This window comes from Octopus sinensis, linkage group LG21 (genome assembly GCF_006345805.1).
Source record: "Octopus sinensis linkage group LG21, ASM634580v1, whole genome shotgun sequence".
Lineage (NCBI taxonomy): Eukaryota > Metazoa > Mollusca > Cephalopoda > Octopoda > Octopodidae > Octopus > Octopus sinensis.
The window spans coordinates 7,571,323-7,690,961 of NC_043017.1; the positions used below are offsets into that span (position 1 = coordinate 7,571,323).

The 119,639-nt window shown below is 37.1% G+C and overlaps 4 protein-coding genes and 1 long non-coding RNA gene across 10 annotated transcripts; 2 read left to right on the forward strand and 3 right to left on the reverse strand.

Moving 5' to 3' along the window:
- Positions 1–6,608: 6,608 nt before the first annotated feature.
- On the reverse strand, positions 6,609–63,495 carry LOC115222972 (PH-interacting protein). 2 transcript variants are annotated; one of them, XM_029793393.2, is made up of 35 exons: positions 63,158–63,495; positions 62,738–62,796; positions 62,441–62,470; positions 62,028–62,087; positions 57,572–57,722; positions 56,669–56,764; positions 54,289–54,449; positions 52,258–52,479; positions 36,131–36,231; positions 35,402–35,573; positions 34,178–34,317; positions 33,683–33,839; positions 32,052–32,186; positions 31,275–31,403; positions 30,677–30,902; positions 29,105–29,287; positions 28,296–28,446; positions 27,486–27,573; positions 26,730–26,864; positions 26,158–26,204; positions 25,083–25,308; positions 24,431–24,688; positions 23,313–23,437; positions 22,061–22,143; positions 21,634–21,745; positions 20,275–20,336; positions 19,132–19,402; positions 17,971–18,096; positions 17,104–17,227; positions 15,580–15,735; positions 14,670–14,822; positions 12,585–12,700; positions 11,190–11,707; positions 9,299–9,610; positions 6,609–7,294 (listed from the first exon to the last, which is right to left on the reverse strand). In XM_029793393.2, the coding sequence occupies exons 1-35, from the start codon at positions 63,204–63,206 to the stop codon at positions 6,621–6,623; spliced, it is 5,808 nt and encodes a 1,935-aa protein (XP_029649253.1). In that variant the 5' UTR covers positions 63,207–63,495; the 3' UTR covers positions 6,609–6,620. The 2 variants fall into 2 exon arrangements, with proteins under 2 accessions (XP_029649253.1, XP_029649251.1); XM_029793391.2 differs by having other exon boundaries at positions 19,132–19,420.
- Positions 34,631–49,078, forward strand: LOC118767463. The gene is made up of 4 exons (XR_005003388.1): positions 34,631–34,752; positions 45,528–45,532; positions 45,716–45,726; positions 49,067–49,078. It is a non-coding gene; the product is annotated as an uncharacterized LOC118767463 (long non-coding RNA).
- Positions 63,496–63,642: 147 nt separating the features above from the next.
- On the forward strand, positions 63,643–92,818 carry LOC115222973 (dehydrodolichyl diphosphate synthase complex subunit DHDDS). 3 transcript variants are annotated; one of them, XM_029793394.2, is made up of 8 exons: positions 63,643–63,771; positions 79,940–80,144; positions 81,932–82,074; positions 83,041–83,157; positions 88,534–88,635; positions 89,838–89,952; positions 91,037–91,144; positions 92,420–92,818. In XM_029793394.2, exons 2-8 carry the CDS (start codon positions 79,956–79,958, stop codon positions 92,654–92,656), a joined length of 1,011 nt encoding a protein of 336 aa, XP_029649254.1. In that variant the 5' UTR covers positions 63,643–63,771; positions 79,940–79,955; the 3' UTR covers positions 92,657–92,818. The 3 variants fall into 3 exon arrangements, with proteins under 3 accessions (XP_029649254.1, XP_029649255.1, XP_036367957.1); XM_029793395.2 differs by lacking the exon at positions 63,643–63,771 and adding an exon at positions 73,693–73,840; XM_036512064.1 differs by lacking the exon at positions 63,643–63,771 and adding an exon at positions 75,918–76,016.
- A 292-nt stretch (positions 92,819–93,110) lies between these two features.
- On the reverse strand, positions 93,111–96,610 carry LOC115222979 (Bardet-Biedl syndrome 10 protein-like). Of its 3 annotated transcripts, XM_036511946.1 has the most exons (3): positions 96,251–96,610; positions 93,400–95,227; positions 93,111–93,261 (listed from the first exon to the last, which is right to left on the reverse strand). In XM_036511946.1, exon 2 carries the CDS (start codon positions 95,164–95,166, stop codon positions 93,445–93,447), a length of 1,722 nt encoding a protein of 573 aa, XP_036367839.1. In that variant the 5' UTR covers positions 95,167–95,227; positions 96,251–96,610; the 3' UTR covers positions 93,111–93,261; positions 93,400–93,444. The 3 variants fall into 3 exon arrangements, with proteins under 3 accessions (XP_036367839.1, XP_036367838.1, XP_036367837.1); XM_036511945.1 differs by lacking the exon at positions 96,251–96,610 and adding an exon at positions 95,950–95,968 and having other exon boundaries at positions 93,111–95,227; XM_036511944.1 differs by lacking the exon at positions 96,251–96,610 and adding an exon at positions 95,312–95,518 and having other exon boundaries at positions 93,111–95,227.
- A 4,890-nt stretch (positions 96,611–101,500) lies between these two features.
- Positions 101,501–114,623, reverse strand: LOC115222873 (endothelial differentiation-related factor 1). Its single transcript, XM_029793245.2, has 5 exons — positions 114,304–114,623; positions 109,747–109,798; positions 105,206–105,366; positions 102,989–103,082; positions 101,501–101,934 (listed from the first exon to the last, which is right to left on the reverse strand). The coding sequence occupies exons 1-5, from the start codon at positions 114,376–114,378 to the stop codon at positions 101,885–101,887; spliced, it is 432 nt and encodes a 143-aa protein (XP_029649105.1). The 5' UTR covers positions 114,379–114,623; the 3' UTR covers positions 101,501–101,884.
- Positions 114,624–119,639: the final 5,016 nt, after the last annotated feature.

Below are 119,639 nucleotides of genomic sequence, written 5' to 3' on the forward strand. Positions count from 1 at the left end.
TTGTTCAGTTTTTATCTTACTATAGTTGTTTATAGCTTTTCAAAAAAAAAAAAAATTTTTTTAAAAAAGGAGAAAAAAAAAATAGAAGAAAATTTCTAATTTTCTATTCACATCTTTCTCATACATTCAGTTTACTAAATTTCATTTACAAATTACCACTGTTATTTTTATTTTTACTGTCCATAATTTGAGAAAGCAGATACAGTCATGCTTCTAAACAAATACTAAGAGAAACAATTTAGTGTTTAAATTGCCAAACTGTTTTTTATATAATTAATTCCTCTTTGCTTTTAACTGTGAAAAACATTGAGTTTTTTTTTTTATTTTATTTTCAAAAAATTCACTCCACTGTTCAACGAGGATATTGTCTTATCCCTAAACCCCCCTTGAAAATACTTTAAACACTGAATGCATATAAACAACAAACTTTATTATAGACTTGATAATAATATTTTCTACCCCCTCAAGTAAAAGCAATTTTTTTTTTCTATCAAATAATAAAGTGATTCTGCTAGAAATAGCAGCAATCTCCACCCTGCTCCACTCCAGGGGCCCCCAGTCTAATGTCCAGCTGTGAAGCACATGTCTTTTTCCTGTAGTCAGCCGTAGTCATGGCAGAGGAAACGATAAAAAAAATCCAAGCTAGCCCTACAATAATTTGATTAAAAAAAAAAAACTGGTTAAAATGTCCAGGCTGCTGTATAATAAACTAAAGAAATTGGTGGCCAGCAATTAGATCAAAATCATTGCCATGTGTGATAAAAAAAATGGTATGGAACTTTTCTTTTTTTTTTGGCTTGCATTGAGTAATGGACAGACAAAGAAAAAATATTATTTTATGAATCAGATTTGTTTTTCAAAAATATTACCATACGATGTAAAAAGTCAATTTTGCAAATTAGATAAATAAATTAATCTCAAACTTTAAAAAAAAAGTCTTTAATTTTTTTATTTAATTTTTTTGCTTTTTTTTACATTTCTTTTTAAAGCCAGTCAACATATGTATTATGTAAATAGTCACAGTGAAAGCATGTTTAAGTTCAGAAATGGGAGGGAGGGAGGGTGCTTATTTTGGCCAGTGACATACAGTAGTCTGATCTGTAGAGGCCATGGCATAAAACACAACATCTAGTTACTGGCTTAGGGAAACTGGTAGGGGAGAGGACCTCATTAATTCAAAGCACTTTGGCCACATTGTGAGAGAGGAAACATTCAAGTGAAATACTTTTGTGGGATTCATCCTATCAGAATCCCCAATACATCAAATAAGGGTCTTGATGACAGGAAGTCATTTTTTTTTTCATAAACTGGCCACATCTAATCCATATATTCTATATACCTCTCATATTCTATATACCTCTCATACCCACACAGTCCATTTCTAAAAATCTTGAAGTTATGAAATAATGCAGGATTAGTTCAAAACAAATAAGCATTACATTTGACAGAATAATCTGAAATGCTAGAAGACCTAATTAATGAGATTTGAAGTTTTGGGGGGCACAAAGCCCCAACAACTTATCTAGCCACTTCATGTCAAATCTTACATTTCTGGTAACAGAAATATTAACTTAGATTTTGTTGATATCAAGGTTTGAAAATGTCTTTATTATATAAAACATATTCAACATGACACCTTATTAAACCTTTAAATAATAATAATAATAATAATAATTATTATAATAATAATTGTGTACAGTGCTCTTGCACCACACTGTCTCACATTGAAATATACACATTTTCTTTAATTGTATTTTTCAGTGAGAACATAAGAAAAAAAATCAGGTTTACATGTCCAACCTGAAATGGAAGCCTGACTGACAAAGCAGAAAAGAGGTTTATATGGGGGATGTTTAAAGACAAAACAATTCAGGCTATAAGAAAAATAAAATACAAGACTATGGCTTGTACTTTGTATTTCAGTATATCGGAAAAGGAGGGGGTCCTAACTTCGAAATAATGGAATACAAGGGAAAAGTATACATACAAGAGGTGCTGAAAAGTTCCTAGCAAAAGGCCTTGTTGGAGGCCCCACCTTCCAAGTTCTGATCCTCCCATATTTTCTTTTACCCAAAGCCAGGAACTTTTCAGCACCCCCCTCATGTGTGTGTCGAAGTCAGTTTTCTGGATTAACATTTTTGTAGCATATTGGAGAAGATTTCTTTTAGGGATATTGCATTGATCCTTAAAAGAAATCCTCTCCAATATGCTACAAAAATATTAACCCAGAAAACCGACTTCCATCAATTATAATGAGGATGACTCCCAAGTCTTATATACACACACGCACGCACGCAGTGATGCCCATTAGACTAATCTCAACAGCCTATGTTTAAATACAGAGCAATCATAGCATTAAGTAAATATTAAGGCTTCATTCGCAATTGTTCTGTAATTGTAGCACAAGGTCAGATACTTTAGATAGAAGGGTATTGTTTATACATTTAATAAATAGTAATGAGGTATGTTTCCTTCTCTAACGAAATGTTCTTTTAATCCAAGTATTCCACTAATTTATCTACAGCTACTAAATTTACAAAAATTACCAACATTTTGTTTTTTTTAAACAAAAGCCACATGCAATTTACATGGTCTTTTAGAATATTAAAAGTTATACAAACTAAGAATTGATAAACAGACGTTAATGACTGCAGAGGCAGCAATGAGAGTTGTTGTGGCAGTGATAGTGTGAATTAAGTGTAGAAACTGGTGAAATGCAAAACAGCCCTAATTCTTTTAATTAAATCTAAATGAGGAAATATATTTTTTTTAGCACAGTTCTTGTCCCTGCCTGAAATATAATTTTCTTCCGCTTTACCATCAAGATTCTGAAATAATTTAAGCAATAGAAAATTATGTATACACACACACACACATTATTTATATATATATATATATATATATATATATATATAATAGAAACACACACATGGTGTCCATAAATTATATTTACAACTTCCACACTGCCATGCTTTACATTGTGAAGATAATTTATGAGCACTATGTACGTATGTTACTGTTGAAATCTGTAAGAAACATTTACAACTGAGTAAATAAAAAAAAAAGTTTTCTTTTTATTGGAAGTGGATAAGCTTCTTTATAGGGATATTTTGAGTGTACATGTCTGTGTGTAAACATACATGGAATGGTCTGTCAACGTATGTTATACACTGTAGCCTAAAATAGTTCCATTTCTTAAAAAAAAAAAAATGGTGGGGGAAGGAACGGAAAATGGCTGAAGCAATGTTTGATAGTAATGATGAGAAAGAGAGAACAATGTCTTGTGAACATAATTTCTTACCTGGGTCAATAGACACACGGACTGACACACGCACTAGTTGCATGGCACTTCTGTTAATCTGAGAGAGAATTCTTTAAGGAAAAACATTGAAAAACCATTATTTTGCAGTAATAGTAGCAGCAGCATTTTTAACAAGACTGTTCAGATAAAGAGAATGCACTAAGGGGCTGTGGCCCACAACAAAAGTCTGACTTCAACCCCTTTAGTTCCCTGTAATTACATCCCCAATCAAACATCAGTAGCACTCTAAAAAAAAAAAAAAAAACATTACACTCACTTGCTTTTTCTCTGTCTCATTCTCTGATCCATGTTAAAAGAGAAAACATGGTAGAAAGTTTCGGCTGAGAGTGTTTATCAAATGTGCACAAATTCAAAGTTACCAGTAAAGGCACCTTGTCAGACAATAGCACAGTCCACCTTGTGATGCCTCAGTTGCAGCCTGTGTAAGAACTTCCCTGATATTAAACAGGGCAAAAAAACAAGCAAACATACTCAATTACGCTGTCTCCCCAACACACTTCTAACTACAATACGAAATACAGTTATGTCCACAACCAGACTGTAGTACACCACATACAGCAGGCTGGAACTTGTGAACCACTCAAGAGTTAGTTCTAACCATTAGTCATGCCACAGGTCAGAGCAGTTCTCAACAGCACAAAACTTAACATAATTTGAGACCGGGAAAGTTTGTTAGTCAATCAATTAATTAAACCAGTTGTCAATACTTTAAAACCAAAACTGTAATAATGAAATGTACCGGGAAAACTACAGTATATGGCATGTACAACAAATGTGAGGTATTTTATTAACTTTTGAGAGAAAAAAAAGGAGAGAAATATTTTAGCTACAAGATGACTATAATGAAACGTGAATATAATGGTAGGGAATGGTTAGCATGTGAATTCCTTTAAGATGCAAGACAGATGCTAAGAGGGAAAAACATTATTATCTAAATTAAATGAAGTTGGTAAGTATAAAACAAAAATGAAAGCTAGGCTGAAAAAAAAAATCATCTTGTAACACTTTGTAGCTAAAACAATTTCTCTCAAAACCTACAGAGTTCCTATCACTGATGTTTTTCAAGATTTGAAAATTGGATTTCCATATTAAACAAACCCATATTTTTCTTTTTTTTTTTTTTTAATTTACATAAGTTGTTTCTGAGGCCAGGAATTTTGAAGAGAAGGGGGTTTTCAATAACATCAACTCCCAACCCAGTACATGAAGGGTACTTTATTTTACCAACCCTGGAGGAATGAATGGTGAAACTGACCTTAGTGGGATATGAACTCAGAAGGTAAAGAGTACTTTCGACATTTTAACGACTCTACCAGCTTACTCAAATCGGCTGAGAAGTTTGAAGAGGAGCAAGTTCATTACGTCAACCCCAGTACGTGACTGGTACTTATTTTATCAACCCCCACCAAAAGTATGAAAGGCTAAGTTGATTGTGGCAGGATTTAGACTCAGAATGTAAAAAGCTGGAAGAATTCTGCAACTAAGGATTTTAGTTTGGCAATGCCATCAATTCTGCCACCGACCTTGATTTATAACAATTAACTAAAATTAAATGAAAAACAAATTAGTTAGTAGCCATTAGAAAGAACTGAAGGCTCTTGCTGTGTAACAACACCAAAAATAAATAAATAAATACCCTTACATTATTTTCAAAAAGATAAAAAACATTTAGAAATGGATATACAAATCTTGGATGTTTTAAACAATTTTAAACAATGCATAGATTTTTATAGAGAATTCATTGCTATTTTATTATTACCATTATTATTATTATTATTACTTATTGTATTTAAGTTTGTCCATGGCATGAGATGAAAAGACCCCTGAAAATATTTAGCTCCAAGCATACAAATTTTGGGAATTAATACAATTTTAATGCATAGAAAGATTTTGTATGTTATGCACCTTACATATGATCCAGAGCTATTTTATTGTTATCAATTATGCATTAGTTTGTTCATGGCATGAAATTAAGACTCCTTAAAACATTTAGTTCCCTTTTGACTAGGCACAAGACCAACTTTTGTACATAGTCCAGTCCACTGAAAGGCTAAATGACCCCCAACTTGAACCAACAGTGTATAGAAATGAAACTGAAACACGGCAAAGTATTTTGTCCAGTGCTCCACCAATTCATCACCCTTCAGAGAGAGAGAGAGAGAGAAAGTGATTTCTTCCATTGAAATCTCTCTAAAACGGAATGATTGTAGAGAAGAGAGCAATGATGGAATCAACATTTATATAGAATTAGAATCATTTCATAGAAAATAACAATCACACTACAAAAGAACCACAAAGCCCAGACAAGACCATCAATTTACCATTTTGCTGTCTTTCTGGATTGAAATTCAGAACTCAAATATGTCTGTGTTGTACATGTTGCATTGTGTTGTGAGGTGTATGTTGTGTTGTGTGTTGTGTGCATGAGTGAGATAATGCATAGTATAGTTTGTAGGTTGTGTAATTAGGTGTCTGTGTGTATGTCTATAGGTAGTGTGGAGTGTCTCTATACGATATAGTGTGAAAGTTTAACAAGTGGAAGGAAAGAAGGAAGAGGTTAGGAAATGGAAGAAACAGAATATGAAGTGGAATGGGATAAAGTGGTATGAAGAATATACAGTGAGGTGTGTGTATATATATATATATATATGTATGTATATAACATTATATGTATATATATATATATATATATATATAAAGAGAGAGAGAGAAAGTACAATATGTAATGTATGTAATATGCTGTGTTTCTGCAATGTCTATGGTACAGTGTGGTGGAAGATGATACATCTATGTGTCTATACGTGTGTGTGTGTGTGATGTAATAGTGTATCTATGTATATGTAGGTGTTGGTGTTCTATCTCAGCTGCACTATATTACAAATGACAAAAGGTAACATAATAATGGAGACATATTTGTTCAAAGGATGGCAGATTTAGTAAGACAATGGTGCAGACATTTATTACACTTGGATTTCAGAAGCTTCTGTTGAGGTTTTTTTTTTTAACAAATTATAGTTAGTTTGTTTTTGTTTCTTTTTTTTGTGTGTTTTTTTTATTTTTGTCAGCCCGTATTTAGGACAAAGGAAGGGAAAGTTGAAAAAAAAAAAAAAGAAATAAAATAAAATAAATAAATGGGGGGAAATGAAAAGAAAAATAGAAAGAAAAAATTTATTTCCTTCTTGAAAAAAAAAAAAACTTTCAAGCTATGTTTGAAAAAAAAAATAAACTTGATAAAAAAAAAATATATGTTTATATAAATAAAATTAAAAAAATTTCCAGTTTTTGTTTTTTTTTTTGTTTAATCCCCTACTAAGTTGTGTCTGGATCTCTGAGACATTTGTCTTAAACGTCCTTTCCGACTACGGGAGATAATACCACTTTCAGATAAATTTGACGTGTTCGAGTCATCACTGACATCTCCATACTCAAAGTCACTATCCTCACGATACCGAACAGTTCGTCGACCCTGATTCCGTGTCATCATAACAGGAGACTGCGATGAAGACTGGTGGCTGCTGTCACCGTTGAAACGACCCTCGTCGTCATCACCGCCACCCTGCCGCGAACGTCTGTTTCGGCGCTCGGGAGTCGATACATCGTAGATGTTCTGAGTGGCCCGGGTGCTGCGCTGCGTCGCCGCGCGCTTTGACCGCCTGGGCATAGTATCATTGTCTGTAAGTAAATCACTTTGTGGGGTGACCTCAGAATCTGATGAAGACGCAGAGTCAGAGCTCTTGCTGGAAGTTGAACTTGTGGATCTGGCTGAGCTGCTGCTGCTAAATCTCGAGTTACGCTTCTTACAACTAGACGATGTACTTGACGATGATGACAGGTTCAGCTGACGAAGACGTCTTTTGTGGCGCCTTAAAGGTAATTCATTCTCCTCTTCATACTTGCGTGGCTTTAGAGATCCAGTGGTCGCCCGCGTCCGATATGGTTTTGTGTGTCCATTGGTCAGCGGAAGTGGTTTGTCTACACAAAAGAAAAAAAATACAAAGTTGTAATAAATAAAGAAATAATTCAAAGCGATTCAATTTTAAGGTGGTGCTCCAGCATGGCCACAGTCCAAGAATAAAAAGAATAATGGTAAAACAAGAAAACTGCATCAAAGAAAGAGTTGAGTTACTGGGAGAGACTGAAAGAATTACAACTACTCTTTGGTGTGAAGATGGAAGAAAGATATGCAGTGATATTCATATAGAAGATCCTTGGAGAACTGGCACCAAAAGTTATGTAAGCCCTCAAGCAAGATGCCACTGCACTGTTCCAAAGATCCCACCATCCAATCTAGAGCAAGGACCAGGTACTGCAATAGCTTGGGATTCAAAGGTCCACTGTTATTTAATACGTTGGCAAAAAAACCTCAAGATCCACATGGAGTGGAGGTAGATGTTTTCAAGAAGCACCTAGACCTTCTGCTGTCCAAGACCCCAGAGGAGCTTACATTGCTACAAGAAACTCCAACAGGGACAGCAACCTCAAACTTTCCCCTCACCAAAAGACAACCGTATGAGAATGGACACTGAAATGGTAGTTATACTGGCAGTGACCCAGCATGGCCACAGCCTTTGGGCTGAAATGCATAAAAGATAATGAGAATATAAAAAAAAACATATCAGTAACCAACTGATTTGTGAACCCTCAACAAACCCAACCTTATGGATCACTTAACCCCTTTCTAACTATATTTCTAAGAATACATTCTGTTTTCATGTTTTAATTAACTAAATTATGAGAGATTTAGTGAATTAACATTCCATAAATATCTGAATCGAGGCTAAGATACCAGACAGACTTTAAGAATCCAAATCCTAACATTGCCAATGGTAGTAGGGATGTGAAGCAGAAAGTGTCAGAGGTAGTGCAACATAGAGAGTGGTTCCTCTAATGTAAAAGTACAGGCACAGCTGTGTGGTTAAGAAGCTTGCTTTCCAATAAGATGTTCTTGGGTTCAGTCCCACTGCATGGCATCTTGAGAAAGTGCCTTCTACAGCAGCAAGCCATCCAAAGCTTTGTAAGTTGATTTGGTAGATGGAAACTGAACGAATCCCAGTGTGTATGTGTGTGTGAACAAGCACATCCTCATACAACCATTTTCCTTGTTTTCAGTCTTCCATGAAAAACATGTCTGGTCATGGGAAAATATTACTTAGCATGGAAACAGGTGAGGGTTGGTGAGAGGAAAGGCATCTAATTGTAGAAAATCTACCTCAACAAACTTTGTCTAACCCATGCAAGCATGAAAAGTGGACATTAAATGGTGATTATGATGATGTTATATTTACAAATGTGCACCCAATAAATTAATGGAACAAAGTTTTAGATATTTATTTGTACAAATTTCTTGCAGTGGCAACTCATACAGTAAAAACTGTTTTCTGACAGAAAATGAATGTTGCACGTGAGAGGCAACAACCACACAAACTCATTTATGTTGCCTCACTATTTAACAATTCAGCATTCGAGATATTCAATACCATATTTATTTATAGGCTGTGTTTCCTGGACTATTTGGATGGATAATTAGTAGAGGCTTGGTAAAGCAGAATGAGACATTTGGGCAAGGCTGTTTGGATGCTGGTCATTTGCATAGCTGACTGGACAATCAGCCTGTTTTGGCAACAGTGCCTTTTGTCACTGGACGCAAACACTTGCACAACTGACCAGAAATATAAATGGAGAGATATGGCAATTTTTGTTTTTTTTATTGAACACAAGTGACATAAACACTTTCCTTCTCCTCATACACATACAGAGGAATATGCTCACACACAAACAGAAGAAGAGTTGAGAGAGAGAGAAACATTGAAATACTTAATGTTAAATAAGTCAGTACCGAGTCCAGCAACACCAAATACATAGCACCACAAAGGCAGTGCCAAATGTCTCATACCATCTGTAAAGACATTCACTTCACAATTAACAAATAGAACACAACTGAAAAAGGGAAGAAATCAAGACGGAACATCACATCACCTGATCTACTTTTTACAGCTTTCTTTTTCTTTTTACTCTTCTTTTTCTTCATTTTCATTTTCATTTTCATTTTCATCTTCTTCAAAGACCCATTTTTATGTTTCACTTTCTTCTTTTTTGTTACTTTTTCTTCGTCAGAGTCATCATCGTCGACATTGCCAAGCCTTTCTTTGCGCCGTCTTTTCAGAGTAGCACGTGGTGATACGTGTGTTGCAAGTGGCTGAGATATCTCATCAAGATCACTGTCTTCACTCGACGCTTCAACCAGAGATTTCTTCTTTACAACTCTACCACTGGAGGTAACACAGATATCTACAACAAAGAGACACAACAATTAATCCATCAACTAAACACAACATTATTTTTTTAATTAGCAATTAGTTTCACAATCCTTACAACTCATTAGGACTCACTTCTCAACAACCAGAACTACCAAACAATAGCAGAAAAAAGTTACTAAAATATAAACATTTTGTCAGGCACAACTTAATGGTACAAGGTTGGCACAGCATTGAATATAAATTACTATGGTAAAGCAGAGCAGACAAAACACTCGGAAACATTTCTATGGGCTCTTTATGTTCCGAGTTCAAATGCCACTACACTTGACTGTCTTTCCTCCTTTCGGGGGTTGATAAAATAAGTACCAGTCAAGCACTGGAGAGAGATATAATTGACTACCCCACTTCCACAAAATTGCTAATCTTGTGCCAAAATTAAAAGGAGTATTAATTACTACAGTATTAACACAACATGGCTTAACCCTTTTGGTACCAACCCAGCTGAAACCATCTTGTTTTCGTAAGTTTTGAATTAAAATTGCTCACCAAACCTTAGTCACAATTTATGTTCCTAACACCAGCTTAATGACAACTAAGTTATTTTACTAAATTCTTTGTTACATTCAAAATTAATTGAAAGAAACACAGAGCATCACAAAATAAATACGGTAACGAAAGGGTTAAGTGTGATATATACGGAATTATATTTAGGATTTAGTCTTTTGGTGAAATCAGGACCCATAGGTTTTTATTTTTTCAGCAACTTACAAAGAGGATTCCATGCTGCCAAAAACAAAAATAACCTATATATCCATCATAAATTGTGAAATCGGTAACTTTAAACCTGGAGAGTTGTGTAACAAGGTAAATATTAACTTGTAGAGACCCATACACCTGCTTGTCTCTTCCCCTCCCAGACCCTAAAACTATATCAAACACTACACAAAGCTTTTCTTCCCCAAGAATGTCAGCTGAACTCAATTCCTGATTCTAACTTTCTTGCAGGTGTTGGTCTGTAATAGTTCAAGAGGGACATTAAGGACATCAATCTCACCGAGATACAACTGGGGCCAACCCCTCCCTCCAGACCAAGCAAATAGAGAAAATGGAAAAGGAAATGATCCATGTACAGGTCTGGGTAGGATTTTTGAAAGGGTGATATCTTTTCCATAATGTTTATGAACTGGGTTGAAATGTGCAGCTGTTGTGCAAGTGGTCTCACATTTGGTGAATGTAAGATCGGTCAGCTGATAGTTGTACATGACATGGTGCTACTTGACTCATCAGAAGATGAACTCATAGAATGTCACAGGGAAAGATCTCGGGGACAGACCAAGAACAAGGTGGCTGGATAATATCTACCATGTCAGTTGGTCCCTTTTGGGACTCCAGTAGGAGAATGTAATGATGGTTGTTTCTGACAAGACCCTAAAGAAGGAGGTGGTTGAGGAATCAACTCTTATGATTCTCCCTTGAATAATAAGCATAGAAAAAGGACGGATGGACAATCCTAAACCAAATATCTGGAAAAGTTGGTGCTGCACTGTGATAGGATAATAATGTCCAGAGACTTGGGATTAATGTAAACAACAGAGTTAATGCTGATCTACCTGACTGAGACATCACTGCTGCAGATGCTGCTGTAGCTGCAACTTTGTGATTAGCCTTTAAGCTACCGCTTCCTCGTTTTGAACTGCTGCCTGAGGATGAGGAGGAGGAAGGGGATGAGGAGCCTGCTGCTGAACTCGATGTAGACTTGGAATAACCGTTCAACCTGCTGCTGCCACTGCTGCTGCTTCTACTGCTGGTGCTGCTGCTGGTGCTGCTAGTAATAGTACTGCAGCTCAAACTGCCAATGCTGCTTCCACTGCTGGTACCACTACTGGTGCTACTACTAGTGCTGCTGAAACTGCTGCTGCTGGACGGTGTCGCTGAGCCACGCCCACTTCTACTGTTGACCACTGATGTAGTGAGACCGGAACTGGACGGTGCAAGATAGCCAGATGTCGATGGGTGGTTGCCCGTATGAGACGTTGAACCCAAGTGGTTACTGTTTGCAGAAGTTCGGTTTCTAGTAGTGGTTGTAGAACTTCCATCTGATTTTACTGAATTCCTGGAAGTTCTTTTCCTGTAGTAAATAACAAAAAAAAGAAAAAAAAAGTGGGGGTTAACAGAAAATTAGTTTTTACTGAAATCATATTTTTTTTCTCTCTCTCTTATAAAGAAAGAAACCAGCTTTAAAACTATTAAGAAATTATAAACTTGGAGAAGGAGCTGGACTTATCTATGAAAGGCTACATATTAAGAGAACAACATGGAATACTTATCTATATATATATATATATATATATATATATATATATATAAAGTTAATCCAAACATGAAAGCACAAAAAAACACAACGCAAGGACGTGGAATAAATATAGTATTATTGGACCCTAACGAAAGAAGGAGGGTTTAATGTTTCGGGCGGAGCTCTTCGTCGGAAACATAGGAGAAGGAAAGATCCAGAGAAGGGAAGACAGAGGAAAAAAAAAAAAAAAAAACGCCAACAGTACACACGCGGTCACATACACACACACAATCCCAACAGCACTAGCAGAGCACTGGTATCCTACATGGTCAAAATTGTACTCATCTACTATTTACACAGGATATTGTAAATAAATGAAATTTATTTACAATAATCATGCATTCAAGACTAAGAGATTCACACATCTGTACACAATGGGTTAGTTCAGGGACTTTAATAGAAAACACTTAACCTAGGTAGCACACACTAGGACTGAAACCAAAACAATGTGGTTGGAAAAGAAACTTCTTAACCACATAACCACAAAACACAATTACATTTTTAAGATAGTTACAATTATACAGTGGTCTGGAGTATAGAATGTAAACCAGAACATTTCATTTCACCAGTCCATCCCCATTTATAAATCTGAAGCATCATGTTTATGTATGTTCTCCTCTTAATTAGCTAATATCATTATCATGTCACTCACCTGTTCTGACTAGAATTAGTTGATCTGCTGTTTCTAACGGCAGCTTTCCAGTTGCTAATAATTTCTCTAATTTGTTCATCAAACATAGCTGATAGCCTCAATGTCATAGCATAAATCTACAATGGAGAAGGAAAATGAAGGAAATACAGAACAGAAAAGTAAGTTAAATATACAAGAACAAAAAGAAAATAGAGAGAGAGACAAATAAACCTATGAGGGATGGTTGGCAGGTTGGAAACCTGTAACCAACAAAGTTATAATCAAAGGCAGCAAACGGGCAGAAACGTTAGCATGCCAGGCGAAATGCTTAGCGGTATTTCGTCTGCCGTTACGTTCTGATTTCAATTTCCACCGAGGTCAACTTTGCCTTTCATCCTTTCGGGGTCGATTAAATAAGTACCAGTTACGCACTGGGGCCGATATAATCGACTTAATCCGTTTGTCTGTCCTTGTTTGTCCTCTCTGTATTTAGCCCCTTGTGGGTAGTAAAGAAATAAGTATAATCTTTTGTTTCAGTCATTGGACAGCAGTCATGTTGGGGAACTGCCTTGACAGAATACTACAATGAAATACATTCGTAACCGTTTTCTTTTCAACAATTTATTGTATTGTGCCATAACATTTAAAATTGTATGATTTTTAAGCTAATTTTAATTTTTCGTATCAACTGTGCTGTGACATTTCCATCTACTCCTTAAGTAATAAATGGCTGAGAACCATTGCCTTAGAACATCAAGCATATATTTTAAAATATATCAAGAAGGGCATCAAATAAAGAGACAGCATCTCTCCAAAGCTCTTCAAGCACATGTCCAGAAATGGTCATCAGAGACAGTGACTGGACAGGTGGTATGAACAACACACCACCGATTCACAGAGAACACTGTGCTCATTGCAGAAAGCCACAGATCAGCTGCAGACCTTACTGAGAGAGCTGGATAGCCATAGCTCAGCAGTAGGCCTGGAAAAGGTAAAGTACATTCAATCTGAAGATGTGGGAAGAGGTATGTTTACTTAAGGCATACAGTGAATATGCAGCAAGATATGGATGCTGAAATCTCAGAGAGTAAGAGCAGGATGGAAGGCATTTATCGTAATAAAGAATGTGCTTACAGCAAAGCTGAGTAAGACCAAATGTGCTACACTCATGCATTGTGACCAGCAATGTGTAACATCTGATAGTCTGGTCAATACAGTGATATATATATATATATATTATATATATATATATATATATATGACAGACACTGAAAGACAGACAGAAGTAGTAAGGTAGATAAACACTCGTGGGCTTGAGATGTATATTTAAATAAAGCACAAAAAGTACAGGTTACAGAATAAAAATTTTTTAAAAAAAACAGAATTATGTAAAGTCTTATCTCAACCGCTCTTTCAAAATAGTCATAACTTATGCGTATTCATATGCAGTAAGAAGGTGCATTATGTCCTGCGACAAGTCCTGATGAAAGAAGTTTGGCTTCCCTTCTCAAGAGCAAAGTGGCAAATGCATATTTTCTAGCAATGCTTACATATATGTAAAGCAGAGTGAAAACGAGTGTGTGCGCGTAGGCACTCGTTTAAGGGGAGTTAACTCTAAAGCATATGGAGACAGACTGCAGCCAGGTGCAAACTGCAGGACTGCCAGTATAGTAGACCTAACTAAAAATTACATTTTATTTTAGTAATGTGGCCCGCCCGATGATGGGTTGTGTCTCATACGGCTAGCATTTCAAAAAAGGTTTGGTTTTTATTTTAGATCAAGTGAATAGAGACAAGACCATATAGACACTTGTTTCTCTTGTTCTAATGAAGATCTGTTATAAACCATCTCACTAGAAACACGAAGATATAAAATAAACACAAAGATATAGGACAGCAACTCCCAACCTTTTTATTTAAAAATAGTTTTCCCATGGATCCCTTTTAATATCCTTATCCATATATATATATATATATATTTATAAAAAAAATTCTGAATTTAGTTCACGGACCTTTGCAGACCACCAGGGGCCTACAGACACCAAATTAAGAAACACTGATATAGAACAAAAAAAAAATTAAATAAAAACAAAGAAAGATACTTACACGTGAACGTTTGTTTGTGTTGTAGGCTTTCGAATTTTGGAATATCAGCCGCACATCTTTACTGAGATCAAGGGGATTTTCATATTCTCCTTTATGTAGCCGCATTTGCACAGTAGCAAAATCCAAAGGCGTTTCGACAATTTCAAAATAATCCTAAAAGCCAAATTTTGATGATTTAGTTGAACATTGCAGAAATTTCAAGAACATTTGGTCAAATAAATCAATCCTTGTGCTTAAAATTTCAATCTGGTACGCATTCTTATTTCTTTATTGCCCACAAGGGGCTAAACATAGAGGGGACAAAAGGATTAAGTTGACTACATCGACCTTAGTGCGTAACTGGTACTTAATTCATCGACCCCGAAAGGATGAAAGGCAAAGTTGACCTCGGCGGAACTTTGCCTTTCATCCTTTCAGGGTCGATAAATTAAATACCAGTTACACACTGGAGTCAATGCAGTCGACTTAATCCCTTTATCTGTCATTGTTTGTCCCCTCTGGTACTCATTCTATCTGTACTTTTTGCTGAGCTGCTAAGTTACAGGGACATGATCAAACCAACACCAGTTGTCAAGCAGTGGGAATAGAGACACAGATACACATGACATACAAGACTGTGTGCAAGCCACAGGGCGTCCAAGAGCACACAAACCTTAAGACATCCAAGACCACACAAGCCACAGGATGCTCCAAGCAACATACATTCCAAGCGTCCCCCTCCCCCGGCAACATGTCACAGGACGCCCCAGGCAACATAAATCACAAGACACCCAAGGCAACATAAGTCACAAGACGCCCCAGGCAACATATGCAACAGGACTCCAAGAAACATACATCAGAGAAGGTCCCAGGCAACATAACATCACAGGATGTCCCAGACAATGTAAGCTACATAAGTTACAATACTTACAGGGTATTCTTCTGGATCTACTGGAGTTCGGAATGGTTCAGAGTCATCACATTCAAATATCCTTTCCAGTAAGTCTCGACACTGTTCCTTCCAGGCATCAGGGTCAGTTTGCTGGGTCTCAGCACGTCGTCTTTTGTTTGCAGCTGTTGTAGCTCGCTGTAGAGATATTAAAATATAAGAATGAATGGGTCGTCGAAGACATATCTACATTATCTTTATATTGATAGATTATACAAACTATGAAACTAAAGTTCAATTGTATAATGTTCATGGTTTTCTCAAAGACATCTGCAGGGGAAGCAAAATAGTTACAACCAAGATAAATAAAACCACGTAAATAAGATTTCTTGAACAATTACGTTTATGGTAAAGTGCTTCCTAGTTTGTCACATTGCTAATGTTACTAATACAGTGTCAGTACTTGTATACAGTTACTAGTTGTGACTCATCCATACCGTAAACAAGAACATACTACTGACCTGTATGTTTGAATACATGTCACAGATTGGCACAGTGACCACTCAAGCCAACAAAGGAGCCTCTACACAGTTACTCACCCTACTAGAAATACACCCCAAATCTCCTTGAAGTTACTTACACCTTATAGTCTTGTTTGATATGGTCTTGGGTGCATTGTACCTTAGAGACAGCCTGGAAGGTCAAAGCTAGAATTCCTTCCACTCATAATTCTGTTGGACCAATGCCAACTAAATAACAACACCATAACATATTTGGAAGATACTGAAGACCCAGAGACACAGATACCTAAAACAATGACAACCCACAACAACTACTGTAGTCAATATAGAAGACAAACTAATGACAGAAAAAAACTGTCACTTCTAGAGTAAGTGATCAACTGATAGCATGGCATATATATCAGATCCTATCCCAATGAACAGTCCCTGTGGCAGTGTGGTAGTTTGTGTTCCTCAATGACCCTGAGAGCTATGCCAGTGCAGTTCTAGCTCCTAGTAGGGCCTTACATGCTGGACAAGTCAAAGGATAAAGGCTAATATGGACCACCTCTTCTCGAGGTAAAAAAGGTAAAAATAGGGCCATCACCACTTCTTACACAATCAAGTTACAGAAATATTGATGACAACTCAAGAGGCAAAGGCCTTCCCTCAAGGAGCCATATGATGCCATGCAGCAAATCCAAGAGGTTGCGGCAAGGAAGTGGAGATCCAACTGAGGAGCAGCAGAACAGACAGTCCAGGATAGAGGATCAGTGGAGAAAAATCATCAATGGCCTATACTCTACAGGGAGCATAGGGATAAAGTAAGTAAAAGTAAACTGTATAGAGGCCCATTAAATGGATTGTACCTGTAATTGAAAAGGTATGGTCTTCTTACAAATACATCAGCCAGGGAAACAAATAAGATAGGATATTTAGGGAACTGAAAAAGCAGGAATCCAACTTGAGAGGGTTAGAAAAGGCAGGCCAGAATCAAGATGAGTGGAGAGAAGTTGTTGATAGCTTATGCATGATAGGGAGCAAAGGGTTTAAGTAAGATACATACCAGTTTACGCTTCCGGCTAGTAGAATCTCTACTACTTTCATCATCATCACTTTCACTAGCCTGGTGATCATCCTCGCCCCACAATTCAGCTAAAATTGGGCGAGGGTCATAACAATTAGTGTCACTGTAAATGAGAAAGAATAGTATAGTCAGCAGGTACCAAATTTTCTATTTAGTAGAGCTTAGTATTTCATAAAACTTTAAGGGACAACTGATCATCATCATCATTGTTTAACGTCCGCTTTCCATGCTAGCATGGGTTGGACGGTTCAACTGGGGTCTGGCAAGCTCGAAGGCTGCACCAGGCCAGTCAGATCTGGCAGTGTTTCTACAGCTGGATGCCCTTCCTAATGCCAACCACTCCGTGAGTGTAGTGGGTGTTTTTATGTGCCACCGACACAGGTGCCAGACGAGGCTGGCAGACGGCCACGCTCGGCAGACACAAATTTCCAACTCATATATAAGCCAATAAGGGAACCTCTGACTTGTTAGAAGTAGCAGCCAAATCTCCATCAAATAACATCCTACTGTGCTGAAGGTCAAATTATATCTTGTCTCTTCTCATCACAAAAATGCAAGAGATACATTGTGGGCCCCAGCTGCAAAAAGAGATGATGCTGATGAGATGCTAGACGTACCTCATCATCACCAGCATCTCCCCTTTTCCAGCTGGTGTAGCCATCTATCTCCTCTATAGCAAGAAATCTATTATTCCTCTCTATCATACTCTTGCCTCTCATGCTACACACACACACACACACACACACACACACACACACACAGAATTAGACCCATGCATCAGACCTTCACATCCCCGGTGGGAGGCTGGAAGTTTAAGAAAGAGAAATGAAGAAGTTCAATTCTTACCTAATATACCTGAGAAGAGTTTCGGTTAAGATTTTAGCAGAACGAACTATTTGTGATTTTGGTTCATTGAACCTCTCAGCATTAGTTTCCACATATCGAACATCAAACTGGATTGAGTTTACCCGTCTGCAATAGAAACAGCAAATTAAGCTATAGCTGACATTTGATAAGCATTTACATTGATATAATTTTAATAGTAAAATTCATTTCATAAGCTTTCTTATAAAAAAAATTACAACGATGAAGTGGGTATCAGGATGTCAACCAGCTGGTAAGAGAGAGACATGTTTGAATCACAGGTGAATTTTTTTTACCTGTTTCAGTCAAATGGACTGGGTCACTACCTTGAAGTGTTTAATCAAATTAAACACAGTACTTCGTGTTTTTAAGTTTAGTACTTATTCTACAAGTCTCTTGTTGAACCACTAAGATATGGGGACATAAGCAAAGTAACACCTGCTGTCAAGAGGATTAAACACATGCAAATATGCATACATAAAATTGGCTCCTTTCAATTTCCACCTACCAAATTTTTTTACAAGTCTCAGACATTAGACTACAGTGAAGCTGGGACACAGCCTTTAAGAGTTGAATCAATTTCTATTTGTTTACAAGATACGTAAATTATTTGTTTAACTGCTGTGTTACAGGATACATAAGGGAACAACCTAAACAGCATTAGTATTTTTCTCTCCTATTTTTAAATTTAAATGCATTTCTACCAATATACATAAATATATATAGTCTTAAAAGAAATTGGCCATCTTCTTTCTAACAGTGGACTGATAGCTCAACCCATTATTTTATAAGAGTTAAATTACCTTCCTTTGTAACGAATTAAAAGCTTAAAATACAGATGCTATCAGGAATTATATCAATTTTGTTGTCACAAATTATGTCATTTATAGATAGACAGAGATAGATAGAGATATACAGAGATATAGATAGATAGGTAGAGATAGATATAGATAGATAGATAGATAGAGATAGATAGATATAGATTAATATAGAGATATATAGATAAAACAAAAATGTTCAATAAATACATTAACATGATTTATGTTAATAATTATTTTAAAATTCAAGGTGATTTTTTTTTGTTGGCATGCCACTGGCTGAACTAAGAAATTCTTTCAAACTAACAGAAACGATAACACTTACCGGTAAAATCTATGTTCTAATCGTTCTTTAATGGTCGTCAAGTCAATCGGGTATTCAATGACTTTTGCATAAAGTGGGAATGCTTTTAGATCTACAGGTGTAAGGAATGGCTCCGCTATAGAGTGGGCCATTACGTACTCCAAACCCTTTACTATACGATCACACTCATTATCTCGACCATTTTTGGGCCACTCTCCATCTTTGGGGACATAATGAGATTTTCTTTCTTCTGGGGTCACTTCTACTCCTCCACCAAGCTCTGTTGGAAGACCTGTTGAATGAGAAACACCTATAAATGAAATGTAATAAACAAACTATAAGGTTTCAAGCAGGGAAATATCAAATTGGATTTTACTAGACAACATGCATGTACACTATGCTCCCGGCCTGCTGGCAATAGTTTTGATGTTGCTGACAAGCCACACAGTACACCATGATAACAGTACAGATGAAGTACAATGATATGTGGAGCAGAACATCAATGATGAGGATGAAGATTTTTATGACTGAATGAATACCAGATAATATCAGAAGTGTTAGAAGCTGTTAAGATGGTTAGATGTCACTTCTGTCAAGCTTGCCTCTCTCTCACATATAAGAGCTTGTGTATAAGGAAAGGAGAGTAAGAGAGAGAGAGGAGAGAGAAAAGGCAATGAGTGTACTGATGAGGAGAATGGGGGGTGGGGCAGAGTGGATGATCAAGCTAACACATTTTTAGTACAAAGTTAGGATTTCATTAGTAATTTAGAATATAACAAAAAAAAAAAAAAAGAACGTTAGTTCTTGATTAGTTCATCTTCAAAATGTTAGTAATAGGTTATTAAATTAAATAATTAGTTTAGGTTTCCTCTTAGTTTAAGAACACAGATTGAATAGTTCTGCAAATTTGGGTTATTTGCATACCAGTTGTTGGAGCAGATATTTTTGCAGACAGATAATTTACCTATTTGCTGGCCATTCAACTGTAAATAGGACTGAAACAGACAAAAGCAATGATATGCCTGGTCCTTCAAAAAAGAAAAGAGAATCTTCAGCAAATTATGCTAGTGCTGAATCACAGTTTGCATCCATTTTAAACCTACAACTGTGTTCTCTGGATGTCTTAACACACCACAGAATTAAAATATTGTGAAAATAACTTACGATCTGGATCAATTGGCTCCATATCCCAGGGGCTCAATTTTTCCATTTCACCATTATCCCAGCTGAAATAGAAACAAACCATCATCATATTTTAGAAGCCATCATTACACAACATTCAACTATAAAGACTACTGTTATACAAAATATCACAATAAAAGCCACTGTTGTACAAGATACTACAAAAGTTATTGTTATGCACGGTATCACCATAAAACCATCATTATACAAGATATTACAATAAAAGTTACTGGTATACAAGACGGTACTGGATAAGAAGATATCACTGAAAAAAGTTAAAATAGTGACCAAGCCTCATTTTATACGTAAGTAATCTTCCTTGATGTTATTAAATAACTATGACAATTCTGACATAAGCAGAGCAGATATTAGCAAATACTCCTTTTATTTAGTGTTGATGATAAAATGATAACATCAGAAATTAAAGAGAAAAAGCAGAGAAATGCAGACACAGGGATACAAATGATTGATTATGTCTTTGGGTGCATGATCAGTTTTTGTATGGAAATACAGTCAATAGAACTTCAGTGCATTACAATTCCTTATTTTTATTGTCCACAAGGAGACAGTCCAAACAGAGCATAAATTCACACAATGGGACTAAGCCAAATGCCATAAAGTCTCTATTCTAGATTTACTTTTAGTCAAAGAGGCTTTTCAAGCTCCCTCAATGAGACTCGTGGAAAAAAAAAAAAAAATAGGCACAAGGCCACAAATTTACAATAACCCCAGTACTTGATTTGCATATATTCAACTGACCCCAGGAGAATGAAAGGCAAACATAAACCCCTACAAGGATTTAAACTCAGAACATGAAATGTTTAATAGAATATCAATGAGGAGGAGAACAGATTTGTATTAGTTTTATTATTTTATTTGTTTCAGGCATCTGACTGCAGCCATGCTGGAGCACCGCCTTCAAGCATTTTTGTCAAATGATTCTTATTGGTCTGTTTATGTCCCCATAACTTAGCAATTTCACAAAAAGACCAACACCGGTTGTCAAGCAATGATTAAGAGAAGGGACCAACAGAGACACACAGACATATACATAAATATATGTATACATATATATGACAGGCTTCTTTCAGTTTCTGTCTACCAAATCCACTCACAAGGTTTTGGTCAGCCCAAGACTATAGTAGAAGACACTTGCCCAACGTGCCACGCAATGGAATTGGCCTGGAACCATGTGGTTGAGAAGCAAACTTCTCACTACACAACCACACCAAAAATGGTTTACATTAGCATGCTCTCTTTTACTCTTTTACTGCTGATACATCTTTTTCTGTGTTTGCGAGAGTCAACAGTTCCTGATACAAATGTCCTAATTTTACTTACTGCACATTAAAACACTGGTACATGCTGTCAGGAAATTCTGGCTGGAAAGGTTCTTGAGATTCTATGGAGCCCATCCACCACATGTCATCTATCATTGAGCGGAACTTGTGACCTGAAAATAAGAATTATGTATCTTAGTAGGGCACACATCATTACAAAGCAACACAAGAAAATTCTAAAGTTTGAGAGACGGGTAATCATCTAAATTCTAAAGAATTCCAATAATTTATGATTTTGCTTAATCTTTCAAAGTTACTTCAAATAATGCTTTAATTTCAAAAGCTTCTCTTGGAAATATCTTTAGTTAAGGTTAAGGTTACATAGAGACAACATCTCCACACCCATTCACCAGCAAATGAGCTCCACACCCATTCACCAGCACATACACAGCCATGGATACACAATTTCCAACCAAACAGTTACATACCCGATTTCCATTTATGCTTCATTGCATTGTCATATGTTTGCTTGAGTACCAAGAAATCAATAACATCAGGCATGTCATGGTATCTGAAATTAAATTGATGGGACACAATAGAGTGCACAACCAACTTGACAGATGCTTTCATATACATACATATATAGACATACACACATAAATATATAGATACACACACACATACATAAAACATACACCAGTATGTATTATGTATGTTGTAAGCATTTCTTTTTAAGTCTACAAAAGTATCAAAACTTACAGAAAAGATTCACTTAGCCCAAGTAATTTACATCATTGCTATTCTCAACACGTGAACTTTGTGGCTTAATTGAAATTTACTTGTTTCAATATGAGACCACATACATACCACTGAGCTTAAACAAAGGACAAATGAAGTTCACACACACACACACACAATCATTTGACATCCATTTTCCATGTTGGCATGGATTAGATGGTGTGAGTGGAGCTGGTAAGCCAGAGAGCTGCGGCAGCTTCAGTCACATTTTGGCTGCATTTTCTACAGCTGGATGCCCTTTCTAACATCAACCACTCTACAGAGTGTACTGTGTGTCCTTTTCATATCACCAGCTCGTGTCCTTTTACATGCCATATAAATAAAATTATGCTGTTGAAATGATATGCTAGTCATTTTATGAATCACTTCATTTCATATTGTTCTAGTCAACTCAGCTGGCAAAAATGAATAATCCTTCAACAAACTGGGATTCTCTCAGGGAGGTGGGAATATATATATACCTCAGAATCCAGTAAACCTAGATGAGCCTGTGGCTTAGAAAGAAAATTTAATTTTTTTTTTATCATTAATATTACATAATACATTATCAAGAAGTTTTGCCATCCATCTGCAACCTTGACTGGTGCAAACAGTTACACTCATCCTTTAGTCTTCAAGCAGATGCAGTGAAACTGTGCCATAAGTGCATGTATTTTTGAAAGACTAATACACTGTCCTTTCCACATTGTAATTGTTTCAGCTTCAACACTTGATCATAGATCAAGTGACCCACCAAAATTAGTACATCAACCAGTTGAGCTTTTATAGATAACATTTATGAGAGCCACTCAGAGAGAAAAAAACAAAAAGACTTGCTTATTGACTAAATGTAAAAGATAATATATATACATCTGTATATATATATATATATATATATACATACAAACACAAACACACACACATCAAAGAAAACAGTCTCTGGTCTGTAAATAAATTACTTACTTGATGCTGAAAGCACCTCCATTTGCACGTCCAGTCTCAGGGTCAATAAATGCTAGTTTTAAACAACACAAACGAGGTGGCCGGATTTCGTATTTTATACCAACAATTTTCATCAATTCTTGTTCCTTGAAACAACAAAAACAAACAATGAATAATGTCAGACAATATTTTGTCATTTAAACAGAAAAACACTGAAACATTAGCTTTTTCTATCCAAGGGGTTTTTAACTCAATATTCATACACTATAATTTACAATGGTACGCGCGCCTACCATCTCACCCGAGTCGTACAGGTTAACGAGCAGGGCCTCTTGAAATATCTTTGCTGCTATACAATCTCCGAGCAATGGAAGAATAGGTTTGAGTTCTACCATTAAAAATTATTTCACATCCTTCAAACTTTCTAAATTCCTATGATGTAAAACAATGTTTTTTCTTTGACAGATGTTAAATGCTGATGGTGATATATGTGGGTGTGTTTCAAATTTTGGCACAAGGCAGCAATTTTGGGGAAGTGGGTAAGCTGATTACATCAAGCCCCACTGCTCAACTGGCACTTATTTTATCAACTGCAGAAGAATGAAAGGCAAAGTCAACCTCAGCAGATTTTGAACTCAGAACATAGACAAAATACCTATTTCTTTACTACCCACGAGGGGCTACACACAGAGGGGACAAACAAGGACAGACAAAGGAATTAAGTCGATTAGATCGACCTCCAGTGCTTAACTGGTACTTAATTTATCAACCCCGAAAGGATGAAAGGCAAAGTCGGCCTCGGCGGAATTTGAACTCAGAACGTAGCAGCAGACGAAATACCACCAAGCATTTCGCCCTGCGTGCTAACGTTTCTGCCAGCTCGCCGCTTTTTAGACAAAATACCATTGAGCATTTTATCAGGTGTACTAAAAACCCTGCCAGCTCGCCTATATATATGTTTGTGTGTGTTGGAGATAAAAACTGCAGTTTAGAATTTTATTTTAAGTTCTGAAACTGCTGGGAATTAAGATAAAAGGGTAAATGAAATAATATATGTCAAACAATACCCAAGGTGAGGAAGTTAGAGTGACCACCACCCCCTTAATTTACACCTCTAAAATGCTAAAGTGCAGACTCACCCTGAGGTTTGGAATTTTATGCCACGGTTGATTTTTATAGGGATTCACTTTGTAAACATTGTTCTTTTTCACAGCATGCACATACTGCTCATGGCCCTGTCGGAAATAGATAACTTCATCCCCCATTTGAGGGACATAAGGTGCCTTGCGTGGGTAGACATCGGTCAGCCACTTCGGAGGAAAAAAATCATCAGTAATCCCATCGTTATCATCATCATCATCGTCATCATCATCACTGCTATTTTTCTCTGGACGCTTCTGGAAGGAAAGAGACAAAAAAAAAAGATAAAATTTTTTAGATGTTTAAAAACTTTTTTTTTTAATGGCTACATGCTATCAACAATCTATCTCCATGGTTTAATTACAAAATATTTAATTACAAAAATATAATGGGATTTTTTTAAACATTGAATGGCAATGAGGGTCTACTAGAGTAAAATAGGAATGAAAGGGGTCTACAGACAGAAAATGGTTGAAAACCACTGATCTATCCATTCCAAAGATAAAATCCATTTTGAACAAACCTTAGTCATTAACAACCTTAAAATGTTCATAAATTGTGCTAAATCATTTATGATTGTTAAATCCCTACGGTAACAGAATACAAACATTTTATATAGCAGACTGAAAAAAATTATGTTGACAAACTGACCTTTTTTGCTCTTCCTTTCTTTTTCTGTGCAGGCTTTTTCTTTCGTTTCTGATATTCCTTTGTTAAATCACTACCCTCCGCATCATCATCATCATCGTCCTCATCATCAGAAGTTGAAACCACTTTTTTCTTTTTCTTTTTCTTTTTGGTTTTTCGTTGAGATCGTTTGGGGGGCTGTAAATTTATCCCCTGGTCGCCCATCCAATCAGAATACTCGCTAGATTCACTGTAAAGATAAAATGTACAAGGTTTTCTTGCTTGTTTTTTCTAAAACAAATCACTTTAAAGTGTTAATGAAGAGGGAGTGGTAGAAATACGAATTGGGGTCAGTTACCAAAGAACAGAAGTGAGAGAATGGTGAAATCAAGCACAATAAATTCCCTAAATATCTTCCAGTTCCACAGAGACTTCATATACTATGTTAATATATAAGCTGTTGGTTGTTTCTATTGATGGGTAGCAATAAGGCTTCAAGGCAAAAACAGTGTTTGAATTTGAAACTCAAATAGTGACTAAAATCTCTAGGTAGAGATTTCAAATAGTGTTTATAAACTGTGACATTTGGGTATATATTATCCATTTTCATTAAACATCCATGTTTCATGCTGGCACAAGCTGGACAGTTTGATAGGATATGATAGGTCAAAGGACTGCATCATGCTTTAGTGTCTGTTTGCCCTTCCTAATGCCAACCCTTTTACAGCATGGACTGGGTGCTTTGTCTCATCCCACAACCGTTACTAATGACATCACCATGCAGTTTGCAATACTTCATGGGAATGGGAGCAACTTTATACTATAGAAGAAAATGAAGTGGAGATAAGTAAAATATGAGAGAAAGGGGCCAGGACTGTACATGACTGCTTATATTTCAGAAGAGAAGACGGAGGGGGGGGATCGGGAGGAGGAGCAGAAAGCAATTAAAATAGTGATGATGAGGTATCAGAGATGACCTTCAAGGTACAAGGTGCCAGAATTGAGTGGGGAAGCAGGCTATATCTGTTAGAATAAAGCAGCAGAAGAGAAATGATGATATAATAAACAGGAGTTTACTGTATATATATAAAAGGTGTACCTGTTGCTATCATCCCATAATTCTGTTCCAGAAGTACTGCCATCTTCCTAAAGAAAAGAAAGAAAAAAATTTATAAGTTCAACAACATTCCTCATGCAGTAATTTCTTCATTTAGTGTCAAGACATTTTGTGTCACAGACCATGCTGGAGCACCTAGATAAGTTTTCTCTTTCGTCATCAATCAGTGAATCAAAGTAGGATTAAAAAAATATGAAATAAGCATAAAAAAATTTATGTATCATTTGTTAGTTGTTATTTCTAAGGACCCTAAAACTTTACTAGATTTGAGAAGGATATTTGCATGGCAATCTAAACTGACTATTTCTTCATATTCCTGTATTTCAAAAACCAACTATGAGGAGGACTTCTGGGACATGACTTTCTTAAGCAACTTGATTCAACTCAAGAGATTCATTAAAAAAATATTACAGTTCCTACATTAGTGACACAGCCAGGCCTGTACCTCATTATCCTTTAACATTAGTTTTCTATGCAGCTATGCTGGCATGGGTTGGACAATACAAAATTGTACCTATGTTACTGTGGCTATACAACGATGAAGCTATACTTACTTCTTCCGTATCATAGAGAGCTCTGGCAGTAAGACGGTTGCAACTAGTCTCTTCATTGTTGTTAGCCCGTGTTCGATAGCTGTGATTTGCTGTTCTTCGAGTGCTCATATAATTGGTTGTACTAGCAGTATCAGACTATAGTAAGAAAGAAAAATGGATCATTGATTTAGTTATCTTTATACAAACATCACTTAATAAAAAAATTCAATAATACAAATAATTTCAATGAATACTTCAGGATGCTATTTGAGTAAGTATGATTACTGTAATTTCTTGAGTAAATGTGAAATGAGCAGATATGGAGGAGGAAAACATTTAGAGCACTGACACAAAATAAATTAGCCATTTTATACGTAGTCGTGTATGAAATACATAGCTGGAAAATTTTAATGTGTTGGAATATAACCAAAGGTAATACTGCCTTTTACATAACATTCTCAAGATGTATATAATTGTTTGCGTTTGTGCGTGTGTCTGTGTACATAGAAACATACTGAAACAGTGCACTATTTAACTTTAAGCTAATTCTTTTTCTTTTCAACTTTCCCTACAAAGTGTGCCAGTAACTTTTTTTTTTTTTTGCCAAATCTCTTGTATACTGCAAAGTCTATCAGAGAACCAATGATATAGAGAAAGATTTTTATATAAACTAGAAATTATACCAGTTCGTTGAAGTCTCTTATATAAAATAATGTAAGCAAACAAGCATTGCACGCATCCATACATGTAGTGATATGAAATAGATAATATACTAACTCCTTGATGCAATGGTTTCTTCTTCTTTTCTACTACAAATCGTTTTATTTCTTCTTCAGTAAAAGCTGAACGAGTTTCTTCTCTTGATCTGAAGTCAAAAACACAAGCTATTATTACAGATACAGTTATACAGATTTAAATAGGGAGATTATAGCTAGAGATGGTGGATACAATAGCTAGAGAAATAATTATACAGATATATATAAACTACAAAGAAATATACATATATTGACTGTATCACATGCAATGACCAGACTATTATATGTTATACATTGCTGGTCACAACACACTTCTAATTCTTTGTTGACGGTACAATTTTCCATCTTAAATCATTTAACTAAATCTTTCTATCAATGTGGAACCCACTTGTTTAGGAACCTTGTGATGTGCCCAATCCAGAGCCACTTTGGTTTTCGATATACTCTGATCACATTCACCCAACTCTGTTCTTCGACTATCTCATTTCAGATACGATCCCACAATGATATTCCCAGCATAGTGTATATGAGTTATCTAATGTCCGTTTTCCATGGTGGGTGGCATGTGTTGGATGGTTTGACAGGAGCTGTCAAGCTGGAAAGCTGCACCATCTATTTCTATGCCCTTTCTAATACCAACCAGTTTACAGAATACATTGGGTGCTCTTTAAGTGACACCAGCACCAGTGGTTTTTGTGGCCTAGCATACATTATATATATATATATACATTATATGTATGTTTAAGTAAAAGGAATTAGGACAAATTCAATAATGTAAAACAATCCTTTCTAAATTACAAGTAAGAATGTTAACAATTTCGATTTCACTTACTTGGCTTCATAAGGATCCATTGCATGCACAATAACTCTCCGACTCAGAGCTAGAATTTCACTGCGCGTTGCAACTTGAGAAATATACTCTAAAGACTGGCGGACACCTATTGTTTCTCCATTTCTCCGCATACCTATAAGGTGATTGGAACCTGAAATAAAGTAAATAAAACATAATTACAGCGAAACAAGGTTTATCTTACAATGTTTTCTGGTTTTGAAAGGAAAGACACAACTTTTCATTTTGTAAGGACATTAACACTGCAGTGGGTACATACAGGTTAAAACCAAGCCTATGTCAGTATTATGTGGTTGGCTTGCTAAAATGACCAAACAAGCAGGTGCAACAATTTCCATCATCCTAATTTGAGCTGTGTGTGTGTGTGTGTGTGTGCTTGCACTCTTGGTTAGAGGAGGAAAAGCAGCACACATGACTCGGCAGGGGCCTCCAAGATTTTAAGAGAAACATCATCAGCATTTAACATCCTTGTTGATACGAGTGGGATGGTTCAGCAGGAACCAATGAACCAGGGGGCTGCACCAAGCTCCAACCATAGGCTTTGAGATGGTTTTTACAACTGAACGCCCTTCCTAATGCCAACCACTTCTCATTTCACTTCATGTTTTGAGTGAAGAGGTTAAGGTGGAAAAGCTTGCCTAGAGCAGAGAAACTTGCTGCATGGCTGTGAAGTTCTTGGTTCAATCAAATGACACAAACATGATGATGAGAAAAGTGTCTATGATTGAAACTAGTAATGTGTGAAACTGAGATGAACAGGTAACAAGAAGAGAAATAATCTAGCAACTTACGCCTCTGTACTGGCTGAGGTCTGACTGGTGTACTACTACCTTGGATAGCCAACCTTTGGTCTTGTTCTCTTTGAAGACGCACTATCATGGCATCTAAATTCGGCCAGTCTCGATCAAGTTGTCCATTAGCATCTACACCACCCTCACCATCCTGCGGCAGGGGATCTATCACTTCATGGTCACCTAATCAAAGCAATTATGCAGGTATATCGATTATCAATCACAGAAAAACAAACTGCTTCAACATTACAAAAAAATAATTAGTTTCAGAAACATTAATTACTGATAAAAATAAAAATTGATAATCTTATTTTAAACACAAATATAATTCAGTTATCAAATATCTTAACTGCTCCACTATTAATGCTTAACTCCAGATCAATGATCAGAGGCACTTTTAGCATGACCCTCCCCATCTTTGCATATATCCTGACTAAATTGTTCAACATGTTTTTTCCATTTTTAAAATGGTAGGGTCAATCTGTGGGAGACTTGGCTATTATTTCTAGGTCAAGTAAAAGCGTAGAAGACTATCAGTGGCTTGACTATCAAAGGTATTTATTAAATACTTGCTTTTTCAAAGTTAGTTTTATTATAAAAGTAGTTAAAATTGTCAAGGCTACAAATTGAAATTGGGTCTCAGACTTCACTCAGAATGTTGAAGGTCATTCCTGACAATCCATTTTAGTACAAGATGTAATGAACTAATAAAGAATGGATTCAAAGTGGGTGATGGCCATCTTTTTAGTAATCAACAATACCACAACTGAATATGTAAACATTTCTGAGGCAAGATACTTGAAGTAGTTAAAATGAGGATATCAAAAGCAGATCTCACACATGTCAGAAGTTTACTTTCTTCTTTCCAGCAATTGCTTTGCTTACAATAATTAAATTAAGGACATAGGAAATCCTCTGAATAGTTTTCAATAAGACAGTTATTTTGGATATAAAATTGTAACCTTTAATATATCTTAGATTACCAGTAAACACTGTCAACCTGTAGTGGATTGACAGTAAGTATGTCTGACAAATCAATGCCTTCTCTAAGGCTTTGGCACCAAATAAAATGCAAGATTTAATCTAGATCTGGGTCATGAGGGCATAACATCCCTATGTAATTTACCACACATTCTTCTCGACATTTCAGGGGCAGTGAAACAATGCAGACTAAAGGGTTTACCTCAGAAACATAAAATACCTTCAAGTGTATTTGAAACCCCATCCTTTGAACAAGTGCATCGATAATTTACTCATCTATTTAGCCAATCTTCCAAGGTATTCATTCCAGATAGAAATCCCAAAATACAGAAATTAAGTGAAGTAGGAAGGCTCAACAGGGACTTGAACATCCCTTGAGACACCAAGATATAACTTCCCTATAACAGTAACATAGACATTGAAGTATCACAGTTAAAATAGGACCAAAAATCTACAAGAATAAATAAAGGAAGAAACAAGAAGAAACACGAAGCCTATGAAGGCAACGGACAGAGTGACTTTCCGCAGATCAAACCATTTACAACAACTTCTGCACCACCATTAAACTGGTCTGTGTATTGCATTACTCACCTTCTTCATTGACTGCAACTTGAGGTACAAGTTGTTCATCTTTGCAGTGCTCTCGACCTGGAACTAATCTCTGCATAATAGGGCGGTAGGGGTTACCATCAATATCCACCAGGAAAGGAGCTGGCATAAGGTGAGGGGGCTGCTGAGTCTGTTCATCCAAAACATAATTGTTAGCATCTCGAATTAATGGACGATAATCCGTGTGGAAAAACACTTCCATTGGTACCTGAAGATTGAAGTGATGGACAGTTGTGTAAATTTACTTAAAACACACAGGAACACCATTTACTATCACTAAAAAATACATATACACACATAATAGCCTTAAAAACGCACAACATTAATTAGATATGATTTTAACCACTTTTAAGGTAAGTTTTATGTTGATTAATATAATAAAAGTTACTGTCAAATTATAAGACTGATTAATGAACATGGAAATCTATGGGAGAATGGGTTTTACATTACGACATGACTTTCATGAACATAATTTTCTATAGGATGGATACATATACATACACACACATGCATACAGACAGACAGACACAACATAATCACTATACAGTAATCAAAATTCTATATCTGTGGTGTTATATACCTTTTTGTGCCTCTCATGAGATCCAAATCCAAATAACAATAGATGACCATGAGAATCTGTAGCAGCAAACACCTGTCCATCAGGTGAGAACTTTGTATCAAATACTGCCCCATGACCTTGGCCTTCAATCTAACAAATTTTTGAAGAGAAATAAAAAGAAACAAAAATTTAGTTTATCGAACACCAATAAAAGATTATTTATAATATTCAACATAAAACAAGGTTTAGCACAGCTATTGGTAATAGAAGATTTAAAATTTCAGTAACTATTCTCCACCTTGATGCAAATGGGTACCACACTCCACTTTGCCTTACTGTGAACAAGTACCTCACTGCAAACAGGTATCATGCTAGACTACGCCTCACCTCAAACAGGTACCACAGTACACTCCAACCTGCTGCAAGTGGGCACCCACAAAGTTTATTTCACCATTATAAGTAGCAAGGAGATTGTACAACAGACTAAAATTTCATAAATTTAACACTGGCTTTGAATTCTACATTAAGAAAAATAATGAAAATGTTGCCTACGAGTGATGAGTGCAAGAAGTAACATAACATCAACCATTTAGTAATAGGGAAGGAAGAATTATGAAAGAGAAGAGAGGGAAGAGAGAGAGAAAAAATTGGATATCAACTGACACACACAGGATCAGTTGCTAGTAAATTATACAAAGATATTAAAGAATTAAAGAGGAAGAAAAATAAATCAATGACTAAAATTAGAGTTTTTAATGAAGGCAACAATTTCAGAAAAAAAGAAAAAGAAAAACCTACCATATTAAAATAGCTTTTCATTTTCTTGCCAGTATTTAAATTCCACAATATAATGTTACCATCATGGCCTGCACTCAGCAACAAACGGGAATCAATTGGACATTGTTCCAAAACAAAAACTTCATCTTCATGTCCCTATAAAAAACAGTTAATAATACATAAACATCTATATATTTTATACTCATATATGCATTCATACATCTTTTACTTGTTTCAGTCATAGAACTGTAGCCATGACAGGAAAATACCTTGACAGGTTTAGTAAAACAAATCTACCCTAGTTCTTGTTTTAAAATCTAGTACTTATTTCATCAATCTGATGCCAAATCACAAAATTACAGGATGTAAACAAACCAACACTGGTTTTCAAACAATGGAAGGGGGTAGACAAACACACACACACACACATGCGATAGGCTGCCAGAGCTTCCATCAACCAAACTCACTCTGAAGGCATTGGTCATCCAGGGGCTATAGTAGAAAATATTTGTCCATGGTGCCACACAGTGGGACTGAACTCAAAACCATGTAATTGCAAAGCAAGCTTCTTAACCACACAACTATGCGAATCAACCTCCCTTTTCCTGTCAAATTAAGGACTATAATAGTTCGTGTTTGTTTTTTTCATATGTTAAACTTTCTATATGCTTTCGGTGCAAATGGGTTTTTATATGGCACTATTTCTACAATCCTGTAAATAATAATAATGGTATTTTTATATAAGCTTAAAGTGATCACCGTGCAATGACTAAGGAAAATAGTCCAACATTTACAGGATTGTAAAAACGGCACCATATATTAAAAAAAAACCATTCGCACCGAAAGCATATATATATATATATATATATATATATATATATATGAGAAAGAAACGAAATTCTGTTAAATTCTTTCTTCTATTCATTTCAGTCATACAACTACAACCATGCTGAGGTACTGCCTTGAAGGGCTTAGTCAATAAATTAACTCCAGTATGTCAAGCTTGTCACTTATTCAAACAATCTCTTTTTGCCAAACACCAAAGTTATGGAGGACATAAGCAAGCAAACACTGGTTGTCAAGTAGTGAAACTCAAATACAAATATGCACACCCAACAGGTTTCCTCGTGGCTTCCATCTATCAAATCTACTGACAAAGCATTGTCCAGTCCAAAGATTATATCTTTGGACTTTGCTCAAGGTGTAGCACAACAGGGCTGAATGAAAACCCACATGGTTGTAAAGCAAACCTTCTAACACCACAGTTATGCATGCACCAATAAACTAAAGCATGGACTGAAGATAGAAAGGCCTCATGTTATAGTGTCTAAAATCCCAACAAGATCAATAAAATAAGTACTAGCATATACCAAGGGTCACCTTTAATACATTCTATCAACCTTCTCACAAATTTGTGGCTTCATTTTAAACGCAAGAAATTGATAATTTACTTAAAGATGAAAAATGTTCAAAACTTTAAAATTTTCATCATAAAATTGTCATTATCATCATTCAATGTCCACCTTCCATGCTAGCATAGGTTGGACTGTATAAACAGTAGTTTATACTGTCCAAGAGTTTGGTTAAATGTGAATAAAAATTTAAAAAAGAATGCAATATATCATCATAAGAAATTTAACGATAAAACTTACGTCAAGTATATGCAGCAGTTGGCCAGTGTATGAATCCCAAACTTTTAGCGAGTAATCATTAACAGCAGTGATCACAAAAGAATCATCTAGATTCCAACCAACCATGGTGACTTTATATTTCATAGCTTTGCTTTCTTCACCTTTTCCAGAACTTGCACTAAATACAGGAAAGAGAATTCTTGTTTTCAAATATTTGTTTTTTTTAAATTAGCAAAGCCCTCATAGAAATTATTAAGTAGAAAATTTGGGGCTAATGCAGAATCCTTGAATAACCCATTTAAAAAAAAACATTTTTTTTCAGATTCCTACATTTTAGATGTTGGGGATTACAAATATACAAAAAAAAATTTTTTTTTTAATTTCACCCCCACCCCCAATTAAAAATTTTGATTTTGTTTACTTTAAAAAGATTGTAGTGAAATGATGGACATATGCAAATCAAAATTAAATATAGACAGAGGAAGTGGCAGAGAGATTACAGAAACACTAAGTTACCTTGGTAATTTTGTGCTCATATTAAGAACCATTGCTTTCCATTCCTGGCGTTCGTATCGCCAAACTCGTGCAGTGCCATCTCGACTCCCACTGACAAACCGAATACTTCTGTTACTATACTGAATGCTGTCAACGCGATCCTAGGAAAGAGGATAGCAAGTTGAAATGAAAACGTTTTACAATGATACAAATGAAATTTCATTTCCATATAGGAAATACAAAGCTTCTTGAGTTACCATGGAGCTAATCAAGCAAACAACCATAATCTAATCTCATACACTATATTACTGAACTTAAGTCTTTGCACTCTTCTTAACCCTGTCACACCGTATTCTCATTGTAGCGGGAATAGATTAAACATCTCTGCCAGATTCCAGCAAAGCAGTAATGAACAACACAGAAAAAAGAGCCTACAATTCTTGCTCTTGAGCTGTATATGCAACTATTTAATTTTTTGCTCAGGAGCCCAAGTGAAGGGTAAAGTTAGATATAGAGACCTGGGTCTGAGACAGTTAACATACAAGACAAAAAATACTGAGCTTATGGAAACACTGTTCTCTTTTAAAGTAAAAATGGTTTGTTTTTTTACCCCTACTTAAACAATCAGCCACAGACAGAATAAACAGTGTGATGCTTGAAGAAAAGTTCACTTCTCAATCCATAAATCTGAGTATTATTATTATTATTGTTGTTGTTATAACGGCATAAAAGAATGGTGGAACCAGAGGCAAGGTTTACAGGAAGTGGGTCTGCTTTCAACAGAGATGTCACAATTTTTCATCAGCGCAAAACTAGGTCTTTGCCGTTCCACCAAATCTTTTGACTTGTTTCTTTTCCCACAGCAAACCATAAGATGCCTGCACCAATCTGTCCCTTCGCCAATAGCCAGACATATCTGCTAGCAGAAGAATATGCAAGAACGGTGAAGATATTTTTATGACAAAAGTTTCAATTTATAAATAACCTTTTACTCTATTCTTTCAAATACAATTACAAAATCTGAGGCCCGATAAGGTACCATCAAATTCAAACTGAATATAGTTTGATTCATATAAAACAATGAGCACAATTTCTTTCTATGTTATTTTTTTTAAAAATACAATTATTTTATGAAATATACATGTGCTTTAAATTTGTAACAGAAACAACCAGTGAAAATAATATAAAATTGCAGTTTACCAACACAAACATAAAATGAGAACAGTCAAAACATTTGGTACTTACTGTGTGGGATTCTAACTCACAAATCTTTTCTGGTACTGTTGACATAAAACAATACACCCTCACAACATGATCAGAGCTTCCAGTCGCCAGGAATATTCCACCTGGACTAAAGGAAGAACACAACATTTGCGCACCAGCCCTAGACCGTTCAATGAATTTGGTAGGCTTTAAGCTGTAAAAGATTGAGAGAAAACAGTAAATTTGAAATATAGAGAACCATACAAGACTACAATTATGGTTAACAACATATACTGGAGAGGTAATCCAACAAGTCAGACATTAACATTTTTTTTTATATACCAAACCCTACCCCAAGAGCAGCCTGACTGTGAGATAAAGAACCCATTTTAAAGGGATCGACATTAAAACTTTCCATCGAAATTTCATGCTAATTTATGTTCCATACGCCAAATTAATAATGACAGAATTATTTTACTAAATTCTTCATTATTTTCGAAATTATTTGATAAACAAGTGTATTTCAACAGAAATATAATAAGAAAAGGGTCAAAGTCAAGCAACCAGAAAATACTGGTCTGGTCTAACAATTTACTAGCCTACAGTCTAGACAGTTACCTTATTCATTCTAACCATAATTTAAGAGCAGAGATCTGCATGAAACACTTGGTTATACTTATCATCTGATCATTGAAATTAAGAAAATTAATTAGTATTTGTAATACAGTTAATTACATTCACTAATTAGAACAGAATACAATATATACTTACTTGAAAACATTGGTTGATGCCTTCCATTCCCAAAAACACACACAGCCATCCCCTCCAGTTGAAGACAGGTAACGAATGTCGCCTCGTGTCTGAGGTGAAAACTACAAAGAAATATAAAAATATATGCATACGTCTTTAAATTAACAATTAAAACGTTAAATTGTAATCAATGAATGCTAAAAGAGTTTCTCAAGCTAGCACAAAAATAAATCAAGCTTTCACACCCATCAAATATTCTTTTGCTGCCAATGCTGCAAGGAGCCTTTTTTCTCTCTTAACCTATTCCTGTCTTTTCATTAATTACTCATTAACAACCACACTTAGGTACTGCCACTTCAGTTTATACACCTTGGTTCTCTCCTATTTTCAACATCACATCTACTGAACTCCCAAACTATACTTCCATGCTTCCTGAGATTTGCCTCCTTCAAAACTTCCATGCTTCCTGAGATTCGCCAACACTACACTTGATTTTCTCCCCTCCATACACACGCAAGCATATATCTGACTCATACACTGTTCACTTTCCAGACATTTCTACATTACTGCATGTACTTTATATGCACTTTCTGACAAGTTGTGATGCACCTGAGCACTGTATACAATAATTTCATTATATTATATTATATACCTGTATATGCTCTATCAACAGATCTTAGTTATATTAACAATGATGATCAACAAATCATTCTAATAAAGTGACTAATATATCTCTTGGTTCTAAAGTCTTTAATAGGTTCTTAAATTGGTAAGTATTAAAATACACGCAAACAGGATAACATAGTTACAACTGCACAAGATCACAATTGCAGGACAATTAAAATGCAGACAATTTCATCCTTGTCCCATTCAGGAAATGGGTTAATAGTTATCAACCTAAGCAATATTTAGTTTTATTGTAAAATAATTCTAATTTTGACCCCAAGAAAGAAAGCAAGTTGGTCTAAAAACAACCACATCAAAGAAGGTCTCACAAATCCTGGTTTTGTTTCACCTATTAAAAATAACAGCATAATTACCTTCAGTTACACCCTACCATCTTAAAAGAGAACGATTTTGTATGATATAGTCCTAGATACACTATAGTTGGAATGTTTTTTGCCATAGGTCTGCTCAATTAGGAAGCTAAATAAGGAGGCCAAGGTCATATTATATAAAAATATGTAGATATCTAGTATTTTGGTATCTGGTTGTTACAAATATACACTTCTTAAAATAATATACATGTAGACATTATTAAATGCTAAGAAAGAGAAATATTGGTTTTAAGTCCAAATAGCTAACTTGTTAGGCCTATGATATATATATATATATATATATATATATATATATATGCCTACAACCATACTGGGACATCACTTTCAAAAAGTTTTAACCAACCAAATCGATCTGAGTATTTAGGCAGGGGCCAACACAGACACACGAGTTAATTTGTAAATGGGCTTCTGCACAGCTTCCATGTACCAAGTCCCACTCACAAAGCAGGGACAAGCTCGGACAGTAGTAGAGGGCATTGCCTTAAGTATAACTCAGCAAGACTGAACTCAAAGTCAGGTAGCTGAAAAGCAAACTTCCTAACCGAACAGCCATGCACATGTCTCCACATATAAATATATATTATTTAATGTCTGCTTCCCATGCTAGCTTCCCAAGAAGGTAGGGTAGTTACTATTAAAGAGTGTAAAAATCACATCTCTAAAAGTTTTAAGAAAAGCCTAAAATGGTAGTACCATCTAATTTAATCAGTTAAAGATATGTGAAATTGTAAACAATTAAAATAAGTCACATTGTTATTATATTAATTATGTACAAAAATGAATGATCAATAAGTACTGCAAAGTTATCAATGATTGGTGTAATCAAGGTGAATCGGTGGGCTGTTAGTCTAAGGTTAATGGTTTTCCTTCTATTATCAGCATCGCGCAGTCTCTAGACCAATCCACCTAGTTATAAATAGATACCATAAAAAGATTCATGTCTATGTTAAAAGCAGTGCAAAAAGGTTTCTGCTTGGCAAATGTCTCACTGACTTTCAAATTACTAAGCTAAAACATTCCCACAGAAATGGGAGTTAATGCCATCCCTCTTACTAGAAGAGAAGATATTTCCTCTGTTATAATCAAGGTATCAAAAAAATGCTGAAAAAACTGAAACCAAAGTAATTGTTTAATCTGAACTTTGAAGGGTATATATTTGGCAACAAGCAAAAATATGTAAGCTCACTTATATTTAAATAGATCTGATAAGAGAAACTGGGTATAAGAGGAATCAGTTATAGAGTGCAAGAACAAACATTGTTGGTAGAGACATGTGATGCCTATAGAGGATAACAGATAGGTAAAGAAGGGTCAAAATATCCAAGCAGAAGAGGATTATGGAAGAGGAAATTCAAAGAAAACAAGAGCGGAAGTGGTGAATGATGATTCCAGGATGTTGAATGTCACAAAAGAACACAACAAACAAGATGCTGTGCTGGAAAGGACCCAACCAACCTATGTAAGCATAGAAAAGCAAAATGTAAAAGTGATGATGAGAAGATCAAGTGGATAAAGTTTGATATTGTCAAAACACATTTCATTCATCTTGCCTTGCAGTCAACAAAGACCAAATAAAGAAAACAAAATAAATGCCTGTCCAGTGCAAAAAAATAGCGGAATCAGCAGAGTAGCAGACAAAATATTTTGTGATGTTAAGTTAATAGATAGGTTCAAGTCTTAACAATGTTAACCTTAGCCTTTCATCTCTCCAGGATTGATAAAATACAACATATTAGGTTAATCAACTATTCTCTGCCCATAAATGTGGTTGTGTGCCAATGACAGATCAGACATTTTTAATACCTAGTATCCAAGAATGGTTTCACTTCTGTCTTAATGTTTATGGGAACTATAAAAATTTTATAGCTTCACATTTTGCCTTGGTAGAATAATTTTATTGAAGTCAGTGGAACTGGTAATAGAAACAGCAAAATAGATGTTAAAATGACACAATTACATCTAACCACTCATAGTATGATCCAACAAGGGAGCCTTTATACAATCTCTTACTCTTGATAGAAATAGCAGGCAAATTTCCATTAAATCACACTCTACCATCTTACAAAAAGACATAAAAACATAATCCTAGATACCGTTATGTGTGAATACAAGATAAAATGGAATGGGATAGGATGGTCTGAGTCTAAACAACTGCCCATGCTGTTTCAGGCTTCCAAATGTTTTAATAACAAATGACACAGAGATAAAGAGATTTAAAAAAAGTGAACTATTACTGTTTATTCCTGAGTGAGACCTATGGTCAAAGATGTTCCATCTGGCACTATTCCATCTCTTCAGAACATTTTTCTAGAACTACGTTATCTAACATGTCCTTCCTTTCTTATAATGATGGCAGGAAATGTTTTGAGGGACACTTGTCTGTTATTTTTAGCAAATCAAAGAAGCAGCCAAAAAGCTCTCTCTCTAGTTTGGGTTCGACCGATAGGAATTGATTAACTGTAAAATGTTACAATGGAAACATCTTATTGAAACTGAATGCTTCAGTTTAAAAGAATGAATAAAACAAATTTTTATTTCAGTACTAGCGTTACTATTCCCCATGCTTATCTTTCCTACAAAGCAACCTATTTATTCAGGTCAAGTTTCTTTACCTTTTACTGGGTTAAGTCACTGGATTATAGCTATGCTAGGGCACTACTTAAAGGGTTTAGTCAAACTAATCAACCCAAGTACTATTTATTAAGCCTGGTACTTATTTTATTGGTCTCATTTGCTGGACTACTAAGTTATGGGGAAATAAACAAACCAACAGTTGTCAAGTGATAAGCAGGGGAAGGAACAAGCACAAAGACACACACACAAAATGGACTTCTATAGTTTCCACCTACCAAATCCCCTTACAAGTTATAGTAGAAGACACTTGCCCAAGGTGCTGCACAGTGGGACTGAACCCAAAACCATGTGGTTGCAAAGCAAGCCTTTGAACCACACAATTACATCTGCACCTATATGATAAAATTAATCTAATGGAGTTGTTTGTGCTGCAGTTTATATAATTATAGACAGTGTTTGGAATGCAAAAGTTTTACAAAAATGTTGCAAACTCAAAGCTCTTAACACACACCTATTTGAACAAAGGTCAACACAGTATACAACTTTTTCAGCTGAAGTTTCTAAGAATTGATAAGTCAAGTTTTTGATAAATAACCATTTATTACTCTGAAGGTGTGAACACCAGCAGTTTTATTGACAAATAATGAACAGAATATGCTTTCTTCTAGAGGATTCTTAAGACAAATTATGCTAACAAATACACAGCATTTTAGTGACATCTTGTAATTTAAACAAGATCACGCCTAGAGAAGTCAAACAAGTTATATGAAGTTTTATGTGTGAAGGTACATGGCTCAGAGTGTTGAGCTCACAACAACGAGGTAGTGAGTTCGATTCCTGGACCAGGCTGTGTGTTGTCTTCTTGAATAAGACACTTTATTTTCATGTTGCTCCAGTTCACTAAGCTGCAGAAATGAGTCGCAACATCACTGGTGCCAAGTTGTATTGGCCCCTTTACCTTTCCTTTGGATAACATTGGTGGTGTGGAGAGGGGAGACTGGCAAGCATGGGCAACTGCTGGTCTTCCATAAACAACCTTGCCTAGACTTGTGCCTCGGAGGGCAACTTTCTAGTAATTTGAAAATTCCATAAAAATACTCCTGTAATATCCTGGTATTTACAGCAACATAAACATTAAATGAAATATCTTAACAAGTTCATTATATAACAACATTCTCTTCCAAGGACTCTCTGTATAAAAAGTAGGCTACATAAGTTCTAAGTGTGACTGTTAAATACTGTATATGGTAGTAAAATACAAGCAGGATATGCAGAAGACCAGCAATGAGTGGCGATGACTTGAGTGTGATCCATTTAAATGTAAAATGACTAGGACTGACTGAGTAAAACAGGGTTATCAAAGACTGACTTTCAAATGCAGGAAAGAAAAACAGGTTGGTATGGACTTGGATATGGACAATAGATAAAAAGCCTGTGGTGGTTCGATGATATAAGGTAATCATGGGAGAAGTATATGAATGAAGAGTAAAGGATTAGTAATCAGACCAGATATGAAAATATTGAACATCAGTGACAGCAGGATCGAGATACTTAAAATGACACTGTACTGTAAGGTTTAGTCGACTCATAGCAACACTGAAAGATGAACAGAATGATAGTGATTATGCTGTTTTGTGTGTGTCAGTGTGTATATATGTATATTAATCTTTTATTGTTTACATGTTTCAGTTATTGGATTACAGCCAGGCTGGGGCATTGCCATGAAGAGTTTAGTCAAATTTTTAAGGTTTGGTACAAATTTTATTGGGTCTCTTTTACTGAATCGCTTAGTTACAGGGACACAACCATACCAACACCAGTTGTTAAACTGGTGGGGTCAACAAACACACACATATTATGAGATTCCATGCAGTTTCTTTCTCCCAAATTCACTCCCAAGTCATTGGACAGCCTGAAGCTGAACCCAAAGCAAAGCTTCTTAACCAAACAGACTTGCCTGTGCACTTCTATACTCATACACACACACACACACACACACACATACATACATACACACATACATACATACTCACTCACTAACACACATTTCACAGTTGTAGGCGCTCAGTTATATCCATCAGAGACATTTAACTCTCTATAATCTATCTTGCTGAAATATTGGTTTTAAATTTTGGCACAAGACCAGCAGTTTCAGAGAAGGGGCTAAGTCAATTACATTGACCCAAGTGCTCAACTAGTACTATTTTATTGACCCTGAAAGGACGAAAGGCAAAGTCAACCTCAGTGGCATTCGAACTCAGAACATAAAGACAGACGAAATGAAACGAAGCATTTTGTCCAATGTGCTAAATATTTTTATCTTTTACTAGACTTTCAAGAATTTCATCCAATAAGTACTGGGCTTACAAAGAATAAGTCCCGGTGTCGATTTGCTCGACTAAAGGCGGTGCTCCAGCATGGCCGCAGTCAAATGACTGAAACAAGTAAAAGAGTAAAGAGTAAGTATCCTGAGCAAATTTCAATGTAAAAAAAATTTGCATATCTATCCAACAAACCCATGTAGGGAGAAAAATTGCAATCCAATGAAGAAGCCTTAATATTGCTCATCCTACAAGAAATAGCAGCCATCGCTCTTTCAAATCACCCCCTACATCATTAGAAAGATTGGATAATCATAGCTGGAATGCCCCCTGATCAAAGGTCTACTTGATCTGGGTTAACCTGGAGATAAGCATTAACAACAAACCATGAAATGAAAAACTAATATTTAAAATAAGAATATTTTGAAATGTGATCATTTGTTTTCCTCATTAGAGATATGACAAAGACAGTTTTTCAGTAAATAGACATTTTACATGAAATATTGTAGAAGCTATTCTTACCAAGTGAACTATGAATTAGAAGTGAACTAACTTATCAACCAAGCATTAATAATAATGCTTTGCCTCATATAGCACAAATACAATAGCTACAGCAAAGATTTGGTCAGCAGTTCAAAGCCTCACAGCATTGGTATTTTCCAATGGACCCCATTTGCTTTAGCTTATTACAAATTTTCGTTGAATATTTCTAACACATGATTCAAATGAGTAAAAAGTATAATTAGTAATCAAACAAGTTGTATGTTAATTGACTCAGTTTGCATAGCTAAATCTAAGAATTACAAAAGATCCAAACATTGAAAGAAAGCTTAAAATGAAAAAGGTCTTAAGTAAATCTAGCAAAAGTTGAAGTTTTACTAACTAGAAAAAGACAAGACTCTACTAGCTTCCAAGATATGAAGAGAAGTAGGTATGAGTTCCATAGAATACTATATAATTTCCATAGAGTAAATTACATAGCATGTATGCAAGAGGAGATAGCATTAAGAGCCCTTATAAAATAAAAATGTAAATATGAATGATGACAGTTGAGGATCAAGATGTCCAAGTGTAAGGAACCTGCAAAAGAGGGAGACTAAGGAAAATATGAGAAGAAACGGTGAAAGCTGATTTCAGGAGGTTCAACGTCATGAAGTAAAGAACCACAAGAACTGATGAAAGACTATGCTGGGAGACCCATCCAACCCATAATATTGATGATATATATATATATATATATGTACCCAGTCGCATGACCAACTGCCCATATGCCCATATTGTGCTGTGGAAACATGTAGGCTGTATCAACCATTAAAACATGCAGTATGAAATTGTAAAATAAAAGGAAATAAATTGTGAGGATGAATAAGTCTCCATATTCTATACCATTATAATTATTGCTCATATATATATATATATATATAATCATGATACATGATATTCTGTTTTCATGCAAGGACAGCTGATAAGTTCAAAACAGTTAACAGAGATCTGACCATGTACAAAAGATTTAAAAGCTAATGCTAAATAGTAGGTTCACTAAACACAGAACCAGTTCTGTAAGAGAGAGAAAAGCTATTACTGGCAATTAAAGTGTTAAACTTGAGTTTGGATGTCATTTAGGTTTTCTTTGCATGGTTACTGAACAATAATAAAAGAGAAACTCATTCTACAAAGAGAAAAGACACTCCAAGGCTTCACTTCAGTTTTATGGCATTTAGCAAAGTGACAGTAATATAGGGGCATGTGCTGAAACAGTGCATCGCTGCATCCACTATTTGTTGGTGATTGTTTACTCATGGAAGATGACACTTATGCAATAACCCTCTAATCCATGGGTCTGTTTGAGTAGTCGTTGCTGGTGAGAGTTTCACGAGGTCAAAGTGCAGATCCAATCTAAACCTTTTTTTAGTTGCCTTTTACGATATACAGAGGAAATGTTGGATCTATTCTTTGATACGCAAAGGAAAGGTAAAAGTTTTCCCCCTAGATGTGATGTGAATATTGCAACTAACATTTTTAAATGACTTGGTAGCAAGTATGGCTACTGACAGGTAATGTAGAAGAAAGCATTATGTCTAACCCATTAACAGATTACACTGTCAAATGTATGCTTGTTTTCGATTAATGATGCATTATCTTGTAGCTTCAAGATTTTGATCATATATTTTTTAGAATGACAGTAGAATAAGTGTGAGAGGCCAAGATCCAACTAGTTTGAACATAAAATAGGTAGAATATTTGGGCTAGATATGGATGGTTCAAATGCTAATGGGTTAGAAACACAAGTAAATGTCTGCTGCAGACTTGAATCCATAATCTACAAGTGGATACCTTGTACACTCAACCTACCCACTTGTAGAAGAAAAGAATGATAACAGACATATGTAGGAAATCAATGGGGTTAATGATGGAGTGTCAAGGGAGTTATAGTGAGAGAATTCTAAAGAGATGGTGATAAATGATAATAATGGTATAAAGTACAGTGAAAAGAGCAGACCCAATAATGTTGGCTATCAGTTATCTGGAGTTTAATGATCTATAAAATAGGAATTCTCTAAAAGTGAAAAGACACACACATTATAATTAACTCAATGGAAGAATGCATCTCTTATCCTATTACAGATAAAGTAGATAAGAACTGTTATAAGTTGTTATTTAGCCCAAGGTTAGCACTAATCATGTCAATTTATGGTAAAAAGTATTCTGGCCATGACCATCCTGTCTTTTTCAGGAAACATTATCCAATGTGTCCTTCCTTATAAAGGTAGCAGTGTGAACTTTGAGTGATTTGACCGCTGTGTCTAGCAGTTTGAATGACCATGCTAAGGCTTCCTCATTGGCTCAAAAGAGATGAGTAGTGCACTTTTCAATAGTGAATACATGTACTTTTAAAAGACTGAGGATGTAGATTTTGAGAGGTTAGTGGAAATAACAATCTGATAACAGGCTGAGGGAAGTCATTGGAATTGGTAATTTTTTTCTTTTAAGGAAAGAGGAGCAAGGTATATATATTGTATATACATTTCCACTTTTAGCTAAATATTCCTGGTGGTTGTGAATAAGATGTCCTTGAGATGTAAGGCCAATGAAAATATATTTATATGCTTAAATTTCTATTATTGTCCATAGTAGATATAAATGTAGAATCTAATTCGAAAGAAATTTTCTTGTGTTCAATTTAGCCTAACCCTACATGATACTTGATGTTAACAAGACACAAAAAAGCGGGAAGGAAATCCATGCACCATGCTGGCAAGGATTGGATAGTTTGACAGATCTGATGGACCCAAGGACTGCATCATGCCCCAGTGTCTCCTTTGGCATGATTTCTACGAACGAAAGCCCTTCCTAATGCCAACCACTTTCCAACATGTACTGGATGCTTTTTTCATGCCACCAGCATTAGTAAGGCTATCATGCCGTTTTGCAAAACATGATGAACAATCCAAAACATGTTTCCAGTTTTTGTGAGAGACATCATCAACATATATCTGTCTACAACACTGACATTTTATATAACCTGAGTAGTGACATGACCAAACCAACATACATAACCATTTGCAGGTAGGTGAGTGTGTGTGGGTGTCTGTCTGTCCTTGTCTTGGTATCATGAGCTAATTGTAAATGCCACCATTTTGCAAGTGCTCAAGTTTGTTTGCCAGTCCACCATGAAAACATGTCATAACTAGGGAAAAACATTACTTTGCTTAGAAACAGGTGAGAGATGGTAACAGAAGAGCAGCCAGCTGTAGGAAAAAATCTGCTTCAACAAATCTCAGTTGACCAATTAAAAAAGAGATGTTAAAATGGTGATTTACGTTCATTAAAAGAAACTTAAAAATAAAGTTACTAACCAAACTATTTAGAGATGCAATTTAAAAAGGAAACATTTAACCACAGCTTAGTAGTTTTAATTAACTACTTTTGCTTCTAATGAGTACTAATAACATTTTAATTATTATTTAGTATTAATTTAGTACCCACCATTTACTTTTAATGAGTGTCACACTACCTACAATGGAAAGACTAAACCAAAACATATTTGAATAAAGACTGAGTAAGTTGTATTGAATATATTTAATTGATTGATTATTGTTAAATAGGTAGCTATTTTCTGAGGGAATGTATGGACACACAATACTCTCATGTTCATCATGTATTACATAACAGCCTATTTTACAGATATTTATTTATATATCTTCATACTAACATATATCCACTTAGATAAGATATAGGTCTGGCCCATGTGAACATGGAAAAGAGGATGTTAAATTATGATGTATCTTATTTGTTTTGTCCCTAGACTGCAGTCATGCTGGGACATGACCTCAAAGAATATTAGTTCAGTGAATTGACCTGGTAAAGCCTGGTACTTTATCAGTTTCTTTTGCTGAACCACTTAACTATGGGGATGTAATCACACCAATGCAAAGACATACACAAATACACAACAGACTTCTTTCAGTTTCCGCCTACCAAATCCACTCTCAAGGCTTTGGTTGACCCAAAGCTATAGTAGAAGACACTTGCCTAAGGTGACACAAAGTGGGACTGAACCTAGAGCCAAGTGGCTAGAAAGCAATCCTGTTATCACACAGCCACACACTCAAACACGCACCATCATCATCATTTAGTGTCTGGCTTCCATACTGGCATAAGTTAGATGGTTTGACTGAAACTGGTAAACCAAAGAGCTGCTCCAGGTTCCAGTTTGATTTTGCATGGTTTCTGCAGTTGGATGCCCTTCCTACTACTACATATTTATATATATATATATATATATAACCATCAACCTTTTAAAACCAACTTTTCTATATTCACATGGATCAGATGGAAATCATCAAGGCATATTTTCTACAGCCTAAAACCCTTCCTATTGCAAACCCTCATCCATTTCCAACTAAATATTGGAAACAAAGGACAAGGCTTGTTTGTATAATGATAATGCTCTTTTTTCAACAATTGCACAATGTCAAGTCGTGGAAACACATCCACCCGAGGCATAACATTATATATATAATACAAAATGGGACAAGAACGCAAAATATCCAGACAGTTAGGTGATACAAAAATGGGACAACACAACATCCAGATAGACAATACAAAGAAAACAAGGATGGATCATTTGAAGTTTTCTTTCCTCAGTCAAGTACCAGATTATCTTCGCAATTTCGGCTGATTATACTTTATATATATATATATATATATATATATATAATATATATATATATATATATATGTATGTATGATCAACCTAGGTCTATAGTAAAAGACACATGCCCAAGATGCTGCAAAGTGGGACTGAACCCAAAACCATGTGATTGGGAATCAAACTTTTTAACCATGTGGCCATACTCATATATTAGAATTATATAGAAACATAAAATTAAAATTGAATAAAATGGTGGAAACTATCTGGTGCATTAATTTTTAATTAAACATTGTCTACTGTAAAACTAAATTATCCAGCCCCCCCAAAATGACATTTTGGTGCAAAATGCTCATCAGAAGTTTTCTGAATCATTGTACAACCAGAGACCAACTCGAAACCTCAGCAGAACATTTACATTGCAGATAACCCAAATATTTAAATTCACATATTTGCCAGGTGATAAAAGCAGAGATGAGAGGAAGAAAGAGTTACTACTGCAAACACAATCACACTAGACAGACAAGATTTCACTTTGACTGTCTACTGATTAGAGGGTTTGAATGACCATAACACAACACTTGACATGATTGTTGACCATCTGTTTAACCAAATGTAATTCTTATTTATACATTGTTTTGAATTAATCATGCATTATCATAACCTCTAGATTTCAATGGTGTTTGTACAGTTTTAGAACGACATTGTCGGGTAGGAGAGATAGGTTGGATCTGGTCAGTTTGAACATAAAACGGGTAGAATATTTAGGCCAGATATGGCCGGATTAAATGCTTAGGGGTTAAGGGAATTTTTGGTCATACGAAAGCAAACCATCAAAAGTGGGATATACAAATGGATTATCTGTACCTAAACATTCGAAGCAAGGTTTCAAGCTCATCTCTAGATGTACTCTATGAACTTTAACATGAGTACTTGATGCTAAAATATTATCTTATGGATGAAATAACTTGTTTACAATAAACTGTTCATTTAGAAAATGAGACATTTGAAAACTTTCTTTTTCATTCTATATAAATATATATACACATATATCAATTACTAGAATAACAAAAGAACTGGAGTTACATAATCACTTCCATTAGCTTACAGATGTTTCTGCTATGAGAAGCATGGCATTCGGAGCCGAGTACTTGTGCAATATCTTATAATTTCTTCAGAGCCTTAATTGAAAAACTTTAAGCGCCAAACCATGAATCTGATCCTCAGGCATTTATATGAAGCTTGATGCAACAGTCTGAGATGTGTTTCAGCTTCAATAATATATAGTTTACTCTACATTTGGGATTCAAGTGCTGTTTTTTATACCTTGCTTTGCACCTAAGTGCCCATGTGTGTATGTGTCTCACATCAGCACCATCATCATGAAACCACTGGACATTACTGTCCAGAGTCCTAGGATTCCTTGGGCCAGTTACCTGGTGTCCATGACATACAAATGACCAAGATCACAACATTCCCTCAAAACAGGATGCCAGTCCATTACAGGGTTTCTCATTTACAGCCGAGTAGACTGAAGCCATGTTAAATGAAGAATTTTGCTCGAGAACACAACTACTCCCCCCTCCCGTCAAGGAATCAATACCATGATCTTGTGATTGCAAGTGCAACACCCTAACTACTATACCACATGCCTTCACAATATTTAAAGAGAAACTTTATTAGAAGTGATTTTTTTGTGTATAATAGATTGATGTAGATATCAGTAAATTTAAAACTTTTAAAAGAACAGTTAAAAAAGCAGTGGTTCCATCTACAGCAGCATAACCTTTACAAAGGATATGACAAACATTAACAGACATCCAAGTCTGACATTACATGACTACCTGCATAGACACACACATTTTATACATAGCAAATTGATTACACGACTATACTATATATGACAACCCTAATCTACAGAATGAAACAATTTTAGTAATGCAATGATGACAAAGCAAAGTCTAAACCTAAATCCAGGAATCAAAACACAGGAATTTCTTTTGTACACAACATTCAGGATACCATTTTTGGGTTTTTTTTTTAGTTTTTGCATTGTTTTCCTTAAATTCATTATATTTAAGAGAGGGGGGAGATTATCATAAACTGCTAGAAATCTTTGGTGTCACAGATATGAGGTTGAAATTAGGGATTTGTACAGGAACACATTAGAGACACACACAAGAGGAAGGGAATCAACAAAGTAACAATCTCTCGGAATGTAGGACAAAATGCCCCCTTTTCCATGCTTGCATGGATCAGACTGACTTTGTTGAGGTAAACTTACTATAGCTGGATGCCATTCCAGACACCAACCTCCACCTGTTCCCAAGGAAGGTAGTATTTCCCTATGAACAGACATGTTTTCACAGAACATTCCAGCCATAACTGTTTTTTTCTCAGACAGCAATCAAGGCCTAATATTATGCTACATGTCCTTTCTTTATGAAAGTAGTCATGTATCAGTTGAGGAAGATATGGCTGCTATTTCTAGTAAGTCTGGCAAGTATATAGGTTCCCTTGGTTTGCCTTTTAGCATGTATTTGCAGAGATGGATAAAGGATTGCACAAGATATGGCCCTCCTCTAATGAATAAATAATTTTTTACAATGTATATCGAATTGCTGTAACTAGTTGGCTTTACTGAAGTCAAAGCAGGACTGTTATCAAACAGTGTCTAGCAACTATCAAGCTATGGTTATAGGGGAGAGAGAGAGAGAGAGAGAGAAGAAGAGAGAGTTTGAAGATATTGATTTGGGAAGTCAGTTGTGCTGCAATTGTACCTTCATAGCCACTCCTACATCAGATGGGCAGAGAGTCTTAATAGATTTAGACTAGACCCAGGCGAGTTGCCAGCTAAGAATACAACATTGAAATTATACTATCAATACTGTGAGACTTATGTAGAATATTAAGTAAAATGAAGACTGAATTGAATTCAATAAATCAGTATCTTAGTAAAAGTCTAAGAAGGCTTGTTATGGTATTACAGCTCTTCAAACTGTTGACCACATCCTTAGACATGAAAATATTATTTACATCCACAAAAAGAATCAAGAAAACTGCTTGAAACATAATACCTACATAGATGTTAAATTTTTCCACAAAGTTGATAATCTGGAAAATTATAATCCTAACAGTGACTCCATCCATCTATTTCCTTTGCCCATAACCCTTCAGAAGGTTGTAGTGGGGGCAGTCCTCAGTAACCACTGCTGTAGGGTCCTATCAGGAGGCAACCATCATTACACTTTCTATTTTTCCCCTAATTACTAAGACTTGTTCACTCCTGGACCCAATTTAGGGTCTTAGGACATGCACCCTTTATGTTTCAAGCTCACACCTCCCAGAATAAGTTTCAAGCTTATCATTGGTAGATAGAGTCTACAATATATTTTTTTGAACAGACCCCTATACCCGAGATCCAAGGTATCTCTTGTTAGCCCCTACAGCAAATAATGTGATATGGCTTATTTTTTTCAAACCCTTTTTATACTGCAACTTTTGGTATTTGCCTATGGATTGCAATCATAAGTAAACCAAGAATCCTCATTCTGGTCGTCCTACCATTCTACTGTCCTTCGACTAACCAATAATTATAAACAAAGACATTCTCACAGAAAAAAAAAACCCAGCAGAGAATTATGTATTTCTATTAACACTAACCATTTTATTCTTGCCTAACCCCTTAGAATTAAACTGACCACATCAGGTCAAAATCTACATTTTTATGATCAAACCTGCCAGATCTGGCCTCCCACACCCACCCCACAATGTCATTCTAAAAACAAACGCGGAAAGTGTAATCTCTCAAAAGAGCTGTTCTTTACTCCTGCTCCAGAGCGTCGGCTGCGGGGTCATTCCAAAAAGCTCTATCTGCGACGATTTCATCTCAATCGAAGGAGAGGGGCTTTCTCCGTCCGGTTCGCGGATCCGTGGAATAAGCTGCCAGACGAGATGGTGAAGATGCCGACGACCGCTCGGTTCAAAGTCTCCCTTGACCTCAAGTGGCCTGAACTCTTTACATGAACACCACCCTGTACATAACTCCATGTCCCCCTACATGGCCTTGCTTTTTGCTTTTTGAGCCAAAAAATTAACTAACTTGGAAAAGACTACATATACATACATATATATATATAGACTCTCCTGTCATTAGATGACATATGAAGGTATGACAATTTCTTACTGAACAACCACACAGAGGATTTGTTTATAGTGATCAAATGTTTGCGTAGACATAAGCTCACTCCCTCCATCAGATCAACATTACTGGAGTAATCTGAATACGAAAGGGCTAAGTTGTCCTTAATCAAACCTAATCTGTTGTGAACTTATTGATTCTATCAGATTGGGCCACATCATCATTTAACATCCGTTTTCCAAGCTGGTTGGGCAGTTTGGCAGGATCTGGCAAGCCACAATGCATCAAGCTCCAATGTCTGCTTCAGTAAGGTTTCTATGGTTAGGTGTCCTTCCTAATGCCAACGACTTTGAAGAGTGTACTGGGTGCTATTTTTGTGCCACCAGCACTGGTGAAATCACCGAGTAACTTGCATGACAGGGAAAGAACACAAAAAGTCCCCTCAGTAGGTGGAGAAGGGAGCATTTGAACGGCGGAACTGACTTAATACCAAGCATCAAGAGGCTAAAGTATGATAGAGAAACAAGCACACAACAGAGATACATAGCTACCCTACATTATACAAGGGTGGGAGTTAAAGTGATAAAATAAAGATGGTAGAGATGAGGTGCCAGAGAGAAATAACACAACATAGAGAGCTTCTAAGTAGTCATTCAACCAGCTAGAAATAGCAGCCACATTTTCAAATCAAACCCAAACATTTTTTTTTAAAAGGAAAGAAATAACAAAATCCCAGAAAACAATATGCCTGGGGAAAAAAAAAAATGAAATCACAACAGGATCCCTTTTCAGCACAGGCTTGCCTGCTGGATCGAGTCAGACCTAGGCTTAATGACAACAACAAGCAGATACTTCCTTTGTCAATTAAACCAGCTTATAATGAACACTGCAAGCAATATTACCTGTAATGAGGTGATCATGCCTGTATGTCCCTGGAGAATAGCTACTGGTGCTTTAGACCGTAAACACCAAACACGGATAATTTTATCACAGCTGCCTGCAGCAATAAGAGTGTTCTCATAATTTACTGCCATATCCGTTATCTCCGCAGAATGTCCACGTAGTGTCGCCAGTAAGCGTCCATCTGCAGTACTCCATATCTTTACAAGGTGATCATCAGCTCCCTGAAGCAAACAAACAAAATCATTAGAATCAGGAAATTTCTGAAACATAAATAATATTTTCAAACTTTTGGCCCAAGGCCAGTACTAAAGACCCAGGCAGTGGATGATGTCTACTATCCAATAGAGTGAATTAAACAATAGAGTCCAATGTCCTGAACCATCAATGTCCTGTATGTGCAAATAATTGCTTTAAATTTTGGTACAAGGCCAGCAATTTAAAGGGCAGTGGTTAAGTTGATTACATAAACCCCAATACTTGACTGGAATTCACCCAAAGGGTGAAAAGCAAAGTCAACCTCAGCAGCATTTGTAAAGACGGAAAAAGTACCGCTAAGCATTTTCACCAGTGCACTAGCAATTCTGCCAGGTCATCACCTTAATAATAACGATGATGAAAAATTTTTAAATGTTTTTAATGATTTGTCACATTTTTTGCAATAATGTCAATTAATTGAAGTAAATCATCAAGTTGGACCTTATGAAGTTAAAGCAAAATTTTTAATATACAGATTATGAAGATACTGTAGATAAGTGATTCCAACCAAAAAGTGTATTTGAGTTTAGCACATTTAAATCCAAAAGTAGCTTTGAAACAAGTTACAGCAACTTATTGGTTTATTCCATTCCTAACAGGAACAAGCTTTACTATGTGATTTAGAAACGCATTTCACAACCAGGGCTACAAGTTTGTTCCTACTGCACACAACCATAGCTTCAGGTTGACTACTGCCTGACAAGTGGAATTTGCTCAAAAAGAAGCTATGCAGAAGACAATCATACATCATCATCATTTAAAGTCTGTTTTCCACATTGGCATGGATTAAACAATTTAACTGGAATTGGAGAGTCAGAGGACTGTGCCAAGCCCCAATGTCTGCTTCAGGATGGTTTTTATGGCTTTACAGCTTGTACTGGACGGTTTTTTTTTTCTTCTTTTTTTTTCATGGCATCAATACTAGTGAGGTCACCAAGTAAGCTCACAAGAGAAGACCCCTCAAGTGAGAGGAGTAGAGAGCATGGAGGGTAGTGGTTTCATGCCAGATGATGACAGAAAAAACATACAATAGAAGGACAGCAACAGGTGTCTTCCTGTGGAAGAGATACATGGCTATCACAGTTGGAAAAGACTACATATACATATATAGACTCTCCTGTCATTAGATGACATATGAGGGTATGACAATTTCTTACTGAACAACCACATAGAGGATTTGTTTATAGTGATCAAATGTTTGTGTAGACATAAGCTCACTCCCTCCATCAGATCAACATTACCTGTACACGTGCAACGGGTGCCACATGTCAGATGTCAAAATGATCGCATTGCAACGTGAAATGAAGTGCTTTGTTCAAGAACACAACATTCAGTCTGGAAATCGAACCCACAATCTCACAATTGTGAATGCAACACCTTAACCACTAACACACACACACATTTTGGCAAAATATGTAAGTTTTGCAACATGTTCTTCTAAAGCTGCATACAATCCCTTGTCGTTCTTACCAAGGAAAAAGCAGTGATTTAGTGATTGGTCTGCCGGGAACCTCCAACCAATGACATTTATGTTCACAAAATACAACAGAAAACAAACAATGCCAAATCTCAACCTAGAGAGATTAGCTTCATTATAAAATTAAAAAAACAAAAATAAGCAAAATTTCCCTTGAATTGGACACTATGACAAAACAAGTGGTATTATTAATTTCCTAATGAGGCAAATTAGTCAAGAACAGCATCAGTTTACATTACACTGCTAAAATTTAGATGTCTAGGCAAAAAATAAAAAAAATAAAACAAGGTTGTCCTACCGTTATAATATATTCTCCAGTCCGATCAAATGTCAAACAATACACAGCAGATAAATGTCCCAGTTTGCGAGCATGCATGCCCATCCGGGTGAAGATTTGTGTTGGAACAATATGAGGACCATGGGAGAGGCCATTTAACTCGCGTGAATGCAGCAGGTAATCTGTGAGTAGAGAAATCATTGTCAATAAATAAACTGTTAAGATTTTCAATGTTAAATAATATCAGGCATTATAAACAACAATTAGCTTAGTGAGCAGCCATGTTATATAGACACAAAAAAAAATTCAGGACAAACACCAAAGTGAGATCTCTACCAGTGAATGTCAACAATAACAGTAATTACTATCTTGGGTCCTGGGACTTATAGGGCTGGTTACCCAGATTCTATGGTTTATCAGTAACTGAGGTCACAGCATTCACCCTGAATGGGACACCAGTCCATCACAGGATGACCCATTTACAGTCGAACTGACCAGAGTAATTGAAACACAAGTGGGGACAGAGGCCACATGTTAGGAAACCCAACATCCTGCATTACATGTTGGGCCTTGACCTGGAATGCACAAGGAATGTGCAGGAGGTAGGATACCAAAGCAGATTTGATAAGGCAGAAAGCAACTGGAGAGACATAGAAATGACCATCCAGAGTTAAGAACAGGGAGAAAAAGTTGTTGATGGACTATGCTTCATAGGGAATGAAGGGCCTTAAAGAAGAAGAGACATGAAGTGGTCACATCATCATCACCATCGTTTAACGTCCACTTTCCATGCTGGCATGGGTTGGACAGTTTGACTGAGCACTGGCAAGCCCAGAGGCTGCACCAGGATCCAAGCTGATCTGGCAAGTTTCTGCAGCTGGATACTCTTCCTAACGCCAATCACTCCAAGAGTGTAGTGGGTGCTTTTTACGTGCCACCAGCACGGGAACCAGTCAGGTGGCACTGGCAGTGACCATGCTCGTACAGTGGATGGAGACTGTAAAGGTAAGCTTTCAATATTATCCTCTTCATTTGACAACCGTTAATGACATCTGACAAAGTTATCTTCATGTTGTTGATATCTATCTACCAATAATTTGTAACTTTTATATAGCATGTATGTATTATAGATTTGTTAATTACCTTTTTCCTACCAAATATTTTTTTAAAAAATACTTCTGTAATCAGCCCAATATCAAACAGGTGAGAGTAGAAAAGCATAATCTGAAACTGATTTACAAACTGTCAAGTCTTTATTGATCTCAGCTGGTTTTCACTCATTTTATTTATAAGTTATAAACAATTTAAGGAAGGCGAATAGCCAGGTGATTAAGGTATTGTGCTCCTGATGATAAGATTCTGGTTTTGATTCCTGAACAGGGAAGTGTGTTGAGTTCTTGAGCAAAGTATTTTATTTCACATTGCTCCAGTCCACTTAGTGATAAACAAGTTCCAGCAACGGACCAGCATTCTGATCAAAGAGGGAATGTTAGAATCTCAGTCTCTTACATGCCACAGAAACCGGGTTAAGCTTTGGTTCCATGGATCCTAAGACTCATCACAGGCCTATATAAAATTTGTTTTACTTAAATTTTATATTCTTTTACTTGTTTCAGCAATGACTGCAGCCATGCTGGAGCATCGCCTTAAATGGTTTTAATTGAAGTCAATCCCAGGACTTATTTTTCGTAAACCTAGTACTTATTCTATCAGTGTCTTTTGCTGAACTGCTAAGTTACAGGGACAGAAAAACACCAACATTGGACACAAAGATACACACACACACACACATATATACAACAGGCTTCTTTCAGTTTCTGTATAACAAATCCACTCACAAAACTTTGGTTAGCCCGAGGCTATAGTAGAAGACCCAAGGTGCCACACAGTGGAACTGAACCACTACTCAAGGTGCCACACAGTGGGACTGAACCCAGAACCACATGGTTGGGAAGCAAGCTTCTTACTATACAACCACGCCAATGATAGTGCCACATAGAAAACACCCTAAGGTGGTTGGCATTAGGAAGGGCATTTGGCCATAGAAAACTAAGTCAAAACAGACTATGGAACTTAGTGCAGCCCCTGACCTTACTAGCCCTTGTTCAGCTGTCCAACCCATGCCAGAATGAAAAACACGTTTAAATGACGACAATGATTTAGGTTATATAAGAATCAATTGATAAAGTATACAGGAACCCATATATATATATATAAATGTGCCCATGTTTATGCCTAATCTCTTTATATCACATAACTTAGTAGTTTGACAAATAGATATCAATAAAAATGTACCAGACTGAAGGTTGGAGATTCACTAAAAATCTTTGAAGGCAGTGCCACAACAAGGCTGCACTCCAATGAGTGAAACTAGTAAAATGAAAGAATGAATGTTACTTACTGTAATTTGGAGTGGCAATGTTCAATGGAGGCAGCAATGGTGCTTGGTGCAATGTAGCAACATGATGAGCAAGCTTCCATTTTATTACTTGAGAATCTGAAGAGAGAGACAATATGTCGGTTAAGGGATTCATACATACATACATATACATATTCATACATACATACATACATATATATATACACATCAAATCATTTAAAAACTGATCAAACCATTTTAAATAGACATTGCATAGACATCAAAACCAATCTATGTTGTAGATATTGTTTAGACTTTACACAACCAACATATGGTGTAGACAATGTGTAGATGTCACACAACCAATAATGGATATTTGCTTAACCCTTTAGCATTTAAACCGGCCAAAAGTATTCTACCTGTTTTATGTTCAAATTGGCCAGATCTGGTCACTCACACCAGCCCTACAATATCGTTTTAAAAATTAACAGCTACCTCATCAAAATCTCATAGCTACAAGATAATGCCTAATTAATTCAAGGCAATGTGGATAAAAAAGGATTCATTCTGGCAGAATAATGCGAACACTAAAGGGTTAAACATCAAGGTACATGGATTATATACAAAAGATTATACACCCATATAACCAGAGATGCCTTTTGGATCTTTCTACAACAGCAATATAGTAAAAATAGTAACAAAATTAGTCATATAATGGGTCCATCCATAACGATACCTTTAACATCTCATAAGGGACCAAACTGCAGATGGTTGGCTTTACTGATAAAGTTCACAGATCAATAGATCAATCAGGAAGAAGTAATAGAAAAAGAGAAACAAACCAACATCTTTAGTCGATTATTAATAATAATTAAAAATACTAAGTTAATTTGTTAATGTATTCTAATTTATCATAAGAGTTCAAAATGCAAGATAAATAATTACCTTGAGTTTTCCGAAGAAGAGAATGACTCCCAGCACCTAAGAATGTGAGAACGCCAGGTACACTAGGTTTGATTTCTTTGTCTAACAAAGGAGCAAGTCGTTGGCAGATTTTTAAGAGATGATCAGATGTAATATGACTGTAATATGCAACCTAGAAAATAAAATTATAAAAAAACAAAAATCAAATCCAGAAACATTATCAACCAACACTTGGAACACACACACATATATATATACCCCCATTCAACCACTGAAAAACTTTAATCAAATTAAAAGACATTGCACACACACTTTATCTCATGTTGCTCAAGTTCACTCAGCTGTGAAAATGAGTTGCAACATCACTGGTGCCAAGCTATATTGGCCTTTGCCTTTCCCTTGGATAACATTGGTGGCATAGAGAGGGGATACTGGCATACATGGGTGACTGTTGGTCTTCCATAAACAACATTGCCCAGATTTGTGCCTCAGAGGGGAACTTTCTAGATGCAATCCCTTGGTCATTTGTGACCGAAGGGTATCTTTACCCTTTTTAGACATCAAAACCAATCTGTGCTATAGATATCTTTTAGACACCACACAACCAATGTATGATGAACATCTACTGACTTATATTTGCATCTCTATAAAACTAATTTACAAAATAAATTAACTAAAAAATGTTGTATTAGCTTAATTTTCTAAGAGTTATCAGTTCCTAAGTGAGAATGTCATTGCTGTTAGTGTAGAAATAAAGCTTCCTAATTTGGAATCAGTCTACTATTATATAATAACCAGAAATAAAATATTTGATGATGATTGGAGATCAAAATTATTGAAATGCAGTTTAGATGAAAATATTTAAAAAATATTTCATCTCTAAAAGATAAGGTTAATAGTCTAAAGAAAAAATGATTTCATTTTTGAATACACATTCTGTATAAGATATGAAACATCCGAAGTTGATTTAGGACTTCAAATCAATTCTCACTGAAATTGCCTTCAACAGAATTTGATAGTTCCATATATCTATTTTAGAAAAATTTTGTTGTTATACTTAAATCTTATAGTAAATACAGCTTAATAATATCTGAAAGAGAGACAAGACATTTGTAGAAAAATCAACATACTTAAAGAATGAGGCTTTGTTAAAGACACACCTATAGTCTAAATTTTCAGAATGATTTAGCCAGCATTTAATTCTTTAATATATATAAACCATGGATCAAATTCAGTTCTGGCTAAAATATATTCCAACATTTTGTAGAAAAATATTACCCTACACACGTACAGGTATTAAAAGATTAAAACTAAACATGCAACCAAGATAATGCCAATATATTCTGCAGTTATGGTAGTGGCCCAAGTATGGAAAGGCATGGCCACCTTTAAGTCAGAACAGAATGAGAAATTAGCTTAAATTATCAATGATATCTTTATCTTTTACTAAAAAGAATTTAATATCAGATTAACTTTACTCATCTCCAAATCCAATGCAAATTTGTCCAAAATATTAAAACCAGCTTATCCTATATAACAGATTTATTATACAACCCATTGGGTTTTAACAATAAAAGCTAATTCATTCTTGTCCAACAAACATTACAATATCTAATTTGTAGGGATCAGATAAACAAAATCAGGCTCCAATCAGCCCAAACTAAATTTGTTGGACAAATATCTCAAACTAGAAACAAAAACAACCCCAAAATTTCCTACTTTTGGGCGACATTTTTAAAAGTTTGATCAATCTCGCTTGAACCAAATAAAGAAGTGGGAGTCGTTTTAAATGACTATCACCTTCCATGAACGAGGAAGTCTTTATAAAAGATTTATAAAAACTATTAGATTCGGTTACAGCAAAATTACTGACTTCAAATTAAATTAAGAGGCGACTAACTATACTGTTTTGCACAGATCTCTAAAAAATTTTTTTTAAATGACAACCGACATTAACATGGAATATCCATGTGATCTGCTTCTACAGAAGCTTGCTAACACAGATCTACATATATAGTTCCCATATTTCATGTATTCCGTGAGATTTGTCACCACTGTTATAAGATACTAATCAAAGGGAATCGGTAAAATTTAGAAACAGAAAAAGCAAGTGATAAATGAGAAACGGTAAGTGAAACAAAAGCCATCGTTTTAAGAGTTTAGTAGTAAAGCTGTAGTTATGTAAAACTAGTAGACAAGCGCTTTGTGAGGATGGTACACCAGGCCCGAAATTTATGGATACATGTCTAACATGAGAAATAAAGTTAGCGAAAGGTTTACACCAAACTATAGAAATTTTGGTCGGAATATATCAGTTGGAAACGAGCAGAGAAAATTATGTGAGTCATTTGGAGTGAGGTGTGTAAGCAAGAAATATACAAGAGCAAGGAAATAGACATTGCGTTAGAGTTTGAAGAAGCGAAACTTAGACGGCAGTAATAACTATTACTGCATTTTATTCTACCTTAACTATTAAATAAAACGGACGATGCGATAACAAGGGAGAAATAGGGTCGGATTGTTTAGTTTGAAAGCAGAAATGTTCGAGTCGAAATAAAGGATTTAATATCTAGGTCAAAACATCATGGCTTTCTGTGTGAACAACAAATGAAGGGGAGGAGAGAAAAGCCTCACTCACAATCGAGGAGGATATCAGCTATAGAAGGAACTAGTCAGAGCAGAATGCGATTATTCATAGATTTCGTAGAAGGATCAGTAAAACAGAAATTCGAATCAGACATTTATTTAATTCCTCGGCAATGTTTAATGTAACAACAGTCGCCATGACTAATGTTGAGAGGGACTAATGTTTCAAGACTAAACGATGGCCGAAACTGCCGACGAACAGAGAGAATAGGTCAACGATTGAAATACGATGCAAAGACAAACTACGACTGGTTACCAACAGATTCGGAACAATCGAAAGATTGCACATTTAATTAATGGTCAATAGGAATTTATTTGTGAAATCCTCAAACACCGCCAATGGTCGTCGCTTTACTTCAAATGTTATGGCGAGATCGGACCATCTTTCAACACGGAAGAACATAGCAGACACACACGCACACACACACATTCCGATCGATTCCAAACACAATATAATTCATTTTAGAATATTTTCTTAATAAAACCAAAGAAAAAAAAAAGAGAAATTCATCGCAAATATAACATTTCAAATCCGTTTCCAACGAAATGCTTCCTGATCCCTCATAAAAAAAAAACATTTGCTGTCACACAAATCAGGTGTACAACACAAAAACATGTGATTATTTTGGAAAATCTAATATTTTCCGGGATTTATTATTCTTTAAAAATATCTAGAAGAATAGGTCGAGAAGAAAAATCCCCGAATTTGTTGCGAGAACAAAAGCAATTTAGCAGTTTTGATGGGAAATATAAACAGAGGAACAGGTAAAGAAAAAACCTCGTGGAAGTCGCACTCCAAAATAAACATTTTCTCAGTTTATAAACACAACATCATATGGCAAGCTATTTCCCAACACCAATTATCACTACAATTTGGTTTTAAATAAGATTTTCACTGCTTTTCCCATCCACAAACTTTTAACTGATTATTTTATTTGAAATATTTAATTTTCAACAACTAAATATTTTATTCTGAGCAGATCTAAGTAAAAAGAAATTAATTTAAAACCAGAAAATTTGGTTTAAAAACTCGTCTGAAAAATAGAGACGAAGTCTTTTTATGTAGCTTCAGAAATGAGGACGGGCAAGAAATTAATTTAGTCGTTGGTATTGAAATAAAGCATCTTGGAGCAGTAAGGAACTATTGTGGAAATTTTAAAAAATATACATTATGGGTGGGGAAGCGATATTTAATATGAGGAAATATGTGAGTGTGGAAAAATATGTTGGGCGAAAACCGTCATAGAAAATTGATAAGGCCACTGTGGGTTTGAGGAGGAAACTTAATTTTGTAGTGAAGTGTGAGAGACGAATAAAGCAGCCAATCAGATCGCACGTTTGTCAGAGACGGTCGCGAGGAAACATAAGTAATGCGAGAGAGGAAAGGGGGTTTCGCCGTGACACGAAACAGTAGGCGGATTTTGATTGGCTGTCACGCACAGTTCGCCCGTGATATCATCATCATTGTCGTCGTCTTCTTTCTTCCAAAACCTCGATATTTCGTGTTGTTGTAGGACACAAACAAGAGGAATACTTCCCACCCGTCTCTATCTTCACCCCACCACACACACACAGGCACTCACTCAGCCAAACTCGATATAAGCATATCAAAATAATTAACTAAAACTAACCATTAAAAGACGTCTTTTTTTTCCGCGATATATTCAGCAGATGAGTTCAAACTCTTACCTCCGCCCAAATTTTTCTTTCTTTAAAAAAATACCTATTTCCACCTTTCACTTCGAAACCAAATTCTTCGTATTGTAAACATAAAAAATAAAATTTTTAAAGTTTGGTAGGTTTTTTTTTTTTCTCTCCAAACAAAACTCACCAAGTTTTCGTAAGTTTTCAAATGTTCTCCGCCTTTCCAATCAAGTCTTTTGGGTAAAAGCTGGAAGAATAATGAAAAGAAAACAAGAGATTTATAAAATATATACGGAGAAATGAAAGAACAGAAAAAAAAAAAGAAACAGGAAAAAAAATGAGCAAGAAAGTGAAAGCGGAAAGGAAAAGGGGGCAAGGAAGAAAGAAAAGGGAAAGTTTTGGAGAAGAGAAGAAGAGGAATTAAGGTGGAAAATAAGTTTTTAAAAGAAATGTGGAGATGATTGAGGAATTTTTTTTGTGTGGGGGGGTGAAATTAAAGCGTCCAGTGAGTCTGGTTACTAGGCAGCCAGGAGAAGAAAAAAAAAAGAAGTAAAAACGTGCGTGGAGGCCCGCGAGCGATTCTCAGGGCAACCCGTTTACCTTGTGTTGGTGTATCTCTTGACGCAACACCTGTAAAAATAAGAAGAAAAAAAGACAGGGGTTACATAAATAATAATTAAGGAAATAAAGAAAGAAATGCTGAGATAAAATATTTAAGGAGAAGAAAAAAAGGGGAAAGATTTAAAAAGAAAACACGCGAAGAGAGGAATCGGTCGGATCTTTTTCTCTTTAAATCGTAGGGTTTTTTTCTTTAAATATTAAACAATAGAAGGGTTTCTTTTAATTATTAAACTATAATGGGGGAATTTTTTTAATACTTGTACAATAATCACTTACTTCAGCTGCCTTGCTACACGGCCCAGACTCCAGAAACTTGGCAATTAGAAAGTAGAGCTCTGCAAAAAGGAAAACAGAAAGTGAGAGTCTTGTTTATATTGTGGTTTATTACTATTAAACATTATTATTATTGTGTTCGGTGCCCTTCCTGGGGGAACCATACACACCTATCTATATATAATATAATATATATAAATGTATATAGATATATAGTGAGGGTATAGGTTTCTGATATGACATTTGTTTTATTGCCCCCTACAAACACATGTAAATATATAAAAAGATAACAAACAACGGTGGTCGCAGTCGTCGGAGGGGTTTTTCTTTTGCTTTTTGCTTTTCAGGAAAACCTCAAGACACACACACCGAAAGGGAAATAAAACACAAAATAACAATAATAAATCTGTTTTATACACTTACCTAGTTCTAATTGCGTTCCACCTTTATCTCCGCCTCTTTCCTCCGACATATTCAGATTCTATATGTTTGCATGCCTTACTAGTTGTACGCTGTTGTATTAAGAATTAGTGAACTAGCCATAGCCATATTTTATGGAGTAGTCATTGAGCGAACAACGACATTCGCCGCCCGAACTATTTACATGCGTATTAATATCTCCCATTGCTTCGTACAGCGGCGCCTGACGTTTGTTGTTTTTGTTTCATTTTTCGTCCTTCGCTTATTTTTATGTTTGTTTTATTTATTTCTTTATTTTTTTTACTTCCGCACTATATTGCCAATTCGTTTTTCACTGCACGGCAAGCAACTTAATACTTATTTTAGCCATAAACGTATTTTATTACTGCTGTATTCTTATGAATTTAGCGTAACACATGATTTTTTCTTCTCTACTACATATCTCTATGTTCGATCGATACCGCACTATTTTTCTTTTATTCAGCTAGCGAGATAGTGTGAGTGCAGTGGTAGGAAGAGGGGAGGTAATGTTTTAACGTTAATGGCTGCTAGTCAGTTAGCAACGTCATCATAAAGAATAGCCACAGCCCCCGATGTCGTTCAGCTCGAACGAACGGGTGAGTACAAATATCAAAGCGAATAGCACAATTTATTTTATTTTTAACTTATTAAATTAAAGCAAAAAGATTTTTTTTTCTTTTTATGTAATAAAAAAATATTAAAGCCATGCTTAAAAGGGAAACCAAAAGGAGAAAGACTTAGTATAGTAATTACTACTATCAAGTAAGGAGTCATGTAGTTTGTAATCGAAACCTGAGATGTGACATTTCAGGACGGAGAAACTTAATGGTTAAAAGGTTTTATTTTATTTTATTTTCTATTCTTACTGAAAGACGGAAACAGTAATTATAATTAAAAATCATAGTAATATTAATAATAATGAATATGAAACTATAATGTGTTTCATGACGGAAGAGGCCGACTCCTAACTTCGCTATAATAAGTAAACAGCCGCAAACGCTAGTTTGATAGTAAGTGGGGGAAAAAGTAAAGGGAAATAAGATGCTGGGTCATTCATGTATTCCCAAAGAGTATTATTAGGCAATGTGAGAGGAAAATAAAATAAAATAACTCTGGATATGAAACCGGATCATTGATTCGCCCTGCCAAGAGTTTTATCGAGTGTCGCCTCTACGCTATAGTAATCATAATGGCTGCAGAGATTATGGCGAGTGTGAGTTCACGTGTGTGTATGCAATAACAGTGGGTTTCTGTATGTGCGTGATGAGCTAGCAAGCTACTACACTGGTCCCAATGTTGGGGTACATTATTCCGCTAGATTATCCACTAAATCGACTAAGCTGACTAAACAGCTGGCACACGCATTTCCTCGACCAATCCTTTTTCTCTTTACTTTTCCGGGTATTCTTCGTTTTTCGTTTGGATTCATTTTTTTTTATAGTTACTTTGTCTTTTATTTCATGTGAACAGAAAAATATCTGAAACTGACATTAAATTCGTTTTTGCCTTCTATTAACCCTAAGATTTTTCGTTTCGTTATTTTTATATAGACCAACATAATTTATCTTTATCATCTGGTTTAGAATCATTATTTTTATGTAGGAGGAGTGTCATAGCATCTATTATATTTGGGGTTCTTTTTTCTATCTGGTAGATAGTGGTATTGGAGTGTTGGATATATACATGTGTGTGCATGTTAGTATAACCTTATCTTCAGAAAATGCTTGTATATTCAATAGATTAATAATGTCCCAGTAGCGGAGGTTATATGCAAGTAAGGAATTATAAGAGAAATATTGAGATAGACAGATAGTTATATAGATATACACACACATATATATATTCTTATACATGTATATGTAATCTAATACTTTTTATGTATATAATAATCTTATGGATAGATAGATATATATATATGTCCATGATTATATATAATCCAATTTCTATGTCCAATTTACAGTCCATTTTAAATACATATATATAATCTGTATAATCCTGTTTATATAAGCATATAAATCATTATATATATGAATATATACAATACAATCTAATTTATTTAATATATATACTTAAAGTATAATTTATATAATCATTAATATGATAGATAGATAGAGCTGTATACAAATATTGACCCACTATACATATATAATTATGTTACTGGATATGGTATACCATAACCAGTAATATATTGGTGGACAATATAAAAGTATACTTGTTCTATAATATTGAGTGTGCTATTACTTCTCATATATGGACAACTACCTGAATATATATACATATATACACACAAAAATAATGGGTGTTTAATGAGTATATAATATATTTATAATATAGTTAAGTTAATTTTTTGGCTCAAAAAGCAAGGCCATGTAGGGGGACATGGAGTTATGTACAGGGGTCAAGTAAGTTAGGGGTTATGGATCCAACCCACTAAGGGATAATACTTATACAATATACTGTTGGTATAATACCCAAATTCTTAATATACAAGTGTTTTTAATTGCAATGCAATTAACTTACTTATTGTATTAAATGGGTGAAGGTAAAGAAATATTTTACCATTAATTTATAATACAAATAAGAAAATGGAGAAACATGGGTATCATGGAGAACGGAGGCTGGTATGCATGGTTGACTGCTAGTCTTCCATAAAACAACCTTGCCTGGACTTGTGCCTCGGAGGGGAACTTTTTAGGGGCAATTCCATAGACATTCATGCTCGGTTCACGAATCAAAACCACAATCTTACAATCATGAATCCAATGCTTATTTATACTTATATATGCACATACACCTGATAATCATGATGAACATGTAAAGATACATGTATATAGGTGCAGGAGTGGCTGTGTGGTAAGTTGCTTGCTTACCAATCACATGGTTCCGGGTCCAGTTGCACTGCATGACACCTTGGAAAAGTGTCTTCTACTATAGCCTTGGGCCATGGATTTGGTAGATGGAAAATGAAAAGCCCATCATGTGGGTATATGTTTTCCCCCCACCCCACCCCAACATCACTTGACAACCGATGCTGGTGTGTTTACGTCCCCGTAATTAAGCGGTTCGGCAAAAGAGACAATAAAATAAGTACTGGGCTTATTATGTGCCCTATACATAATAATCAAGGGGTTGCAGTCTGGGTAATTAGATGGCCAGATGTTAGGGGTGATGTGGTTGCAGAAATTGTCTGATAGCCATAACTGGGTTCTCCTGCTTGTGTAGCATGGGGCATAGTCCTGTTGACAGACATATGGTCATCCAGCAGCCACCCTCTTCACCCAGGGCAACACTACTGCCTCCAGGCACTTGATGTAGGCCTCCATGTTGAGTTTGAGGCCGTGTGGGAAGATGAATGGAGGCATAACATCACCATTACTAGTGATCACTCCAAACACCATGATGTTGACTGGATGTTTGATTTTTATCACTCTCGGTACATGTTTTGGGGACACAGCAAGCCAATGGTTGTTCTGTGTATTCACCATCTGTTCCTATTGGAGCTTCTGGTGTGAATGCCAAGCAGTACAGCATGTTGTTTCTAAATTTCTGGCAGAGTGAATTGCATCATGGTGCTCTTTTTCTCACAGACTGCCCAACTGACCCTACTATACTGTGTAGTCAGCAAAATCAAAAACAAACGATATGAAATTAACAATATAAAATGGCAACAATTTACCCATTGCACCCATACAAGGAGGTGCTGAAAAGTTCTCAGCTTTGGGTAAAAGAAAATACAGGAAGATCAGGCCTTTCACAATACCCTTAAAGCCAGAAACTTTTCACCACCCACTCATATATGATATATACATGTATATATATATGTGTGTGTGTTTATATATATATATACCTGTGTGTGTGTGTATGTCTATGTGTTTATATATATATATATATGTATGTATGTATATATATATATATATGTGTGTGTGTATATATTTATATATATGTATATATATATATATATAACATACACACACACACGAGGGGCAGCTGAAAAGTTCAAAGGCTGATGAAGATACTCTCATGGAATATGACTAAATGAGGTTTATTTTTCAGCATACTCCCCCCTTGCAGTCAACATACTTCCATTGATGTTGCAGTGCTTGAATCTCATCGGTGAAGAAGCTGTCATTCTGTTGATCAAAAACAACATCAATAGCAAATGTGATTTTCCTTATCACTGTGATACTGGTTCCCAGCCAAGTGGGTTTTTCATGTTGGAGAGTAGATGATAGTCAAATCAGAAGAGTAAGGAGAGTGGTCAGCCATTTCAAAGTCATAGTCATGCACAGCGGCCTTTAAAACCAAGGACTTGTGTATTGGAGCATTGTTCTAATGAAATAAGACCCCTTTTGTCAATTTCTCTGATAGCCTTTTGTAACTGCCTCAGCAAATTGGTATAGTACTCTCCCACGATGGTGTGGCTCTTTTGAAGATAGTCAATAGACACAATGTCTTTTGCATTCCAAAAAACTGAAGCTATCACCTTCCCTGCAGATGAAAGGATGTTGGCTTTCTTTAGAATAGGTGAGGAGGTGGGGTTTCCACTGCATGGATTGCCTTTTTGTCTCTGGCTCAAAGTGATGAAGTCAACACTCATCCTTGGTTAAGAAATGTTCCAGGAAAGCAAATGTGCCTCAATGTCAGATTTTCCTGTGATGTGATCAGCTTTGTGCACTTTTGATCAGGTGTCGGAAGATATGGCACCCATTAACTAATTAATTGTTTGGTTAATTAATCAATCAATCAATCAACATCATCATCATACATCTGTTGTCCATGCTGGCATGGGTTGGAGGGTTTGACCAGAGCTGGGGGATGCACTGGACTTCAGTCTGGTTTGGCATGGTTTCTACTGCTGGATGCCCTTCCTGATGCCAACTGCTTTACAGAGTGTGCAGGTGGACTTTCACACGGCATCACACAGGTGCTTTTATGTGGTACTGCACAGGTGCTTTTACATGACACCACACAGGTGCTTTGACATGGCATCACATGGGTGCCTTTGCGTGGCACTGCACAGGTGCTTTTATGTGACACTGCATGGGCACTTTTATGTGGCACCACCAGCAGGATCAATCTTAACACTTCTGCTGTGGGGTACGGGTCTTCTTATGTACGACCAGGCACCAGGTATCTCAGTCCTAAAGTTCTTTTATTGCCATTCCTGACCTTTCAATGATATGCCCTGAAAACAAAATATTACATAAGGCTGACACATCAATAGTATTTGTCAATGATAATGAAGCTAAATTTAGTGTGGATCAAAGGGCAGTCTATCCAATTATGTTTGACAAGAGGAAGCTAGAATTTGCTTCATTGGTATTCAACATTCTCGGTCAATTTGTTGCTTACCAAAATCCATCAACATAAACGAATACCTATTTAGCTATTGCAGTTGCACTGTTGCAATATTTTGGAATTTTTGTTTTTAATCAACTTATTTTTATATTTTGTAACAAAGTTTTATATTTATTTGATATCATGATTATCACCATTTAACATCCATTTTTTTTCCATACTGGCATGGGTCAGACATGAATGAACAGACAAGTCTGGGGGCTATGCTGAGTTCCAATGTCTACCATGGTTTCTATAACTAAATGCCCTTCCTAATGCCAGCCACTTTACAGTGTGTACTGGGTGCTTTTTTCATGGCATGAGCACTGGTGAGGTCCCCAAGTACCTACATGACAATCCCTTGGCTGAGAGGAATTTAGTATTAGGGGTGTGAAAGTACAATTGAAGGACAGAAGCAGGTGTCTTGATATAGTCTTCTAGATCTATGTAGGATTTTTTTCAGGAAATTTTTACTTGCATTTGAAACTCCTTCCTGGGAATCATACAACACATTCTGCTTTTAATCTCATCTTGCAGTTGGACACAAAGGACGCACCTGATTGCAATATTGCCAAGAATTTGGGAGCTGGATAAGTTCTTAAAACATGGCAACTGATTTTTTGAGATAAATGTGTAATGACACATAACACTGAAGGCCTAGGGCTGGACACTACAGGGTTTATGTGACAATACATCTCGGATAAGAGAAGCAGCGTATGGTCATACTCTGTTGGTGGTCCAAAAGGGAATAGAAGCCAAGGAATTTTGTGTGTATCTTAAATCATCCATGCTTTGGATCAAGTCTTCAAACTGTCTACAAGCAAAAATCAATATTTTTGGAGATCAACTATCTGATCATTTTGCCTAAAATTTGTGACAAATTCAAGGAAAGATTTCCTTCTCACAGAAATGGGACCATGGACCCTGCTCCTATAAGCACAAAGGTTAAAGCAGCAGACTAACTGATATCAAAAGTCTAACCCTGTGACCCGGCGTTGCCGGGTCATAGTGCTAGTGCATGCATATACAGCTGCGTGCGTGCGCACATACATGTGAGTACTGTCCAAATCTCCGACCAATCACATACAGCTAGCTGGCATTCAATTGGCGTATCAAGTTTCAGGCATTTTGATTGGGCTTGGGATAGAAAATTCACAAAAGATTTTGGTGCCCCCATGTATATGTAATTCAAAATATAGACAATAAATTATAAAATAATTTTTTTTGTTTTTCAAAATGAAACAAAACAAACAGTAAGGGGGAAAATAATGTTTATTTTTGCATGCTTCCATTTTATTTATATCTGAAAAGCTTTCTCCTACTTTTTTTAATTGCAAAGTCTTTGATCAGATCCTCAAAATTAATCTTATGTAACACATCTGCTTCTATACTTAGTAAAGAAAAGGCATCCCAAATATTATTTTAGCAAGTTTAACCCTTTTGATATCAACCTGGCTGAAACCACCTCTGGCTCTGTAATACAAATGTCTTGTTTTCAAAAGTTCTGAATTAAAATGTTCCACCAAACCTTAGTCACAATTTATGCTCCTAACACTAGCTTAATAATAACTAAGTTATTTTACTAAATTCTTCGTTATATTTAAAATTAATTGAAAGAAACACAGAGCATCTCAGCAGAAATATGGTAATAAAAGGGTTAATGTGATTTCTTTTGTGCCGTAAACCATCTACCATTTCTGTGGTGCACCCCTTCTATTGATTCCCTAAGCATATGTTTATTTTGCTTAATGGTTAACCCAGTGCTGGATGTAAAGGGTCAGTTTTCTTCACCCCTACCCATGACTGCATCCTTTGTTGAAGTGTTGCATACTCAATCATAATCTTCATTGATTACTAATGGCTGAAACTTGTTGGGAGTCAGAGATGGTGGACCTTTTATTGCAGCAGTGAGTAAAGTGTGTCGAAAAGTGGCGAGCTGGCAGAAACGTTAGCACGCCAGGTGAAATGCGTAGCCGTATTTCGTCTGTCGTTACGTTCTGAGTTCAAATTCCGCCGAGGTCGACTTTGCCTTTCATCCTTTCGGGGTCGATAAATAAAGTACCAGTTTCCCACTGGGGTCGATGGAATCGACTTCATTCCTTTGTCTGTCTTGTTTGTCCCCTCTATGTTTAGCCCCTTGTGGGCAGTAAAGAAATACATATGTGTGACAGTGAAAGACTACCACTTCCATAGCTCTAGGAATAGAGGAGGTGGGTATGAGACCTTTTGGTGCTACTTATTTGGCATCAGTGATTCGATGCTGACTTATTTGACATCAACCATTTTAATATTTCTATCATTCAAAGCTGGTGAGCTGGCAGAATTGTTAGCACGCTGAGCAAAACGCTTAGCTGCTTTCATACTTCTTTACATTTCTGAGATCAAATTCCGCTGAGATCAACTTTGCTTTTCATCCTTTCAGAGTCGACGAAATAAACACCTGTGGAGCACTGAGGTCGCTACAATCAACTTACCCCCACCCCTAAAATTGCTGGCCTTGTGCCTAAATTTGAAATTAAAATATTTTTCCCCTTCTCTGGTAACAAACTGGCAGAATTGTTAACACACCTGGCAAAATGCTTAGCAATATTTTGTACCTCTTTACGTCCTGAGTTCAAATTCCGTCAGGGTAGACTTTGCCTTTAATTCTCTCAGGGATGATAACATAAGTACCAATTGGGCACTGGGGTCAACTGCACTGGCCTTGTGCCAAAATTTGAAACTAATATTGCTCTCATTCTCTCTCTGTTCATATGTTTGAGTATCTATGTTTATATGCATATTTGATATCTATTTCTCTCCCATCCTCTCTCTCTCTCTGTCTATCTATCTCTCCCCCTCTCTATATATATTGCTGTGCACACATGCTTGTGTGTGTGTGTGGGTGAGAGTCTGCTTCCAGTACCAAAACAGGTTGAATGTCCTAACAGTTATGTCCAATCATTTCATTCCTGTTGTATAGGTTGGAGCCTGTTGAGGTGACATATGCTGACATTTGTTTGGAATCATTTTCTTCCTTAATTACCAATAGACGGACATGATAACTCTATTTTCTAATTTATTTATTTCCTCTTGACAGTTACTAAGTCATCATCAAATTCGACGTGTGTGTGTGTGGTATATATGCGTGTATAATATATACTCTTGTTTTATTCTTTTACTTGTTTCAGCGATTTGACTGCCGTCATGCTGGAGCACTGCTTTAAAGGGTTTTAGTCAAAGAAATTAATCCCAGGACTTATTCTTTTGTAAGCCTGGTACTTATTCTATTGATCTCTTTTGCTGAACTGCTAAGCTATGAGGACATAAACACACCAACGTCAGTTGTCAAGCGATCGTAGGGGAAGGGACAAGCATAGACACAAAGACACATACGTATATATGTGTCTGTGTGGTAAGTAGCTTGCTTACCAACCACATGGTTCCGGGTTCATTCCCACTGCGTGGCACCTTGGGCAAGTGTCTTCTACTATAGCCTCGGGTCGACCAAAGCCTTGTGAGTGGATTTGGTAGACGGAAACTGAAAGAAGCCCGTCGTATATATATATGTGTGTTTGTGTGTCTGTGTTTGTCCCCCCAACATTGCTTGACAACCGATGCTGTTGTGTTTACGTCCCCTTAACTTAGCGGTTCAGCAAAAGAGACCGATAGAATAATTACTAGGCTTACAAAGAATAAGTCATGGGGTCGATTTGCTCGACTAAAAAAGGTGGTGCTCCAGCATGGCCACAGTCAAATGACTGAAACAAGTAAAAGAGTATAAATATATTAAAAATGGGGAAAGCCGGTTTACGGGATTACCTTAGGTTTCCCGTCTGTAAAGGGTTTTGCTTTATGATGTATTGTCAGATCCCAAAACCTGTAGGCCCAAGACCTCTTAAAGATATGGAGGAAGTGTTGGGCCAACAGGTTTTGAGATCTGACGATACGCCATAAAGCTAAACCCTTTAAGGACGGGAAACCTAAGGCAATCCCGTAAACCAGCCTTCTCCATTTTTAATATATACTACTCTACATCTTAGAGTGTGCTTCTTTGGGATTTGTTTTTGGCAGACGATACATATACACACACACACACACAACGGGCTTCTTTCAGTTTTCATCTACCAAATCCACTCACAAGGCTTTCGTCAGCACACACACACACTTACTTAGGCTGTTTTAATGTAGAACCTTTATTCATTGCGTTGAGTCTTAAAACTCATCACTGTTCCATTCTATTTCGTGTGTAACCCAGCCCGTACATAAATTATAGATCTTGTGTAGGTAGTTAGAACCAAGAAGCGAAACTGCAACCTCTCTCAATCTTTCAACAGCCTTACTGCGGCTCCTGTTACAAAATCGAATGTTACGAACCGACAATTGAGCCTTTCCATAGTCACTCCTCTCCAGTCTTGCTAGAAACGGCAGCCAAACCTATTTCAAATCATACTCTATCGTCCTCAATAATAGGAAGCACACATTTGATAATGTTGCACTTGGGTACTCTACGTCTAGAAGACAGATGGTCATGGATGGAATGTCTTTGATCTTAGGTCTAATCATTCAGGGCCAACTTGGGGACTAAGCAAAGAACAAGAATGGGGAAATTCGCGATAAAATTACGACTACCCAACCCACTTTTTGTTATCTTTAAGGTCTCCCGAAGTCACCCAATTGAAATGGTTTTAACGCTGTTCATACACCAATCTCTCTGCCTGACAGTCTTTCTGACTTTGCGTGTGTGTTCTCTGCCAGTATAGTTATGTTATACTAAGCGATAATTTGTGTCACCTACCGACAATTTAAAACTGACGTGTGTGTCATTTATATATAGATATATTACTTTATCTTCCATAGAGTCTCAACTCAACTCTTCTGTCTCTCTATCTATCTAAGTTCTCTATTTATCTAGCATCTTTCTCTCTCTCTCTTTCCCCTCTGTCTCTTTCACTCTCTATTCGGTCTGTCTCTTCCACCGGTTGATCCTGTGTTCTATATTTCTTTCTTTCTTGCCCTTACTCTCTTTATCTATCTGCCTGTCTTTCTATCTATCTATCTATCTATTTATCTATCTATCTGCCTGTCTTTCTATCTATCTATCGTCCCGTTTCTTGTACCAATTTAATCTGTCGCTCTATTTTAACCTCCTCTCTCTCTCTCTCTTACTCTCTCTCTTACTCTCTCTCTCTCTCTCTCTATCTCTCTCTCTTCCTTTCAGTCTTTCTCTTCCATTCACTCCCCAAGTCTTTCTTGGAATTCCTCACCAAATCTAACCAACTAATGTGATATCATCACTAAATCGATATCACTTTCTTAAATTCGTTTGTAGTAGCATTTAAAAACAAAGTAAGTAGCGATCATTTACTATCTATCTATCTGTCTATCCATCATTTACTCTCGCATCTATTCTTGTTTCTTTAATTACATCGGGACATTATCGTGGCTCGAACTCCCATTTTCGAGGGTGTTCACCACCGTCGATCCTTTCCAACGTGGATTCTGTTTAATGTGAAGAAGGTTGGCGATATATTAATGCGACGTGTCATACTCGCGCTCGTTTTATCAGAGCCGTTTGTATGATCCTCTTTCGTGTTTGTATTATTATTATTAACACAGAGCGACATGTATTATATAAATAGAGGACGACAAAGTTTCCAGCCGAGCCAAGTGGTCGCTAGACGTGCTAGAAATAACAGCACAACGGCAAAATCTACATCGAATCACATGCTTCTTCCGTCTTTGGAAAATATGGAACGAAGCATCGGATAATGTAGTCTTCGATGCAATATTTGAATAATAATAGTAATAAAACGGGATGACACGACTGGAATGTCTTTGATTATAAACTTGGCTCATCGGGGCTGATTTCCAGCTTAACAACCATAACAATAGAAATCCTCTCGTTCGATCTTCGATCCATTTTGCTTATGTGTCTTTCGGCTACATCATCGTCTCTATACACCTTAGTTTATATACTCCAGCGTGTATACATAAACACACCTTAGTTTGTAATACACTTTAATCTAAATATATATTTTTTATCAAAAATGAAAAATAAATTAAACGCGTAAACGATGTAGCCTTTATGTGGTCGTTCAGCCTGTTAGAAATAGCAGTCAAATCACTCAGATCACAGCCTGTCGCCTCGTACGAAGGAGAGCAGAACATTTTGTAGAATTTATAACCCTTAAAACAATGGTTAGGTCACGGTTAGAATACTTTTGATCAAGGTTGATGGGGGTATGTAGAATAAACTACAGCTACAATATCGTTAATAAAATATCTTTTAATCCGGATACTTTGAACAACAGATCCACTATTAGAAAGTTGGGGAGGAAATGTTTCCTTAAAGAAAGACAATGTTTCCTTAAAATATGTCAACGTGTAAGGTTTAACCTGTACTTGGACCCTTGGTGGGATGCAGTGATCTTATGTTTTTTTTTCTATTGAGGATTTTAATGTGTGTGTGTGCAATATATTATGTAAATGTACGTACCATGTTGCATGTATTTGTTAAAAATTAAGTTCTTTATGGAGTTAACAATGCAACAAAATTTTAAAGTTAAGAAAGTTCCCTGGGTTTGTAAATAAGTGGTAGAGTTGGGGTTGTGTATATATGTAGGTGTATGCATCTGCATTTATGTTCAGTGTGAACGTGTCTCTTTAGTGCTTAGGTGTTTGTGTCTGTCTCTGAGTACATCATTACTAAAAACATGTTTATTATTAGTAGATGCTCACAACAAAGTGTGTGCTTGGATTCGTTTAAAGAATCTCAGCTAAATGTGTGTTGGCAAACAACCAGAATTCGATACATGTGTGTGTGTGTGTGTATAATGGGGGAAGCCGGTTTTTGAGGTTACCTTAGGTTTCCTGTCCATAAAACGTTTGGCCTTACGGCGTATCGTCAGACCCCAAACCTGTTGGCCTAAGACCACTTCAAAATATGCTCTGCATCTTAGAGTGTGCTTCTTATCCGGATTTATGTTTTTCTACAAACGATCGATATATATATATGTATGTATGCATGTATATGTATGTATGTATGTATATGTATGTATGTATGTATATGTATGTTTGTATGCATGTATATGTATGTATGTTTGTATGCATGTATATGTATGTATGTATGTATGCATGTATATGTATATATGTATGTAATGTATGTATGTATGCATGTATATGTATGTATGCATGTATATGTATGTATGTATGCATGTATATGTATGTATGCATGTATATGTATGTATGTATGCATGTATATGTATGTAATGTATGTATGTATGTATGTATGAATATATGCATGTATGTATGTGTGTATGTATATGTATGTATGCATGTATATGTATGTATGTGTGTATAGCGACTTTTGGCCCTTGAGTCACTTTGTAACTTCTACCGGATTAAAAAGCGGTTTCAAATTTTGGCAGAGGGTTAGTAGTTTTGAGTGGAGGGGGAGGTCAGTGACGTCGACCCCAGTTCTTATTGGCAGCTACTTACTTTGCCGATCCCAAAAGGATGAAAGGTAAAGTCAAACCCCTGCGGAATTTGGGCTGACAATGTAAAGACGGACGAAATGCCGCTTGGCAATTTGTCTGATGTGCTATTCTGCCAGCTCGCCTTTTTTCTGCCGATTGAAATTACACACACACACACACACACATACACTATACACACCCGTGCGCAAACTTGTAATTTCTTAAGGGCGATCTTACGGTATATGTTTCGATTATATGTAGTCATCAAAGCCATGTTAGCATCGAAAAACGGACGTATGTGAATGTATATACACACACATACACACACACGTACGCATTATTTACATTTCCGTCATCAGTTTGATCTCTGATGATTATTGTTAAAGTGCATGCTTACAAAATTTATATCAACACTACATTTCGACCAGAACGTTCATAGTCTCGGCTTGGTGGAACCATTATTTCCGAACTTAGTGCAATAGTGCCCTTATCCACTACATGAGTGTTCATAGGCCATTGAACCACGATAGATATCGCTCAACACGCAAAGTCTACTTTATAAACACACTCTATCGTCTGAGAAAGGAAGGACATATGAGACGATTTAGTTCTAGATTTTTTTTAAAGGTGGGATGGACGACATGGTTGGAACTACTTCGTTTATGGATAATTTTAATTTTGAAAGAAAAATTCTTATTTCAAATCCAGTTTAGGACTGTGAATATCCAAGGATGAAACACATGGCGATGATCAGGTGTCAAAATGTAAAGATATCTTTTATTTTGTACTTGTTTCAGTCAGTGGGTTGAGGCCATGCTTGAGCACCACTTTGAGGGGATTTTTGGGTTGAACGAGTCGACTCCAGCACTTGAATTTTTCCAAAACCTGTTATTTATTCTATTGTTCTTTGCACCGGACTGCTAAGTTACGGGGACATAAACACCGGTTGTCGAGCATTGGGAGGAAGACAAACATACATAAATAAATACATATATATACATGCGACGGGCTTCTTTCAGTTTCCGTCAACCAAATCCACTCACAAGCCTTTGGTCAGCCCTAGACTATAGTAGAAGACACTTGCCTATGGTGTCACGCAGTGGGATTGAACCCGGAAGCATGTGGTTGGGAAGCAAGCTTCTTACCACACGACCGTATTGTCAGTGTGCACTGTAAAAGGTGAGGTGAATAACCTGTGAAAAGGTCATCAGCTGGTTATGTAGAGCAAGGGAGATAATTATTATAATGAGTCGACTTTTTTATTCTCTTCATGAATTTTCATTGGAAAAATTTTAACTAAATAAATTGTAATTTTGTTTTGTTTTGTTTTTCATTTGAAAAAGATTTTTAAAAACCCACAAAAATTAAAGCATCAAGGTTTTAATATCTTTCTAAGCGTAGGCACGACTGTGTGATTAAGAATCTCGCTTTGCAACCTCGTAGTTCCAGGTTCAGTCCCTCTGCGCGACACCAAGGGCAAGTGCCTTTTACTATAACCCCCCCCCACCGCTGACCAATGTCTTATGAGTGAACTTAGTTGGATGGAAACTGTGTGGAAGCTTGTTATCTGTAGATATGTGTGCATTTGTCTTTGTGCTTGTCCCCTTACCAATTGACAGCCGCTGTTGGTTTGTTTACGTCCCTATAATCTAACGGTTTAGCAAAAAAGGGCCGATAGAACAGATACCAAACATAAAGAAAAAGTACTGAGGCTAATTTGTCTGACTAAAACTCTTCAAGGTGGTGCCCCAGCATGGCTGCAGTCCAATGACCAAAACGAGTAAATGCCTAAAAAATAATCATGCCATATTTTCTTAGAAACGGCAGATAATGCATTCCTTTCCAGATATAAGGAAGGAATGGAACATAGCTCTGCTCAATTAGGTCTAACTTGTATTTAAACAACAACCATATTCAATCAATGACTCCTCGTAGATCATCATCGTTTAACATCTATTTTCTGTGCTGGCATGGGTCGGATGGCTTGACAAGAACCAGCAAGGCCAGGGGTCACACCTGGTTCTATAGTCTGTTTTGGTTTGGTTTCTACAGCTGGATGCCCTTCCTAATGGCAACCACTTTACAAAGTGTACTGGATGCTTTTTACATGGCACCAGCACCCACACCAATTCTTTTTCATGCGACACCTTGGTTTTAGGATATGTTGCGAGGACTGAACCTCTCCTTACAATCATAATTGTTATGATGTACTTGGTACTGTAATTTCTTATGACATGTCTAACAACTTGCGTTGTGAGCTGTTTGTCTGAATTTTGTGAAGGTTGTTATAAGGTATTTACCTAATCTGTAGTAACATGTTGTATGATGCTTGTCTAACTGTTGTGATGTTTGGGTATGAGATGTTTTACACAGCCATTTGCGCTCTGCCTATTTCGTATTGCTGATTTGATGCCAACAATTTCATATCAGATATTTTAATGTTTCTCTTATACTGTCCTTCCTCCTCCATCCGTCTATCTATCTGTTTATCTATTTATGTGTGTGGACATCGCCAGCCTCGTCTGGCACCTGTGTCGGTGGCACATAAAAAGCACCCACTACACTCACAGAGTGGTTGACGTTAGGAAGGGCATCCAGCTGTAGAAACACTGCCAGATCAGCCTGGCCTGGTGCAGCCTTCGGGCTTCCCAGACCCCAGTTGAACCGTCCAACCCATGCTAGCATGGAAAGCGGACGTTAAACGATGATGATGATGATGATATGAGGACAGGGAAAGTGTTTATGTAAATCATGTTTAATAAATTTTAATCTCTCTCACACACACACACACACACACACACACTATGTGTATATTTCTCTCTATGTGTGTGGTTGCCTCTAGTACCAGAATATACTGGTGCCAAAACAGGCTGCATGTCTAGTTAGTTATGCTAGATTATCAGCACCCAAACAGCAGCCCCTAACCATCTCATTTTGGTGACCTATCTATCTTTCTGTCTATTTCTCTCTGTGTGAAAAGAGGGAAAGTGTTTATATGTGAATCATGCTCAATTAATAAATTGTCATCTCTCTCTCCCATTCTTTCTACCTGTATGTATGTGTGTGTTTTCCTCCAATACCAAAACAGGCTGCATGTCCAGTCGACCATACCAGATGGTCAACACCCAAACAGCTGCACCTAATCATGTCAGTCAGGTGATGATGTATTGCAAAATGCTTGTCTTGCTGCAGGGATATGCTGTGAGATCCTTCTGTAACTACAGTGAAATACTGTGAAGTCCTTGCTTAATTTCAGTGAAGTGTTGTATGATCCTAGTCTAACTACTGAAATTTGTTGTGATGCTTTTATCTAGCTGCTGTGATGCGTTGTGATCTATTTGTCTAACTGCTGTAAAAGTATTGTGAAGTCCTTTATCCAATTATGACAATGTCTTATAGGGTATCTGTCTAACTGCAGTGATGTGTTGTGAGGTTCTTGTCATGTCCTTGTCTAACCATGACTATATGTTGTGTGGTACCTAAACACAGTGATATATTGTGAGGTTTTATTTTACTAACTGCCACAAAGTATTATAAGGATAAAGCATCTTTCTTGACCCCTATGAACTCAGAAGAGCTAATTCGCCAATTTCTGTGGCATATATACATTTATCCCCAGGACGGGATGCCGGTCCATTGCCACATTACTCATTTTTGCCAGCTGAGTGGACTGGAGCAACATGAAATGAAGTGTTTTGCTCAAGAACAAAATGCATCGCCCAGTCCAGGAATTGAAACTGCGATTTTATGATTATGAATCCAACACCTTAACTGCTAGGCCACCTGCCTCTACTGCAAAATATCGTGAAGTCTTTTATCTAACTGTGGGAATGTGTTGTGAGGTATCTGACAAGCTGTTGTGAGGTCTTTGTCAAACTATTGTACTATATTGTGAGGTATTTGTCTTATTACAGTCCATCAGATGTAAAATCCAGACTAAAATGCATTTTTTCTATTTTTTCTCCTCCAGAACCAAATTAAACAAAATGGAATTGTCTTGGATCCCTAAAAAGAAAGAGTTGTCATGGCTACAAGGTATCTGTGCACAAATAATAAAGACTGGTCCCATGCCGAAACATGTGGCCTTCATCATGGATGGTAACCGGCGTTTTGCCAGCAAGACTTCAATAGACCAATCTCAGGGACATATCAAAGGATTTATTGCACTTACTGAGGTAACATTACAAAGATATTAATGTCTGGCTTACTACTACTGCTGCTGCTACTACTACTACTACCACCATCACTACAATTACTCTTCTTCTTCTTTATTATCCTCATTATTATTATTAAGATGGTGAGCTGGCAGAATCATTAGCATGCTGAACAAAATGCTTAGCAGTATTTTGCCCATTGCTACATTCTGAGTTCGAATTCTGCCTAGGTCAACTTTGCCTTTCATCCTTTCGGGGGTTGATAAAATAAGTACCAGTTGAACATTGGGGTTGATGTAATTGACTTATCCCTACCTCCCCCAAGCTTCCCTTGTGGCAAAAATTTGGAATAATTATTAGTATTATCATCACCATCATCATTATTATTAAGGTGGCAAGCTGGCAGAATTGTTGGCACACCAGGCAAAATACTTAGCGGTATTTCGCCCATTGCTATGTTCTGCACACAAATTCCACCAAGGTCAACTTTGCCTTTCATCCTTTCGGGGTCAATAAATTAAGTGAAACACTGGGTGGGGTCGATGTAATTTGACTAGTCCCCTTCCCAAAAATTTCAGGCCTTGTACCTATAATAATAATTATTATTATTATTATGGCTGTGTGGTAAGAAGCTTGCTTCCCAACAACACCGTTCTGAGTTCAGTCCCACTGCATGGCACCTTTTGGGCCAACCAAAACTTTGTGAGTGGATTTGGTAGAGGGAAACTCAAAGAAGCACGTCATATACATATATGTATATATCTATGTGTGGGTGTCTTTGTGTCTGTGTTTGTCCCCTCACCATCACTTAACAACTGATGTTGGTGTGTTTATGTCCTCTTAGCTAAACAGTTCAGCAAAAGAGACCAATAGAATAAGTACTAGGCTTACAAAAGAATAAGTCCTGAGGTTGATTTCTTTGGCTAAAAGTGGTGCTCCAGCATGGCCACAGAAAATGACTGCAACAGGGAAAAAAAGAGTATTATTATTACTATTGAGTGAGAGAGCAGTGTATGCCATCAAAGTGACACTGGGTTAACATATATGAAGCCCAGTATACCCATCATGACTACCTGTCTATAAGGGTACACCAGGCACATGTATCACAACCATATGTGCATGACATGGTGATCTCATATCAAGATAAACCGCATAACCTTGCAGTTGGGACCCAGTTAGAATTTTCTTCAAGTTGAGTAGCTCATCCCACTCAGCACAAATGTCTCAAATGGCTTTGGCAACCTTGGTTCCTTGATTGAAAGCAAAAAGAAGCAGGTGCCGAAAATGCTGATTTTTTTTTTTTTTTTTTTTTTTTTTACCTATTTGGCACTCCATTGTGACATATCTGCAAACAAGTAAATCTTATCCAAATTTCAAAAGCAATTAACAAAAGTTATAGATGAAGAAGAGAACTACAAAACCCATAAAACACTACAATAAAAATATTTTTTTATATTTTTTCAACCGACACTGCAAAGAAATGAAAACTTTTATCTGGCAACCCAATACTACCAATGGGGTTGGTGATGGAGGCTACGTTTCCTATTTACAAGCAACCAAAACATTAACCCTTTAGTGTTTGCATTATTCTGCCAAAATTAATCCTTTTTTATCCACATTGTTTTGAACTAATCATGCATTATCTTGTAGCTATGAGGTAGCTGTTAATTTTTAAAATGATATTGTACGGTTGGTGTGAGAGACCAGATCTGGCCAGTTTGAACATAGAACAGGCAGAATACTTCTGGCCAGATATGGCCGGTTTAAATGCTAAAGGGTTAAATGTCTGGCATTCTTTATTTCTGCAGGTGCTGAACTGGTGCCACAATCTTGGAATCACCGAAGTTACCGTTTATGCCTTCAGCATTGACAACTTCAAACGGTCGAAGGAGGAGGTGGATTGTTTGATGGGTTTAGCACGAGAAAGATTCAAACGTCTTCTGCAAGAGAAGTAAGTCATGTAATTATATTGTTACCTAAAATTTGAGTTTTTTGTAATGGCCTCTGCTCCTCAGAGTTGGTTGAACTCATACCACCTTCACTCAGGCATTCCTTTTCCCATTCTTCTCTCCTCCTCTCTTCACACTTGTGTCCAAGGTCTTCATTCCCCCAACCCAAACCTTAATCCAGTGTTTCTCAACCATTTTTAGTCTGTTGACCCCTTTGGTTCCTATTTTACTCGGTTGGACCTTCCTAACTATTTGATGCTTAAAAAACCTATTATAATTTTAAGATTAAATATCATTACAAATTGTATCATCATCATCATCATCATTTAGCGTCCGTTTTCCATGCTAGCATGGGTTGGACGGTTTAACTGGGGTCTGTGAAGCCGGAAGGCTTCATCAGGCCCAGTCAGATCTGGCAGTGTTTCTACGGCTGGATGCCCTTCTTAACGCCAACCACTCCGTGAGTGTAGTGGATGCTTTTTACGTGCCACCTGCACAGGTGCCAGACAGAGCTGGCAAACGGCCACGAACGGATGGTGTTTTTACGTGCCACCGGCACGGGGGCCAGGCAAGGCTGGCGACAGACATGAATGGATGGTGCTTTTACGTGCTACCAGCACGGGGCCAGGCAAGGCTGGCAAGGGACAAACAATCGGATGGTTCGCTTAACCACAGCTGCAATTTCCACTGATGTTGATCGGCCTCAATTTTGGTTCTGCTTTCTGATATCTGATTTGGTTGGAAGTGTAACCCAAGTCTCCAAGTTCGGTTCCAGGCAGTGACCTGTATAATAATAATAATAACATCGAAAAATACCTTAGGAATGAGAACCCAGGTTCGAAATTTCCCCAAGACACCTGATGAAGGCTGGAGAGTATATCAGCCGAAACATTGTGTTAACAACAAACAAGATGAGGACAAATATCTGTGAAATGTAAATAATGTTTATTAATTTAATTTAATTTCAGAGAGGAATTATTGAAGAATGAAGTGTGTATCCGAGTGTTTGGTAATCTGAGTTTGCTTCCAAAAGATATCCGAGAGAATATTGCTGAAATTGTCACAATTTTCAAAAACAATTCCAGGTAAGCAACATCTCAATCATTACTCAACAATTGATGCCATAATTCTGTCAGTCACTCTGTTATGACAGAGAGAACATTTATTATTCATTTGTGGAAGTTTTCTGTAAAAGTTAGAGCCAACACTGAAAGTTACGATATTTTGCATACAAATACATCTGTGTAAACAATGCGACCAAAGAAAGACAAATAGGTAATGCATGTATATACATATTTCAGGAGTTATTTCTGTTTCTTCAGTATCACATCCAACCCATTAATCATCCACATCCATGAACACATCACTTATAAGCCTTTGATATACCTGGTGGAATATTATAGTTAGATAACGAAATATAGTGTCCCTACCTGCAATTAATATTACTATTCTGTGTTTGTGCAGACAAAGTTATGGTTATGACAATTCTTCTTAACCACAGTTGTGTGGTTAAGAGGTTTTGTCTTGCACCCACATAGTTTCAGGTTCAGTCCCACTGACTAGAACCTTAAATAAGTGTCTTTACAGTTAATGCTTATTTTGTCTCTCTGTTCAGACCTAGAGTACAGGCATGGCTGTTTTATTAAGATGTTTCCTTTGCACCCACATGGTACCTAATCTAACCCCACATAGCCTTAAGTTTATATATATATATATATATATATAAAGTCCAACCCGTGCTAGCATGGAAAACAAACATTAAATGATGATGATGATATACACACACACACATATATAGATACATATATATGACAAGCTTCTTTCAGCATCCGTCCATCAAATCCACTCACAAGGTTTTGGCCAGCCTGAGGCTGCAGCAGAAGGCACCTACCCATGGTGCCACACGGCAGTACTGAACCTGGAACCACGTGGCTGGGAAGCAAGCCTCCTACCACACAGCCATGCCATCCATCGAATCATTCAAGCATCCAACCCATGTTGGTATGGGTTGGATGGTTTGACAGGATCTGACTTGTCAGAGGACAACATTGTGTTCCAGTGTCTGCTTTGACATGGTTTCCGAAGCTGGATTCCCGTTCTAATGTAAACCACTTTACAGATTGTATTGAGTGCTTTTTAAATGGCGCCAGCACTATACAAAGTGAGATTGTTGCATGGCTTGCAAGCTTCAGATCCCCGTCGAATGAGAGGACCAACATTTGAGAGGGAAGCAGCTTTATGCTAGGTCAGTGATTCTCAACCCTTTTTTGCTGCTTATGAACCCCTTTGATTCCTATTTATTCATAGTCATTTGATGCATTAAAAAAAATTAATTACTCCATCAATTCCTAGGGATATCTGAAGAAGGAATTTTTATTCTGAAATATCACAACAGACTAAGGATGATTAAATTATAAAAGTTATTATAGTTCATCGTTTGTATTATAGTGCATTGTTGTGTCATTCAAAACATTTTATTCTTTACAAAAAAATTACTGTATTTTTTAATAATTAAATATTATTGGAAACTGTATAAAAAAAATTAATATATTTTGTGCATTGCAGAAGTATAAACAAATTATTGCACATAAATTTTAATAAAATCTTATATGGATCCCTAAGTGTGCGGTCGATTGACGCACTTAGTGTCGAATTAATGTCCTATTTTTCTTTATTCGCTCATGATTATATATTCTTCTGTTTTGGATTTATATTTTAAAGCAGAATATTTATCTATGCAAGTATGCCGTAACAATAAATTCATACTTCGTAATTTCTAAAACTATCTAACGTATCATTAAAAAACAACACACAGTATTGTGTGAACTGAGTGAAATTTGACTGCTAATTTAACATATAGAAAGACAGCATAGTGGTTCTTTATTTTTCTTCGACACGATCAAATCAGTATCTCATTATCCGACTCATTATTCTTTTCTAAGACAAAAGATTACGATTTGAGAGAGATTTGGCTGTTACTTCTAGCAGGCAGTCGAATGACTACATAGAGACTTCCTTGGTTTTCATTACCGTTGTTGTTGTTGTTCAGACGCTATGGTCTCATCCTGATCCGGCCAACCTATGATCAAAAGTTCCATTCCAGACCAATGTGTCACATTTTCTTTTAGATATATGCACAGACATGGCTATGTGGTTAAGAAGCTTGCTTCCCAACCACATGGTTTCGGGTTCAGCCCCACCGCGCGGCAATTTGGCTAAATGTCTACTACTATAGTCCTGGGTTGGCCAACGCCTTATGATAGAATTTGGTAAACGATACATATAATGTGTGCGCGTTTGTGTTTGTTTCACACACACACACACCGCTTGACGACCGTTGCTGGTTTGTTCACGTCCTCGTAGGTAGGTTAGCAGCATAAAACCGACAGAATCATTGCCAGAATTTACATAAGTACTGGAGTCGATTTGTTCAACTAATACCCTTCAAGATGATGCTGCAGCATGGCCGCAGTGCAATAAGTAAAACGAGTAAAAGATAAAGGATATAGTGTATTCGCCAGGATTACATTTTATTCACTATCTTTTTCTAAAGACGTTAGGATGCGATTTGAGGAAAATTTCGCTGCTATTTCTAGCAGATTGAGCGAATCCGAAGAAGCTGCTTTATTGGTTCAATGTCGTCTGCTGTTGTGCAACCCCAGGTCAGCCCTGAGTCAACAACCCTACGATCAAATGCAATCCAACCATGGTCATGGTGTCTCTGTATAGCTAGGTTGTTCTATGTATTTTTTGTAAGACGGTGAGGCGAATTTAAGCAATTTCATATGATCAAAATAGTTTTAAAACTAATTTAGGACCGCGTGAAGGAGCCTCTTTGTTAATAGAGGAGGAGGAGAAGAAGGTGGTGGTGGTGGTGGTTCACAGTATCATCGTCATCACCGTCGAGGCAAATCTGAGGTTAATTGGCTGCTATTTCATGTCATGAAAAATAGGTTTATAAAGCTTATTTTAAAACTACGTAAAGTGACAACTTTGTTGTTAGTGATGATGGGTGGTGGCGTTGGTTTGTGGCATACAGTACCATCATCATCGTGAAGCAAATTTAAGGTCAATTGGCTGCTATTTCATTTCCTCAGAATAGTTTTTTTCTGGCGATTTCAAGATCGCGTTAAAGTCCTCCTTTGTCGATAGTGATGATGGCCTCCTCGTATCCCCCCCCCCGCCATCACTATCTGGTTTCATATACTACAGATGAGAAGTAATCTGGATCTTTTCGGTTTGAACGGCAGTTTTTTCTAGCGGTGTCATGAAATTGTCACCCATAATTATGACCCTAGTATCGATCTATTGCATTTCAATCTGTTTTAGGGTTAGGGGTGGGGGGAAGGGTATCTTTTTTTTTCTTCACGAATGTAAATAAACCCAATCTGTTTCTTAAACGAGGGACATATTCATACGGCACAGAATTTTTTTTTTTTTACTTCAATAGACGTCAGTGATTGGTTGAAATTGCAGAAAAAAAAAACAAATATCTTACAAACCATAGAATTTTCTCAATAAAGCCAAGAGAAAAAGATGTTTTATAAACACATTCTACCAGTATACGAAGTTTAAAAGTGTTTAGTTACGTGGAAATTATTTTTTTTAAAAACTGCCGTTCAAACCAAAAAGATCCAATAATCTGAAGAATTTGAACGAATGCGCAAAACCGAAAATTTGAAGCGATTTCCTCTGAAAAAAAAAAATTTAAAAAAAACAAAAAGTAAGGTCAAGTTCGCTACAGGGTCATTGGTTTAAGTTAAAGAGACCGAATGGAGGTATTCGGGATCAACTTAGCAAGATCGACAGGCCTAGACTGTATAAAGGTGATAGACTGAGTCGCGCACTTCCTAATGAGAAAAGGGAGAATGAACGTTATCAATACCTGTAACCGCGGACCTCAATTAATACTAATCTGCAACTTATTTATATACTTAGAGTATACGGTGTATATAAAATTACAGTTGCATCTTATTTGCATAATGTTATCGTACAAACGTCCGAAGATAATTCTGCCGTCGTTCTAATTGTCGATTGTCCCACCTAATTGTGATTGGGTGGTAATTTTTTAAACGCCTGTGAGAATAGATTATTCGTAGAGTTCGACAGAAGCGTGGTAGGGAGGGTTGGTGCTTCGTCGTCTCTTGTCGCACTTGCCCCCGATATCTTACCATTCTTGTGGAAGATGAAGGGAGATAAGAGAGGCTGGTCCTGCTTTGTTTGTGTGTAATGAAGGGAAATAAGCGATGGTTGCTTGCCGACTTCTCACCTCTGCTGTTATTCTTACTACTGCTACCCCCACCATTATCACTACTTTTGCTGTTGTTCAGTTCTTTGCATCGGGCCCGATACTAAGGGCAGCATCTCCTAGCATTATTTGCACCACGGATCAGGGAATTTCCCATGTAACAAAATTCGATAAAGTTCATATTATATGATTGAATTATTACATATATATAATAAATAAATTAATTAATTAATGCGCCCTTTCAAAGCCAAGCCAGGCTCATGGGTCCGGTTTCAATGGTATATGTGTTCCCCAGCTGGACGGGACGCCAGTCCATCGCAGCGTTACTCCAAATCAGCCCTGGTTCATCACAAATTTGATTGAAGGTGTTCTAGCCATGACTATCCTATCTACTTTTCTATATGCTCTTTCTTTTTAAAGACGTTAGGAGGTGATTTAATAGAATTCGACTGCTGCTTCTAGCAGATCAACCACTATACAGAGTTCCTTCAATGGTTTGTTATTCATAGGCTCGAGAACAAAGGGTGCAAGTGTACCCACTAAAAGTTTTGTAGGGCATTGAAAACTTTTGGAACAAAGAGGTAGGCGTGGCTGTGTGGTAAAACGCTTGCTTCCCAACCACATGGTTCTAGGTTCAGTCTCACTGCATGGCACATTGGGCGTGTGACTCCTACTATAGCCTTCGGCCAACCACTGCCTTTTGAGTGGATTTGGTAGATGGGAACTGAAAGAAACCCGTCATATATATATTGTAAGCCTAGTACTTTTTTCTGTTGGTTTCTTTTGTCGAACTGCTAGGTTACAGGGGACGTAAACACACCAGCATCAGTTGTCAAGCGATGTTGGGGGAACAAGCACACACACACACACACACACACGTTTCTGCCCACTAAATCCACTCACAAGGCTTTGGTCAGTCTGAGGCTATAGAAGAAGACACTAGCCAAAGGTACCACGCAGTGGGACTGAACCCAGAACCATGTGGTTGGTAAGCAAGCTACTAATTACACACCCGCTCCTGCGCCTATATAAATACACAAAATTGATTCTGCTAGATTATTCCTCTAAATATTACCTCATACACTCGTCTTTGAGAACATTGACCCCTTCCTCTCATCACATGGTCCAAAATAACCACCTAAATTTATTGTTTTAGTACCTTTGAACTATTTGTAAATAATTGTAACTAAGAATCTAACATTGAATTTTGCAGGAACATTTTAAACATCTGTATTGCTTATTCTTCCCAAGAAGAGATAACCTGTGTTTTGAAGGAAGTGACTGAAGCTGTGCAGCTAGGACTGATCAAAACAAGGTAAGGTATATATTATATGGAGCACTCCGTCGGTTACGACGACAAGGGTGCCAGCTGATACGATCGACAGAACAGCTTGCTCGTGAAATTAACGTGCAAGTGGCTGAGCACTCCACAGACACATGTACTCTTAACGTAGTTCCCAGAGAGATTCAGCGTGACACAGAGTGTGACAAGGCTGGCCCTTTGAAATACAGGTACTACTCATTTTTGCCAATTGAGTGGACTGGAGCAATGTGAAATGAAGTGTCTTACTCAAGGACACAACATGTCACCTGGAATTGAACTCATGACCTTATGGTCGTGAGCTGAATGCCCAAACCACTAAGCCATGCACCTTCACTAATACATATATATATATATATTTCTCATCTTTGGGTGTGTGTGCATGCATGTGTGTATCTTGAGTGGGTCATTATGCCAATGATAAACACATGCACTCATTATATTTCACTTATTTACTATCTGTCTGTTGGCAAACTATTTAACCTATTCAGAAATAATCCTTTCTTCTATAGGCAGTGGACCTGAAATTTCAGAAGACGGATGTGCTTGTCAATTACATCTGAACTCGGGACATAGACGCTGACTAAATTCCAGCACACATTTTTTCCAGCATGCTAACAATTCTGCCAGCTCACTGCCTTGAAATAGAACAAGTGTGTGTGTTTATTATTGGCATAATTGCTCTCCTGATATACAAAATAATGTAGTTGTACTGTGCTATTAATGCAGTTGTCAGCAAGTTGGTAGAATTGTTAGCATTCTGGGTGAAATACTTAGTAGTGTTTCATCCTTCCTTATGTTCTGAGTTCAAATTCCGTCGAGGCTAACTTTGCATTTCTTCCTTTTGGGGTCAATAAAATAAGTACCAATCGAACACTGGGGTTGATATAATTGACTTAACTACTCCTGGGTATGAGTAAAAATGCTACACCCCTCTGCCAAGGGTGGCAGAGTAGGCTTATCAAACCAGTATGATTTCAAGCTCAGATTCATGGCTTACACATCAGACTGTGGTTGGTGGAAAAAACATGCTGAGGCCCTCAACCTGCAATGGACTGAACATAGGTAATCCAGTCAAGTCCAATACAGTTGTCATGTTTACTTTTCAAGTTTTTAAAGAATTCCATATAAAACTGTTGTGTTGTTAACTAACGTTTTTTGCATGATTGTTACAAGTATTTCTATCTTTGATGCAGTGATATTGATGAAGAGGTTCTCCAAAACTGCATGTACAGTGGCAGATCTCCCAACCCGGATCTTGTAGTGCGAACATCTGGTGAAGTGAGACTCAGTGGCTTCCTTGCTTGGCAGGTAAGTAACCTCGTTTACCTACAACCAATCCATACACCCACCTAGCTATATATTTTGTGGGATGGGGTTGGCTCTTAAACACATGAAGGATACAATTTGATTGCATGAAAAACTAATTATTCATTGCTCTACATCTGCTGAGGTCATCCAGTTCAATACTGAACAATGATGTTGATGATGATGACAATGATGATGAAAACAACAACAACACACACACATACAATACAATACAGACACTAATACAAAAGACCCCAGCCAAACACCATAACAAAACAAACTGAAGCAATACAATACTGGGAAGTGTTTGTATTCTCCCAACACCAAACAAAAAAAAAAACAATAACACACAATGCTGCACACATTTCAGCAATACAGAAGTGTAGCAGGTGATGCAGTAGAAACAATAATAACTGCTCTGATGCAGTACCAGGCAGTGGCTCTCATGGCTTCTGATCTTAACTGATTGGAAGTGTTATCATGTACATTGTTTTGTCTTGGTATAAAAGATGGGCTACAGCAAATATTCTGCTGAATACCACAGATTTGCTTGTCAGTTGTTTGACCTTAACCAGTTGAGCATGTCCCTTAGTGGCTGACGATATGTGCATCTCTGATCAGGAGCAGAAGTAGTGGGGGAGCATCATAGCCGTGTGTTGAGAGGGATTCTTTAGGGTTTGGATAATTCACCTCTAGAAAAATGGGTGTTTCGTTCAACATTCTTAAACAACTCCTATTCAAGGACCTTTTGAGCAGGATGGGTTACTCAACCTGAAGAAAATTCTAACTGGGCCCTACATGCAAGGTCATGTGTTGTTTATCTTGATATGAGATCACCATGTTGCACACATGTGGTTGCGATGCATGTGCCTGGTGTACCCTTATCAAACGTGTAGTCATGGTGGGTATATTGGGTTTCATATATTTGTACCCCAGTGTAAATAAACACCACCAACTTTAGTATTTATTTCATTGGTTCTGTATTTTATGAAACCCAAAAGGCATGAAAAGCCAAATAAGAATAAAGATGAGGATGATATTTTTTCATTCAGTTTTTTTTTTTTTTTTGTTTTTTTTTATATTTCAGAGCAGTTTCAGCTGTTTATCCTTCTTGAATGTTCTATGGCCAGAATTTTCCATTTGGCATTTATTTCTCTCTATTCTCCAGTATCAACGTAGCCATGATGTAATTCAAGTACGTACACTTACATTTATTAATGTATATTAGAGTAACTGGCTGTTTGATGAAACTGTTTGGTAGAATGCTTGATTGTGTGTGATGGTTTGTTGTGTATCCAAGCTGAAATTGTTGGACAAACAGCTAGGCATAGCCAAGATATCAGGAAATAGTTGTTTGATGAAACTCTTCAATAGAATGCTTGATGGCATGTGATGGTTTGTTGTGTATCCAAATTCAAATTGATGGACAAATAACTAAGCATAACCAACATACTTGTTGTAACAGCTTTATGATTTATAGTATGTTTGGTGAAGACATTTGAAAACATTCATTAAATGATATGGTTGGTTGTTTGATGAAATGCTTATCAGTAACAACGTGCATTGGAGAGTAAATAGCAAAGGGTGTATTTGAAATGTTTGCTGTAAACAGGGTCCGCAAACGGGTTCATGAACTAAATTCAAAATGTCAAATATATGTATGTGTGTGTGTGTATGTGCATATAAAAAGGGGTCTGTGGGATAAATCATTTAAATAAAAGGGGTCCTTGCTAGTGAAAAGGTTGGGAACCACTGTTGTACATGGAAAAATTTATGAAGTATCTTAATGGCTGTGTGGTTACGAAGTTCCCTTCCCAACTCACAGTTTCAAATTCATCCCCACTGTGTGGCTCTCTGGACAAATGTCTTCTATTATTACCACAGGCTGAGTAATGGCTTGTGATTGGATATGGTGGACAGAAACTGTAACAAGCTTATCTTGTGTGTGTTACTGTCTCCTAGCCTTGACGTCATGTGATAGTTGTGAACAAGTGTCAGTGTTATACAACCAGTTTCATTGATTTCCAAAGTGCAGTGAACACATGTCCAGCTATGGGGAAATATTACCTTACTTGGAAACAAGTGAGGTTTGGTGACGGGCAAGGCATTTGGCTGCAGAAAATCTACCACACTGAATTCCATCTAACCAATGGAAAAGTGTACATTGGTCTGTTGGCAATAATTCCGAGAGAATGCATGTTTACCAAAATGTTTGATGGAATGATTAGACTGAGAATTTTTTTTAGTTAAATAGCTACAATATGCCTTTCATGAAAGGCTTTGTATTTTATTTCATTTCCCCTCTTTATTGTATCTTATCCTGTTTTATTTCATTTCATTCTATTTGATTTCTTCTCATCCTCCTCCCTTTCTATCCTACTTACGATGTTTCCCTGTTATCTTACTAATGAAAGTTTTGTTTGACCTGACAAAATATTTGATCAAATTTTTCTTTCTTCTTGTCTTCTAGGAAGCTGTCAATTATAGCCACGAGAAATGTGAAAGTATCCAGCTGGAATCAGACTACAGATGTGTTCACAAAGACTCTGAGAATGTACACAATTGTCCGAGTGAGCTGAACATTAATCGAAATTCCAAGGAGTTGTCTTACACAAGGGAAAGGAAAGAAAGAGTGTCGTCTTTCCTCAGTTATTTATATTCTAAAAGGGACACATATATAGAAAACTTGTGTCCCAAAAGTATGTAGAATTGTGCTCAAAGACCAAATAGGTTCTTTTAAGGATTGTTATTTTTATTTTTTCTGTTTAAATGATTATTCAAATGTTTTTAGTGTTCTGACAAAACGTATTAAACAGAGATCTATCTTATTACAAACACACTTTGTGAATAAAATTTATCAAAAGCTCTATTATTATTATTGTTATTATATTTCACTGCCTTTTATAAGGGTATGTAATAAATGTGGTTGCGAATGGTTGATTGATTGGTTGACCAAATGGTTAATCAAACTATCAATTAGTTAATTGATTAAAATGGTTAACCAATTAACGATTGATAAATAAAGAAATGTAATAGAACCGGTGCATGTATTATTATTAGCATAACAATGATTCTGAGATCCAATAAAATATATTTCAACACACGATTTCACGTTAGGAATCTTGCAAACCAAATACAAAATCGAAACATTTTGGGGTCAATCCAGTTTTAAAAAATAATTTATTTTACATTATCTCCCTTTCTTTTGTTAGATCGATTTGACTTTTACATTGTTCTCTTCACTTCACTCAGTATAGGCGTAGTCTTGTCTAGTTCCTCACCTCATACAGGTGTAGTCTTGTTTAATTCAAGCTGTCACGCTCTCTACATTGTGTGAATCCATTTCAAACAATTTCTTTTCCCTTTTCTTCCTTGCTTTTGTTTGGCTGATTTGACTTTTGCCTTGTTCAACATTTACTTCATTGATACAGCTGTAGTCTTTAGTCCAGGTTGTCATCCTCCCTGCATTAAGTGTGTCAGCACTTATTTTTCAAATCAAACATTTTTTTTAATGCTTTTCACTTTGACTATTTGGTCCATATTTAAAAGCTGAATCACCACTTGGAGTGAAGAATGCAGGATATAAAACTCTGTGTATAGTGGTAACCAGCTTCCTTCTTTGTAGAATTCCTCAGAATTATTGTTATTCATTTTTATTTCATCAGGCTCAGGTAACCAATTCTGAATTTGAATTGGACTAAATTTTTGTGGTGTACAAACTTTCCTGCAGACACTTCTAAATGTATCATGAAGAATTTCCCATGGAATATCACCATCATCATCATCATCATTATTATTGTGAGATATATTCTTAAAAGTTCTTTCCTGACTATATTGCAACATTTTGGTTTGGAAAGTCATTGCAGGAATGGTAAAGATATTTGAAGAAGGGGTTGGTGCTGTTAAAGTAAAGTTTTCATTAGTAATATTTTCACGATCAAATGGCAGAATTTGAAATGTTTCAAAGCACATTCTAAGAGACTTCAAACATTTAAAGATCTGTTGGGATAAGCTGTGAACCATACCTAACGTTGGTGCTGTGAGTATAAGACTGGAAGAGGCATTTACCAAAAGTGGACAAGACTGCAGCGTCATTTGAAGATACGTGGAACCATTTATGACAATCCTTTTATGTAAACCAAATGAAACTAGTGAACTGTCACAGAGAGAGTCTCTAATACATGAAAGAGGTTGCTTTTTGGCTACAGTTTGAAAATACTCACAGAATTCTTCAGGTAAGTAAGAAATAGTATAAATGCCATGTTGCTGGAACAAAGTTTCAGCAAATTTTGGAATCTCATGACAACAGCAAACTAGTTTTACATTGTTTAGTGTACACTGCTTGATGAAGGCCTCACATTGGTGATATTGGAAGGCAACTAAGGAACTGAACTCATAAAACTCTGTTATTTTAAATGTGGCTTTGGTTGTTTCTGCATCTTCATCAGATGTTAAGAAATTCTGCAAAATGACTGATACAATTTCCTCTTTGGAAGATGATAGATCAAGGGATAATGTTCCTTCACATGGTATGAGTATTCCAGGTAGAACCTTTGAAGAACTGTAACAATGTCCAATATCTTTGTGAATTAATACATCAAAGTGTTTAATAGTAAAGTCAATGACTTGATGTAAAGAATCGGTACATTCGACACCATAACTAAGAAAATCAATGAGTAGAGATGAGAAATAAACCGATTCTTTGTCAGACAAAGAACTCAATAAAACTGATTTACAAACTTGCTTCAGATGGCAACAGATGAGTAAAAAGTCGGAAAAATTGATAGAACTGAAAAAAGATAAACGATTTCTGAACTCAAATTCCATTATTAGACGCTTAAAGTTTCTCAAGCCCTGAGATATTCTACGCATATTTTCTCTGAACTGAGTGCCATTTGTCTGAGAAGAAGAGTTCACTCGCAGTTCAACAGACCGTGTTAATTCAGTGATATAAAGAATAAATAATTTGCTGCCATCTCCCGTCACAGAATGTACATGCTGAAGAGAATTTACCACAAACTTTGCGACTGGATGGGAAAACTGCAAAGCATTAAGAATGTCAATGCCATTAGTGACAAACTGTACCGATCCAGTAGAAGTTGTGAAAAGAGTCTTCTCACACATGGGACCTATGGAGCTTGCACAGATGTCAGACAGCGATGAGACAATTCGGACAATATCTGACAGAGAAATGTCACTGGAGTTTATAGCAGCCATTTGTTAATATTTCACAGTTATGAATTCTTGAGTTGTTTTACCCAGGGACTGTAACAACCATCTGAAAAACGACAGAAATATAGATTTTAGTTATTTTAAAGAAAATCATTGACAACTGAACAAATATGTAATCTATATTGATTACATTTTACTCTTTGTCTCAGTAATTCAGTCTTAATTAATCTTCATCTATTTGCATAAGGGGTCTGTAAGAATGGAAATTAGAGCAAAGGAGACTCTCAGAGGGAAGAAATGAAAGGGACAGAAAAAAGAGGAAGGAAGAGATAACAAGAGATGTTATTTTGACACACACGTATGAATAGAACAGATATGTGTGAAAATACATACATACGTACAATGTATGTATGTATAAGGGGTTTAGTCAAACAAATTGACCCCAGTACCTATGCTTTTAAGATCACTACTTATTCTATCGTTTTTTTTTATTGTTTTTGCTGAACTGCTGTGCTATATGGATGTACACAAACCAACACCGGCTGTTGAACAGTTTGGGGAATAAACACAAATACTCATATAGATGTGTGTGTGTGTTGCTGGCCACGAAATGGACAAGATCCGTGTTAAGCCCCAACAGCTTAACAACCGTTGCCGGTTTGTTTACGTCCCTGGAACTTTGCAGTTGGGCAAAAGAAAACGATAGAAGAAATACCACAGTTTGAAAATAAGTAGTGGGGTCAATTTGCGATGTTCCAGCATGGCCGCAATCCAAACACTGAAGCAAATGAGAGATTAAAAGATACAAAAATAATTTGAGTCGTATACAAGACATTTTTTCTTCTACGGCGGTTGGGGAAATTGAAACGGTGAAATGGTGAAGGGATCAATGCAGAAAAATGGTCAAGAAATATCGATCTGAGATTAAACTGCCGAAAGTTTCCATCCTGTTTCAAGACGATAACGAATGTGATCTGAGGGGATTTAACGTCTATTTTTAAAGGGTCGAGCGACAGCGTAAAGACTTCCGGGCTGACACGTGAAGGAAGGGCTTCGTTGTCATTGACGACGGAACAACTTAAACAGAAATTTAGCATTGGACTCGTTAAAAATTATATTGAAAACTTACAAATTTGTGATCGCAACAGATGAAATTTTAACGATGTATTTCATCTAAGTTTGCCCTCCATTGTGAACGAACTACAAATGATTTGTCAGTTTAAAATCGTCCACTTCACAAGTTTTCTTCGCCTCGACGGGCCACAATGGCTGGGCTAACAGTCAGACAGCAGTTATTTCCCTTCACTTGGCTCGTTTTATTTATTTATTTAATCATTATTTCATTGTTGGTGTTCTTTAACCCTAGGTCAACTGTAACCGAGCAATTCAATGAACTAAGACGTTCTAACAATAACCATCCCGTCTTTTAAATGTAATGTATGCAGGACTTCCTTCTTTCCTTTCCCTACAAGAGTGTGGTCTGGTCCTATTCCCTAGCGGTTTCTTTAAGACAGCTAGTTTTTATAACTTAGAGCAGGGGTTCTCAACCATTTTTATCTATGGACCCCTGCCTTTGATTACAATTTTATTCAGGTGGACCCCCATAGCCAGTTGATGTTTAAAAGCTAGTTTCCAAAATTCCTATTTTGTTTTTTTCCCACATTAACTTGTGTATGTTGAATTAAGTAAAATGCTAAAGAAACCTATCCGTTTCTTACAATACATACATCTGAAGCAGTGGCTCCCAAAGTGGGCGGTATTGCCTCCCTGGGGGAGGTCGAAAGTTCCAAGAGGGCACTGCCTAAAATTGATGGTAAGACAAAAAGACACACACATAGCTTTTATCTTTTACCCGTTTCATTATTAGACTGTGGCCATGTTGGGGCACTGCCTTGAAGAATTTTAATCTGACGAATCAACCTCAGTACTTATTTTTATTCACGTCTGGAACTTATTCCATCATTCTCTTGCTGAACCGTGAAGTTATGAGGACATAAAAATACCAGTAGTCAAGTGGTGATGGAAGACACACGTATACTCTCTCTCTCTCTTTTACTTGTTTCAATCATTTGACTGCGGCCATGCTGGAGCACCGCCTTTAGTCGAGCAAATCGCCCCCGGGACTTATTCTTTGTAAGCCCAGTACTTATTCTATCGGTCTCTTTTGCCGAACCGCTAAGTGACAGGGACGTAAACACACCAGCATCGGTTGTCAAGCAATGCTAGGGGGACAAACACAAACACACATATATATATACATATATACGACAGGCTTCTTTCAGTTTCTGTCTACCAAATCCACTCACAAAGCATTGGTCGGCCCGGGGCTATAGCAGAAGACACTTGCCCAAGATGCTACGCAGTGGGACTGAACCCGGAACCATGTGGTTGGTTAGCAAGCTACTTACCACACAGCCACTCCTGCGCCTATGTATATATACAACAGGATTCTTTCAGTTTCTGTCTATTAAATCCACTTACAAGGCTTTGGTTGGCCCGAGTCTATAGCAGAAGACACTTGCCCAAGGTACCACACAGTAGGACTGGATTTGGTAGATGGAAACTGAAAGAAGCCTGTCGTATATATATGTGTGTGTGTCATTGATTCCCCCGCCACTGCTTGACAATCAGTGTTGGTGTGTTTATGTTCCTGTAACTTTGCAGTTCAGTAAAAGAGACTGATAGAATAAGTACCAAGAACTTAAGAAAAGGGAAAAAAAAGTACTGGGATCAGTGGTGTCCCAGCATGGCCAGAGTCTAATGACCGAAACAAGTAAAAGATAAAAGATAAAAATATGGTGGCTATTGTTGTTGTTTAATCCAAGGTCAGCTCTGATAAAGCAGATTTGAGGTCAAAGCAATTCAACCATGACCATCCCAGCATATTTTCAGACAATAATCAGTGTGACCTTCCACTTTTAAAATGGTTAAGTGTAGTTTGAAGGAAATTTTACTGTTACTTCTAGCATACTCCCTTCGTAAGCTTGTGTGAGTTTTAGTTGTTTTTTACACCTGGTCAGCACTGACCAAGCATACCGACATTTCTTTTCCAGATAGTCTGTCTATAATATCCAAGGTATCCATTTTTTAAAAAAGCAATAGTGATTTGAGGGAGTTCTGGTTGCTACTTCTAGGCATTTAAATACTCTTCAGAGTTTTTGACATTGGCTTATAGCAGTAATAGTAGTGGTGGTGTTAGTGGTAGCAGTGACACTGGTGGTGGAAGTAGTAGTAGTAGTGGTGATAGCATTGGTGTTGGCCAACAGTTTGCATAATTATTTTAGAAATTATTTCTAACCCTTCACCGTTCAGGTTACTCTATCAAACAATGCTTATTGATTCACATTGTTTTATCCTTGAGATTTCAATGATGTGATTGTTTAATGTGGAATAACATTGTAGGGTAGGTGTGAGAGCCGGGATCTGGTTAGTTTGAACATAAAACAAATGGAAAATTTTGGCCAGATATGGCTGGTTTAACCCTTTCGTTACCAACCCAGCTGAAACTGGCTCTAGCTCTTTAGTACAAATGTCTTGTTTTCATAAGTTTTGAATTAAAATCTTCCACCAAACCTTAGTCTCAATTTATGTTCCTAACATTAGCTTAATGATAACGAAGTTATTTTACTAAATTCTTTGTTATATCTAAAATTAATTGAAAGAAAAACAGAGCATCTCAAAAGAAATACAGTAACAAAAAGGTTAAATGCTAAAGGGTTAATAGACTTTTTTTTTTTGTATCATTTATTCAAAATACATTTTTACATTTTTAAGAAAGTTTTGGACCCTATAACTTCATTATGCCAGAGCTTACCCCGGTTTCAGTAAGTGCTGTGAATACAAGACTTTCCTCTGTGCAAGATGCCCATCTGTTGCCCCAACTATTGCTAGTATACATTTTCAACTGTGATAGGTGCAGGTAGGACTGTGTGGTTAAAAAGCTTACTTGCTAACCTACCATATGGTTTCAGGTTCAGACACATTATATGGTGCATAGTCTTCTACTATAGCCCCAAGGCCTACCAAAGCCTCTTCAATAAATTTGGTAGATGGAAACTGAAAAAAGCTAGTTGTGTGTGCGTATCTGTCTGGATATTATATGATAGAAATCAAATGGAAATTGTAGTTGTGATACTCGTGCCAGTGGCACATAAAAAGCACCAACCAATTGTGGCCATTGCCAGCCTCCTCTGGCCCCTGTGCCGGTGGTACGTAAAAAGCACCCACTACACTCACAGTGGTTGGCGTTAGGAAGGGCATCCAGCTGTAGAAACACTGCCAGATCAGACTGGAGCCTAGAGCAACCTCCTGGCTTCCCAGACCTCGGTCGAACCATCCAACCCATGCTAGCATGGAAAACAGACATTAAATGATGATGATGATGATGTCACTCATTTTCAGTGTACCATAAAAAACATGTCTAACCATGAAGAAATATTATCTTGCTTGGAAATAGGTGAATACTGGTGACAGGAAGAACATCCAGTTGTAGAAAATCTACCTCAACAAATTCCGTCCGACCCATGCAGACATGAAAAAGTGGAAGTTAAAACAATGATTTCAAATTTGGCATAGGACCAGCAGTTCTTTTGAGGGGATGGGAAAGTCAAATACATTAACTCCTGTACCTAACTAGTATTTATTTTATCAACTCGAAAGAATTGAAAGTCGACTTCAGTGGAATTTGAGCTCAGAACATAAAGACAGACGAAGTTCCACTAAGCATTTTGTCAGGCATGCTAATAGTTCAGCCAGCTTGCCACCTTTAAAACAATGGTGATGATGATGATGACTATGATGGAGTGAAGCAATGTGAAATGAAGTGCCTTGCTGAACAACACCACACATCTCCAGGTCTGAGAATTGAACCTATAACCTGATAATTGTGCTCTCAACATTTAACTCACTACACCACATGCTTTGACAGTCAGGTGAAATAAACATCAGATACTTTGCCCCACATAAATACTGCAGGAGCTAGCCAGAAGCCTAGCAAGCTCTTCTTTTGAATCCATTTCAATGTCAGATGCCCTTCTGTATCATCAGCAGGTATCTCAGGGTCACAGGTGTTTTGCTCCTTAGCCTGTAGTGGCGCAACAAGAATGGAGTTAGTTTTTGCCTGTGGAAGGGTTCCACATGCAGTCTCTTGTCAACTCCACCACCTTAAGCTGCCATACATATATCCTTGGTGACTTTCTTCAGTTGTCTGGGTTCCAGACCAATCTTATGCAGGAAAGAGCACAACAATCTAGCTGGAAAAAGAGATTTATATATAAAACAATTTTTTCAATCTTACCAAAAAATCTTCACTATAATAATAATAATAATAATAATGTAATAATGTACAGACACCATCCAGAGGATGCAGTAAATGGTGAGGGCGTCACCATCCTTTGGAACTTCCCACTACAGACAGACAGAAAAATTGACTCCAATTGAAAAGACATTGTGATCAAGGACTACAACAGAGGAACTTGTCTGTTAATAGATATGTCTGTCCCACAAGATCAAAATGTCTCAAGGAAGGAATATGAAAAGCTTTCTCACTATAAAGATCTACAAATTGAAATCACAAAAATGTGGAAGCTTAATACTACAATAATACCAGTAGCAATTGGTGCATTGGGAATGATAAAGAAGCACTCCACAGACATGTGTACCCTTAATGTAGTTCTCAGGGAGATTCAGTGTGACACAGAATGTAACAAGGCTGGCCTTTTGATTATTACAGATACAACTTATATTTGCCAGTCAGGTGGACTGAAGCAACGTGAAATAAAGCCTCTTGCTCGAGGATACAATATTATGCAACTTCCTGGTAACTCCAATCTCCGTGAACTACAAAAGATAAGCTTGATGGGTGCAGCCCATATACTACAGAACGCACTCTCCAACTAAAATGGAATAAATATGGTGATAATTTTAGCATGCATAGCAAAACAAAAGTACCCTTGCTACTCTTGGCCTCTGGAGGATGCCTGGTACTAAGGCAGCTGAAATAAAGTTATAATGAAAGGAAGGCATAAATGGTAATAATAATAACGAACTTATTGTATACAATGCATAGGTGCACTAGAACTCATCAAAAAATGTAACCAAAATTGCATGAACAATACATAGAATATGCACAGGAAGTGAACAGTGAAAAAATCTTAAAAGAAAAAAAAGATGGAAGAAAAAAAAGTAGAAGGTGGGCATCAGATGTACTGTTGGCAAATTTCGGGAGGCATGGAAGTTTTGAAGGATGTCGTGTCTCAACAGTTAACAAGTGAGAAAAATTAAAACATTTGGAAAAATGAATAAATTTGTAATAAATTTATTTTTAAAAAAGTATTTATTTTTTCCTTAAAAGTTCATTTACATTTCTGTTTTTCTTTTATTATTATAATTAGCATTAAAATTTTTTTTTTGTCAAAAATTTCTAGCTGTGTTTAATTAGAGCAGCGAAAAAAAAAAAAATATTGGTAAATGTCCAATCACGCCAAGTGGGAAAAAAAAAAGAGATCATTGCAAAGTGAAGGAATTAGTTTTTAGCTGCTATTATTTTTTTATCCAAGCAATAGATATTTCAGACTGTAATCACAAACATAACTTGGCCTTTTTTTTTTTTTACTTAAAAAAAAAAGAGAGAGTATTGCCACAAGGAATAAATGCAACAATCTGACTTAATCTTGAAGAAGATTTCAAAAAAAAATACACCACTTAGTTTAAAATAAAAAAAAACATCAACAGTGATGGCAGGTGTACAAGAGGGGAACTGCTGCTACTTTTTGGTAAATGGTTTGCCCTTGTCTTTGCCACGCAATTTTGTGCCTGTAAAATATTGAAAATAACTTGTTATATAAATATTTTGGGAAAAACACACACAAAAAAGAAAAATTCAAACATTGAAATCACTTATATTAATAATTCTAAATCATTAGATGCAGGCATGGCCGTGTGGTAAGAAGCTTGCTTCCCAACCATTTGGTATCAGGTTCAGTCCCACTTGTATGACATCTTGGGCAAGAGTCTTCTGCTATAGCCCCAAGTTGACCAAAGTCTTGAGAGTGGATTTGGTAAATGGAAACTGAAAGAAGGCTGTCATATACAAATCCTCTTTTCCTTCTGGAACTCTGTCAAGTAAGACGACGAGGGTTCCAGTTGATCTGATCAACAGAACAACATGCTCACGAAATTAACGTGCAAGTGGCTGAGCACTCCACAGACACGTGTGCCCTTAATATAGTTCTCAGGGAGATTCAGTGTGACACTGAATATAACAAGGCTGGCCTTTTGATTATTACAGATACAACTTATTTTTGCCAGTTGGGTGGACTAAAACAATGTGAAATAAAGCATCTTATTCCGTCCAACCAGTGCTAGCGTGGAAAACGGACGTTAAACGATGATGATGATGATGATGATTCCTTTACTAAAGGCAAAGTCAACCTCGGCAGAATTTGAACTCAGAACGTAATGGCTGACGAAATACCGGTAAGCATTTCGTCTGGCGTGCTAACATGGTTTGGGGTTCAATCCAACTTCATGACACTTTCGGCAAGTGTCTTCTACCATATCCCTGGGCCAACGAATGTCTTGTGAGTTAATTTGGTAGAAGGAAATTGTGAGGAAGCCTGTTGTGCGTGTGATTGCATTTGCTCCACCCCCAGTACTTGACAACCGGTGTTGGTTTGTTTACATCCCTGTAACTTGCCGGTTGTCAAAGGAGACCAATAGAAGGACCAGACTCAGGAAAAAAAAAAAAAACCCAACTTAGTACTGAAAGTGATTTGTTCAACTAATAAAACCTTTGAGGGCAGTGCCCCAGCATGGCTGCAGCCCAATGACTGAAACAATTGAAAGATATTTTTAAAGAATTACTTACCCAAAGCTCGTTCCAATTTACCAAGAATTTGCTGGTTTGGCACTGCTTTTCCAGATTCATATTCATTAATCACTTGCTGTTTTTCGTTTATTTTCTAAAAAAAATAAAAAACATTCAAAGTTGAAGAATGAGAAATACTTTTGAAGCAGGAAAAAGTTGTTTAATCATCATCATCATCATCGTTTAGCGTCCGTTTTCCATGCTAGCATGGGTTGGACGGTTCTACTGGGGTCTGTGAAGCCAGAAGGCTTCATCAGGCCCAGTCAAATCTGGCAGTGTTTCTACGGCTGGATGCCCTTCCTAACGCCAACCACTCCGAGAGTGTAGTGGGTGCTTTTTATGTGCCACCGCACAGGTGCCAGACAGAGCTGGCAAACGGCCACGAACGGATGGTGCTTTTTATGTGCCACCGGCACGAGGGCCAGGCGAGGCTGGCAACGGACACGAAACGGGGCGGTGCTGGCAACGGTCGCGAAACAGAAGGTTCTCTTACATGCCACCGGCACTGGTAACACATCTGCAATTTCCATTGATCGATTTCAATTCAACACAATAATAATAATAATAATAATAATAATAATAATACAGTTGTTTGACCTTAACCAGTTGAGCATGTCCCTTAGTGGCTGACGATATGTGCATCTCTGATCACGAGCAGAAGTAGTGGGGGAGCATCATAGCCATGTGTTGAGAGGGATTCTTTGGGGTTTGAATAGTTCACCTCTGGAAACATGGGTGGCTCTTTCAACATCCTTAAACAACCCTTATTCAGGGACCTTTTGAGCAGGATGGGCTACTCAACCTGAAGAAAATTCTAACTGGGCCCCCACCTGCAAGGTCATGCGCTGTTTATCTTGATATGAGATCACCATGTCGCGCACGTATGGTTGTGATGCATGTGCCTGGTGTACCCTTATCAGACGGGTAGTCATGATGGGTATATTGGGCTTCATATATTTTACCCCAGTGTCACTTTGATGGCATGAACTGCTCTCTCACTCAATAATAATAATAATAATAATTTTTCTTTTGTAATAATAGTTTCTTATATAATAAGAGCTGGCAGAATTGTTAGCACACTGGGTGAACTGCTTCACGGTATTTTGCCTATCCTTACGTTCTGAGTTCAAATTTCACCAAGGCTTTCATCCTTTCAATGTTAATAAAATGGTACCAGTTAAACACTGGGGTAAATGTAATCCACATAACTACTACTGGGCACGAGTATAAAAACTGCATCCCTGTGCGAGCCAGGGCAGCAGAGTAGGCTCCATCCAACCAGCATGGTCACAAGCTCAACTTCACAGCAGACCACACTCGGGTGGAAAGGACATGCCAAGGCCTTCACCTTGCAATGGACTGAACATGGGCAATCCAATTTAATCCGTATAAGTTCAGGGTAAGAAATTCAGAGTAGGAGTATGAGGAGTATGGTCCACTAAATCAACCCTGGTATCTGACAGGTATTTTATTTTACCGATTCAGAACGATAAAAGGCAAAATAGACCTCAGTGTGATTAGAAGTCAGGACTTAACTACCACAAGGTATCTCATTCAATGCTCAACCAATTCAGTCGATCCACCATCTTAATAGTAATAATCTATTCATCTCATTTTCCATCAAAGCTTGAAAAACTGAAGGACTGCTGCAATAAGTGTATGAATCAGAGAGGGGAATATGTTGAATAAAATCATAATTAACAGATCCTCCCATATTTTCTTTAACCCAAAGCCAGGAACTTTTCAGCAACCCCTTGTATAGCCATGATACCATAGTAAAATGCACCCAGTATCCCCTGTAAAGTAGTAAATGATACAAAGGGTCTCCAGAGGTAGAAACCTTTTTATCAGAGTTGTTTTTAGTCAGGGACCAGCTAGGACTAGACAACAACTGCTCCAGAGCGTCGGCTGTGGGGTCATTCCGAAAAGCTCTACCTGCGACGATTTCATCTCAATCGAAGGAGAGGAGCTTTCTCCGTCCGGGTTGCGGATCCGTGGAACAAGCTGCCAGACGAGATGGTGAAGATGCCGACGACCGCTTTGTTCAAAGTCTCCCTTGACCTCAAGTGGCCTGAACTCTTTACATGAACACCACCCTGTACTTAACTCCATGTCCCCCTACATGGCCTTGCTTTTTGCTTTTTGAGCCAAAATTAACTAACTAACTAACAACAGCAACTATAAAGAGAAAGAAAAATTAAAACATGGATAGCTTACAGTGGCCAGTTCTTTTTGGGTCATGTTACACCTTTGTCGACATTGTTGAATGAGCCGAGACACATCAATGCTAACTTTACTGATGTGCAGCTCCTCAGTTTCTTGGTCGAGTTTGTTTGCATTAATGTTAGCAGCGTGTTGCTTGTTTTGACCAGCACTGACTGAAAGTATTAAAAAGAAGAGAATGGTTAATCAAATCAAGGAATCAATAAAAGTCCATGTTCCATGCTGGCACAGATTGGACAGTTTGACGGGATCTGGTGAGTCCAAGGACTGCATTGCATTCAAACGTCTGCTACAGCATGATTTCTACAGTTGGATGCCTTTCTTAACGGCAACCACTTTACATTGTGAACTGGATGCTTTTTCATATCACCAGTACAAGTGAGGTCACTATGCAGCTTGCAAGACTACGAACCCCCCAATATATACATTGACATAGAGTATATTATAATTGCAAAATGAAATACAGAGTCCCTACCAACAATTGATATGCATGTGCCAGTTGCCAGGGATGGGTTCGATATGTAAATTGGTCTATCCAATACTGCTAAACTCAGTGGCCATTTAAGCGATGTATCTTTAGTATCTGTTTTTGCATGCTGGCAAGGGTTAGATGGTTTGACATGGTGCTGGCCAGTCAGAGAGCTGCACAGACTCCATTTGTCTGTCGTGGAAAGTTGCCTTCTAAACACCACCCACTTTACAGAGTATGCTGGGTGCTTTTTGCATGCCACTGGCACAGGTGTGTTTACACAGCATCAGCACAAGTGCATTTTATGTGGCATCGGCACTTATAAACAGCAAGCCTGTACGTATGGACAATAGGGATTTTACTTAGCTTGACGTGTCTTCTCATGTATAGCAAATCGCCACACCTCCCGGTCCTTTGTCATTTCCTCAGTGAGGCCCAGAGTCTGAAGATCCTTTCTCACCCCTTCATCCCATGTCTTCCTGGGTTTAAACCTTTCCGCAGGTTCCCTTCACAATTAAAGCTCAGCACCTCTTTATGCAGCTGTCCCCATCCATATGCATCACAAGACCAAACCAGTGCAGTCTTCCCCCTTGTACACAACATCTGATGTTTCTTATACCCAGTTTTCCACTTAAATCATTTACATTCTGTCAGGCATGCACCCTAACCCTAACCCATCCAGTGGAACATGCTAGCTTCAAGGAGCAAGAACTCCAGAAATACACGTATACACCCATCACCTATTTTGCTATCTTTGATTGCATAGTTTACATAGATGTATTCGTATACAAAATATCGTAACTTTCGGTGCTGACTCTAAATTCAAGAGAAAATCTGTAACGATACACTTAAAAAAATTATATATAGGTGTGCACCCATACCAACCCCCTTTGCTTGCGAAGACATGTTGGGGCAAGCGAAATCGAAATCGAATTGAACCAGCCAGGATCCCTGGTCTGGTGGTACGTAAAAAGCACTATCCGACTCGTGGCCAATGCCAGCGCCGCCTCGACTGGCTTCCGTGCCGGTGGCACATAAAATACACCAATCCGACTGTGGCCGTTGCCAGCCTCGCCTGGCACCTGTGCAGGTGGCACGTAAAAAGCACCCACTACACTCACGGAGTGGTTGGCGTTAGGAAGGGCATCCAGCTGTAGAAACATTGCCAGATAAGACTGGAGCCTGGTGCAGCCTTCTGGCTTCCCAGATCCCCGGTCGAACCGTCCAACCCATGCTAGCATGGAGAACGGACGTTAAACGATGATGATGATGATGATGTGCCTATGTGTTTCTCTGAAAATGTTGAGCTACAAGCTGTAACATCATTTCCTATGACAAGAAACTATCTGCTGGCATTGTGCCTTTGAAGACATTTGGAATAAGAGAGCCCTTACATGAAAAACAGATAAGGGCTGGTGGTGAAAAGAGCATTAGGAAGTAAATCATCATCATCATCATCCTTAATGTCGGTTTTCCATGCTGGTGTGAGTTGGATGGTTTGACTGAAAAATGGTAAGCTGGGGAGCTACACCAGGTTCCAATCTGATTAGGCATGGTTTCTACAGCTGGATGCCCTTCGTAATGCCAACCACTCCAAGAGCGTAGTGGGTACCTTTTATGTGCCACTGACATGGGTACCAGTTACAAAACACCAGCATCAGCCACGACTGTGATCTTACTTGGCTTGTCAGGTCTTCTCAAGCACAGTATATTGCCAAAGGTCTCAGTCACTTGTCACTGCCTCCATGGGGCCCAAAGTTCGAAGGGTGCTTTTTTATGTGTCAGTGGCCTGGGTGCTAGTTACATGACACAGGCATTGGCCAAAACTACGATTTCCCTTGGCTTGACAGGTCTTCTCAAGCACAGCGTATTGCCCAACATCTTGAAGGGTGCATTTTACGTGTCACCAGCATGAGTGACAGGACTTCTCAAGCACAGAAAATCGGCCATGGAAAAGCAGAAACAAAAGTAAACAAAAGACATACAAACACATCACCATCACCATTTCAACATTTACTTTTTCATCCTTACAGAGATCTGACGAGTCTGTGTTGGGTTAAAATTTCTTCAGGCAGATGCCCTTCTTGAGGCTAACCCTCACCCGTTTCCATGCAAGACAATAATACCCCAGGTTATCAAACAAACAGCCTGGATATGCTTACATGGTGTACTGTGAATAAATAACACTATTTGTATAAGTCGCATCACATTTGTTTACAATCAGCCTGCACCTGTTAAGACAAGAACTCACACTCAGTGCACATATGTATATATGTGACAGACTGCTAGTTTCTGTTTACCAAATTTCATGAGATATTGATCAATCTGCCGCTAAAGTAGAGGGCACCAGCTGTCAGTATCCACATAGTTGACCAAAACAAACTTCTTAACCACACAGCCATGCCTGCCTAAGTGCATGTGTGTGTGTGTGTATGTATATATATATAATCATCATCATCATCGTTTAATGTCCGTTTTCCATGCTAGCATGGGTTGGACAGTTCGACCGGGGTCTGGGAAGCCAGAAGGCTGCTACAAGCTCCAGTCAGATCTGGCAGTGTTTCTACAGCTGGATGCCCTTCCTAACGCAAACCACTCCGTGAGTGTAGTGGGCGCTTTTTACATGCCAGGCGAGGCTAGCAACGGGAGCCAGTCAAGGCAGTGCTGGCATCGGCCACGTTCAGATGGTGCTTTTTACGTGCTACCAGCACAGGGATCACAACTACAATTTCCATTGATTTTTGATGTTGATGTACTTGACTCAATAGGTCTCATATATATATATAGCTGAAGGCTTAAAATTAATCAAAGGACATACTAAGTATGTCTACCTGCTGGAAATAAGAGTCAAAACTCTTATTTAAATAGTTTTAAAAAACTGATGATAACTACAGAAATCAACCGTCTGCAGGCAAATGGACTAGCACAATCTCTCAACATACATTCAAATATTTGGACTCACGAGGACCGGTTTCTGGACTGGCATTATAGCCTCGCTTTCCTCAGCACACATTACCATGATGGAAAGCCATTTCCCATTATTTTTAATTGTTACACAAGATAATAATAGAGTTAGTACTATCTTTGCAAATATTTTCTCTTGAAATATTTGCTCCATATATATATATATATAGGTGACCAAGACAGTAGCGTGGGTGGATGCTCTGAGAGCATAGCTGCTAGAATAAGAAAAGCCTGGGCAAAGTTTAGAGAGCTCCTACCTCTGCTGGTAACAAAAGGCCTCTCGCTCAAAGTGAAAGGTATGACATATGTGTGAACAGCCATGCTACACGGCAGTGAAATATGGGCTTTGACTGCTGAGGACATGCGTAAGCTTGCAAGAAATGAAACTAGTATGTTCCACTGGATGTGTAATGTCAGTGTGCATACACAACAGAGTATAAGCACCCTGAGAGAAAAGTTGGACATAAAAAGCATCAGATGTGGTGTGCAAGAGAGATCACTATACTGGTTTGGTTGTGTTGCGTATGGATGAGGACAGCAACATGTAAAATGCACCATACAAACGTGGCTGATACCAGTGCCACCCGACTGGTCCTGTGCTGGAGGCACGTAAAAAGCACCATTTGAGCGTGGTCGATGCCAGTACTGACTGACTGGCCCTCCTGCCGGTGGCACACAAAAAAGCACCCACTACACTCTCAGGGTGGTTAGCATTAGGAAGGGCATCCAGCTGTAGAAACCTTGCGGGATCAGACTGGAGTCTGGTACAGCCTTCGGGTTTGCCAGTCCTCAGTCAAACCATCCAACCCATGATGACAATGGGCTTCCACACAGTTTCCATCCACCAAATTCGCTTACAAGGCATTGGTAAGCCAGGGGATTTAGTAGAAGACCCTTGCCTAAGGTTCCACATGGTGGAACCAAGCCCAAAACTATGTAGTTACAAAGCAAGCTTCTAAACCACACATCCATGCTTCTGCCTATCTCTCTGGTTAATCTATAAGCTATTATTTAAATAAAACAGACTTACATGATACAGTTATAATATTTTACTCTTAATAATTGATCAGCAAAAGATGTTTCAACTAAAGGAAAAACTTACATCGTTTAGTAGTCTCCACAGCAGCACCTGTTCTTTGAGCAGTAGTAACAGCCTACAAAAGAGATTGAAAAACCAAGAATTAAAACATTAAACATGCTACAAAAACATGTTTGTTGTCACTGATTTAACAAGAAAGCAACACTGAGATCTTCCACACCTTCCTTAGACACCCACTTGTCTTAATCATTGACAGAGATTAAATAGCTAGAACCAGCACTCAAATAACTATCAGACCATTCTAGGCAGCTGCTCAAACTACTAAAACAAACTTTATCTTTTATGTGTCTCAGTCACTGGACTGCAGACATGCTGGAGCACTGCCTTGAAAAGTTTAATGCAACAAACTGACTCCAGTATATATCTTTTATTCAAATCTCGTGCTTATTCTATTGATCTCTTTAGCCGAACTGCTAGATTATGGGGATGTAAACAAATCATCACTGGCAGTGTGTGAGGGTGGCAAACACACAAACAGATCTGGCCGTTGTCCGTGCAACATCGATATTCCTCCCCATGTTAAAATCTTGTATCCCTGCCGTAAGGCTTCATTTCCACACACGCCAGCTTAATTTAATTCATCCTTAGTCGAAAGACACCTGTTGTTATGTCCTGTTATTATTTTTATTGTATGTGTGTAACATTGTCCGTTTTTTTCCGTCCTTGTTGTTGTATACATTCGCTGCTTTCTTCCAAGGAATCTAATGCTCTTAGCTTAGTTTTTCTTTGGGGCTGGCCAGATTGGAGCAATCTCAAGTATAATCAGCCGAAATTGCAAAGATAATCTGCTATTTGACTGAGGAAAGAAAATTTCAAATGACCCATCCTTGTTTTGTTTGTATCGTCTGTCAGGATGTTTTGTTGTCCCCTTTTTGTATCACCTAACTGTCCGGATGTTTTGCGTTCTTGTCCCATTTTGTATTTTATATATATATGACAATGTTGTATACAGTTTCCTGCAACTAAATTCATTCAAGAGGCATTGGTTGGGCTTGGGGCTATAGTAGAAGACATTTGCCCAATGAACTTGAAACTACATGGTTATAAAATGAGCTTCTTGCTTGGAAGCAGATGAGGGCTGGCAACAAGAAGGACATCCAGCCATAGAAAATCTTCTTCGATAAACTCTGTCCAACCCAAGCAAGCAAGGGAAAGCAAACATGAAAACAGAGAAAATACTAACACCATAAAAACGAGGCGAATAACCAGGAAAAATTGCAATCATACACGATATACCCAACATTTTTTGAGCTTTGCAACCAAAGGAAAACTAAATATAAGAAGACAATAAACTCATGCTTACTTCTAAATCCCTGGTTTACCTCTTTAATTTTGTTGCTTTTGTTGTTCAGCTGCAGGTCAACCATGCACAAGCAAATCTAAGATGCAAAGTATTTCAACAATAACCAAAGGTCAAGCGGCTGTGTTGGCTCATCTTTAATTACATATTATAAAGAAGTCAATAGGAAATTCGTAAGGTGCCAAACATGTTACAGATCATTTAGACTGTGTGTGTATGTGTGTATCTAAACAATCTGTATGTGCAAGTATGGTTTAGACACACATATGGGAAGGTACAAGCATGGCTTTGTGGTTAAGTTCACTTCACAACCGCATGGTTTTGGGTTCAGTTCCACAACATGACACCTAGTGCTAACATCTTCCTCTGTAGTCATAGGACAAGAAAAATTTTGTGAGGGATTTTGGTAGAATGAAACTGAAAACATCCATGTGTATATGGATAAGCATGTGTGTGTGTCTCCTTCACTTAACATTGCATGATAATTGTCAACAAATGTTCCAGTCATAGAAATATTGTTTGATTGTAATTCTTAGGAAAAATATCACTTTTCTTGGAAACAAGTGAGGACCGATGACAGGAAGATTACCCAACCATAAAAAAAAATCTACCTCAATGAATTTCAGCTGACCCATGCAAGTACAGAAAAGTAAACATTACAATGATGGTGATGATTATCATATACCAAACATAATAATTCTATTCTGAGTTTCCCTTGCAGGTATGCAAAGTATTCAGGAAAGTTGTGACAAAGATATTTATCTCTACCATTAAGTCCTCTTTTTTTTCGGACAGTTAATGTTTAATGGATATGTAGTTACATGTAGTTGAAATTTACAGAAAAGACGAAGACAGGTGTATAAACAAGAAGCAGGTGTATTAGTTTGATGCTTGGGAAAGTCAGAAAGTCTTTTACATTCCGAGCCTACGCTCTTCAACAGAAAGGAAAACGAGGATATATATATATATATATATATATATGGCACAGGAGTGGGTGTGTGGTAAGTAGCTTGCTTACCAACCACATGGTTCCAGGTTCACTCCCACTGCGTGGTACCTTGGGCAAGTGACTTCTACTATAGCCTCGGGCCGACCAATGCCTTGTGAGTGGATTTGGTAGACGGAAACTGAAAGAAGCCCGTCGTATGTATGTATATGTGTGTGTGTTTTTCCCCACCAACATCGCTTGACAACCGATGCTGGTGTGTTTACGTCCCTGTAACTTAGCGGTTCGGTAAAAGAGACCGATAGAATAAGTACTAGGCTTACAAAGAATAAGTTCTGGGGTCGATCTGCTCGACTAAAGGTGGTGCTCCAGCATGGCCGCAGTCAAATGACTGAAACAAGTAAAAGAGTATATATATATATATATATATATATATATATATATACTCGCGATCGTTTCTCCTAAGAAGGGTGCACATTTTTGAAGATTATTTGGACACTTGTGCGTTAAATAAAAGCACACACACACACACACCTATATCATTATCATCATCATCATTTAACGTCCATGTTCCACACAATGGACCCTTCGTCGATTTTGTCGTTAAGCACGCAGATAATAATAATAATAATAATAATAATAATTGTGTACAGTGCTCAGGTGCACTACAACTCATCTAAAGTGTATATATAATCAGGTGTAGTTTCGGCGGATTTCGGAAAGCATGAGGGCCTTAAAAGATGCAGTGTCATGGCAGTCAACAACTGACGCAGGCAGTTTATTCCATGCTTCAGCAACTCTGAGCGTGAAAAAATGTTTCCGAAAGTCATGGGAGCTGTATTGTTTTCTGACTTTGTAGGCATGTCCACGTGTGTTAGACACATGGAGATGGTTCGACCAGCTGAAATATCTGCTCGTTAGATCAACGTCTAAGCGGCCGAATATTTCAGCGATACGTGTGCCCTTCTCGGGTGACAGGTGAATGATGCAATATGTTACAATGCATCTGACGAAGTTTCCGCACAGTTTTCGCTTGTCCAGCTTCACCCCACAACGTTTGGTGGTTACCCGAAGTTAAATTAAAGAATTACAAACACTTGTTCAAGGTGCCATGCAGTGGGACCTTGGGCCCGGGATCCGCTGATTGCGTGACGAAATTCCATGCCCACTTCGGCCATGACTGCGTTCGCTACATATGAATTATGGAAGGAAGTACACACACACATATATAATTATATATATATATATATATATATATATATATATATATATGTATATATGTGTGTGTGTGTGTGTGTGTGTGTGACATAACTTCGGTATAAGTACTGGATACATTACAAGAAAGTGTTTTTATTATATGGGGGTTTAGTGTTAGGGGTGGGAAAAAAGGGTTTCTGTTACCCACACATACAAACGTACATAACTACATATATATATATATACACGCACACACACACTTCCCTCTGTTTAGGTAGTTATCAATGAAACTAAACCCAAACCTCAGAATCCAAGATCAGTCTTTGATTTACCGAGACACGCAGGTAATACAAAACTGGGAATACATGTCGAGTTACGAGGCACGTGTGATCCAGCAGAAGACACAGCAAAATATTTGGTGAGACACCAGTAATCGACATGTGAAAAATTAGTAACAAACACTTAGAAACCATTAATACATTCAACAAATAGCCAAGACTCAAAAAGTTTGGCTGTTGTAGGGGACTGTTGAGGGGGCACCTAATCAACCACATGGCAGAATAAAACTGTCCCATGTTCGTTGGGTTTCTTTTCTTCTCTTGAAAATAATCACGTATTCATTGTGACATCAAAGTCATATAAAATAGCTTTCTCTACGTGTTGTTCTAGACTTTTCTGTATACCCAAAGGTATATTCTAATAACCATACAAGGTGCAAATCACCCGATGCAACACATTATTAACGCACTGCTGCTATTTCACAAATGCAGACTCTTAAATCTCTGAACTTTATTTGTTATTATTGTTGGTAGTATGTCCTTTCAAAACAAAATAAATAAACAACAGGAGCATATACCAAAAACCTTTTTTAAGAGTGTTTGCTTAAGATTCTTAATTGCTTTAATGTCGACGTCAACAAAAATAGTTTGGGTGGTAGAGGTGCAAATCGCTGTAAACAGGTAGAGAGAAAGAGAAGAAGCAGTGTTAAAAAGGAACGACAGCGCAAAGGAAAGGCAATAATAATCCAGGTACACATAGAATTAATAAAATTAATGGTGATATACATGATAAGATGAGCTGTAGTGAAGCCTTTTGCTTTGTTGCTCGTAAGATTTACCTGTTTCGATCTAAGCTGTCCAGCTTTCGCTCTCTTACCAATGTAAGTGACTTCATTCCAGTCGGACTCCGCCATTGTAGTTTCTGAGAATACGTTATGACAGATAGAGCAACAACGAGGGGAAAATTAGAGGCTTCTGGAAGCTATGTGGCCGCTCTAGACTTATTTATGAGACCAATGCAATATCGAATTGGTCAGGACGAAGTTGAAGATGAAAGAAATTGTTTGCTTTCTCAAGGAAGTCGTTCGGTTGGTGACACGAGACAAGTAGCGTCGAAGTAACTTCTAGAAAAATGTGGAATGAGAGATACGAAACGAACTTTTGCCATGGCAGACTTGTTTACATTCAAATATTGATAAGATTCTCTTTCTTTCTTTCTCTCTCTCTCTCTCTGTATACATACCTAAATCTATTTATTTGTATGTATGTATGTATGTACGTACGTATGTATGTATGTATGTATGTATGTATGTATGTATGTATGTATGTATGTATGTATGTATGTATGTATGTATGTATCTATGTATCTATCTATCTATCTATCTATCTCTGTATACATACCTAAATCTATTTATTTGTATGTATGTATCTGTCAATCTATCTATCAATCGATATATAGATAGAAAGACAGATATAAATATATATACACACACGCACGCACACACACATATAAATATTTGTATGTATGTATGTAAGATAGATAGATAGAAGCTCGCGCGCGCGCGCGTAGCGTGCAAAGTATGGCTGAGTGGTTCAGAAGTTTGCTTAGTAACCTTGAAGTCCCAAGTTCAATCCCATTACATAGTATCATGAGCAACTAGAATTTTTTATAATTTCAGCTCCACTTGCTTCTGGGGAGTAAAACTGGGCTGACAGGATCTGTATAGAAGTCTGCCAGGTTGATAATACCTGTAATTCAAAAAGCATGCTTGTTTGTGGAATATTCAGCTTCTTACATGCTATTTCAATGAGTAGATAGCATATAAGCAAGTCATGGGGTAGGTAGTTCTTCTACAATGTTTGTGTCGGGTTACTGGCTGGTTTTAAACGATATACAAGGCTTGTAAACAATTAATAAAAGTTTTAATTAATACACATGGTGTTTTGCATGTTAATCTTTGAATGAAGATTATGGACAAGAAGTTATACACTTTGGAAGAGACAAACTCTGTAGTTTATGACAAAATAGCTGGTTTGTATAGCTCTGTGATGACTTTATCACAACTGGAGAAATATCATGCTAAATTCAAGCTGGCAATTTTAATTTTCTATCTGCTTGGCTGGAGAACAGAAATATGAGTACAAAGTTGTTAAAACAACTTCTTTGGCATGCTAGAAAGCTCCTCCTGGTGTATGAAAATGAGAATGCAGTTCTCACCACAACAGTCTCCACACTGAAGTTTAGTGCCAATAATTCATCTCTTCATAAGCCTTTTCAGAAAGTTCTAGAAGTTCTTGAATCATGTGATGGCTCAATGCTGATTGGTCAATTAATTGGCCGATCAAGTGAAATGATAATGACTAAACCATGATGCTTCCTCTCAGCAGATCAAACAACCCATCACCAGCAACCTCATTAGTAGCACATGATAAAATAGTTGGCATTAATGAAGGACATCCAGCTATATCCCCCATGCCAAAGCAGACATTGGAGCTTGGCACAGTCCTCTGGCTTGTTGGTTCTTGTCAAACCATTCAACTCTTCCTGGCATAGAAAACAGATGTTAAATGATGATGATGATGATGATGATGATGGTGGTGGTGGTTTTGGTGGTGGTGGTGATGATGATGAAACAAAAACAGAATAGGGCAGGAAATTAGATTAAACATTTTATTATAGCAAATTTAGTTTGTTCATCAACTTTCGGATATTAGAATGTTGGATTATTTATTCATTCAACTAAATGAGAACCTCAATAGCATACATATATATCTTATAATTCAATACATATAAGATAAGAATACAAATTATAAAAATCATAATATAAATTATTGAAATCATTAAAATCACTTCTTTAAGATATATATGTATGATATCGGGGTTCTCATTTTGTTGAATGAATAAATAATCCAACATTCTAATATCCGAAAGTTGATGAACAAACTAAATTTGTTTCTCCATTTTCTTATTTGTATTATATATATATATATAAGAAATACTAAATTTCTAAATCTCTCGTAGAGACGTGTACGGTGGTGGGGCGATAGAATGGTAATCAGTGAATAGACTTCACTGAATTATAGATATATACAATACGAAGTCGAGACAAATATCGCCAGCTGACCGGTGTCTGCTACTCTAGGCCGATGAAGGACAATGATCCTGAAACACGTGTCCCTAGATGCAGCTCCGGCGGCCAGGGGTGTTTGTCTCCCCTTCGTAAATGTATATAAGGACACAGGGAAAAATGTGTCAAAGCCATCAGGAGGCGTTGATGCTTCCTAGGGCTATACAGCGGTGGTGTACCCCGCTACTGTCACGTTCGTGTTAGATTGACAGTATACAACCATTCTATATATATATATATATATATATATATATATAGGGTGCTTGGGTGGTTAACTTTGACAGTTTACATAAATGAAAAAGAAAACATACATCATCCAAGAATAAAAGTATTTTATCAAATAGATTAGTTGATAGTATCAACTAGATTAGGGCAACTCAAAGTAGCTGCCCTCAGCTTCCATCATGGTCTCATGACAGCTCCAGAATCTGGCGCATTTATTCTTCACTGTATGCCTGGGATGATCTTCAAAAACCTCCTTAATCTTAGCCACCAGCTCAGCATTGGTGTTGCAAGCAGAGTAATTGGTGTCTTTCACATCTGTGTTCCAAAAATAGTAATCCATGGGATTACAGTTGGAGGAATTAGTAAGGCAGAATTTGGGATTTGGTGAAGTCATAGAAACTCTCCAACAACTACTGAAAAGTGGGGGAGGAATGCAGTGACTGATGAAACATGGATATATAGGGATGGATGACAGGATATCAATGATGCAGTTGGTAGGGCAGGGAGGACAGGATTGGGCTGCAGGAGTTAGGAGGGAGAGATAAGCATAGTGCATTAAGGAGAGAAGTGAGGAGGAGAAGGAGAAGACTTGGACCCGGTGCCATCCGTCCACAACAAAAATCTAAATTGCATCTCATAACAACAATATGACACAATTATTTCACCTCAATTAGCCTCGCTCTCTTCAACATTACACCAGGACACGTTTGGTTTATTGGGGTAGGGTGAGTGAAAAATTTAATGTTACATGTGGATGGAACATACAGCACTTCCAGAACACAGTTTAACTAAGGTGGGCAGATCTTCTCAAGAACTTCATATTGTTGGACATCTTGGTCCTTTGTCATCTCCTCCATGAGGCCCAATGTTTTGAGATCAACCCTCACTACTTTATTCCATTTTATCCAGAGTCTCTCTTTTCCAAGAGTGCTATCCAGTATAAACAATCAGCACTTCTTTATACAGCTGTCCTTGTTCATATGCGTTACATGTCCAAACCAACACAGTCTTCTCTCTTTGATGTTGCATTTAATTCCTGATATGCCCAACTTTTCTCTCAGCAAATTTGCACTTTGTCATATATGCACACTGATGTTGCATATCCATCAGAGCTTACTAACTTAATTCCTCTCTCATCTATTCATGTCTTCTACATTCAGGGCCAACGTCTCATTACCATGGAGTATAGCTGTTCATACATAAGCATCATACAATCTGCCTTTCATCCTGAGAGAGAGTCATTTTGTTGCCAGCAGAAGCAATAGTTCCTTGCACTTCCTCCATCATATTCCTATCTTAGTGACAATGCTTTCAGAACATCCTTCACCACTGCAAATTTAGTCATGTAGGTAATAGAAACTATCAACAACCTCTAGGAAGCCTCCTGGGCATTTGAGAGAGTCTAATTCCCATGTATCCTTAGTGCTTATTGTTCCTACACATCTCCCACATACAAAGATGACTTTCTCTGTTAACCTACCATTGATTTTATTCTTATGCTTGCACTGGGTGTAATCAATTAAAAAACTGCAATGTCTCCCTCTCTCTTACTTTCTCTCTCCCCTTCTGTCACTATCTGTATGTAAATATTTATGTGCATGTGTGTGTGTGTGTGTTTGCCTCTAGTGCTAAAAAGTACAGTTGCCAAAACATGTTCAATAATCAGTTAGCTGTGCCAAATCACCAGTATTCAAACAGCCAAGCCTGATTAATCTCATTTTGTCCTTTGAAATGGTGAGACTTAGCATTTATATCAATATTGAAGACTTCTACAGTTCTAGTTGCATGCTATTCATGTCTTGGATGAAGGTGTGTAATAATATATTCTTGATACATGTTGTGATTAAGTCTTTGCACTGTGGATGGCCACAAGATTTGCATGACTTCATGGGGAAGTGCTTTTAAATTTCATTTCATGGAGTTACTGAAAATTTGGCGTGAGATGTTTGAGACTGCATATATCTAACACTTGCATGCAGAAAGTTAAAGAGAAATGAAGGATGGTATCATCTGCATAGGTACAGAGGTAATAGCTATGAGAAAGAATGTAGTCACGAACAGTGAATCTCGAGGCACACCAGAATTGATAGAGTTTAGGTTAGAAATACCCCCGTCAGTCATTCTTCAATGATGTGATTCGAAGTTGAATTTAACATCATGGTTTTTAATAAATTTCTCAAGCTGAGTGACATAGCAAAGCTGGTTATCAATTGATCTGGCTTTACACAAGCTGTGCTAGTAGTCTTTCAAGAGAAATTCAAGAAAAATTCAAGGTGTTTTTAGTGGCTGTCTCCATCACATTTGAAACACTATATATTTATCAACCTGCTGATGCAATATGTGTATTATTAATAGTTTAGTTAAAATTTAGTAGAGTTTAAATAGGACATGTCTGGCGACAAAATCAGTCAATAGGTAACATGAAGGATTTCTTTTATATAGGGACAGTGAAATGTTTTGTGCAGAATTGGCAAAATCTGATTCTTTTAACAACTCTGAAAATGGTACTTGAACTTAGATTACTCCAAGCTAAGAAGGCCACTGGAAGTGAATGTGACAGGATCAGAAGGGTTATTCTTCGGGATGAGACACATGTAGACTGTTTCCAAATATTGAGATATTGGGTAATATCTCCATTATTCCTTTCGAGAATTATGTTGAAGAGTTGGGTGAGGCTAGAGTCCAGCTGTGGACCACATTGTTTGAGGGCAATAGAAGGGAAATTGTCAGGGCCAGTAGCCTTTTTAGCTTGGAGTAATCTAAGTTCAAGTACCATTTTCAGAGTTGTTAAAAGAATCAGATTTTGCCAATTCTGTACAAAA

Excerpts from the sequence above, each read along its gene's own strand:
- LOC115222979 (XM_036511946.1), bottom strand. The coding sequence starts at position 95,166 with ATGGCTGCTATAAACTCCAGTGACATTTCTCTGTCAGATATTGTCCGA.
- LOC115222973 (XM_029793394.2), top strand. The coding sequence starts at position 79,956 with ATGGAATTGTCTTGGATCCCTAAAAAGAAAGAGTTGTCATGGCTACAA. Across the intron at positions 89,953-91,036 it reads GTGGCTTCCTTGCTTGGCAG|AGCAGTTTCAGCTGTTTATC; the intron begins GTAAGTAACCTC and ends TTTATATTTCAG. Across the intron at positions 91,145-92,419 it reads GTAGCCATGATGTAATTCAA|GAAGCTGTCAATTATAGCCA; the intron begins GTACGTACACTT and ends CTTGTCTTCTAG.
- LOC115222873 (XM_029793245.2), bottom strand. The coding sequence starts at position 114,378 with ATGGCGGAGTCCGACTGGAATGAAGTCACTTACATTGGTAAGAGAGCG. Across the intron at positions 105,367-109,746 it reads TGTGGAGACTACTAAACGAT|TCAGTGCTGGTCAAAACAAG; the intron begins GTAAGTTTTTCC and ends TAATACTTTCAG. Across the intron at positions 101,935-102,988 it reads TAAATTGGAACGAGCTTTGG|GCACAAAATTGCGTGGCAAA; the intron begins GTAAGTAATTCT and ends AATATTTTACAG.
- LOC115222972 (XM_029793391.2), bottom strand. The coding sequence starts at position 63,206 with ATGTCGGAGGAAAGAGGCGGAGATAAAGGTGGAACGCAATTAGAACTA. Across the intron at positions 31,404-32,051 it reads TGAAAAGCTATTTTAATATG|ATTGAAGGCCAAGGTCATGG; the intron begins GTAGGTTTTTCT and ends AAAATTTGTTAG. Across the intron at positions 22,144-23,312 it reads GGAGGTGCTTTCAGCATCAA|ATACCATGACATGCCTGATG; the intron begins GTAAGTAATTTA and ends ATTTAATTTCAG.